General features: G+C 39.0%; 1 protein-coding gene across 5 annotated transcripts; it reads left to right on the plus strand.

The window, feature by feature from the left end:
- Positions 1-11481: 11481 nt before the first annotated feature.
- LOC133637720 (C-myc promoter-binding protein-like) lies at positions 11482-118283 on the plus strand. Of its 5 annotated transcripts, XR_009823357.1 has the most exons (34): positions 11489-11727; positions 40870-41197; positions 44119-44365; positions 46626-46695; positions 50555-50724; positions 53799-54082; positions 59085-59151; positions 59343-59401; positions 59561-59705; positions 59889-60064; positions 66824-66924; positions 68051-68266; positions 70787-70932; positions 73500-73538; positions 74664-74794; positions 77759-77891; positions 78212-78418; positions 78564-78692; positions 80229-80370; positions 80576-80686; positions 81559-81678; positions 81791-81940; positions 91627-92786; positions 93814-94045; positions 94224-94330; positions 94420-94595; positions 98214-98381; positions 98512-98692; positions 98776-99030; positions 99111-99228; positions 105245-105407; positions 106781-106845; positions 109689-109977; positions 111566-118281. XR_009823357.1 is itself a non-coding variant. In XM_062030512.1 (33 exons), exons 2-33 carry the CDS (start codon positions 40890-40892, stop codon positions 109823-109825), a joined length of 5913 nt encoding a protein of 1970 aa, XP_061886496.1. In that variant the 5' UTR covers positions 11482-11607; positions 40870-40889; the 3' UTR covers positions 109826-118283. The 5 variants fall into 5 exon arrangements, 4 of the variants coding, with proteins under 4 accessions (XP_061886496.1, XP_061886495.1, XP_061886497.1 ...); XM_062030512.1 differs by having other exon boundaries at positions 11482-11607; positions 109689-118283; XM_062030511.1 differs by having other exon boundaries at positions 11487-11613; positions 109689-118283.
- Positions 118284-122781: the final 4498 nt, after the last annotated feature.

A 122781-nucleotide genomic window follows, 5' to 3' on the forward strand; every position in this document is an offset into this window, starting at 1 on the left:
GTCTTTGATGAAGCGACTGTAGAATACGGCAAATCCCAGAAAACGTCGTAATTCAGTACGGGTTGTGGGTTGAGGTCATTCCACCACCGCCTTCCCCTTCTTGGGGTCAGCCTTGATTTGTCCTTTTTCTATAACGAATCCGAGAAAATCCACAGATGAGGAGTGTAACTCACATTTCTCTGCTTTGACGAAGAGGCAGTTCTCCTGTAATCGTCGCAGGACGAGACGGACGTGTTGCTGGTGTTCCTGAGGGTTCTTGGAAAAGATGAGCATATTGTCAAGGTAAACGACCACAAATCGATCAATCATATCTCTGAGGATGTCATTTACGAGGGCCTGGAAAACAGCGGGAGCATTGGTCAGACCAAAAGGCATCACTCTATATTCAAAATGTCCTAGGTGAGTATTGAATGCTGTCTTCCACTCGTCTCCCTCCCTGATGCGGACCAGATGGTAAGCATTGCGAAGATCTAACTTAGTAAAGATGGTGGCGGGGGTGAGTGGTTCAAAAGATGAGTTAAGCAGAGGTAGAGGGTATTTATTCTTAATAGTAATGCTGTTCAGTTGGCGGTAGTCGATGCAGGGGCGAAGTGATCCGTCCTTCTTGTTAACAAAAAAATCCCCGTTGCTACAGGGGACTTAGATGGTCTGATGATCCCAGAAGCAAGTGACTCGGAGATGTAATCTTTCATGGCTTGTTTTTTATGGATGGACAAGTTGTACAATCGGCTGCAAGGAAGAACTGCATTAGGGATGAGGTCGATTGCGCAGTCGTAAGGTCTGTGAGGTGGAAGAGACAACGCTTGTTCCTTACTGAACACTGCGGCTAAATTGTGGTACATCTTGGGAACTCGTGAAAGGTCAACCGGGGGTGACACTGGTCTCGGTTTATCAGGGTGGACCACTGCTGACTTGAGGCAGTGAGCATGGCAGTGGTTGCTCCAAGCCAGTATTTTGCCAGTAGCCCAAGAGATATGGGGGTCATTTTGACTAAGCCAAGATCGGCCTAGGACGAGGGGGGCTACTGGGGCGTCCAAAAACCAGAAGCTGATGATCTCTGTATGGTTGCCAGAAAGGGTAAGAGACAAGGGTTTAGTGCGGTATTTGATGGGGCCCAAAGGATGGCCATCTAGAGCCTGGGCTGAGACGAAAGTCTCTAGAGCAGGGGTGTCAAACATACGGCCCGCGGGCCGGAACCGGCCCCCAAGGAGGTTCGATCAGGCCCGCAGGATAATTTGAAAGTGGAAAAAATGCATAAAAGACATGGAATTAATATTTTAAATTCGCTGCAATTCATGGATTATCCGCTAAGGGGCGCACTCTTTCCATCAGAGTAGAAGACAAGCCGCATCACTGAGACAGACTGAAAACAGCAGACGGTATCAATGCGCCATCTGCTGCTTGTTACGACGTTGTTAATACCTTGGTCTCTACCTCTCCGCTACACCCTCATTAGCCAAAATGTCGTTATCCAAACGGAGAAAAGTAGATAAGGAGTGTAGAATTTTCAAAGAAAAATGGACCACGTCCTATTTATTTACAGAGATGCACGGAAAACCTTCGTGCTTGGTGTGTTTGCAACAAGTTTCGGTATTGAAGGAATATAATATTCGACGCCACTACTGACTTTGTGGGAGATGTAACTGGCAAATGGCAACCCTGCTCATTTCCCCTGTCTGAGAGATGTGTGTGTGACCAGACCTGATGCGGACATGAAACGGTACAAAGACAAAATTGCAGGACTACTGCGGGAGTTTGAGAAACGTTTTCAGGTATTTTGTGAACTTGAGACAGAATTTTCAGTTTTTCGCTCACCTTTCACAGTTAAAGCTTCTGATCTGCCGGTCGAAATTCAGCTAGAGATAATTGATTTGCAGTGTGATGCAGATTTGAAGGGCAAATTTGCCTCTGTAGGTCTGGACAGATTTTATCAGTATCTACTACCAGGGTACCCCAAATTAACAGCCCTGGCTGCTAAAATGTTGTGCATGTTTGGGACAACCTACCTTTGTGAACAAATTTTCTCAGTGATGAATATCAATAAAACAAAAATGCGTTCAAGGCTCACAAACAAGCACTTAAATGACATTCTGAAAGTGACAGCTAGTCAGGACATGACACCTGGTGTTGATGCACTTGTACAGGCCAAAAGATGCCAAGTTTCAGGAACAAATACAAGTCCAGACTAGACTAACACCTTTAAAATGCTGCCTTAGATACTGTTTGCATTGAAAGAATACAGCTCTGTGAAGATGAATCCTTACTGTGGTGATTTAAAAAATGTGCACTTTAATGTTAGTCAGCAGCTTCAAAACAAAAGTTGTGTGATGGAATTCTACTGTTCATACAACTCCATACATTTTCAGTATGTATTGTATGTGTATGTATGTTTCATGTATGAAGTTTACAGATTTACAGGACAGGCGAACACTTTCTTCATTACACATTTAAAATCACTCTCCTTAGTTTGTAAGGTGTACGCAGGGATTACATTTAGATTTTATATGCATATGTGTAAGTGGTTTAAAAATTCCTTTCTTTAAAAGTCTCATTTAATCTTAAAGTGCATTACTATATTTTTCAGTACCAATTCAAGTTTTGTGCCTTTGTACAATCAGTGGGATCAGTTGCAATGCATATTTGTGAATGATAAAAGTAAATTGCACATTTGTCTAAGGAAATATGAGGTGTTTCATGAAATGTTTTGTAAAAGGATATTTCATTAAATTTCAATATTTTCCTAATGTTCTTGTGCTTCTTTACACCAAAACAAAGGAAAGACATGATATTTTGGTTATTTATAGCAGAGTATGGTATAATTTTAATGGTCCGGCCCACTTGACATCTCCCTAGGCCGTATGTGGCCCACGATGCGAAATGAGTTTGACACCCCTGCTCTAGAGGTATTAAGGGAATACATTTATTTTGGGCGTACCTTAGGTCGATGAAGCTTTCGTCGGCTCCAGAGTCCAGGTAGGCATCCACAGACAATGTCTTAGCCTCCCAAGTCAAAGTTGCGGGAAACAGAATACTAGGATCCCTCCTAGAAGGAGTAGTGGGGACAGTTGTATGGCTCACCAGGATCCCTTTGACTGGTGAGCCTGATCTTTTGGCCAAAAAGAACAGTTGCGGATTTGATGATCCGCCCGGCCACAGTAGAGACAGAGACAATGTTGGAACCTCCGTTCTCATTCTTCGAAGGTGAGTGGGGACCTGCCAATTTGCATCGGTTCTGGAGGTGTGACTTGAACCGGTCTTACTGTGTCAGACTGTCTCGTGAGGGGTCGGCTGATATAGCGAGAGGGTCTTGCCGATGCCGTGCTGCCATAGTCGCTCTCCCTCTCAGCATCACGTTCCAGGAGTCGTTGGTCGAATAACAGGGCTAACTCAATGAGGTCCTGACAGGAAGAAGATCTGTCCCGCAGCAAACTGTCTTTAATAGTCTCATTAAGTCCCCTTCTGTAAGCGCTCTGAAGTGCCTTGTCGTGCCATCACTCTCTGCTGCCAGGGTTCGGAACTCCAAGGTATAGATGGCCACAGATCGGGAGCCCTGTCGGATGGAATGAAGTTTGGAGGCGGCGTCTCCACCGTCAGCAGGGTGATCGAAGACCGCCAAAAATTATTTGCGGAAAGCAGCACAATTAGAGTTAAGCCCCGAAGCCTTGCTGAGTGCAGACGTGGCCCACTTCAGCGCAGGTCCCAAGAGTAGGGAAAACATAAAGGCAATTTTGGCACCATCGTTAGCATACCGTGAAGGTTGATGTTGAAAGATGAACTCGCATTGGACCAGAAAGCCGCGACAATGTTCGAAATCTCCCTCAAAATTTCTAGGGCTTGCTATCTTGGGTTCCCGAAGTGATGTCGATCCTCCTGTGGCGAGTGAAATAGGTGTGCTCAGGACTGGTGTGAGAGGTGTCACCTGACCGGTGCCGAGGTTGTCTAATCTAGACAACAGGCTGGCGAATGCAACGTCCAATTTGCCCTCCAGGGTGGAAAAACGGACCTGATGTTGTCGAAGGACAGACTGGATGGTGGACAGGTCTGTTGCGGGGGAAGTCCGAGACAGAGGGCCGGCCCGAGACTTAGGGGTGCCGTCTGGTTCCATCTTGGTCGGAACGTACTGTTATGTAAGGAAGGGGGTGAAGGAGACGGCACGACAACAGCAGATCAAGCTCAACAGATTTATTGAGTGCTTGATGAGTACATGGGGTGTGTATGCTACTATGTGTGTGAATGGAAAACTATGTGTGGGAATTAACCTTATGTAAATACCGTAAGGTTTGTTGGAGTGCGTGTTGGAGATGTAGCGTCCAAGTCAAAGGGGAGGAGGTCAAAGAGGCCAAGACGTCCAAGGTCCGAGCGGGGTCGTAGGCGGGAGAGAGGTGTCCGGAAGTCCAAAGCAGGAGTCAAGGGTCGGGGAGAGCAAACAATGTCCAGGGGAGAAGACAGCAGAGGAGGCGCACAGCGGAAGCTGAGACTCGAGTGACTGTGGGGAAAACAAGAGACAAAAACGGGATCAGGGAAAAGCACGAGGGACAAGTGAGATCAGGAGGGAAGTCAGAGACGCGAAGCTTACTGAGCACAAAGCTACGTTCCGACGAAGAGAAGTCAGCGGCGAGGCTCTTTATCCTGTCGTCCTTCATCATAGCCAGGTGCGTTGATTGTAGATTACCTCCGGCTGCGGCGGAGTGTGGGCGTGGTCTGCGCGGCGGTGCTCACAGCGGAGTTTCTGAGTTCTCCCATAGAAGAGGGAAAAACGGAGCGCGCGTGCGCCGTAACAATGTTATTGTAAAAATAAAATACGTCTAAAATTGTTCTGTTCTGTTTTGAGTTGGTGTTCTGTTCTGTTTTGAGTTGGACCCCGGAAGCAGAGCAAAGCAATAAAGTGGTTTAAGCCTTTTAATTGTCCAAAGCACAAGTATGAACATAAAACAATAGCACTGTTGTGTAAAAGCCCGCAAATTCCTGGAGGGACCGACTTTTAATTTTTTTTTTCTTTTGCTACCGAATAAATCATACATCTGCATATTTAATGACATTCTAAGTTGCAAGCTTTACCTAAATGTTGCACTTGTATGAACTTTGTATAATGTCGCTCACATCCAGAAGGCATTGCTGATGTATTTTAACTGCACAGAGCAGGAAAAAGTTCATCTCTGTATCGACAGATGACCAGACCACCTCTGATAGCCTTTGTCTCCCTGTGCACTCGTTTATTAGCCTGTGTGTTTGATGACCTCTAATGTGCGGAGAAGAGACTGGGAAGGGAGGCGGGGCTTGTCTGCTGGATTTATATGTCTCCGGCCTAGCCATGTAAACATTTGCTAAGCCCACTAATAAATCAATAACAGAGAGGAGACGTTCCAGTAATTGTGTGGGGGTGTGCACCCGGTCCTTGTGTAGTCGAGCAACACAACACATAAGCAAACAACCTAACTAGAATATCATTATCTTTTTAACGTGGGATTAATGATTGAGGTTTATATGTAGACATGTAATATTGTATGAGAGATTATCAGATTGATTAATTAATGCTTAACCGATTATTTTAGGACTTTATTATTATTATCTCATATTTATATAACAAGCAGTACTTTGCCGGATAACTACATTGAATACTTTCATTGTTACAGTTACATAATTTAACATGTCTGAAAAGTAGTAGGAAGAAGCAGAGCTTAGTGAATCTTACCCTATCTTTAATTTGTTCACTTAATGTTTTCATGATCGCTCCTAACAGGTTGGACTTGTGTGTGTTGTTTTCCTTTGACTTGGTATTTAGTTCCTGTCAAGTGCTCTTTCATTTTGTTTCCACTTCGCTTTGTGTTCCCAAAAAACACAAATTATACTGTTCAGTACTCGTTATCTCAATTTGTTATGTGGATAAAAGCCACAGAATCAGTATCTTCCATTCAAACCTCTCCAACACCACAGGCAAGAAAAAAGACCTGTCAAGATTTCAGACCGGCACAAGACTGGAATGACCAAGGCTATCAGCAAGAAGTTAGTAAGAAATAGTATCGTATACTCAAGCATTGCTGGGGGTTTTTTTTGGCTTCCCAGCATGCCTTGAAACACTTGTGTAAATAGTTGTTTAAGTGGCGCGTAATTCTTAGTTAGTTATTGTTTATTACCTTTCCCTGTAGTAGTAGTAGTAGTAGTCGTTATGTGTCAGCTACTTCTTGTGTTAAGTTGGCTGCTTGATGGTTATAGCTTTTATTCTATGATCATGTGAGCTAAACTGGTATGTTGAATAATTCCTTTTCCGTTGCATCGCCAGCATTGTTTCCGAATAGATTTTGCCAATTGCTTGCCGAAAACGAGCTTCTTCCTCGAGCAAAGTTAAAGTGCCTGTGACCAGCTTCTTGGATCAAGAGTTCTACAATAATATATACCAGGTGTTTTCAACAGGAGGCTCATTGGCCAAATCCAGCATTTTTAATAGGCCTGCAAAACATCATCCAAATATTGAAAATATACAGTTTTACAGTAAAGTAGAGATATACTTCCTGTATGGCTAGAGAGCTCAATGGTTAATGGTAGGATTGTCAAAAGTATCAATACTAAAACGATGTATCTGGATACGATACTCATTTGCAAAACTATTGATGTCGACCTCACAAAAATTCAAGTCAAAGGATGTTGATAAGCCAGTGTGTAAAAAGTGGTCAAGAAGTCAAGTATTATCTAAAATTTGACAACAGATCTTAATGGTTGACATCAATAACACAATGAATTTTGTTTGAAGCCAGCTTGCGCCATCCTCGTCACTGCTGTTGATTTATTGGGAAATGCAATTCAACCATCTTAGTCCCAGTGCCGCCACACTGGTGTAAGTGTAGCTTGTAGATAATTGGTTTTCTCAATGTAAACCGCTTGAAGCCACTAGAGAAAAAGCGGCATATACTGTAAATATGATTTACGTCACTTCTACGGCTCACCTCAGCCGGTTCTCCTCCTTCTCCAGGTACTCCTGGACCACCTCCTGCTTGGTCATGTTCTGCAGGTTCTCGGCGTAGTAGGTGCCACCAGCTGTGGAAAATAGAGAAATTGAGAGGGAGCACAGCAGAACAGACAGCAAGACATAACAAAAATTACAATTTTCAAGGAGTTGGTGAAAGGTCCACTAGGAGTTACAATGAGTTAGACCAGAGGTCCCCAAACTTTTAAACAGACTTTAAAGACCAAAAGGAATAACATTAGATTTAGTGAACACAATAAAATGGTTTCAAAGACCTTTAACAATGTATTTTAATATATTCCAATGCTGTTAAATGTGTTACAATAACATTCAGACTTTTGAGTTTTTTGAAACATGATCCATAAAATATTGCTATATTCTAACAAAACTAAAACAATATTCTAATGAAGTTAAAATAATTGATTTGCAGTTAAAAGCAGAAAGTCAAAATACTATCCACTCAAGGGACACATTTGACATTAAGACTTAAGTATATAAGAGAAAACCTAAATGAGGCTTAGTATGTGACCCTCTCCGTAAAACGTTTGAACAACTCTGCACTATTTATAAGAAATCAGAAAATTCTGCTTTTACGGTGATAATAATACTCCACATTACTTTAACGATATGCTTGTTATTGGGGGCAGTATATTATGGATGTATTTTATTTTGTGGATGTTGTTATCCCAATACACTTTTTTTTTTCCTAGTTCCTTTTTCTTAGCCATTATCAGCAGAATTTGTGTGTTTGATCACTCTAACCAGAAGAGGGCAGTACAGCAACGTCTTACTTAGATATGTGAGACATATACTGTACAACTCATTGCATAGATGTATTTGATATGTGTCCATGAAGCACACACATTATACTGTCTCTTCATGAAAGTACCCCTAAGCTCAACTCTTAACTCATGTGTGATTGGAAAAACAACACCAATCACAGAAACCGTCTGTTCCTTTCACACCATTACTACACTATGGGCAAGACCAAAGAGTCAGAGGACCTGCAGGTACAAGACTGTAGACTTGCACAAGACTGGAATGGACTAAAAGAGCATCAGAAGATTGGTGAAAAGAGGGCAATATTACAAATACATTAAAATCATGTTGACATTGACTAAACAAAAAATAAATAAACTAATAACAAATAATTTGGGTAACAGGACTGTGCTGAGATTTTAAATATTTCAACTTTTGCAGAGTGGGTAGCCCTATGTGACATGGTGACACAGCAAGTGTGGATTTTAACTAAATTGTTTTGTTTTTAAAAACAATAAAAATTAAAAAAAATCTCTAAATGACTTAAATTATCATATTTCATGGTCTAGGCTAATTATAGGAAGAGGGGACAGTGTTCAAGGGAGTTTCAACTTTTAGGCCTGCCCAGTGGCCTTGCAGTTAGAGTGTCCGTCCTGAGATCGGTAGGCCATGAGTTCTAACCCCGGCCGAGTCATACCAAAGAAAATGGGACCCATTACCTCCCTGCTTGGCACTCAGCATCAACGGTTGGAATTGAGGGTTAAATCACCAAAAATGATTCCTGGTGCGGCTACCGCTGCTGCTCACTGCTCCCCTCACCGTGAGGGGATGGGTCAAGTGCAGAGAATAATCTCACCACACTTAATGTGTGTGTGTGTGACAATCATTGGTACTTTAACTTTAGATTGTAGGTACTAAATAAATATGCGATCAAAACAATGTGTAGGACGCTTTGCTTTTACAAAAATGTATAGTAGCACGTATGTGTATGTATAGTAAAGTATATGTTTGTGTACAGCTCTGGTAATGGGTACATTCGCACCCACTTGCACAAATGTACTTCAAAATGTAACAATCAAAATAAATATGACTTTTTTTTGTTTACTAGGGCATGCATGTATAATATGCATTAGTTTGACCATTTAAAATCAACGATAATAAAAAGGAGATGCTTGGAAATAGCATAAAAATGCCCCAAAAACATGGAAAAACGCGATTCATAGCGTTACTTTTTGGTGTAACCATCATGAGCGTTCTGTTCAGGTATATTTATTTTATATTTTGATAAATCATCATATTTATGTATTACTACATGTAAATAGGTATTGATCAATCTTTAGGCTGTGTGTATTTGATTTCAGTTTGCTTTTGACATCTTATTTAGAATTGTAGTTGAAACTTTTACAACCTTGTGTTGTGCTCATGATGGCGTAACCAAACTAGATTTCGATTAATGATCTTATTTTGAATATTTATTCTCTTTTTTACATTTAGTATATTTAAATATTCATCTATAAACATTGAATACATTTCAAATATCAATAAAATGCAATTGCCTTCATCTTATAGGGTAAGGTTTAGTTACACCAAGTCCTGAGCGTAACACTAAGCTTCATCACTTTGACTTGTAATATCTCTAATTCTGGTGGTGTTTTATGCTTTTTTCTTTTTGTAACATGTACTATACATATAATACAATAAAGTACCATATAAAATTATGTTTATAGCAATACTTTAATTTTGCCTTTGAAAGTAACACTCCAATGTCCATTAGTGGAGCTGTACACCTAAAGTAACACTCCAATGTCCATTAGTGGAGCTGTACACGTATAGTATAGTACACTGTAAAAAAAAATTCTGTAAAAAAACGGTCATCTACTGGCAGCTACGGCTGCCAAACGAAAACCATAAAATTAAAGTAAAACATTGTAAACCAAATAATGATCAAAAACATTATATTTATAAAAAATTTTCATTAAACGTTTTGTGGAAAAATATCGTAATTTTACAGATTTTTACTAAATTATTAAGATCAACCACCTTTAATAAAGTGACGATGCAAACAGTTCTGCAGAAAAATACCTTTATTCTACAGAGTTACAGAGTTTTTCCAAATTATTACGATCAAACCCCTTAAATGAAGTGACAATGCTGGCAGTTCCACAGAAAAATACCATTATTTTACAGATTTTTTCTGAATTGTTAAGATCAACCACCTTTAATAAAGTGACAATGCCAACAGTACTGCAGAAAAATACCTTTATTCTACAGCATGGGTGTCAAACTCTGGCCCGCCGTGTAATTTCACTTGGCCCTTGAGGCAATATCAAATTAACACTAAAGCTGGCCCGCCGATCCTCCTGGGAGTCTTCCAAACGCCAGCCAGCCAGCCAGCCAGCCAGCCAGCCAGCCAGCCAGCCAGCCAGCCAGCCAGCCAGCCAGCCAGCCAGCCAGCCAGCCAGCCAGCCAGCCAGCACTGGCCCAGTCACATAACATGTGCGGCACGCACACACGTCAGAATGCAACGCATACTTCATCAACAGCGATACAGGTTACACTGAGGGTAGCCGAATAAAAAACTTTAACACTGTTAGAAATATACGCCACACTGTGAATCCACACCAAACCAGCACCCTTTGCAGCACTAACTCTTCTGGGACGCTACAAGGTGTGTGTATGTGGGGGGGGGGGGGGGGGGGGGGGTAGCGGGGGTGTATTTTGTAGCGTCCCAGAAGAGTTAGTGCTGCAAAGGATTCTGGGTATTTGTTCTGTTGTGTTTATGTTGTGTTGCGGTGCGGATGTTCTCCCGAAATGTGTTTGTCATTCTTGTTTGGTGTGGATTCACAGTGTGGCGTATATTTCTAACAGTGTTAAAGTTTTTTATACTGGCACCCTCAGTGTAACCTGTATCGCTGTTGATGAAGTATGCGTTGCATTCGCTCGTGTGTGCGTGCTGAAGCCGCACATATCTTGTGACTGGGTCTGAACGATGTTAGAATGGATGAAAAGCAGACGTGACGATAGCTCGTAGAGTACGTTAAAGGTTAATTTGTTCAACCTTGGCCTGTAGCTTTGTTCAGTTTTAAATTTTGGCCCACTCTGTATTTGAGTTTGACACCCCTGTGTTAGATTGTTAGTATGGACATAGACTTTTATATAACAAGCTACATATTTAATGAAAGATAATTACTGTAATTTTACATGAATTTGAAAGTAATTTAAGAAAACAGAAAATGCTATGTATAATTAATTTGGTATTTTTCTGTAAAAAAAATAGAAATATACATAGTTTGTCATTACTGGCATATTACTTAAAATAACAGGTGGATTGTTTATTTACAGATAATGTCTTCAATTCTACAGTTTTATAAACTATTTAAAAAAAATAGAAAAATTACAGTAGAAATTTAGAGTAAATTAACCATAAAAATAGGATTTTTTTTTACAGTGTATATGTATAGTATAGTAGTATATATATAGTTAGACTTAGACTAAGACTTCCTTTTATTGTCATTCAAATTTGAACGAAATTTCGTTGCATTGTAGTGCAGGATAAAAGAGCAATAAGGTGCAGATATAAATAAATAGGTTACTGTACAGGTAAATATATTGCACTTTTGCATATGCATCCACGTTTATGGATGTATGTTATATTGTCTTTATATTCCAGCGAGTTAATCAATTTTTGGGGGGAATTGAGCAATTAAAACGGTGTGATAAAGTCAGGTGTGCGCGCGGGCGCGCGCACGTGTACGCCTGACGTGCACGTAGACGCGCGGGGCAGCGGATTCCCATCACAACCAAAATGGCGACCTAACGCGGACACCCGGCTTGCGACGGTAACTGACAGGAAAGACGCTTTGGGACCGGACCACAAACGGTTACTTGTACGGGTAATTGTGATGAAACACACAAACATGTCTGCCACATAAATATAACAGCACCGGTGTATATGACACCAGATGACGCCGCAACAGAAGGACTAAAAACACCGTTTTCAAGTGGGGGTAAGTAGGGGGACGATGAACCGTTAAGTGAGTAGAACCGCTGTTGGTTGTCTTCATAACATGTCTGGAACGAATGGCCGCGTCCTGTCTGACTCAATCGGCACATTTGCCTCATCGTGTCAGTCGTTGCTCTTTCCATTTTTTTTTAATGTTATTTTGCTAACGTCTGCCATGCTTTGTTGTCATGCGTGCTTTAATCCTCCAGCTGCCCTGCAGTATGTGCCACAGGTTGTTGCAATATGTGTGTATGTATGCAGTATGTATGTATGTATGTATGTATGTATGTATGTATGCAGTATGTATGTATGTATGCAGTATGTGCCACAGGTTGTTGCAATATGTATGTATGTATGTATGTATGCAGTATGTATGTATGTGGGGGCGTGGTTAAGAGGGGAATATATTTAAGCTAGAATTCACCAACTCAAGTATTTCATATATATATATATATATATATATATATATATATATATATATATATATATATATATATATATATATATATATATATATGTATATATATATATATATATATGTATGTATGTATGTATGTATGTATGTATATGTGTATATATATATATATATATATATATATATATATATATATATATATATATATATATATATATATATATATATATATATATATATATGTATATATATATGTATGAAATACTTGACTTTCAGTGAATTCTAGCTATATATATATATATATTTTATTATACATATAAATAAAAGAAATACTTGAATTTCAGTGTTCTGGAGGCTATCCAGTAGATGGCAGTATTGTCCTGTTTAAGAGTGTCACAACATTGCTGTTTACGGAAGACAAACTGCTTTACGGTAGACTAAACGTGACTGCTGTTGTTGTGTGTTGTTACCGCGCTGGTAGGACGTTAATGAAACTGCCTAACAATAAACCCACATAAGAAACCAAGAACTCGCCCTCCATCATTCTACAGTTATGACGTCATTGGGCAGGCAAGCTGTTTATATTGTGGGAAAGCGGACGTGAGAACAGGCTGTCCCCACTCAGGTCCGCATTGAGCTGGAGGGGGCGTGGCCTCCAGCTCCGGCTGACTACCGGGAGTTTGTCGGGAGAAAATTTCTGCCGGGAGGTTATCGGGAGAGGCGCTGAATACCGGGAGTCTCCCGCTAAAAACGGGAGGGTTGGCAAGTATGGTATGCAGTATGTGCCACAGGTTGTTGCTGTATGTATGTATGTATGTATGCAGTATGTGCCACAGGTTGTTGCTATATGTATGTATGTATGTATGTATGTATGTATGCGTGTATGTATGTATGCATGCAGTATGTATGTATGTATGTATGCAGTATGTATGTATGTATGCAGTATGTATTTATGTATGCAGTATGTGCCACAGGTTGTTGCAATATGCATGTATGTATGTATGTATGCAGTATGTGCCACAGGTTGTTGCTATATGTATGTATGCATGTATGTATGTATGCAGTATGTGCCACAGGTTGTTGCAATATGTATGTATGTATGTATGTATGTATGCAGTATGTGCCACAGGTTGTTGCTATATGTATGTATGTATGTATGCAGTATGTGCCACAGGTTGTTGCTATATGTATGTATGTATGTATGCAGTATGTGCCACAGGTTGTTGCTATATGTATGTATGTATGTATGCAGTATGTGCCACAGTTGTTGCAGTATGTATGTATGTATGCAGTATGTGCCACAGGTTGTTGCTGTATGTATGTATGTATGTATGTATGTATGTATGCAGTATGTGCCACAGGTTGTTGCTATATGTATGTTTGTATGCATGCAGTATGTGCCACAGGTTGTTGCAATATGTATGTATGTATGTATGCTGTATGTGCCACAGGTTGTTGCAATCGACGCAGATTGGTGTTTGAATCACCTGTAATGGTGTAACGGAACAGGCACGTTGAATTACAACCCAATCCGGTCATACCTTACATATTTAACCCTCTACTGGGACATCAGGCTATTAATACCTTTAAAACAGCCCTCTCGTGTAAGCCCTGTTGCCTCGGGATATTTTAGGATGTTACATCAGTCTCTTGCTCTCAGGCAATAAGAATAAGTCAGTAACTTTTACATTATGAATTATTGCTTTGAATCGGTTGTAACCAGCTTTTAAAACATGTAAAGTCGCTAACCCAATCGTATCAATCTTGTTTAAAAGTTGGATTAACACATACACACGCTATGTGGAAATGATATGCAAAAATCCCAAATAATTCATCAAAGCAAATTTATCCCACATGTATTATGATGAGATTATGCTTTTATTTACGTCCCCGCCTACACCGCCTTGATGTTTTTATTGTTCTTTAATGGGGTTGCACTTCCATCCATCCATTTTCTAACGCTTGTCCCTTTTGGGTTCGCGGGGGGGTGCTGGAGCCTATCTCAGCTGCATGCGGGCGGTAGGCGGTGTACACCCTGGACAAGTCGCCACCATGCAATTCCCTGCCAAAATGCTAGAGCCATTGATTGTTCTACAACAAGTCAACTTCGTGAGCAACCATGACACTCGTCAACTTGGGCTGGGAATCTCCGGTAACATTAAAGGCCTACTGAAACCCACTACTACCAACCACGCAGTCTGATAGTTTATATATCAATGATGAAATCTTAACATTGCAACACATGCCAATACGGCCGGGTTAACTTATAAAGTGCAATTTTAAAATTCCCGCCACACTTCCGGTTGAAAAACTCCTTTGGATATGATTTATGCGCGTGACGTCACAAAAGCAACGGAAGTGGTTGGACCCCATCGGACCCGATAGAAAAGCCTCTTGTTTTCTTCGACAAAATTCCACAGTATTCTGGACATCTATGTTGGTGAATCTTTTGCAATTTGTTTAATGAACAATGGAGACTGCAAAGAAGAACGTTGTAGGTGGGATCGATCGGTGTCTTAGCGGCTAAGTACAATACTGTAATATCTGTGATATTTGCATTAGTGTACTGTGTCTTTAAGGGTTTGGGGAACGCGCATGCGCGAGTGAGTTGGCGGAGAACTTGAATGTGTGTGAGCGTGACTTTTGGCTAACAGCAGCTCGTGTATGTGTGTGCGTTACTTTTTGAACTACAACCAGTTACCGCTTGTTAATAAAGCGATTGAGCAATTTGTTTAATGGACAATGGAGACTGCAAATAAGAAAGTTGTAGGTGCGATCGGTGGAGCGGCGGACTACAGCAACACCAACACCAGGAGGTTGTGTTGTGTTTTGAGCAGGATAGCAGACGCACTACGGTGAGTCTAGCTTTGGATTCCAAACATTTGATCGCTTGCCCGTACGTGCGTGTCGATATGTGCATGTGACGTACGTAACTTTGGGGAAATATATGTTTCTTGCCGACTCTGATGGCGGCCGGGGTGTCGTCAAAAGCGTACAACGCCCGCCGCCGCATCTAAGTTAGCTACGCAGCTAGGTTAGCTTCTGTTTTTTTTAGCTTCGCCAAGTGGAATATTATTAATCGTGTATTTACATGTTCATGGTTTAATAGTATTATTGATCTTCTGTCTATCCATCCAGTCAGGGTTTTTTTTTATTTAGTTTCTATCTGCATTTGAGACTGCTATGCTATCGCGTTGGCTACGCAGCTAGGTTAGCTTCTGTTTTTTTTAGCTTCGCCAAGCGGAATATTATTAATCGTGTATTTACATGTTCATGGTTTAATAGTATTATTGATCTTCTGTCTATCCATCCAGTCAGGGTTTTTTTTTATTTAGTTTCTATCTGCATTTGAGACTGCTATGCTATCGCGTTGGCTACGCAGCTAGGTTAGCTTCTGTTTTTTTAGCTTCGCCAAGCGGAATATTATTAATCGTGTATTTACATGTTCATGGTTTAATAGTATTATTGATCTTCTGTCTATCCATCCAGTCAGGGTTTTTTTTTATTTAGTTTCTATCTGCATTTGAGACTGACGCTATCACGTTGGCTACGCAGCTAGGTTAGCTTCTGTTTTTTTAGCTTCGCCAAGCGGAATATTATTAATTGTGTATTTACATGTTCATGGTTTAATAGTATTATTGATCTTTTGTCTATCCATCCAGTCAGGTTTTTTTTTAATTTAGTTTCTATCTGCATTTGAGACTGCTATGCTATCGCGTTGGCTACGCAGCTAGGTTAGCTTCTATTTTTTTTAGCTTCGCAAAGCTGAATTATTAATCGTGTATTTACATGTGCAGTCACTGTGAATGTCCATTTCGCGTTCTCGACTCTCATTTTCAAGAGGATATAGTATCTGAGATGGTTTAAAATACAAATCTGTGATACACAATAGAAAAAGGAGAGAGTGTGGAATCCAATGAGCCAGCTTGTACCTAAGTTACGGTCAGAGCGAAAAAAGATACGTCCATCACTGCCTCTCAAGTCCTTCACTGTAACGTTCCTCATCTACGAATCTTTCATCCTCGCTCAAATTAATGGGGTAATCGTCACTTTCTCCGTCCGAATCTCTCTCGCTCCATTGTAAACAACGGGGAATTGTGAGCAGCACTACCGCTTGTGACGTCACGCTACTTCCGATACAGGCAAGGCTTTTTTTTTTATCAGCGAGCAAAAGTTGCGAACTTTATCGTCGATTTTCTCTACTAAATCCTTTCAGCAAAAATATGGCAATATCGCGAAATGATCAAGTATGACACATAGAATGGATCTGCTATTCCCGTTTAAATAAAAAAAAATTCATTTCAGAAGGCCTTTAATACTTTGGCGATATGGCCAAATATCTATATCACAATATCCAGTTCAACCTCCCGGAAAAATAACAATATAAATTATAATTATAAAATCTCTAGAAGCGTCTGACTTGGACTATGGAAAAGAAGCACTGGACAATTGCAGAGTGGTCCAGAGTCCTGTTTTCAGACGAAAGCAAGTTTTGTATTTAATTTGGAAGTCAAGGCGCTAGAGTCTGGAGGAAGGCTGGAGAGGAGAAAAATCCAAGTTGCTTGAAATCCAATGTGAAGTTCCCACAGTCAGCAATGGTTTGGGGAGCCATGTCAGCTGCTGGTGTTGGTCCACTGTGTTTCATCAAGTCCAGAGTCAATGCAGCGGTGTACCAAGAGATTTTAGAGCACTACATGCTTCCATCTGTTGAAAAGCTCTATGGAGATGATGATTTCATTTTCCAGCATGATCTGGCACCTGCCCACAGTGCCAAAACCACCATTAACTGGTGTACTGACCATGGCATTACTGTCTTCGATTGGCCTGCCAACTCCCCTGACCTGAACCCCATAGAGAATTTGTGGGGTTTGTGAAGAAGAAGCTGGAAGACACCAGACCCAATAATGCAAATGAGCTAAAGGCCGCTATTGAAGCATCCTGGGCATCCATAACACCTCAGCAATGCCACAGGCTGATTGCCTCCATGCCACGCCGCATTGATGCAGTAATCCGTGCAAAAGGATTCCCAACCAAGTACTGAGTGCATTAATTGACATTTTCAAATGTTTGATTTTGTTTTGCTGTTATAAATCTTTTTTTTTTTAGTTGGTCTGAGGAAATATTCTAATTTTTTGAGATAGGATTTTTGAGTTTTCTTAAACTGTATGTCATAATCAGCAATATTAAAATAATAAAAGGCTTGCAATATTTCAGTTGATGTGTAATGAATCCAGAATGTATGACATTTCTGAGACAGTCCTGTATTTGACAGATTTTTTAAATTTTATTTTTTTTGGGTGGGGGGAAAACCCACATTTGATTTGTATTATATTGTATTTCTGTTAACTGTTTTGTAAAAAAAAAATCAAACACTTTTTTTTTTTAAGTGCTAAAAACCACTTTATATAAAGTCTGATGTTCTTAAAGCCAATGTTTTTTTCGATTAAATCAATTAATTAGCACAGATCGATTTCCTTCAATCTTAGGAATATAAATTGATTTATCGATTTATCGATCGATCGTTACAACCCTAATCACTGTATATTCATTTGTATGCAAGTGATAAGAGAACCATTTCAAAAGGGGTTACAAAGAGTCCTAATTTGGCCGCTGACGTATGCTGTAGCACGGGGTTTGATTGATTGAGACTTTTATTAGTAGATTGCACAGTACAGTACATATTCCGTACAATTGACCACTAAATGGTAACACCCGAATAAGTTTTTCAACTTGTTTAAGTCGGGGTCCACGTTAATCAATTCATGGTGCCCATTAGGTCGATTGCGAGCTACTGGTCGATCATCGAAGGTGTGTCAGTTGATTGCCAGGCATTAAAAACAGACCTAAAAATGACCTATCATCAGTTTTTACTATGATGTCACTTACGTCACTTGATTGGCTTGAACGGCAAGCAAGGATCTCGTGAGATGACCACTGGCTGCTACGAGCTCAGTATGAAAAATAGTGCTGTAACTAACGATTATTTTGATAGTCTATTAGTCAACTAATTGAATAATAAAGCGTACACACATTTAATGTTATTTCAGGCATGTGCTTACTAATAACAAAGATGACTAATTCATTCATAAATATTTCTTTATACTGTAACTGTGCTGCTCATTCATCCATCCATCCATCCATTTCTACCGCTTATTCCCTTTGGGGTCGCGGGGTGCGCTGGAGCCTATTTCAGCTACAATCGGGCGGAAGGCGGCTTACACTCTGGACAAGTCGCCACCTCATCGCAGGGCCAACACAGATAGACAGACGACATTCACACTCACATCCACACACTAGGGTCAATTTAGTGTTGCCAATCAACCTATCCCCAGGTGCATGTCTTTGGAAGTGGGAGGAAGCCGGAGTACCCGGAGGGAACCCACGCAGTCACGGGAGAACATGCAAACTCCACACAGAAAGATCCCGAGCCCGGGATTGAACCCTAGACTACTCAGGACCTTCGGATTGAGCTGTTACAAAAATTCAAATGACTAATAAAATGTCCATTTAAAAGAAAAGAAAGGCAAAGTGCTAAAAGAAAATTAACCTTGTTCATGTATTAAAAACAGTTAAAATAGCAACAATGAAAACAAGCAACAAAACACAATCTAACTTCCTCAAAAAGAAAAGCGTTTTGTGATGTTTAAAAAGCTGCACACTGGTATATTGACTATTTATTGATTAACTCTTGTCAATTTTAGCTCTCTGATGGACTGAATGTGTAGAATTCTATATTTTATTAATTCTTAAAATGTTGGCTATTTAATAGTGAAGTGAATTAATAGATTGTATGTTTAATCTTATGATACCTCCTCGACATTGGTGCCTGTCTGTCTCTATGTTTGTGTGTGTGTGCGCACGATCGGTTCGCATTTTTGAAATTGCCTTTTTTTTTTACAACATTGCAAATTGACGCTGTTTTAAAACGTACTTGAATTGATGTAGACAAAGTTTAGCTGGCTGACTTTGGATAAAATGATAGTTATTTTTCACACAATTTCGTCTCACTCTTGTTAGATAGTTTGCAAGGTAGAAGCTAATAGTACACTTACAAAGGTTGTGTCCGCATCCTCCCTTCAAATGTCCAAAATCATGTCTACGCATTAAATACTCGCATATCACAGATTTACTGCCATAAAAACAAGGTGCGCTTTGCAAGATGAGCAAAGTATCCCTGTTTTTAACAAGAGTTAGAGGAAATATCCTCACACTTTACATGTTATCACTGGCGATGTTTTAGCGAGTGACTTACTTCCGGCCGGAAAAACATGATGACATGAAAACGAGTGATGATGTCATGACTACTGTCGACAAATATAATTGTCTACCACTAATTTTATTGTCGACATTTGTGGCAATGTCGTCTATTTGTTGCAGCTCTAATCAAGAAAATAACGACTGGCAGGAACGCAAGAAACACATTTTATTTCTCCAAACACCTGCCGTCAAAAGTGGAAAGACAGACCGCACAGTTCCTGTTTTCACAATGAAAGCGCTCCTCCATCCTGCCTGCGCTAACTAAAGAGGGTGTCACAAAACTAGGACATACTGTACAAACTAGTGAGCTACGGAGTTTGCCTCCCATCTTTTTTTACAAGATGAGTCGGGTGTGTCTTGACCTCTGCGGCGGAGGCTCCACCGAACCCCTAGGGTTCGATCGAACCCAGGTTAAGAACCACTGATCTAATATGTATGTTGCTTTCAGTTAGGACAGTTGCTGTCTCTTTAAGAGAACACATCTTTTAGCACACTGCCCACAGATGAGGGCTGAGGGATTGAGCCACACAATGTTCTTACTGTAATATTTGAAGGAAAATATAAGAACTGTGAAAGAAAACTACTTGCATTGTAAAATGGGCCCAGCAACGCATGTTTGACACCCCTGGTTTACAAAGTTGCTGTTTGGTAAAGTGTACCCCGCCTTCCGCCCGAATGCAGCTGAGATAGGCTCCAGCACCCCCCGCCACCCCGAAAGGGATAAGCGGTAGAAAATGGATGAATGGATGTTTGGTAAAGTGCAACAATTCAGACAGATGCAACAGTAAGAGTTTAAACAGTGTGAGTGATTATTTTATTTCTAGTAAATTAACATTCCCTATTGGCTGAAGTACAGCATTAACACTTCCCCCATCTTTACTGAGCAATTGCGGCACAGTGCTTTTGTCTTATCCACTTGTCTGTTTCTCTTTATGTATTTCACCGGGAAACCTAAGTCATCCCAAACAGAAGATTTTACCGGTGAAAGAGGGTCTCCAGGCGCTGAAATCTCCTTGGTACTGTCGTTAGCCATGACTCCTGCTAGCCAAAGGTCGCAACATATTAAACAGATGAATCTTGATTATAGTATTCAAATTTAAATCAGAATAGACTGAAAATAATACATCAGATTTTTGTTAGTCAGTAATAATTAGGCCACAACAATAGTGGTGGTAGATAAGGTTGCACGATATAGAGTATATACGATATAAATTGACGATAATACATTCTAGCGGTGTTCTGCAAATTTAACTGCGACAAGCGAACAACAGCGTCCTCAACACAATGTAGCGTCCTCGCTAGTAAACTAGTGGCTAACATCTCTTCAAAGTGTGAAGCCGCTTCTGAGTCAGTAATCCTCGCCTCCATATATATCGTTATCGCAGAAGGCTGCAATTTAAATCGCACTATAGATTTTAGGCCATATCGCCCATCCCTTGTGTTAAAAAACATAACAAAAAACAAATATGTCCCTTAAACCAAATATTTAATAGTCAATTTGATAACCCAATCCTTCTTCTCACACACACACACACACACACACACACACACACACACACACACACACACACACACACACACACACACACACACACACACATGCATACACACACACACACGGCCAGACATGCACATTTTCAATATTAAGTTCCGGTGCAAAGGCTTTAGTGAGGCTTCCTGCTGATTTGTTTTTATGTTCTTGAGCACATTCCTTTTTACCTCCTCCATGTGTTTGCTCTACTGTGACTATGTGGCTCAGCTCATTGTCTATACAGCTGGAGCCCAGAGCAGCAACTTGGCTATTACAACCTTAACAGAAAGACCATTTTGTGGTTTTCACAGGCCTTTCTCAGTCAAGACGGCTGTGAGTTCTCCAGTCATATTGTGTAAGACAAACCTCTTGAGGAATCAAGTGAGTGACTTGTGTTTGGACCTCAGTCAACTCCTCTCTAAACTCATGAACTTAAGTCAGAAATTCAGGCAGGCAGGAAAGCTTTGTCTTTAGTTTTCCTCATAGTTCGAAAACTTGGACCTTATCAAGCACATTATGTCTTGTGAATACATAGTCAAAAGCTGAATTGTGCTTAATATAAAACAATACAATGCAACTGCAATGGGACCCACTTACTGTAGTTCAGTCCCATTTATGTCGTCAACCCCTCTGTCGACTACTCGAAGATTTGGTGCTGCCAGAAATCGAGGCAAGAGGTTTAATTAATTGTTATTTAAAATTTTGCTATAAATGCCCAGCCCTAAATATTTGGCACTTCACAATTTGGTTTGAGTATTATTCAGGTGTTACGATTTGATTATCAAACGATAGCTCAGGGGTCTGCAACTTGCGGCTCTGGAGCCACATGCAGCTCTTCTGCCTCCTTGTTGTGGCTCCCTTACATTTTTTTTAAACCCCGCAGTGATAAAAGTTTGCATTTTTAAAATGAGTTCTATAATCTGCAACTGTCTGTGAGGCTGTGAAAGCGCACAGGCTAAATTCTGAGGCGCAAGGACGGAAAATGCAACAGTTGATAACCACTATGATAAACAGAGCTGTGATTGTGATGTAGAACAAAACTTGATCGTCTTCATCTACCAACTAGACGTACAGTACAGACACAGTAATTATAATATGCACGTAGGGCTGGGCGATATATCGATATACGCGATATATCACAGGTTTGTCTCTGTGCGATATAGAAAATGACTATATCGTGATATTCGAGTATACGTTCTCACACAGTTGCTTTTAGCTGCTGGCATTACACTACAGGCTCTCCTCGCTCTTTCCTGTGTCTCCTTCTCACAGACAGACAAGCGCACCTTCTTACACACGTCACATACTGTCACGTCATACGTCACATACGTATACGCCCTCGTGCAGCAAAGAGGTAGCAGCATGGGTAACGTTAGCTGTGATGCTAGCGTAGCCGTGCGAGTGGTAATACGAGAGAGAGAAGGTGCGAATCTGGTAACAAATGAAAGAATAATGAATTCCCCCAAAAAACAGCAGGGGGTCCATCGTCTGGTGGTGGTTTGGCTGCAAGTGGGAATATGTCGAACAGACAACCGTAATTTGTCAAGTGTGGGGCAAAAGCGTTGCTATAAAAAGTAGCATTACTGCTAATATGTAGCATCATTTGAAAAGTCACCTGCTAGAGAATGTAGAGTGCTTACTCCGCATGTCAACATCTCCGTTCGGTGCCACACGCCCACACCATCAAAATGCAGAGGCAAACATTTCCAGATCAACACCGTATGAAAAAAATTTTTATTTTTTTTTTAGTTGTGATTTCCTTCTCTGCATGAAAGTTTTAAAGTAGCATATATTAATGCAGTATGAAGAAGAATGTTTTAATGTAGACACACAGAATCATCATACTGCTGTGATTATATGCATCAAGTGTTCATTCAAGGCTAAGGCAAAATATCGAGATATATATTGTGTATCGCGATATGACCTTAAAATATCGCAATATTAAAAAAAGGCCATATCGCCCAGCCCTATATGCACGTCATATTATATTAAATACTACTGCGATGTCAAGCTATTAGAGCACCAGAAGGACAAGTGTTTTATTGTCTCCTGTATACTGCTGCGAAACCCAATGTTATGCTTTTGTATACTGTACTGCTTTGTGCTATTGTAGTTTGTTACTATTGTAACTTGTGTGTATAGATTTTGTAAAAAGTGTGCAACGAGAATGAGACAATGTTGGTGAATTGTGTGTGTGCTGTAAATAACCATTTCCTTACTTTCCTATATTGGACAATATTCACTTTTTAAAATAGTGCAGATACAGTACCAAACAATAAAAGACAAAATCAATTAATCTATATACCCAATTACACACATATGTTCAACGTCCTCCTCTTTATTTTCCCATTCGATTGCACCTCCTTTGGACACTCTCTTCAATCTGTCTTCCCTGAGCTGTCGCGTGTGTATAAACAAAGTAAACAATTTATGATCTATCATCACTCCATGGAAAACACAATGTTAGGTAATAGAACAAAACACCAACAATAAGATTATGCATCGTAATTGAACAAATTGAAAGTTTCACCTTGCGAGCTGGCTTTGATGTAGCATAGCAAGTAGTTCATCCTGTAGCAGTTTGTTCATCCTGTAGCAGTTCGTTCGTCAATATTATAGTATGATTAAACCTACAGGGTAACGGAAGCACTGCATTGGTTGACCACTCCAAGAGGCAAACTTTTGCTGGTGTGAGGACATTTGAGGGAAGCAGTAGAATGATATGTGTTTCAGTGGATGAAGAATCATTGTCATATCGCTGCTACATTAATCGATAGCCAGTGGTGGTGGTTGCCAACTGCGAGCCATCCCAATTTTCCTTAAAGTTTGAAACATGTCTGCAGCCACTTTGAAGCCCACAATCCACAGCAGTCCCGGTCCTTCATTAATTTGTTTGTAATCCCGCATGGATTTTAGTGATGTGACTTGGCAAATGAGGAAAGAGCTTTCAGTGGCTCTACCTGTGTCTGATTACAGGGCCATATTTGGCAAGTCTTTGTATTACATCAGTTTCACCCAGTAATCTTTCAGTTTAAATGTGACTCGTAATTGATATGACATTGTGTTGACTCATTTATCTTTTCAACCTGGCAGCAAAATAAAACATGAACTTTACCGTGTGGACAGGCTAGGGCTGGGCGACGATATTATCGTGATTTATGATCACGATTAATATCAGTTCGATCACGGTGATCAGCTGATAGCATATTTCCTCGATCAAACATGGCGGAAATGTCTGTTGGAAGATAGACACCACAGTATTAAACAGTAGGGAAGCAATGGTGTTGGGTATAATCCTGCACGGAACAATTTGCCTTTATTGACCGTGATCTTGCGTGTGTCTATGAATGTGTTTGTGTACGTGTCGTGCTTGTGTGAAGTGTTTTTATCTAAATAGTTTTTAACCAGACTTTTTGTATGTTTGCTCTGAATCAACTCTTCTGATATAACATGTACTAAAAAAACTGCAGACACTTTTTGTTCAAATATTTTTTGAGTTTTTAGATAAAAAACATGATGTTCCTAAAATAATCATTAAATGTGTTTTATATGCTGGTACACATTGTTTTACAGTAACTTAAATTCAAACTGCACTTTAAAGTATTTTCTTTAATTATAAGATACAGAATTTGAGAAAAAAAAAACGTCAAAATCTGGGTCACCACACTGGTGAGAAGCACTGATGTATACAAGTAATCAAATAATAAAAATAATAATTTTCTATTCAAAAGTGATGTTTGGTAAATATTGACCTGAAATAAGAGTATTGTAGTATTTAATACACCCCTGATACTTTGTTTACTGCAGAATGAAGTTTGTGATGATAAGCAAAATGCTAAAAGTACCTGGAGAGGAAAGAAAGTTGTTCTCCCCCAAAACGTATTGTTAAAGAAGCGAAACCGTGGACCTTAAACCAAGGTACGGATTGTAGCGTGGGTTACCTGTAAGGTTGCACATCTAGTAAACACACTCATATGAACAAAATGACAGTTGCAAGTTGTTAATATACATTACCTTGATCAAACATGGCAGAAATGTATGTTACAAGATACTGCAGTAGTACGGTATGGATTCAACGGTACTATGTATAATCCTGGATGGGACAATCCGACTTTAATAAAAAATACAATCTCGTGATCGAATGATATGAAAAAATTAATCGTAATTGTTTTTATTTTGCCATACCGCCCAGCCCTAGGACAAGCCCTTACTCTTGCCGTTTTTTGGTGTGTATGCGCCGGCATGTGACCGTAAGTTATTGAAAACAATAACTTATATTCTCCACAAACAAGTCACTGTAAAACTAAGTAAGCACCCTAAGGAAAGTACATCAATATACTCATGAAGTGCACATACATGTAGAAATCATATCAACTTAATTACATAGTTTGGAATTAACTGGAAAAAGTAATACAATTATACGGGATAAAGGTTGGCTCTAATGCAGCTAGCTTAACCTCTTAAGGCCCAAGCTGTTTGTTTACATGCCTTTTTTATTTCTCTTTGCTACTTGGGCTTATTGGACCCTAATAAGAATAAAAACTAAAAATCATCTTTTAATACGATGTACTTAGTCCATAAGTACACAAACGTGTACTTCATGTGTAGTGACATGCACATTTTTATTTTTACACTTTTTTTTCCCAAATTCCATTGTATGTTATACTCTTCTGACACCACCAGATAGCAGTATAAGTGTATATGTCGGTAAAAGACCCCAATTCAGTAGTGTAGACAATTTTGGAAATAAGAGCTAAAAGGTGCTGTCCACGCATGTGGCCACTAAGGCCTTTAGAGGTTAATGCTAACGTACAATGGAGCAGCTCATTAAAACATAAATCTTTTTTTATTTGATTTTATTAATTTGACAGGCTAACAAAACAGTCTCCAATGAAGCTAACATGCATAATTTTAAAATGTGCGAGGAAGCCAGAGTACCTGGAGAAAATCCACACATGCTGTAACAAACGCACCCATGTTCTCCGGGTGTCACTGCCACTACACAAATTAAGGAGTCACGGGTGGGACCTGATATTCAGCTGGGAACAAGTTTAACAATAAATAAACACAAGACATATATAACTATTAGCCACAACACAATGGGGCTTATATTTAATATGCCACAAATTAATCCGGCATAACAAATATCTCCCCCCTCCCGTCCATGTAACCCGCCAATACAATACAAACACCTGCACAACACACTCAATCCCACAGCCCAAAGTGCAGTTCACCTCCCCAAAGTTAATACAGCACATATATTTCCCCAAAGTCCCCAAAGTTACATATGCGACATGCACATAGCGGCATGCACGTACAGGCAAGCAATTAAATGTTTGGAAGCCGCAGTTACTCATGGTACCGCGCATCCAACTCAAAGTCCTCCTGGTAAGAGTCTTCGTCCTAGTTCTCCACAGGCCAATGGTAAATCCACAAAAGCGGTCAAAAATGAAGATTTGTTCTATATACTTATGTAACGAAATTTTGTTCTTATCTGTGCTGTAAAGTTCAAATTTGAATGACAATAAAAAGGAAGTCTAGTCTAAGTCTAAATATAGTGGCTCCGTAGCAAAAACGCTTTGGCTGACAGCTGCTCCAGGTGGTGTGTGACGTCAATTTCCGCTTCCGCCTTGTCCGATAGCACCGGATGTCTTTTATATCCTTACATTCTATTAAGTTACATTTTTTTATATTAGCATGATTATTGAATACGCCTGTAACAGTTAATAATATTTCATTAATGGATGACATAATAAGTATATATACATTTTATTTTCCCAGCTAAACACAAGCTAATGGTGACTGGCTATATATACACTACCGTTCAAAAGTTTGGGGTCACCCAAACAATTTTGTGGAATAGCCTTCATTTCTAAGAACAAGAATAGACTGTCGAGTTTCAGATGAAAGTTCTCTTTTTCTGGCCATTTTGAGCGTTTAATTGACCCCACAAATGTGATGCTCCAGAAACTCAATCTGCTCAAAGGAAGGTCAGTTTTGTAGCTTCTGTTACGAGCTAAACTGTTTTCAGATGTGTGAACATGATTGCACAAGGGTTTTCTAATCATCAATTAGCCTTCTGAGCCAATGAGCAAACACATTGTACCATTAGAACACTGGAGTGATAGTTGCTGGAAATGGGCCTCTATACACCTATGTAGATATTGCACCAAAAACCAGACATTTGCAGCTAGAATAGTCATTTACCACATTAGCAATGTATTTCTTTAAAGTTAAGGCTAGTTTAAAGTTATCTTCATTGAAAAGTACAGTGCTATTCCTTCAAAAATAAGGACATTTCAATTTGACCAGTGCTATTCCTTCAAAAATAAGGACATTTCAATGTGACCCCAAACTTTTGAACGGTTGTGTATATATATATATATATATATATATATATATATATATATATATATATATATATATATATATATATATATATATATATATATATATATATATATATATATATATATATATATATATATATATATATATATATATATATATATATATATATATATATATATATATATATATATGGATGGATGGATGGATGGATCCCTGCAGCCATTACATTGCACAGGGAGAAAATGCAAACTCCACACAGAGATGTCAAACGGAGATGTGAAGATGCACAATGCGTAGTTAGATGTTACTGTCCATAGTAATGTTAACATTAGGATAGTTTTTGCAGGCTCGAACAAGAAATACATTAATTATCTTGAAATATCTTTCTCTTGAACTTTTTTTCCTCTCCTTACTGTGCCATCTCCGTTCCAGGATCGATCAGGTGCGCAACCAGCAGTAGCGCTAATGCTTACAGGCGATTCAGATGCAGGTTTTTCAAAAAGCATATAGGAACATTTTTACGATATTTGAGATTTTCCATACTAATTATGGCTATTAGTGCGGACATAATTGACTTTATATATGCATTCATACTATATATTACTAAAACTTGTGTTCACGTTAAAAAAGCCCCCACTTTTAAGGTGTGGAGGCTTTTTTTTTGCCTTGGCGGTGCGCCACGATCAAATACATATTGTGAAACCCTGCAGTGTATATCCCACAGTGACATCGTTATTTCATAATTTTTAGCGTTAGTCTTTTTGCATTAGAATTCGGTCACTTGGGTTGAGGCTAATAACTACACAATGGATATTGTGTAGTTATTATTTATATACCGTATATATATATATATATATATATATATATATATATATATATATATATATATATATATATATATATATATATATATATATATATATATATATATATATATATAATATTTAGGGCTGCAACTAACGATTAATTTGATAATCGATTAATCTGTCGATTATTACTTCGATTAATAATCGGATACAAGAGACAAACTACATTTCTATCCTTTCCAGTATTTTATTGGGAAAAAAACAGCATACTGGCACCATGTTCTGGACATTGGGGGTGCAGCATACAGCAACAATAACACAGAAATGTAACTCATCAGAACTGAATCAGATATTGTACACGTTTCTGTTGTGGATAATAAAGGATTCATTTTAGGCTGCCTCTGAATAATAGCATGAAATATTCCAGCACCTTCATAACGTTTAGTTATACTAAAGCGTCACTCAAATCTAAATATGTTTATATAGCTTTATCGGCCCGGCTACATTGATCCATTATGAAACCAACCTGAGATATTTCTGCCCGTTACGTTTATTTCGAAATTGGTAACCGTGCGTTTTCTCTCTCAAGACGGAGTCAAATGTGCCGGAGACACATTATCAGCCCCGCGTTGCAACAAAGGCATAACTTTAAAGTTACTCACAAAAAAGCTGAACTCATGAATACTTGTTGCCACTATGGACTTAAAAAGTTACGTACTGTGAGTTCCTCCCTTCATCCATGGCTCCAATATTTTTCTTCTTCAGGTGCTCCAGAAGCAATGTTGTACATCCGTGCCATTTTGCAGGAAACGGTCTTCTTTGAAGTCTTTAAAGTGAAGTGTTGACGACTTAGGTCGTACACTTTTCTCCATTGAAGCAATAACCTCAAAATGTTTCTCCGCTAAACTATCGGTAGTGTTTTCCTGCGCCATTTTTCGAATTTTTCCAGCAAAGGAGACGCCGTCGTCACGTGAGCTGCACATGACACATCATTGGCTAGCTTACGCCACCTCATGAGACGTAGCCTCACCGCCGCCCTGGCGCTGTTTTGTACTGTTTTTGTACTTATTTTGATTATTGTTTCTCAGCTGTTTGTAAATGTTGCAGTTTATAAATAAAGGTTTATAAAACAAAAAAAAACAACAACAAAAAAATAACAAAACAAACAAACAAAAAAAAGCCTCCGCGCATGCGCGTAGCATAGTTCCAACGAATCGATGACTAAATTAATCGCCAACTATTTTGGTAATCGATTTTAATCGATTTAATCGATTAGTTGTTGCAGCCCTAATAATATTGACTACTATTACAGCATGTAACAAAATAATAGTGAGGATTTGATGTGATTTACCGTCGTTCTACTTGTTTACTCCTCTTTAATTCACGCATTGAAATTAAGTTTAAAAATGTAGTTCAAACACTACGGCTGAGTAAAAACACTGCAAGTTTGTTCCACAAAACAGCTTTTCTCCAGCACACAGATGCCCCCAAAAAGTTATTGCAACTCCAAAGTTATTTTTTCTTCTTTCTCTCTTTTGTCAACATGTACCGGTAATAAAAATATGCAAACAATTTTGGCAGCTGAAATTATTAATACACAGTTTCAGGAACGCCCCCAACTGTGTTCAACCAATCAGCATTCAGCAGCACAGCCCACCCCTCCAAAGTTCCTGGAGGAACTTTTCAAAGTACCACTTCGCTACTAGAGAAATAAAATAGTTGTTGTTGGTGCAAAAAAGCACAAAACATAAAAGCGCCTTCCTTTCTCCATGCATCAGTGTCTCAAAAATGTTAAGTAATTGTGAAATATTGCTGAAAAGTATGTTTGCATCTCTGGTGATGTTTCTAATTTGCATCATTTGATTGCATTTTATGTCAGATACCCTTCTTAATGCTCTGCACTGGTGTCTGGTATCCAGTGACTGGTGTTGGGAAACCAACAAATGTGTACTAGTACACTAACAGTGCACCAGGTCATTAATTATTAGTATTAATGATTACAGCAGCAAGGACACACTGTCATTTGATGCTTTTGAAGGTGCATCTGATTAAAGATGAAAATGCTAAGGTATTGTTAGTGGATATTGCTGACTGCTGCTGCTGCAGTCAGAATGAATAGTTTTGTGGGAATGCTCTCTTGATTTACAAAACTGAGTAGAAAGATTTTTCATATGTCATGAAAACCCACACACCCTCTTACTCAATATGTTTGGAATTTTAGATGTCCTTTGGAATTAGGATTACAATTGGGTAGACATTTGAATTACAAAGTCTGTTTTTAATGTTTTTGGGTGGGTAAAGCATTCAGAATATGACCACAGTGTTTGGAATGTTTACACAGATTACATCTGATTTCCATTTAGTTTTGTGTAAAAGCCTAATGACCCATTTGGGATTCCCTGCCCACCAAATTAATTGTTTGTAGTGTAAATGTTGCATATTTAATTTCTTAATTATGAGTGAAGTTCTGTTTTGCATGACTTCACAATTAGCAAAGCTCTGGAGCTATTGAGTTCATTTTTAATATGACTGAGAAACACTCAATTTACTATTATAAACGATAGCTCTGGTTGGGAAAGCTGCAAAATGGAAAACACCACCGTGAAAAAGCAGATATATAAATTAGATGTGCGTTGTAAGATTTTGCACTCATACATTAATCTTGTTCTGGGTATGATTTGTCTTGTTATTTATGCTGTGGGCCTGCAAAAATTGTGAATCACATTTTTTTTTGCTTAGAGTTGAGCTCACGATTCTCTGGTAGAATATTTACACACACTCATATGCACACACACACACCCTGTTTAGGGCCATGAGCATTAAAGAAATTTAAAAGGGCCCTATTATGCAAAACCAACTTTTCTAACCTGATGGTACCTGCTTATGTGTATTTGGAATCCCTAAAAGTCCCCAAAATTTTAAATCAAACTGTAGGCATTTCAGAGATATTTATAAAATAATTTTGCCTTCCTATAGACGTTCGCCAAGCGAGCCGTATGGAATCTGCTCTGTCCTATAACGTTTTCTGCCCTTTCTCGTCATCTCCATACAATGGAACCTCAATTTACGAACCTTTCTATTTGCAAACTTTTTTCGATTGACAAACTTTTAGATCAAGCCTTGTATCCCTCTGTGTGCGAACCATGTATCTGTGTACGAATGCTTCATTCAGTCATGCCTGTCAAACAAAAACGCAGGGAACATTATTGTAGCAACCCTCTACTCACTCACAGGAGACCTCCTTGTCATGTCTCAGTGCTTCATTCAGTACAGCATGTGTGCCTTTGGGTGATTTTTTAATTGTTTTCCTTTACATTTTTGACAGGTTTTGTCCATGTTGCTAACTCAATATGGGTCCCAAAAAGCCAACAGACCAGCGTGGGAAAAAAGGAGGGAATACTGTATTTTTCTGACTATAAGGCGCACTTAAAATCCTTTCATTTTCTCAAAAATCGACAGTGCGCCTTAATGAATAAATAATGATAAGTGTGACTGGTAGATGGCAGTCACACATATGAGATATGTGTGAACTGCCAAATGATGCTGGAAAGCAAGCCTAAAACTTTGTTTCATTGAGAATATCGAAAATTACACACGGCGCTCAAAAATCTGTCAAAATGTTTTAGTACGACTTTGGTAAACTATGAAGCTGCACCGCTTGATGGATTGTCGGGCATTACGGCTACCGTAGTCATACGTACTGTGCTTCAACATGCGGGTATTATTATGGTCTGTGTTTAAGGACCCCAAAATGTATAATAATGGCGCTCGCAAGTAGGAGGAAGGTTGACAAGCAGGCTCCGTATTACTAAAAAACGATGACAGAGCAGACTTACTTCACCGGCTGGAAAAGACACGACAGCTACTGTACCTCTCTTGTAGAAGCACAAGAGCACACGTGGAAACGGGTGTGTGTGGGGAGGGGGGTCTTTTACTCTCCTTACTTTCTTTTCAGCTCCTTGTGGGTAGATTTAATTGTTTTAATGTTTATTATTGTGACAATATGGCTGTAATAGTGATTTTGATCTTTTGTGAGGCCACTCTAGTGGCGTCTGTGTGTGTTGCCAGAGCAGTGCTTACAGCACAGTTAAGATTGTTATTAAATAGGAAATTGATGACAAGATGGCGCTGCTCCGTTCGGCTGCCTCTCCACGCTCTCGTCACAAGATTTGCGTATTTTGGTTAATTTGTGTAGTTGTTTTTTTTTGTTTTACTTCGGCCAACGGCACAACAATTGTTTACGACTGACAGACTCTTTTGGACATAAATTCAAAAACAACTCACCAACTTCAACGAAGCTCGGACCTCTTGAAGGAACTGCCGGCAGAATTGAGAGTCCATCCTAATGGCGGTAACAACAACAAAGGAGAATGGCAGACACACCATCGATACCGTGGCAGCCGAGGGGGAATAAGGAACCGCGTGAGAAGATGTGCGAGCCGGACGCCTCACCCTTCTATCCTACTCTCCAACGTCCAGTCAATTGAGAACAAGCTGGACGATATCAGGGTGAGGATTAAGTTCCAGCGGGACATCAGAGACTGTAACGTCCTGTGTTTCACTGAGACCTGGCTCACACCGGAGGTTCCAGACCACGCCATCAGCCTGGAGCCCTTCTCCGTGTACCGGAGTGACAGGAACGAGTCGTCGGGGAAATCAAGAGGCGGAGGCGTGTGTTTTATGGTGAATAAACACTGGTGTGGACCGAGCACTGTGGAGAAGATAGTGGAACACTGCTCACCGGACCTGGAGTTTCTCATCATCAAATGCCGCCCATTCTACCTACCAAGGGAGCTAACATCAGTCATACTCATCGGAGTATGCATTCCACCCCAAGCCAACGTTGAGACCGCACTTTCGGAGCTCTACGACCAGGTAAATAAACTCCAGACAGCTCATGTTGATGCTGCTATTGTGGTTGCTGGGGACTTTAATAAGGCGAAACTTAAAACGGTATTACCAACGTTTTACCAACACGTGACCTGTCCTACCCGAGGCGATAATATACTAGACCACTGCTACTCGCAGTTCAAATGTGGCTTTAAGTCACAGTCTTTATCAGCCTTCGGTAAATCAGATCACTCCGCCATCTTGCTCGTACCCGTGTACAAACAAAGTTTGAAACGCGCCCCTGTGGGTGACGCGAGAAGTCAAGCTGTGGTCTGTGAACTCAGAAAGCGCGCTCCAGGACGCGCTAGATTGTTAAGACTGGAGCGTGTTCCGCGAGGGCACAGACAACATTGACGAATATACAGACACTGTGCTGGACTTTGATGGTAAACTGGTCGAGGAAATAGTCCCCACATACACAGTACGGGTTTTTCCAAATCAGAAGCCCCGGGTTGATAGATCGGTCCGAGAGGCTTTGAAAGCGCGCACCTCAGCCTACAGCAGAGGGCGCGCGACCGGCGACATGCACGCGTACAAGGCAGCGTGCTATGACGTCAGGCGTCTAGTGAAACAGGCAAAGGGAAGATATAGGGACAAAATGGAGTTTCAATTTCAGCAGGCTGACTCCAGAGCTGTATGGCAAGGACTCAGAACCATGACAGACTACAAAGGCAGCCCCCCCATGGTGAATGCTGATGTCTCCCTGGCAAATGAGCTAAATACCTTTTATGCACGGTTTGAGGCTGCAAATTCAAACAGCAGCCTTCATGGCGCCGCAAAAGAGGGTATGGCCACTGGCAATGGAGACTCAGCATTCAGAATAACAGAACATGACAAGAGGAGAAACTTTAAGAGGGTGAATACTAGGAAAGCCACAGGGCCAGACGGCATCCCCGGTTGCGTCCTAAAAGTCTGTGCTGACCAACTGGCACCGGTATTCACGGACATATTCAATCTGTCCCTTGAACAATTCGTCATCCCCACCTGTCTGAAAAAATCTACCATTGTCCCTGTTCCAAAGAAATCTGCCCCTGCCTGCCTCAACGACTACCGCCCCATAGCCCTCACCCCCATAGCCATGAAGTGCTTTGAGAAGCTAATCAAAGAACACATATGCTCCTCCCTCCCCCCACTATAGACCCCTGCAATTTGCATACCGCCCAAACAGGTCAACCGACGATGCAATCGCACACGTATTGCATACCGCCACGACACACCTGGACAAAAGGCAGGGGGACTATGTGAGAATGCTGTTCTTAGACTACAGTTCAGCATTCAACACCATAGTCCCATCCAAACTCATCATCAAGCTCAAGGACCTGGGCTTGAACTCAACCCTCTGTCAGTGGGTCCTGGATTTCCTGACAGGCAGACAACAAGTGGTGAGAGCAGGGAACTGCACCTCATCACCCATCATCCTCAACACCGGTGCCCCCCAGGGCTGTGTTCTGAGCCCCCTCTTCTATTCACTCTACACACATGACTGTGTGGCTAAAAACACCACCAACTCCATTGTGAAATTTGCTGACGACACAGCTGTGGTGGGCCTGATCTTCGGTAACTACCTGAATGAAGTGAAGAAGCTGGCACTGTGGTGTCAGGAGAACCACCTCGCCCTGAACGTCAGCAAGACCAAGGAGATCGTAGTGGATTTTAGGAGACGGGGGGCAAGGAACTACAGTCCACTCAGCATAGACAGGACGCCGGTCAAGAGAGTGACCAACTTCAAATACCTCGGAGTGACAATATCAGAAGACCTGTCCTGGACCACACACATAGACAACGTGGTGAAAAAGGCACGACAGCGTCTCTACTTCCTCAGGAGACTCAGGAAGTTCAAGCTAAACCACAAGATCCTGAGAAACTTCTACTCATGCACAACAGAGAGTGTCATGACTGGAAACATCACCTCCTGGTTTGGGAATAGCACCACACAAGACCGCAACAGACTGCAGAGAGTGGCCAGATCAGCCGAGCGCACCATCGGAGGTGTGCTCCCAACCATCTGCAACATCTACACCAGGCGGTGTAGATCTAAGGCCAAGAGGATAGTGAGGGACTCTCTTACCCATACTTGCCAACCCTCCCGTTTTTAGCGGGAGAATCCCGATATTCAGCGCCTCTCCCGACAACCTCCCGGCAGAGATTTTCTCCCGACAAACTCCCGGTATTCAGCCGGAGCTGGAGGCCACGCCCCCTCCAGCTCAATGCGGACCTGAGACTGAGTGGGGACAGCCTGTTCTCACGTCCGCTTTCCCACAAAATAAACAGCTTGCCTGCCCAAAGACGTCATAACATCTAGGGCTTTTATAGAGTGCACAACTGCGCACACAACAAGGAGACGAAGCAGAAGAGCGAGGAAATTACAGACATGGCGGCCGAAACGATATACTCATCATGAACGGAGAAGTTAAACAGGACAATACTGCCATCTAATGGATAGCCACTATCTATGTAAATAAAATTTTAAAAATATATATATATATATAGCTAGAATTCACTGATAGTCAAGTATTTCATACATATATATATATATATATATATATATATATATATATATATATATATATATATATATATATATATATATATATATATATATATATATATATATATATATATATATATATATATATATATAAAAATATATATATATATATATATATATATATATATATATATATATGAAATATATATGAAATACTCGAGTTGGTGAATTCTAGCTGTAAATAACCACGCCCCCAACCACGCCCCCCGCCCCCATACAACCCACCCCCCCCACCCACCCACCCACCCACCTCCCGATATTGGAGGTCTCAAGGTTGGCAAGTATGCTCTTACCACTAGGGCTGCGAATCTTTGGGTGTCCCACGATTCGATTCAATATCGATTCTTGGGGTCACGATTCGATTATAAATCGATTTTTTTCGATTAAACGCGATTCTCAATTCAAAAACGATATTTTTCCGATTCAAAACAATTCTCTATTCATTTAATACATAGGATTTCAGCAGGATCGACCCCAGTCTGCTGACATGCAAGCAGAGTAGTAGATTTTTGTAAAAAGCATTTATAATTGTAAAGGACAATGTTTTATCAACTGATTGCAATAATGTAAATTTGTTTTAACTATTAAATTAACCAAAAATACGACTTATTTTATCTTTGTGAAAATATTGGACACAGTGTTGATAATGTCAATGAGGGATTTAATCACTGCTATGTTGAAATTGTTACTAATATTGATACTGTTGTTGATAATATCCATTTTTGTTTCACTACTTTTGGATTGTTCTGTGTCGTGTTTGTGTCTCCCCTAGGGATGTCCAATAATGGCTTTTTGCCGATATCCGATATTCCGATATTGTCCAACTCTTTAATTACCGATACCGATATCAACCGATACCAATATCAACCGATATATGCAGTCGTGGAATTAACACATTATTATGCCTAATTTGGACAACCAGGTATGGTGAAGATAAGGTACTTTTTAAAAAAATTAGTAAAATAAGATAAATAAATTAAAAACATTTTCTTGAATAAAAAAGAAAGTACAACAATATAAAAACAGTTACATAGAAACTAGTAATGAATGAAAATTAGTCAAATTAACTGTTGAAGGTTAGTTAGTACTATTAGTGGACCAGCAGCAAGCACAATCATGTGTGCTTACGGACTGTATCCCTTGCAGACTGTATTGATATATATTGATATATAATGTAGGAACCAGAATATTAATAACAGAAAGAAACAACCCTTTTGTGTGAATGAGTGTAAATAGGGGAGGGAGGTTTTTTGTGTTGGTGCACTAATTGTAAGTGTATCTTGTGTTTTTTATGTTGATTTAATAAAAAAAAAAAAAAAAAAAACGAGATACCGATATTAAAAAAAACGATACCGATAATTTCCGATATTACATTTTAACGCATATATCGGCCGATAATATCGGCAGGCCGATATTATCGGACATCTCTAGTCTCCCCTCAATTGCTCTGTTGCTCTCTCAAATTAAATCACTTGGTCATTGACCACTGATTCTATCTTCACCCCCAAAAAGGCAATATTATTGGTGGTAGCGGGGGTGAATTTTGTAGCGTCCCGGAAGAGTTAGTACTACAAAGGGTTCTGGGTATTTGTTCTGTTGTGTTTAAGTTGTGTTACGGTGCGGATGTTCTCCCGAAATGTGTTTGTCATTCTTGTTTGGTGTGGATTCACAGTGTGGCGTATATTTCTAACAGTAAAGTTGTTTATACGGCTACCCTCAGTGTAACCTGTATCGCTGTTGATTAAGTATGCGTTGCATTCATGTCTCTGTGAACTGTATCGCTGTTGATTAAGCCTTAAAGGCACTGCCTTAAAGGCACTGCCAGCACGTGAAGTGTTCCACAAGGGGAAAGAACACCCTGGATCACGTGTATACCAACATGAAGCACGCGTACAGAGCTACACCCCTCCCCCAGCTTGGACAGTCAGACCATCTTTCACTCCTGCTTTCTCCTACCTACACCCCCATCAGACGCCAGGCCAGGCCCATCACAAAGACTGTTATGACCTGGCCTGACGATGCACTCCCCAAACTTCAGGACTGCTTCCAACACACAGACTGGGACCTCTTCCAACAACAGGAGCTGGAGACAGCCACAGGAACGGTGCTGGACTACATACAGTTCTGCATCGGGAATGTGACTGTGGAAAAAAACATCCGGGTTTACCCCAACAAGAAACCCTGGATGACCAGCCAGGTCCGCACACTCCTCAGGGCCCGCGACGCAGCCTTCAGGTCAGGGGACAGGGCACTGTACAGTGCTGCTAGAGCCGACCTGAAGAGAGGGATTAAAAAAGCAAAGGCGGACCACAGGAGGTGCATAGAGTCCCATCTGTCCAGCAATAACTCACGGGAGGTGTGGCGGGGCATTCATGACATCACAAACTACAGAGGCTGCGATGTGACAACTGCGGATCAGAGTGCGACACTGGCAGAGGAGCTTAACTGTTTCTTTGCCCGTTTCGAAACCCCCCAGCGACACTCATCTGCTCCAGCCCTAGCCCCGCCCCCACCGGGCTCCGGCACCACTCCACTCACTGTACAGGAGCACAGTGTCAGACGAGTGCTCCTGGCTGTGAACCCCAGGAAGGCTGCCGGACCAGACGGAGTACCTGGAAAGGTGCTCAGGGTGTGCGCCCACCAGCTCGCTCCCCCCCTCACCAGGATCTTCAACCTCTCCCTGGCTCAGGCAGTCATCCCATCCTGCCTGAAGTCATCCACAATAATCCCGGTGCCGAAGAAGTCTCCCATCACCAGCCGGAATGATTACCGACCAGTGGCCCTCACTCCGGCAATCATGAAGTGCTTCGAGAGACTGGTTCTCCAGCACACCAAGGACCATATCCCTCCAGACTTCGACCCCCACCAGTTTGCACACCGGGCAAACAGATCCACAGAGGACGCCATCGCTGTTGCTCTCCACTCTGCTCGGAACCACCTGGAGCAGCAGCAGAGCTATGTCCGGATGCTCTCTGTGGATTATAGTTCTGCCTTCAATACAATAATCCCGGACAGACTCTGCAATAAACTGGACACTCTTGGCCTCCCCCCTCTCACAAACGCCTGGATAAGGGACTTCCTAACAGACCGATCCCAGAATGTGAGACTTGGCTCCCACCTCTCATCCACCTGCACGCTGAGCATCGGCTCCCCACAGGGCTGTGTGCTGAGCCCCCTCCTCTACTGCCTCTACACCCATGACTGCAGTCCAGCCCACAGTGACAACCTTATCGTCAAGTTTGCTGACGATACCACAGTGGTCGGGCTCATCTCCAGGGGTGACGAGGCTGCCTACAGGGAGGAGGTCCTGAAGCTGACGGCCTGGTCTTCGCATAACAACCTCGCTCTCAACACCAGCAAGACCAGAGAGATCATCGTCGACTTCAGGAGGAGCAGCACCGACCCTGCCCCCCTCTACATCAACGGCGAGCGTGTGGAGGGGGTCCACACCTTCAGGTACCTTGGAGTCCACATCTCTTAACGACTTTTCCTGGACAGCCAACACCACATCAATCGTTAAGAAGGCTCAGCAGCGGCTACACTTCCTGAGAGTCCTCGGGAAGTACAACTTGAAGCCTGACCTGCTGCTGACCTTCTACCGCTCGTCCATCGAGAGCCTGATGACCTACTGTATTACAGTATGGTACGGCAGCTGCACTGCAGCAGACAGGGAGAGGCTGCAAAGAGTGGTCAAGACGGCTCAGAAGATCATCGGCCGCCCTCTCCCCTCTCTGATGGACATCTACACCTCCCGCTGCCTCAACAGCGCCAGTGCCATCATCAAGGACAGCACCCACCCTGGCTCTGACCTGTTCCACCTGCTGCCCTCTGGGAAGCGCTACAGGTGCATTAAAACCAAGACGAACAGGCTAAAGAACAGCTTCTTCCCCAGGGCCATAACCACCCTGAACAGACTTCCCGATTGTCCCTCGTAACTGCCTTCTCTTCTGTGCAATAACCCATTCCACCAACCACCCTGTTTCATCACCCATATTCATATACATATTCATTTCACCCACTGCATAGAGTGTACATTTGTTTTATCGCACTGTATGGAATGGCCTCAATCTCGTTACCCTGCGTAATGACAATAAAGCTTATTCTGATTCTGATTCTGATTAAAGGCACTGCCTTAAAGGCACTGCCTTCCAAAGCCTGAGCCCTGACATTAATGAACTAGCATCCAAGAAAAGATGCCAGGTATCTGGCTTGGGCACATCAGATTAGATCAGTGTGTTGCAAACTGAGCAGTTTAAAGTCCTGAATGGTTGGTTTATTCATTATTTTATTTTCAAATTTATTAGCCTGTGGAAAAAGTTAATGTTGATATTTACCTCAAAAGACTGCAAATAGAAAAGAGGCATTACATTTTTATTTAAATTGTTTTTCATATGCCGTTGATATTTTTTAATTATTATTATAATTATTTGAAACTCGATTTTGCATGTCACTATAAAGTTATGTAAGCCTTGCTTGTTCAATATTCAATGCAAAACTTGTTTGGGTCCCTATTAAAAGGTTAATTTGTTCAACCTTGGCCCGCGGCTTTGTTCAGTTTTAAATTTTGACCCACTCTGTATTTGCGTTTGACACCCCTTGCTTAAAGGGTCTGGAAAAAAATCTATGCAACATTTTCACCAAAGAACCACTATTACATGTTATGTAGAGCTTTTCTTTCCTCCTTTCTAAAAATGGAAATTAATGGAAAGACTGATATTATGTCCATTAAGTCAGACATGGCACATTCACTCCACAATACATTAATGCAGGTAATAAAGACAGCTTTTTCAAAAAGTTGGAATAAAGTCAGCTATTAACAAAATCTGAAACTAGTCCATTTCATTTTAACTACTGTATGTATTTGAGACACGACAAAACCAGAGGGGTAGAAGCGATTCGACGCCCAGACCCAAATCCAAGTCAAATTTGTGGTAATTGGTTAAAATCGCATGGGTGCGAAAAAAATCAGAGGAATTTGCTGAATTTTGAATTGGCGCCACTGCACAATCTGGATTATAAATCATAGAGGGACTAATCCATGCGATTGCTTCTCCCACGTACAGCCAGAGAATAATAGCAGCGCGCCTCGCTAGGCTGTATTGGCTCCACTGCTGGCGAAGGTGAAGAGTAGGAAGGAGGTTCCCACCGTCATGCTTAGCTAATCACAGTGCAGCATTTGTGGCATGGCGTCTGTGATGCAGCTTTTTATCATTTTGAAATTAGATCGCATATTAGTTTTAATCAAAGTTACTGTTTTTTTTATTTTGTGTGCACTGTGCAGATGTATTATGCTTGCAAACTTTTAAACTTTTTTTTGGTCTTAATATGTCTCTCTTCCTGATTTACAGGCACCTAGCGGGAATGGGAAATGGAGGACAAAGGCCCTCGAGTAGCTGACTACTTTGTGGTGGCGGGACTAACGGATCCATCTAAGCCTTTGGACCGGGAAATTCACTTTGACGATGCCTGCCACAAAACTGCCAAGCCAAAGGCACCCATCACTGATGTGGCCGTGGTGATCCGCTCGATGGGTGATGAGGTTCCCCCAGGGTTCACATGCATTGAAACCACACCAAACGGACATTCAGCTGATCTCAATAATGGAGGGCTCATGACACCTCAGATCTTCTTGTGCTATAGGCGAGGTTGTGACAAGCCACCACTCACTGACTTAAGGTAAGAATTCCAACCTTACATTTTTTTTTTGACAAAGGATAGTTGGTGTCTTGTCACCATAATGAAAAAGCACTAATTTGTGTTTAATTTTATCTTGTAGAGATTTAATGATATGAAAAAGTAATATCACGGTTCTTGCGACCAAAATGATCACGGTTGTCAATTGCTTGTAATCCGTGACTTTTTCCCGGAAGTGGAAAAAAAGTGGTGGTCAACCAAGCCAAAATGGCTGTTGTACAGCAAGCAGCGCACAAACTGACTACACAAGGGGTCTAGATCTTTCTGCAAAAAGCAGATTCGACCAAAAAAAAAAAAACTATGCAATGGAATAGATACCTATACTTTAATTAAAAAAAGATTTGTCGAGTAAAATTAAGGATTATCCGTTGGTCGCGTTCCCAGACATATCAATTATTTGACGTTCCAAACATCATTCTACATGACAAAACAGATGAAAACTTGGAAAAGCATGGAGGGCTAAAACTTATTTGTGTGTGACTGGGTCAAGAAAATTGGTATCAAGACTCTTTTGGATAAATATGCATCGTTTTTGCTCGGGTCAGGTTGCATTTCATGATTTAACTTCATGTCTACTGCTATGTTTGTTGTTGCTGTTGCACACGCTGTTTACGAGTGTGCATGTTTTTCCCTGTCTATATCGAAATACAACAATAGATGTCAACATTGTGTATGTGCTTAACGTTTCATTTATGATTGTTGCCTTTGATCAAAGCTTAACTCTTTAGGTTTTGGTCACATTTGCTTTCTTTTATTTAGACTTTCCGAGTTAATGCTTTACGAAACACTCGTAGCAAAAATGTGTTTAAGAAATACAAATTATATTAAGATAACACTTAAATGGGAAACATTAAATGTTAAAAGTATATCAAACAAACCTTTAACGAAGTGATTACTGCAAACTCGTGCGTTCTCCCTTGGACTGGAATGCGTGCTACTTTTCTTGTCCTTAGTATGGTAAAGTCTTGCACTCTTCTGCCTTTTTTGATTTCCTCTCGAGGGACTCTGAAGAAATGTTTATCCGTTTCTTGATTTCCTCTCGAGGGACTCTGAAGAAATGTTATCCGTTTCGTGAGTTGAGTGGTTCTAACAGCCTAAAACAACGCAAGCATAGGAATTTTTTTTTCAAGAAAGGCTAAATGGCGACTAGTACCCATTGAGAACAGACGCTGTCTTGACCGCAAAGCATATTTAATGAGCCGGACTTGACGTCATGTGAATCCAAGCAATATTATTACGGTATTGTTGAATGTGTTTAAAAAGTACTTATAAACACACTGAAATATTTAGATTTTTTTTAACTAACTATTGTTAGAGCGTAATAAATTATTTTTTGTCCTCAAAATTCTGCATACAATACCCCAAAATGACATTGCAAAAGTGTGTTTTTTTAGAGCTTTTTTGAAATGTTTTAAAAATACAAAACAAAAAAAATCACATGTACTGAAGTGTTTACAGCCTTTGTTCAATACTTAGTTGATGCACCTTTGGCAGCAATTATAGCCTCAAGTTTTTTTGAATACGATGCCACAAGCTTGGCACTCCTATCTTTGGGCAGTTTCGTCCATTTCTCTTTGCAGCACCTCTCAAGCTCCAAAACGTTGGATGGGATGCGTCGATGCACAGCCATTTTTAGATGTCTCCAGAGATCTTCAATCGGATTTCAAGTCTGGGCTCTGGCTTGGCCACTCAAGGACAATCACAGAGTAGTTGTCCTGTATCCATTCCTTTGATATATTTGCTGTGTGCTTAGGGTCGCTGTCCTGCTGAAAGAAGTCTTGAGTTTAAGAGCGTTGTGAATCAGGTTTACATCCAGCATGTGGGTGTACATTTCTATATTCATCTTTTCCTCTATTGTGACTAGTCTCCCAGTTCCCTCCACTGAAAAACATCCCCACAGTATAATGCTGCCACCACCATGCTTCACTGTAGGGATGGTGTCGGCCTGATGATGAGCGGTGCTTGATTTCCTCCAAGCATGACGCTTGGCATTCATGCCAAAAAGTTAAATCTTTGTCTGATCAGACCAGAGAATTGTGTTTCTCATTGTCTTGAGAGTCTTTCAGGTGATTTTTGGAAAACTTTTATGAAGAAGTGGCTTGTGTCTGGCCAATCTAGCACACAGGGCTGATTGGTGGATTGCTGCAGAGATGTTTGTCCTTTTGTAATGCTATAGCTCTGACAGAGTGACCATCAAGTTTTTGGTCACCTCCCTGACTAGGGACTTTCACCCCCCCATCTTTCAATTTAGACGGCTGGCCAGCTCAATGAAAAGTCCTGGTGGTTCCAAACTTCTTCCATTAATGGATGATGGAGTTTACTGTACTCCTTGCAACCTTTAAGGCAGCACATATGTTTATGTACCTTTGTCCAGATTTGTGCAACGAAAGGCTGTGCAGGGTGGATGGGAAACTTGTGATGCAGAGAACTCTCTTTCCGCATCTGTTGGTGATGTCTGTGGTGATGGGAATGCTGCTCCCCACAATTTTCTGGGCAGTTTTTACCATCCTATTTAGTCCATTCCTCTTTTCAGCCGTGCAGCTGCTGTTCCACACTGTTATGCTGGTGATGAGGGTGCTCTCCACCACCCATCTGTAGAAGCTCCTAAGGATGGAGCTCCCTAGTCCAGCACGTTGCAGTTTCTTGAGATGTAGAGACGCTGGAGGGCATTTTTGAGTAGACCGGAAGTGTTGTGACTCCATGTGAGGTCTTTGGCTACCCTAAGATACCAGAAGCTGGAGATCACCATCTCTTTGGTGTTCTTTACACTGATTCAATTGTTGTTATTTTTTCACCAATCCACAAGGTGTACTACCTCTTCATAAGAAAAACCATAGTGTGAACTAACCTGTACCTACCTGTATTGGTTTTGTTTGACATTTACTTTCTGTTTGTCCCCACAGTGTCCTTTATGAGTGGAAGGAGCGACTGAAGCAGGGCTGCCAACTTATCCAGACCACACCCTCTGGTCGCCCAGCCAACATCAGTGGAAACTCCTCCCAGCGTATTTATGTCACTTACCAACGGGCACCTGAGAGCCAACCACATTCTGCTCTGGCTGTCACTGACATCTGTATCATTGTCCCAAGCAAAGGAGAAGCCCCTCCCCACACCTTCTGCAAGGTGGACAAGAATCTCAACAGCAGTATGGTGAGACACCCCCCCCCCCCCCCCCCACACACACACACACATACACACACACACATCAAAGACGCATCATAAATTGTTTAGAATTTATAATCGACTTGTATCATAAGCGAACTGTGAGGTGCTCAAAGATTGTCAATCGTATAGCGCTTTTTCTCACTTGATTATTCACTCATCATTTCCAGCAGAAATATGACTTTGACAAGTTGTGATATTGTGTAGCTGGAGCTTGGTGAAGAGATAGTTTCTTAATTTTGTATTAGATTTACAATGTGGTTAATATGTGTGAGGGGAATATTCCAAGGTTTGGACTAGAGTATAAACAATATTTTGTTAATTTTAGGGCTGTCAAACCATTACAATATTTAATCACGATTAATCGCATTTTGTCCATAGTTAACTCAAAATGAATCACGATTATCACATAAAAATAAAACATTTTGTCATTAATAAGTGTACTCTAGACAGAACATTTTTAAAGTTTGTAATACCATAGCTGGACAATTAATTTGTTTTAAATGTTTTTTTTATCATTATGCTTTTAAAAAAAGCTCAACACGAAAAGGATATAAACAAGTTTTTAAAGAGAATTAAAAAAATACTTGCAGTGCGTTGGTGTCTTGCCAGATTTTCTATTTTTGTACGAATACAGAATTTATATTCCTGCTTTAGGAGCACTTGCATTTAGAGGAGAGGAGCTACACTTCCATGTTTAGATAGCAGTTTCATGCATTAATAACACCAAATGTGGATTGTAACGATCATGCTTTGATTGTCAAAGATGTTGGGTGATATTTTTTTCTACATGATTAGGTGTTTCTGAAGTAGTACCGGTAGTTTATTTTGGACATGTTAAAAACAAAGCAAAAGGAAGCAAAATGGAAAAAAAGAAATAGTCTTGATAACATTACAGTAAGGTACAAAAATAGAAACAAATATTTCACAATGAAAACACATTAAAAAAATACAAAGTTTTTTTCATATCCAAAATATTTACTCATATTTACTCCCACCCCTTGTTTTATAAATCAAATAACTAGCTTTGTTATCATCATCACTATTATTATTATATACAAAGAAAAATGTTCCGGTTTTAATTTTTAAAAAATTCAACAATCTTTTACCCACTTTACTCACTTTACACTTTATTTTGCTTTATAGGTCATTTGTACAGTTTGTAGTTACACAGTATCTTTAAATGTCAATAGTTTTGAATGTAAGAAATATGTATTTGTGTGATCCCTTTATCTTGCCTTATGAATGACCCTTATTGATTTCTTCTGCTGGGTGATGAGTAAATATAGTGTGCTTATGTAATTATTGTCCAAAACTTCTGCACAGTAGTGCAAGTTAATGGCATTCATATTTCTGCATGACAGTGTTTTAATGTTATCTATGTATTTATTAATAAAATGTAATACTCAGCCTGTTAAATATTCTGCAATTGCATTCAGAACAGGTTATAAAAGAATATACCATAGCGATGGTAATATTGTGTAGTGAACTGTAATTACCCAATGTAGGCTGCAGAAGGCAGTGGCAGTATTAAACCTAGTCTCAGTGGTAGCACAGACAAGTTTGTTTATATCTTCATATTGCCGCTGCCATTACAATACACTTAATTTCAATCTGCCAGAAAACATTTATTTAGGTAGAAATGTCACAGAATATTACAGCATGATCGTACTGTAAGATGATTTTTAGTTGTTTTGTTGATTAGACCGGATGTGAAGTGTAGAGCTATTATTGTGAAGCCGCCAACCGGACGTGTGTGATTGGCATGAGAAAAGACTAAACACGTTTTGGCGAAAATCTCCGATAAAAGTGACTTCAGACTTCCTCTCTACTGTCTTTGTTTCTGCTGAGCTAGTATTCCATCTTACTATAGCAGTTCGAGTAACAATCTACATTTTATGTTTTCAATGCACCTAACTGTAATCCAAACACAGACATGAAGCTTCTCCTCACTCCAAGCAGCAATGCGCGCTCAGCGTTCGCTCCGATGATGTTGTCTCACGGCGATTGAATGTAAAATTGTATTGTCTTGTCTTGTCATGTCATGTCATGCTGAGGGTCAAAAACCTTAATCGCACGTTAAAAAAAATTATCGCTGTCAAAGTTTATGCGTTATCGCGTTAACTTTGACAGCTCTAGTTAATTTATATCTTACTTATGTTTTTTTGCCTTTTCAGAATCAGAATTAGAATTTTTAGACAAGTATAACAAGTATTCTTACTGTTTCTTCTTGTGCTTCTGTTTTCAGTGGGGATCCTCTGTGTACTTGTGTTATAAAAAGTCTGTGACCAAAACCAACTCCATAGCATATAAAGCAGGTATGTTGTAAATATACAGACTAGTTAGACAAATATTTTGTACTCTTGAATAATTGAACAATCTAAAATAATGCATTTGTTTGGCTTTAAGGATAATCATTTGAGTGAATTTCAATTGTTTTTGTAATTATTTATCCTGTTAAAATTCCCCACCTAATTCCCCACCTTTTGTTGCATCAGCCTTTTTCTGAAATAACGTTAAAAAAGGTCTGACTTAATTGACTACAGTTTTGCTTGCACGTGCAGGCTTGTTGAAGCATGTTGAGCTAACATGTTTATATGGTTACTATATGTTAGGACTTAACATTACTCATAAAAAATGTCAAGTTGCTGGAGTTAGAATAATATTAGTTTTTCACCAAAATTGGGTACCGTATTTTTCGGAGTATAAGTCGCTCCGGAGTATAAGTCGCACCGGCCGAAAATGCACAATAAAGAAGGAAAAATACATATATAAGTCGCACTGGAGTATAAGTCGCATTTTTGGGGGAAATGTATTTGATAAAACCCAACACCAAGAATAGACATTTGAAAGGCAATTTAAATTAAATAAAGAATAGTGAACAACAGGCTGAATAAGTGTACGTTATATGACGCATAAATAACCAACTGAGACTGTGCCTGGTATGTTAACATAACATATTATGGTAAGAGTCATTCAAATAACTATAACATATAGAACATGCTATACGTTTACCAAACAGTCTGTCACTCCTAATCGCTAAATCCGATGAAATCTTATACGTCTAGTTTCTTACGTGAATGAGCTAAATAATATTATTTGATATTTTACGGTAATGTGTTAATAATTTCACACATAAGTCGCTCCTGAGTATAAGTCGCACCCCCGGCCAAACTATGAAAAAAACTGCGACTTATACTCCGAAAAATACGGTATATGTGAAGTTCATTTTTAGTGTCCCAGACTAAGCCAAATCCATAATGGAGCAATTTGAGATTGGAAACAAATATTTTATATGTCTGACCTAATTTGTAGAATAAGAGGATATATTGCAAATCTCATAACTTTTTGTTGTTCTATTAAATGTGTTGAAAAATATTGTTCAATCGAATTGTTTCTAAAGACAGCCCAAATAAATAAAGGGAATTGCACTTGTTTTGGATTTTTGCCCATTATTCACAATCTCTATGTAAGACAAGAAAAACATATGCATTTTTTTTTTTTATGCATTCTAATTTGTAATATACAGTGAGTACAAGGTGGCTAACAACACAGCTAATGGGAGTAATCTATTACGACCATTAAGCTCTCTTGAAAAAACGCCAACAATACTCGATTTACATGTCGTGACCTGGATATTAACCAAGTATTAGCAATATTGTTAGTATAAGCGCTAACTCATCGTCTCTGAGTTGGTGAAAGTTAATTCCATATAGGGCTGGGCGATATGGCCTTTTTTTAATATCTCGATATTTTTAGGCCATATCACGATACACGGTATATATCTCAATATTTTGTCTTAGCCTTGAATGAACACTTGATACATATAATCACAGCAGTATGATGATTCTATGTGTCTACATTAAAACATTCTTGTTCATACTGCATTAATATATGCTCATTTTAAACTTTCATGCAGAGAGGGAAATCACAACTAAGTCAATTGACCAACACTGTATTTATTAAACAGTTATTAAGCAGCGGCACAAACATTCATGTCATTTCCAAAACAGAAAGTGCAAAATTGTCAGTCATTTTAAAACAAGCTATTAGTGCACTTTTGTGCATGATGTCTCTAAGATGACAAATCAAAACAACACTAAATTAAAGTGCACTTTTTGTACAGAACGCCACTACAATAGTTTAAAACAAATAAAGTGCACTTTTGTACAGGATGTCACACAAGATATTTCAATAAGTGTCAAATAAAAATTAGCTGCTTAATAGGAAATCAAATTGTGTACGTCCTTCGCTATGTGGTAGGTTCCTGCGGACGTTATCTCTTTTGTTGTTGACTATTTTTTTAATACGGTGTTGATCTGGAAATGTTTGCTACGGCATTTTGATGGTGTGGGCGTGTGGCACCGAACGGCGATGTTGACATGCGGAGTAAGCACTCTACATTCTCTAGCAGGTGACTTTTCAAATGATGCCACATATTAGCAGTAATGCTACTTTTTGAAGCAATGCTTTTTCCCCAGGTTGTAGGTTGTCGAACAGACAACCTATGGTGCTACCTCTCTGCTACGCGAGGGCGTATACGTATGTGATGTATGACGTGACAGTATGTGATGTATGTAAGAAGGTGCGCTCGCTGTCTGTGAGAAGGAGAGACAAGACAGAGTGGGAAGAGCCTGCAGTGTAATGTCCGCAGCTAAAAGCAACTGCGTGAGAACGTATACTCAAATATCACGATATATTCATTTTCTATATCACACAGAGACAAACCCGCGATATATCGCATATATCAATATATCGCCCAGCCTTAATTCCATATCATTAATCATGCCTTTCACCTGTATAGTTGAAGGAGAATATTTCAGTAGAACTGAGAAGTTGGTCAACTTTGACATTCAACTTAGACCCGGAGATGGCGAGAAACAAAATTTTTTAGCACTTAACAATAGTGCTACTTGCTGGATCTGCTTATCATTCAGCTTCTAAAACTTGTAGCTCATCCTTCGTATACACAGGCTCAAAAATATAAGGTTCTGGATCATAATTTGTCCCAAAGTAGTCATTGTCTCTCATGAAGTCTGCCATGATTAGTAGTTTTTGTTATTGTTATTGGGGACGGCGTGGCGAGGTTGGGAGAGTGGCTGTGCCAGCAATCTGAGGGTTCCTGGTTCAATCCCCACCTTCTACCATCTTAGTCACGTCTGTTGTGTCCTTGAGCAAGACACTTCACCCTTGCCTGGTTAGCGCCGTGCATGGCAGCTCCCGCCATCAGTGTGTGAATGTGTGAATGGAAATAGTGTCAAAGCGCTTTGAATTCTTTAAAAAAAGGTAGAAAAGCGCTATACAAGTACAACCCATTTACCATTTACCATTGTTGAAGGAAATAGCAAATCTTCTGATGCGTCTGTGAAATTACTGCGCAACCTTATGCTTAAAATGTCCAAACTACATAAATATGACATGTTATTATGAATGTGCCTTTACTACTTTACATATATACTTACAGCATGTACAGTATTAAAAATATTGAAGAAGGTATTCGGCTGTTTTTAAGAGCGCTTTATAGACGGATTACAGCAAATCCCATTACCTCCATTGTTAGCTTACTTTAGCTAGTGTTTATACACGAGTTAGAATGCATAAAAAAAGAAAAACATATGTGTGCTTTCCTCACATTAATATTATGAGTGATAGGCAAAATCTCCCAAAATGTGCAGTTCCCCCTTTAACTTCTACAGTCAGAACTTAAAGCTCATGCCTATACACCACCCCTCTGAAAGTTATTTATATTTTTTGTTGTCATGAGACAGCATTTTTTTTTCTTTAAGTTTTGCCTCGACAGAGATGTAATTTTTCTTGACATGTTGCAACTGTATATTATAGTATAATTATACAGACAAGTATTTTAGATTATTCGCAGACCTTTGGTATTCCGTCTTATGTAGTTTTGTGTTTTGTTTAGTGTTTTGTAGGAATACAGTATGTGAATGTACAAATAACAAATTGTTGCTGAAAACATCTCTGCTAAACCACATCTCATTGAATCACACAGACACGAATATAATTGCTACTTTTTATTCGACTATGAGCAAGAATATGTGATGACTGTGTGCACTATAATTTATTTTCACTCAAACTTTATTTTTTTGGTTAAAAGTAATACTTAAGGTCTGGCACATGAAATGACACTCACAGGGTTGTTCTATTTGTCCCACTTAGGACTATTCTGCAGATATCCCATAGAGAACTATGAGTCTTTCCCACTGCCCGAATCTGTTCCTCTCTTCTGCCTTCCCATTGGGGCCACAATTGAGTGTTGGCCAGTCAACACCACATACCCCCTGCCTGTTTTCTCTACTTTTGTCCTAACTGGAGCCTCTGGAGAGAAGGTAGGATAGCACTTCTATCTTCTATGACTCTTTTGTCCTTATTCAAACAAGAAAACGTATCTGCTGCGTCGTCAAAGAGGCTACAACTGAATATGAGAACCCTAATAGACCAGTGATCTGTACAGCTGGTAAAGTCACAGACTTATCCTGAGACACATCAGAATATCCTAAATGTGTGAGTTGCGCATGGTCAGTGCAATAAGTGCGTAACAACATTGTCAGGTGGGCCGACCCTTTTTAGAAAAGGCATTTTGATATGTATAAAGAGGAACTGCCCTTTTTTGGGAATTTTGCCTATCGTTCACAATCATTATGAAAGACATGACAAGGATGGATTTTTTTTAATGCATTCTAACTTGTAATTAAACATAAAAAAGTCCCCTTAGAGCAGAGCCAATGGGAGGTCCTCTATTTCGCCCATAAAATCCAATATATAACCATTCAAAAACTGCCAACAATACTCCATTCACATTTCGTAATTTGAATAATAACCAGGTATTAATGATATTGTTATTGTAAGCGCTAACGCAGACAAACTATTTATAGCGGCGCTGTGATCACAAGTCTGAACAATTTCGACATGATTGACTAGCGAGGTGTTTCCTCGCTTCCTTGCTCCCTGTAATTTTATTGTAGATCTTAAATCATGCATCTCACCTGGACAGAAGATGTCTGAGGACATATTCCGACAAGTTGGTACACCTTGACAGCCATTTAGGACCCTGGAAATGGCAAGAACAACATGAAAAGACGCTTGGGTCCACCCCTCCGCCCTGTTTCTTCTTGAGGATTATAGTCATTCTTCATCTAAATTGGAATATATGAACATCTTAGAAGTCGACATCCTAATGACATTGCACAGTAAGTGATGTTATTATGTTTGTTGGGTCTTATAAAGTCTGCAGTGAGTAGTAATCTGTGATAAAGAAAAAAAAAGCAAACGTGATGCATTTTTTGAATTACTGCGCCGGCCGGGTATGCTTAAAATTTTAAAAATATGTAAATATTAGGATGTTATTATATATGTGCCCGTTACTACATTACATATACAGTATACTTACATCATGTAGATAAAACCTCAATGGAGGTGTTTGAATGTTTTTTAAGGGCTTTATAGGCAGAATAGTGTGGCTCCATTGAGTTCAATTGTAAACAGACTTTTGAATGCCTTTATTTAACATTTAAAGTGCAAAAAAAACAAAACATCCATCGTCATGTCTCTCAGTATGATTGTGAACGGTTGACAAAATTCCACAAAAATTGTAGTTCCCCTTTAAAGGGGACTCGGATGATTCTTATTTTCTAACCTATACATGTTGATAAAATGTTGGAAACGTGTGTTACAATGCCAAAGCCTCATAAGGTTCTTGCATTTGGGTGTGAACTTGTACACAGTTGTGGATCCTTATGAACAATGTCTTTTTAAACAGTGAATCAGTTGTTTCTTCTTGTCTCACGCCCTCCCGGCCGCTCTGATGTTTTCCAAGTAATTTTATTAATTTGTCTACAACTTTTTGTAGGGGACTGTTTAGTCATCGCAAAGTTGAATTAGCCTCTAAAAATTGCTGCTAAAAGATAGTGCCATTACAACTTGGTTTGAGAAAACAAAGAGAAAGCAGGATGAAGTATTATTTTCATCTAATCGTGGCAAATGCACAATAAGCTTTTTTATGCATGCTCTTGTAATGATTCGAGAGTGTCCAGGTGTACCTAATGTTGTGACTAGAGATTCACGATAAATCAAATGATGAAATGAGACAATAACAAAAAAGGCTTATCTGCTGTGTGGCTCCTCAACCTGGCCTGTATGGTCGCATGTTTGTGATGTCATGAAATTGCGTGCGCAGCCTGTTGTGTGCAGAGAAAAGAATCATGGTACAGAAGTCACCAGTGTGGTCTTTGCATCTTTTGGGTTCATCTATAGCAGGGGTCCCCAAACTTTTTGACTCGAGGGCCGCATTGGGTTAAAACAGTTTGGCCGGGGGCCGGGCTGTATATATATTCCGCGCGCGCGATGTTATCACGTTATCGATGAGAAAATGCATTTTTAGACAATATGATTTGCCTGAGCGGACAGAATTTATTTATTTATTCATTTTTTTTATACTTGGGACTTCCAGCGGGCCTGATTTTGGATGCTGGCGGGCCTGATTTTGGATGCTGGCGGGCCGGATTCGGCCCGCGGGCCATAGTTTGGGGACCCCTGATCTATAAGGAACTCCTCTACAAATGAAACGCTTGCAGACAAACTCAGAAAGCGCATTAAAAATATGACAGTGGAGCAAAATTTACACCAAAACATATTCAAAACATTATCTAGACCACAAGAAAGTGTGTTAAATGTAGATTGCAATCATTATTGTTCCCTTTTAATGTAATATGTATGTATTTAAATACGGTATGTTTCATCTTTTAGATCCTGCTTATGAGACTCCGAAGCCTTCATTCTGTGATTTACTAAAACTATATATTTGCAAATCTGCCTCTTGCTCTTTTGATAGATGGTCCTGGTAGTCACCTGCTATGGAAAAAAATTGCATTTAGTTGTTGAAAAGAAGCCAGTCTTCTTCTTAATTACTGTCGAGGTACCAACCCACCTCAGCTGGTTGGCGCTGTCACTCTTTGCGCACCCCCTCACTTTGACGTCCCTTCTTGCATGCCTGCATGTGTGTGGTCTTCTTCTGTTTGGTGTGCAACACAATATAATTTTATACACAGCAGTATTTAAATTAAATTCCTCCTTAAAGGGGGTGGAGATTGTGCGTGCGCTAAGATCTGGCGATCCAGTGAAAATAAAATAAAATTGACCTAACTTTCAAGGGTCTGGTATACTGACTGAAATACTGACGTGATTACATTGTGCATATATTTTCGATTGAATGAGAATACTGCACAGTATATACATGTCTTTGGTTGTGTGATACTGTCAAAAGCTATGTATAATTGTAGAGAAAATGCTTTAACATGTCTTAAAGAAGGAAATACTGTAGCTATATTGATGCACTGGTAGTATGTACTGTGACAGTAACACATGGTGATCTGTTAACCCAACATTCGTTATCTCGTGGTTTCAGGTGTACGGTGCTGCCATACAGTTTTATGAGCTCTACCCACAAGAGTGTCTGACTGATCAACAGTGCTCCCAGCTGGGCCTTCTTAACTCAGATCCCCATAAATCCTACCCCTGCAACAGCCCAGCTGATGTCACAAACAACACAACTTCCACCACCTGCTCCGTTTACACCAACAAATGCATCTGCCTGCTTTCTCACTGGCCCTTCTTCGATGCTTTTCGCAAGTTCCTCACCTTCCTGTATCGCTATTCCATTTCTGGCCCGCATGCCCTACCCATTGAAAAGTGAGATCTACTAAATATTTATCCACTATATCCATATGTGTTTAAGAAACATTGCTTTCTATTTTTAAAGCAGACCCTCCAGGATTTTGCGATGTTGCAATCGCAGTAATCAAATTTGTCTCCCCGAGCAGCGCTTAAATATGCATGTCTTAACTAGTCAAATGTGCCCCTGCAATGGCCTGCAATGTCCACCCACATTCCCATGTAAATTGACTGATTTCAATGATTAGAATCTCTTTCCGTCTCTCATTTACCAAATCACAACTAGAGATCATGCTCAACACTTCCTCAATGTTCTCAACAAAATCAGGGGTAATGACCGTGCAATGTGTTTGTACGTAAACAAAGGTTTTCCATCAACAAGTACTTTATACTTGGGCAAAATCAGTGTAACACAAGCTCTAGCTTTCAAAATAAAAGTATACCAATAAAATAACATGATTACGCCCAGTCACGTGTATAAAATGCCTGCAGTTGAAACATGCGACAGGCCCCTGACGTCAGACTCGTAGATAGATTGTGGTTCTGTAAAGGACACAGAAATGTTAAGACAGACAGCAGTTAGTTCGTCTGACTGAAGACAAGAAAGGTTACCTGCTTTACCAACTGACTCACTGACATGGGAACAGTGTTGGGTTAGTTACTGAAAACCAGTAACTAGTTACAAGTTACTAGTTACTTTATTTCAAAAATAACTTTGTTACTAACTCAGTTACTTACACCAAAAAGTAATGCGTTACTGTGACAAGTAACTATTTAGTTACTTCTTTTTTTAAATGTATTTAAGGCTCCCATTAATGCCCTCTTAGCCTTCATTTCAGTACTGTTATTGCACTGGAGAATAATACAATCTGTTGATCAACATGGCATGCATTTGCATCACTGAACTCTGCTAAGCAATGTGGTCTACAACACACAAAGACAAAGATATGTTTCAAAGGGCCAATTTATTTCAGGCCAGAACAAATTGACAAAACTATTTTAAATAGCTACAAAATAACATACATAAGTAACAAACAGCATAATAACAGCATAGCTGTAAACAAGCTTCACCCAAGGAAGACACACACTACATTTCCCCACTTTTAGTTTAGACATAAGGAAAGATTGGATCTCTCTTTATGTTTGTGAACTTTATAGTTTATACATTTAGAGTGATGTGATAATCAAACACACTAGAAGTCTAGAATGAAAGAGTATACAAGAGAATTGACAGAGTGTGTACCTTCAGTGCTGAATGATGAGCAGAGGCAGAGTTTAGATTGTCTTCTTTAGCTCGCTTTTATGTGGTCACTGTCCACTGTGTCCAGGAACTTGGAAAATGTTTTCGTGCCATTTACCGTTTGATGCCGGTATCATGCTAATTAGCTGCCTGAAAGCGGGCGACTCCACTGTAGTCAAAGCATGTTGCTTTTGTAGCTGTTTCAGCAGATTTGAATTGCTGTTTTGGGCAGTAGATAGGATCTTTGATCCAAGACACAATTTACATTGAACTAAAATGTTCTTTTCTTTGTGCTCGACAAAAGAAAAGTAGTGAGAATATCTCCATGTTAAGAAACTAGACTGTGGCTCCGTCACGATGTCTTGTTAGTAAACACAGACTAGGGGTGCAACGGATCAAAAAACTCACGGTTCGGATCGTTTCTCGGATCAGAGTCACAGATCGGATCATTTTTCATATCATCCATCCATCCATCCATCCATTTTCTACCGCTTATTCCCTTCGGAGTCGCGGGGGGCGCTGGAGCCTATCTCAGCTACAATCGGGCGGAAGGCGGGGTACACCCTGGACGAGTCGCCACCTCATCGCAGGGCCAACACAGATAGACAGACAACATTCACACTCACATTCACACACTAGGGCCAATTTAGTGTTGCCAATCAACCTATCCCCAGGTGCATGTCTTCAGTGCCCTGACTGCTCACAATCTCAGTGGTGAGGTGACTGTATGTCCTCTGTCGTAGGGCGTAACAAACGCACCCAAGTTCCCCGGGTGTCTTTGCCACTACGCAATTAAGGAGTCACGGGTGGGACCTGATATTCAGCTGGGAATGATTAATATATTAAATAAACACAAGACATGTATAACTATTAGCCACAAAACGATCAGGCTTATATTTAATATGCCACAAATTAATCCCGCATAGCAAACAACTCCCCCCTCCCGTCCATATAACCCGCCAATATAAATCAAATCCACAGCCCAAAGTTCATACAAGACATATATTTCCCCAAAGTCCCAAAAGTTACGTACGTGACATGCACGTACGGGCAAGCGATGAAATGTTTGAAAGCCGCAGCAGTGTACTCACGGTACCGAGACTGCGCATCCAACTCAAAGTCCTCCTGGAAAGAGTCCCTGTTCTCCCGGTTCTCCACAGGCCAATGGAAAGCACACCAAAAAAGTCAAAAAGGCAGATTATTCCAAGAAGTGGCTCCGTGGCAAAAAACACTGCGTCTGACAGGTGCTCCAGGTGGTTAGTGACGTCACTTTCCGCTTCCGCCTGGGCTGATAGAACCGGATGCCTTTTATATCCCCACATATTATTTACGTACATATTTAATATTAACATGATTATTAAATACGCCTGTAACAGTTTATAATAAGTAAATGGATGACATAATAAGTATATATATATATATTTATTTTCCCAGCTGAGCACAAGTTAACTGTGACTGGCAATTTATTATATATATATATATCGATGGACCCCTATGGCCATTACATGGTCCATGTGAGACAGGCACTTGAACCTGGGATCCAGGGAAGTAGATCTGTGAAGGTAGTCCTGTAGAGTAGGGGGTGAAGTGTATCTGGGATTCAGGTCCTCTCTAATGGCAGTCTTGACATCTCGAGTGATGGTGCTGTCTTCCACACTTCATTGACACAGATGGTGAAGTTTCAGTGCTCAGGAGAGATGTAACACTTTTGAGGGGTTCAAGCACCTGGAGGACCTCCTTTATCACTCACATAATCATCAGACAGGTTGATGATGTCTTTGACATTTGTTTTCAGGGTCTTGTGGGTCAATGCAGAGTATATAGCTGCCTGCTGCTCCAACATATCATAAGTGGAGTTCCACCTTGTTGGGAAATCATGTATGAGCTTATGAGTAGGCAGCTTTGGCATTTCTTGCTTTGTCTTAAGCACATGAGCAGCTGTTGTGCTTGGGTGGGATTAGGAAACCACCTTCCTGATCCTCCCAAGGAGGCGCTCCATCCTATTGACTGAGATGTGATGCCAAATTCACTACATGTGCAAAGCACCCTACCTGTGGTCCCAGTCCTGCCTTATTCACTGCATTTATTTGATTTTTGGCATTATCACTTGTGACTGGGATATCTTTATCTTCCCTTCCTCCACTGCTTGTGTCAGTACCTGCGCAAGGTGACTCTCGTAGAGGGGGTGTGTCTTCTCATCTGCCGGTCTGCTGTGATGAAGTGAGCGCTTATCGTCACATAGTTCCCCTGGACGTCCACCAGTCTGTCGTGAGCGCAACAGATGATGCTCGGGATAGTTCATCCACAACTTTTTTCTTCTCCTGCTCATAAATATCTGGCACAATCTTACCGCTGAAGTGGGTGCGCGACGGGATGTCGTAACGTGGCTCAAGCACGTTCAGCATGTGTTTAAAACCTTCGTTTTGCACAAGCAAATATGGCCTCATGTCTGTACCTATAAACACGCCGATAGCCTTTGTGATGGCTTTAGCCCGGTCTGATTGTGCAACAAGGGGCTGCTTAAATGGCGCAGCCTTCAATTTCACTCCTGTCAGTAAAACACCGGGATGATGTCGCTTCAAGTGCGTGGTCATACACACAGTCACGGTTGTATCCACTAACCTCTTTCCTTCATCATTGTATTTGACAGGGAAGCCAAAATGCTCCCATACAGGGGATTTAAATGGCGCGGGGCGTTCAAGCTCCTCCGTTACTCCGCTCGCCATGAACTCGCTGTGTATGGACTGAACATGCACAAACTTTTTTTTTTTTTCTTCATAAAGCAAACCGCAGATCACGTGTGTGTCGATTCGAAGATTTTGATACGAACGGAGATCAATGTTGATCCGTTGCACCACTAACACAGACACGCTCCCCTCCTCTCCCCCCACACCCACACCCACACCCACAACCAGACACATACAGAGCGCGCCTCTTTTCTTCTCCTGCTTGTGACAGAGGAAGAATCAGAAGGACGACACTGCAACTTTCCAATAAAACACACTAAGATCTTCTGTTTCTAGCCGATACTACATAAAAAATTACGTAAAATAACGCAGTAACGCATCATGTAGTAACGGTAACTGAGTTACTGAATATAAAAAATAAAGCGTTAGATTACTAGTTACCGCCGAAACTAACGGCGTTACAGTAACGCGTTACAAAGTTACTGCATGGGAATGAGTCCGAGTGGTCAAATAGAGATGCAGTACCACACACCACATGAATGTTTGTTAAAAAAAGTATCTTAAATACAACAAATTACTGAATGTGACCAGGTGACCAAACACTGATAACAAATTCATATAATCATAGGCTGATGCAATGTTTTTTTTTAAAGGCCTAAACATGGCAACGTTTGCGCAACTTTTTAATAGCTTTTGCGAAATCAGGCAAAATCCTTGAGGGACTGTTTAAGGTAACATATCAATTACATTAAATTACAGTATGACAGTACAATACCTTACTTTGATGTCACATAACTAAAATTATCATTAAAAAAAAAAATATTCACCTTTTTTTGCCCATGTGGAGAAAAAACTGAATCTGTTTGCTATGAGCTTGAGTACAGTTGGCCACCAAAAATGTGTTGAAAAACTATGGTACTAAAATATAAGTCGAGGTTAGGACACCCCTTTAGTTTGTGTCATTCTTAGCTGTGATATGATATTTATAATTTATATACTGTACCTATGTACATCTGTTGTCTATGGTGATTGTATTAACAGAAACTACCTCCTGCTGTTTTTAGACTCATATGTTGTTGATTATTTTTCCCAGGCACATTTCTCATTTCATGCACAAAGTTCCTTTCCCTTCCTCTCAGAGGCCTCGCATCCTGGTGCAGGTAAGCTTTGCCTGCGAAAGTTGCCAGGCTGTAAAAACAGGGTGCATGTTACAACTTGGAAGAAAAAAAAAACGATAAAAGGGATCCTTACAGTCATTTATCATTTTTAGCATTATTATTATATTATTATTATTATTATTATTATTATTAATGTTCTAATCTTGTTTTTCAACGTTTTGCCTTTTACACAGCTTTCCCCTCATGACAGCCTTATGTTGAGCCAGCCAGTGTCGTCTCCTTTACCACTCAGGTATAATTGTCCACACAACAATTGTGGTGATATTTTTTGTGCTAACAGTAATTTTGCTACACATCCTCTAAGTGACTCGAAGAACAGCGATTTTTCAGATATTTAGAATCTTATGATTTGTATTCATAATTGTGTGCATTTGTTTTTTGTTTTTCTTAGTGGTGGACGATTTTCCACGTTGCTGCAGAATCTTGGACCAGTGAATGCTGTCACCCTTCTGGTGTTTGCTGTCACTGAACAGAAGATTCTAGTTCATTCATTACGACCTGCCGTACTTACCAGCGTTACCGAAGCTTTGGTATCTGTAAGTAGTAGTTGCTCCATTCTGATGGACTAAGTGGTATTGTGACATGTCTATTTTTCCCATCTTTGCAATGCATCTAATGTGACTACTGTAGTGTGTGCTTCTTTTATATTTAATTTCATGCAAACAAAATGCATTTTGTCACTGCTTTGAAATAAATGCCTTTATTTTCTGTACCTTCAGATGATCTTCCCCTTCCACTGGCCCTGTCCATATATTCCTCTGTGCCCACTGGCGCTGGCTGATGTGTTGAGTGCCCCATGCCCATTCATTGTAGGAGTGGACTCTCGCTACTTTGAACTTTATGACCCTCCACCAGACGTGAGCTGCGTAGACCTGGACACAAACACCATATTCCAGTGAGTACACCCTAATACTTCCCTAAGTGCTTCCCTATTCATATACCTACTCTTGGCAAAGAGAATTATGTTATCAGTTCATTTTCCGATCTAGCATCATTGGGAGCAAAAGCCAACCCATTTTTGTTGATTTTTCCTTTAAAAAAATGTTGTCCAATGGCTGCCGAAGTTAAGACGTTGAAACCAAGCACACTAAACGGAAAGGGACCGCTAAATAACACATATTTTGAGTTTGTGTCAATATAGAAACAAAATTTGATTAGCCACAAGTTGTAAAACTTTTAATAATTAATAGGGATTTAACGGTATCAAAATCTCATGGTACGATTTCACAGTACTGAGGCCACAGTATGATAGTATTTTGGTATATATCCAAAAAAGACTTAAAAATGCTATAGTGTGTAAATTATGTAATTGAACCCAAACATAATGCTAAAATGTTGTAATCACATTTGTTACGACAAACATGTATTTTTAAGTGCAAAGAATTGTGCAAGGAGATCCGCTGTTTCATGCAAATAATAATGAAAACTTTCAGTTGAGTGTCTTTGAAATGACAATGTAAACATCCAGTCTAAAACAACACTGCAATTTTGTGTCTTTCAACTTTTAGTTTCTGAGAAGCAGTGTCCTACATAGTGAACATGTTTATATCACTAAGGAAAATGCTGTTTCTCAGAAAAGTTAACTAAAAATGTAACTTTTAATAATCAGGCTTGTGAAATGTCCGCAAAAACGCAGAAATCTGTGTTATTTTACATTAAAATTTTCGCGTCAAATATCACAATTCCGACCAACGCTACAGCGCCCGGAAAAAACTACACACCAAGCTTTTGTTTGATACCATCAAGTGTCACGGCATTATTGTGAAGATTTTGAAACTGAAATACCGCGGTATCTACAATCCCGCTACACCCGTTAATAACTATCTTTCACAAGGTCAGAACCAGACCTAAAGTCTGAAGATATTCAGGCGCCCGTACTGGCACATGTGTGCATGTGGTGAATGAGTATGTCCTAAAAAGTGAAATCTTTGAAGAAAATAAGAGTTCAGTTCTGAGTGGATATGCTTTCACTGCCAAAGAGGCGTGTGCTTATATGTGGTAAGTAAAGAGCAAAAAAGGGCAAAAAATGTACTGTGAAAGACATTGTCTATACAATTACTCATCATTTGTTTCAAACGTAGGCCTACGCATGCACATTGCACTTCTGTTTGTTGTATTTGGTTGTTGGAACAGTTTAAATGAAGAAAATAATAAAACTTCAAAAAAATTTCAGCCGTCTTATGTTTTGCAGTTCCAGACTATTTGGCTCTTTTGATAGTAAAGGTTAGCGATCCCTGGTATAAATGTTAAAATGCTGCTCCTTATACTGCTTCCTTCATACTCTCCATACCAGTGGTTTTCAAAGTGTGAGACATCTGGGGGCTGTAGAGCAGGTGTGAGACGGGGAGTCTTTGGAAACCTTGCGTCATTGAAAACAGTAGTTACACATTAAGCTCACAAGACGGCAACCAGGTAACCAAGCTTCACAGCTGGGTTGTAGTTCTAAGGACTGTCATCCCTTTTTATCATCAGAGAAGTATGTGCATTCTAAAGAAACACTATTTGTTGACAAGAATATCCTTAAAGATTTATGAAATATATCAGGACATCTTTCTTGGAAGGAGACCTGCAATGTTATATTTTTTGAACTCCCTTGCTACTGTGCATTATAACTATTTCACATAATTACTCCCAATGAATAATATTCATTAATGGTTGAATTTTTACGGAGCCCCTAAAGCAGGGGTCACCAACGCGGTGCCCGCGGGCACCAGGTCGCCCGCAAGGACCAGATGAGTCGCCCGCGGGCCTGTTCTAAAAAAAAAAAAAAAAAATTTTTTTTATTTTATTTTTTTATAAATTAAATCTACATAGAAAAAACACAAGATACACTTTCAATCAGTGCATCAACCCAAACAACCTCCCCCATGCACACTCATCCACACCCACTCACACAAAAGGGGTTATTTCTTTCTGCTACCAACATTCTGGTTCCCACAACATAGACAACACATCTGCAAGGCACACAGTCCCTGAAGCACACCTGATTGTATAGGCTGCTGGTCCACTAACATTTTCATTAATTACTATTTTTTATGTAATTATTTTTTATATTGTATTACTTTCTTTTTTATCCAAGAACATGTTTTTTATTTATTTATCTTATTTTATTTTATTTTTTAAAAAAGGGCCTTATCTTCAACAGACCAGGTTGTCAATGAAATTAGATTTGTTTAAAGGGTTTTTTAAACTAGGCCCAGTCCAGATAAGGTCCAAGTCGGACTCAGCAACACACACCTTCATTCATGTACACAGAAAAAAATTAGGGAACACAACAGATTGCATATAATTTATAAACAAAATTACATTTTCAAAATAAGCATTTATGTATAGTCCAGATTATGTCCAGGTCACTCAAATTAGGGAACACAACAACAGATATCATATAATCTATAAACATAATTATACTTTCAAAATAAGCCTTTGAGGACTTCTCATCTTTTTTTAAATGTTTTTTGGCATCATTATCGTTTTCAACCATGTAACTTTCTAAAGTTAGAAAATACTGAATAAATGTTTTAAAGAAAGTAATACTAAGTGAATATCTGTTTTTGGCCTTAAAAATTAATTTTTTACCGAGTACTATATTATAAATTGACTAAATCATGATTGTCAATGAACTCTCCTAAAATAACAGAAACCACATTTGTGTACCACTCAATGTTTAAATACATCTTTGGAACAATTGATGCTTTTAAAGACAGACACATAGCTTCAAGGTTGAGAAGTTTCAGGCCCCCATATTCATACTCTTTGTACAAAACCTTTCTTTTAATCTTTTCTGGTTTGCCGTTCCAGACAAAATCGAAGACCCTCCGCTCATAAATCTTAAAAAAGTTTTGTGATGGAGCTGGTAATGACAAAAACAAATAAATAAATTGAGGAATATTTAACGAGTTGGCAATAGACATTCTACCATACAAGGTTAGGGATTTCCCTTTCCATAATTGCATAATTTTGTCCAGCTTTCTTAGTCGATTATCATAATTTACTGAGCCTAGATCTTCCAGATTTTCTGGGACAACAACACCAAGTATGTTAACTGGTCCATCTGTCCACAAAACAGGCACTTTGCATTCCATTCGAAAGGACGTTCCCTTTAGATTTCCGATCCTTAACATTTTACATTTATCATAATTAAGCTTAAGGCCAGATTGCTGTGAAAATATGTCCAAAAGATTAAGAAGATTCCGCAAACAATGAGGAAAAATCTTATCATTGTGAATCAGCCTTTTCTGACATGAACTTCATCAAGAACAAACACAGAACACGCCTCACTGATACACATCTGCAAGACTCACTCAGAGTTGCAGTGTCAAGTTACACACCAGAGTACAACACACTAGTTAACAGCATGCAATGCCAGGCTTCCCACTAACTGACAAAGAAACAGATAACAGATTTGGTGTCCAGTTCAAAGTGTGACATGATTTAAAAATTTGAGAGTTTACTTTTGTATTTTACATGAGTTATTATTTGTACAAACATGGTGCAAAGTAATTCATGATTTGTTAAAAAATGTTAGTGGCTAGCTAGTTAAAATGGGATATTGTGATTTCACAAGACTGTCTTAGAAGTGATCATTTGAAAATGTTCAATTTGAAAAATGTGCACTTAGAGAAAATATAAAAATAAAGTGTTGCATATTGATATTTATCTGTTTCTATATATATTTATTGTGAGAAATCATTAAGATGATCAGTGTTTCCACAAAGATAAATATCATTAATTATTAATAATAACAGAGTTAAAGGTAAATTGAGCAAATTGGCTACTTCTGGCAATTTATTTAAGTGTGTATCTAACTGGTAGCCCTTCGCATTAATCAGTACCCAAGAAGTAGCCCTTGGTTTCAAAAAGGTTGGTGACCCCTGCCCTAAAGGGACATGGGAATTTTTTTTTTTTTAGACATGTATCTCGTGGCCACGAGAAAGTATCTCGTGGCCACGAGAAAGTATCTCGTGGCCACGAGAAAGTTTATATATATATATATATATATATATATATATATATATATATATATATATATATATATATATATATATATATATATATATATATATATATATATATATATATATAGGTATACACATATAAATTATGTGGGTAGATATTTGTTCTAAAAAGGGTATTTCAACAAGTAAACAGTACAGTAGGTAGTTGATGTTGATATATGTAATGCACATAAGGGTATTCTAGTCAGATGCGCGTGTGTAAATATCAAAATATTACGTACGTCGTATCACTTTTTGTCAGGCAATATTACATTTAATGACAATTTTACATAAATGAATACATCCAAACACGTTGTACATATTTATTATTTGCAGGAAGAAATAACAGTTACAATTGTGTGTGTATCTTCCAAGCAAGAAAGAAGTTTGATCACATCAACATCATACTAACTGACACACTCCGCTTCACTGCAGGTCCGCAAGCCACGCCCACCCCCCCACAGCCACAGAAGAGGAAAACTGTCCTTTCCCGGGCATGATAAAGTCTTAAATAATGCCAAACACGTAGCGTTACAATAACCAGGAAGATGAAGTGTTTGTCTCACACCTACTAATCAAGCATTCACATTTTGCCACAACACACATGGGGGAAAGTCCTAATTGGAAATACAGCCATATTAACTCCTAAACTGCCATTTTAACACACACCAAACCATCAGCACGCATCCAATGCTTTCTCGTGGCCACGAGAAAGTTTCTCGTGCGCACGAGATACTTTCTCGTGGCCACGAGATACATGTCTAAAAAAAAAATAATTCCCATGTCCCTTTAGGGGCTCTGTAAATTTTTGCATCTAATCACTAAAGCACTAAAAGTTAAGTAAAACATAAAATATGTTGGAATTTTAATTGTTCCCATTGTTTTTTAAAGAGTAAAATAGATTTTTTATTTTTTTTATGTTTTTGTTATAATCTCAATATTATTACGTATAATGGCCCTATACAGTATGTCTTTACATCAATAAGTCAGTGTCAGTAGTATGTTGTTCCATTTCCATTTTTTCCCTGTAGCCAACTGACTAAATCATTTACTTATTTTAAAGGGGACCTATTATGCAAAACAAATGTTTCTTACCTATTGGTACCTTTTTTGTGTATTTGGGATCTGCTTAGTTCCCGAAAATTTGGTTCGATCCTCAGCTTCTGCTATGCTCGTAATGTCCGTTGTGTCCTTGGGCAAGACACTTCACCCTTGCTCCTGATGGGTTGTGGTTAGGCCCTTGCATGGCAGCTCCCACCATCAGTGTGTGAATGTGCGTGTGAATAGGTGAATGTGGAAAAGCGCCTTGAGTACCTTGACGGTAGAAAAGCGTTATACAAGTGTAACCTGTTTACTATTAGTGACTTCAGCTGATATTTCTATATATGGTATAAGTTTACCCAAAGTTTTTAGCGCGAGGCCACCATTGTAGTCCGCCCTGTAGTCAATAAGCTCTTTCTTTTTTGCTATCTTCTTGTTGTGGGGCAGACTGGCTCAGACTTGCAGCATCTTTCACTGTCGCCATTTCTAATACAAATTAGCGTATAGTTCAAACTTATATCTGTCAGTAGACTAACCATGGAAGCGCTAAAAACTACAACATGGATGACAGGAAGAAGACGCTGTGTAAGTGAAGCCACGTAAATAAGACCGCTCACAAAACGGCACATCCTGAAGAGACGGTTGGAAAACAGCTTGAAAGTGGTCTGTAAAACATAATCTTTGCAACATTTTGACCAAAGAACCACCATTACATGTTCTGTAGACCACAAGGAAGTGTTTAAAAAATCATAATATGACCCCTTTAAGATGAAAAGCAGTGTTACAGTTATTATTAGAGATGTCCGATAATATCGGTCTGCCGATATTATCGGCCGATAAATGCGTTAAAATGTAATATCGGAAATGATCGGTATCGTTTTTTTTATTATCAGTATCGTTTTTTTTTTTTTTTTTTTTTTTTTTTTATTAAATCCACATAAAAAACACAAGATACACTTACAATTAGTGCACCAACCCAAAAAACCTCCCTCCCCCATTTACACTCATTCACACTCATTCACACAAAAGGGTTGTTTCTTTCTGTTATTAATATTCTGGTTCCTACATTATATATCAATATATATCAATACAGTCTGCAAGGGATACAGTCCGTAAGCACACATGATTGTGCGTGCTGCTGGTCCACTAATAATACTAACCTTTAACAGTTAATTTGACAAATTTTCATTAATTACTAGTTTCTATGTAACTGTTTTTATATTGTTTTACTTTATTTTTTATTCAAGAAAATGTTTTTAATTTATTTATCTTATTTTATTTGATTCATTTTTTTAAAAAGTACCTTATCTTCACCATACCTGGTTGTCCAAATTAGGCATAATAATGTGTTAATTCCACGACTGTATATATCGGTTGATATCGGTATCGGTTGATATCGGTATCGGTAATTAAAGAGTTGGACAATATCGGCATATCGGCAAAAAGCCATTATCGGACATCCCTAGTTATTATGGTAAGCTAGACTAGGTTCACATAATGCTTGGCGGTTTTCACAGTTCTGACCCTATGGTGGTAAGAAATCACCAGGCCCAACTGCAGTGCATGTTTTTTCTGGCCCATCAACCCTTCCAGAACTAAGTTTGTGTCTACTTTTCCAGTAATGAAGATAAGCGAGCCCTCACATGGAAGATCTTACCAAAGAAAGCTTGTAAAATCTTAATGAATGTGCTGAACACGCTATACCAGCAACTTGTTGATGGTGAGTACTGACTGAGCATATTCAATTAATAACTGAATAATTTCATTGTTGATATAGGAAATGTTTTGCTTAAACTCTTAAACATATTTTTTCGTATTGCATTTATATGGGGATGTTTTCTAGTGAACTACTGTAACTAAATGACTTGTATGATGCAACTCCCTGTGGAACATGTGACTTTTGGAACATTACGAATTTTCACAAATATGTAAATAAATAATAATAATTTTGAAGGCTTTAAATTATTGTATGTCAATGTAACGTCCTTTAAAATGTTAAGGACGAGGGGACAGGCAGCAAATGCTATTTTTTCAGTATTGAAGGTAGTTTAAAATAATCTTTTAAATTCATAAATATGGAATCAGATTCATGTGCAGGACACTTAGCTTTCAAATTTGTTTTATTTTACAGTAAATGTTTGTGCATTTATACATTTGATTTCCTGGTGTTTGGTGAATTGGCTTTCACACAAATATTTGTTGCAACTATTAAACTGTAGAATTTAAATAACTTAAACTTAAATGAGTTTTTTAAATCTTAACTGAAAAGTAATGTATGTCAGACATTTCTTTTTCAAGAGAAAAATTGGAACTTATGGGGTTAATCATATGTCTCAGATAGCTTCTATACGAAGTACAAAGAAGAAGAATTCTGATAAACATATAGAACTTTTTTTTTTTTTTAGAAATTAGTTAATCTCATTCATCTCCTAGGTGAACCATAAATTACTTAACTATTTATTTATGAGAACTTTAAATTATTGTGTATAAGTTCACATGTCTAATATTTATGTATTAAATATTTTTTACTTATTGTATATTAATTCATTTACTCATTTATTTATTCACTGTTGTGGTAAAAATAGAGAACAAACAAATAGGATAAAACTGCTATGATACGAAAAGGAGTGGAATTAAATAAGGTCTGTTTCTTCCTACTCCTTTTCGGACATGCTGTAATGAAACAACTGGAAATATGTGATGTATTGCATTTTATTGTATGCACGTTCGAAATAAACTGAAACTGACTGACTGACTATTTGAAATAAAACGCTACCTACTGTAAAACAAAAATTACAAGTGTTTTATTATCCATGCTTCAGAAGGTACTGTTTGTTTGTCTGCAGGTCAGCACCAGTCTGACACTTTGCCTGAGTTGACCATCAGTGATGTATCAGAGTTGAGCTGTGGGAAGAGTCTCAATACTGTGAATCTGGAGATCCAGGAAGCCTTTTTGCGCTTCATGGCAGCCATTTTAAAAGGCTACCGTTCCTTTCTGAGACCTATTACCCAGGCACCATCTGAGAAAGCAACAGATGCCAGCTCACTTTTTGACTTGCAAGGTATGGAAAATAATTAAATGCACTTTGAGACACTTGTGATTTAGGGCTACATAAATAAACATTGATTGATTGATTGATGTGTGCAACAGAGCCCAGTCATAGAACGACTGACTGTAATGCAATCGTTCATGCAGGTTCTTCGTTATAGGAATAAAATACAGAGACTCATAACACTCAAAAATTCAAACTACATACCAAATACTAGAGTTTTAAACATTTATCAGAAGAAAGGTTTATGGGAGCATTACAAACAATTACATACATTAGACGCAATAAGTGTTCATCTTAAAATTTGGGGGTGAAGTTTTATTTTACACAATGACAAAATATCAACAAAGAAATCCAGAAAAAATATCTATCAAATTAAGCTTACAAATAATTTAGTAAAATAAGTGTTTGGAAACATGATTCAGCACTTAGAAGCGAAACAATTGTTGGCAAACACAAACCGGTAAGACGGTACGTGTGGTTGGTCACCAGAGTTGCGCACGTCTTTAAGAGTAATTTTGGTCGACTCTATTTGACAGTCTCCAAAATCCTGAAGGATTTGAGGCTGTCACTTGGCAACTTAAACTTTCAACTCCCTCCACCTAGTTTCAATTGGATTAAGATCTAGACCAGGGGTCCCCAAACTACCGCCCGCAGACCAAAATCCGGAAGTCCCAATTTTTTTTTTTTAAATAACTAATAAATAAATATATATATATATATATTTTTAAATCATTATTGTTTTTTTAATCTTTCCTTTCCAGCCCATCCATCAATGCATTTTCTCTCACTGTAGCCGTAGTAAACATACCTGTTAGTACAGTTAGTTTGACAAAATACTTGACTATTGTCAACTCATCTTTATTATGGGCCTGCTGAAATGCAAGCACCCATTCACATGCTGCTAAGCAGCAGTGAATGGGCACTTGCAATGCAAGCAGCCCATATTATTATTGCTAATACTTCAAACTTTATTATAGTTCCGCACATTTCTCTTTAGCTTATTAATACACACCTTTTTAATCAGGCTGTTTTACTGATCATGTTAAATTCCTATGTTTTTTTATTATTGATTATGTTTTCTATCTTAATTATTATTACACTACTATTATTCACTCATTTTTATTAACTTATTAATGTATTATTATATTTATATTTTATTTGTACATATATTTTTTCAAATATGTGTGTGCGCGTGTGTTTGTATGTGTGCGCGTGTGTTTGTATGTGTGCGCGTACGTGCTCATTTATTTGTTTTACAGCACTTTGTGTTTGCCACTTGCCTTTTTAGCATGGCAGAATCTCAACCTATGATGGCAAAGTGTATTACCAATGTGCCACCAAGAAAATTCTTAGCAATCGCCTTCCATGTAATTATGGACTAAACCCTCACCTTTCTTACCCCACAAGATGAATAATTGCATGGAGCTCCATAATAAGGCAGATTCCCTGTTAGCTAAATAATCCAACTATTGTATATATTCAAGATAACAGTAGTCTCTTTCTCACCAAGCTTCACCTTGCCAAGAAGAGTTGTCAAATCAAAAATCAGCCAAAGTTAGATCAGAAAGGGTGTTAATCGCTACAAAAATCACACAGTGGGTACGGAAAGTATTCAGACCCCTTTACATTTTTTCACTCTTTGTTTCATTGCAGCCATTTGCAAAAATCAAAAAAGTTCATTTTATTTCTCTTTAATGTACACTCAGCACCCCATCTTGACAGAAAAAAACAGAAATGTAGATATTTTTGCAAATGTAAACAAATCTAAATAAATCACATGTACATAAGATTTCAAACCCGTTGGTCAATACTGTGTTGATGCACCTTTGGCAGCAATTATAGCCTCAAGTATTTTAGAAAAAGATACTACAAGCTTGGCACACCTATCTTTGGGCAGTTTCGCCCATTCCTCTTAGCTCATTTCTCTTTGCAGCACCTCTCAAGCTCCATCAGATAGGGTGGGAAGCGTTGCTTTTTTTATCCAGGATGTCTGCGTTCATCTTCGTCTAGTCAGGGAGGACGTCAAAAAGCAGATGGTCATTGTGTCAGAGTTTTACATTTTTAAAACATTTGCAAAAAATTCAAATTTTGTTTTTTTCTGTCAAGATAGTGTGCTGAGTGTACATTAATGAGAAATAAAATAAACTAAAATATATAAAATAAATAAATAAAAATAAATAATATAAAATAAATTTTGATTTTAGAAAATGGCTGCAATGAAACAAAGTGAAACATTTAAAGGGGTCTGAATACGTTCTGTGAGAGAAAAGTGACATTTTACCAAATACAGTATAAGTGCAAAGTACTATACAGTATGTATGATTTTGACAATATGTAAATCAGAAAAAATCCAAAATGAAGTTCAACTTTTACGTTTCTTCTTCTTAAAAGTCGTTGAAGATGTATGTTGTAATTCCCATCTGAAAAAAGTGGTTCAAAGCATGCCCATGCTGAGTGGGCATGCAACAATAAGGGTAAACGGCTTAAGACACCTGTAAGGAAGAGTAATATTATTATTCATTTTTCCAGGGTTCTTGAAGAGTCGTGACCGCTCCCACCAAAAATTCTACTCAATGATGACCAAAACCCAGATGTTTATCCATTTTATTGAGGAGTGCTCTTTTGTTAGCGACAAAGACGCTAGTCTGGCCTTCTTCGACGATTGTGTGGAAAAAGTGAGTTTCTTAATAGTTAAAGAAGAACGCATGTTTTATTGATATATTTAAACATATTATTGGTTTTCGGAGATATCAAGGATGCTTAACTACAATAGTTTATGAAACTATATTTGGCACTATTTACTGTGATTTACTTGTGTACCTGCATTTCAACAAAAGTCAGCTGGAATGGGCTCCAGCTAATCAGTGACCCCGAGGACAAGCGGTATTGAAAATAGATGGATACTAAGGTATAGAATAATGAAATATAATTTAACAATAAGAGGATCGGGAGTGTGTGCTGGCAAGTTCCAAGGGATTGGGAGAGGCTTGTTGATAGAAGAGGTTAGAAGAATATGGGAAGCCAGGTTGTTGAGGGCTCTTAAGATTATAACTTTTTGAAGGGCGTGCAAAAGTTGTATATATACTTTATTGCTGGGTTACAACCACCTGACCTAGAGGCATTTTCGGTTTTGACAAGGGTCAAACATTCAATATACTCTTTATTTAGCACTAGCTGCTTAGACATCTGAGCATTATAAAAGTTTGGGGCTGACTGTACCACACCAGATATAATTAAAAAATTGCTGAATGTGATGGAATAGAGCCACATACTCTTCAAGGAGAACTGCACTGTTTTTGGAATGTTGTTTATCATTTACAAACATTATGTAAGACAATAACACATATGTCTTTCTTTTTTTATGTATTCAAAATTTTATTATACGGCACGTTTGAGGTGGGTAACAATGGAGGTAATGGGATTTGCTCTATTCCACTTATAAATCACTCTTAAAAACATCCAACAACATTTTATATATACTCTGTAAGTATTTATGTAATGGTGTTACAGGCACAATAATAATAACATGTAATATTTACATATTTTGGGCATTGTAAAGCCTGCAGCGGAGCAATAATGCACAGATGCATCACAACATTCGCAATTTACTTCAACAACAAATACTACTGCTAACCAGCCAACAACGACTACTTTGGGACAAGTGATGATTCAGAACTTTATATTTATGAGCCTGAATATACAGAGGATGAGCTACAGGTTTTAGAAGCGGAGTGATGAGCAGATCTATCAAGTAGCACTACGCTAAGTACTAAACAATAAATACAAACTACGAACACATTTAAACAATCACTTCCTGTACAATGTCAGCTCTCAGTGGGGTGCTGACTGATGGGATGTTTGTATCTTCCCGTTAAGATGAAGAATTAATTATAATCCTCACACAAATGGAAAAAAAATTGTGGGCGCAAACAAGCGTCTTTTCGTGACTTTCCAGGTTTAAGTTGAATATCAAATTTGACCAACTTTTTAGTTTATGGCCACAACCTTGTACTATACAAATAAGAGGCATTATTTATCCTCTAGAATGAACTTTTACCAACTCAAAGGCGATGCAGCAGCTCACCGGCTCACAGTTGCATAAGCTAGTTACCTCTGTGATTACGGGGTCACTAAAAGTAGTTTCTCTGCGTTAGCACTTAAAACAATATCGCTAATACTTGGTTAATATGCAGATGACAACATGTAAATGTAATATTTTTGGTGTTTTTAAAAAAATTTTTAGAGGGCTTTGTGGGCGCCTTAGATGACTCCCACTAGTTGCATTGTTAGCCACCTTGTAATTGCCATCCATCCATCCTTCCATTTTCTACCGCTTGTCTATCTCGGGGTTGCGGGGGGGCAGGAACCTATCCCAGCTGTACTCGGGCGGCAGGCATTTTTTGTAGTTTGGTTGGCATTAGGCGGTTAAGACCATAGAGGTAAGCTGTCTGTTCATGCTGAAAAGTATCAAATCAAGAGAAAAGTAGACAAAGAAACAATAATACACTTATATTTTGTTGAGAGACATTTTCCATTAGAATAGTACAGTATAAAATGTGTCTCCTGTAGTCTGTATGTATTATTTGTTTACCAGGATTACCGTAATTTCCGGACTATAAGCCGCTACTTTTTCCCCTCGTTCTGGTCCCTGCGGCTTATACAACAGTGCGGCTTATTTACGGCCTGTTCTTCTCCGACACCGAACGAAGAGGATTTCGGTGGTTTTAGTACGCAGGAGGAAGACGATGACACAATGATTAAAGACTGACTTTTCATATACCGGTAGGCTGGTTATTTTGATAACGTACAGGCGAGCACTTTGTATTACTTCGCACCGTTGTATTATTTGTACTCTGCACGAATGCTGTTCGCCATGTCAAAGATGTGAAAGTTTGATTGAATGATTGAAAGATTTATTGTTAATAAATGGGACGCTTTGCGTTCCCAAACAGTCATCTCTGTCCCGACAATCCCCTCCGTGGTAGCAGGAACCCCTATATACTACGGTAATTACACATCAAAACCCTGCGGCTTATAGTCGGGTGCGGCTTATATATGGAGCAATCTGTATTTTCCCCTAAATTTAGCTGGTGCGGCTTATAGTCAGGTGCGGCTTATAGTCTGGAAATTACGGTATTTCATGTTCTACCAATTATACTAAAATGTGTGACCTAAACAATCTTAATTCTGAATGTCCTTTCACTATTCTTTTCTTGTCTTTTCTCTCTTTATTTGTGAGCAGTTGTACTGCTCAGAGCGGAGTGCTGAAAAAGGGAGCAAGGTACAGTATGTCTCTTATTGTTTACCAGCTATTATGGTTTACAATTAGTTTTTTGGTATTTCCTGATTGAATACAGAGCAAAAGCAAAAGGGGAAGCAATACTAAAATGAGCTTCACCTCTTATTGTGCAATCCCTAACAACCTAGGTTTCCATTTCTCATCATGTTGCCGACATGTTTGCAGAAATATGTATTCTAATTCTACAGCTTGTATAATGTCTTTAATTAATGTGTGACACCATTATTTTTGCTAATTAAACAATACAGGTGAAAATCAAACATTTTAATATTGTGCGAAAGTTCATTTATGTCAGAAATTCAACTTCAAATGTGAAACTGATATGTGATATACACTCATTACATGCAAAGTGAGATATGTCAAGCCTTAATTTGTTATAATGTTGATGATCACAACTTAGTTTTTCAAAACCCCAATTATTCAATTCAAGTTTTTCAGAAGCTGTAAGCCAGAGTCATCAAAATTATATCAAAAGAAGGCTTGAAATATCTTGACTGGCATGTTATGAGCCTATGTCATATTTTAGTTTCACCTTGTTAATCTCATTGCTGGAATAAATGAAACTTTGCACGATATATAAAAAAAATCACCTGTAAACTGCAAAGAAAGATTACATGATAAAGCAGAAAGTTACATTCGTGGTCAAAAGTTTACATACACTTGTAAAGAACATAATGTCATGGCTGTCTTGAGTTTCCAATCATTTCTACAACTCTTATTTTTTTGTCATAGAGTGATTGGAGCACATACTTGTTTGTCGCAAAAAACATTCATGAAGTTTGGTTCTTTTATGAATGTGTTATGGGTCTACTGAAAATGTATGTAAACTTTTGACAATGACTGTATCTGCCACACCTGTATGTGTAAATCTGATTACTGCCCACTACTGTTTAACAATTCTGCAATTTCAAGCACTCTCCTCAAGCAAAAAAACTAAAATTTCAGAACGATATCAATTGGCTCAAAATGTCAAAAAGCATCGGTCGAATAGGTGTCTGTCCATGTGATCATAACTCAAGTGATCATCTGCTGCATGTATTGTTTATAGCTGTTGTAATAGATCAGATTGTGCCATTGTCTAAACATTGTTTTTACACTTTTCTGCAGGTAGATGGTGATAGGCCAGATGAAGCAAGGTTTATAGAGACTGATGTCCATCGTAGTGAGCACACAGTCTTCATCACACCTCCAGAGTTGCCCCTTCTGCCTGATGGGGAAGCGTATCCCTTATGCTACAGGTAAAAAAAAAATATCAAAGGAAATAAAAAAAGAGGAGACCAGCAAACTGTGGTATGTGCCAAGCTTTAGAATAGTGTGTAAAAATTGTTTTATTTTTATTAAAAAAACTTGCTAGCATCATATTTTTGATCACTTTTGAAACCAATTTGAATATAAGAACCATTTTCTGCTAAATGTAATTAACAAATTGGATTGGCAATTACTTAAAGAAAAACTGCACATTTTGAGAAATGTTATCCATCACTCACAATCTTTATCTCAGACAGGAACAAAATAGTTCAAAATATTAAACAACTGCTAGTGCGAGGAGGCCAACAAGGCAGGTAACTGGGAGTAATCTAATCTGTCTATAAATTCCTCTTAAAAGCATCCAACAACATTTGATATACATGCTGTAAGTATGTATGTAATGTTGTAGCAAGCACTTATAGAGTATTTTGGTCCTTTTAAGCATTACAGTAATTTATTTTCCTTGGCGCATTGATTTCAGCTACATCTGTCAACAGCATAGAGAGCACATTCTGTGTTTGCTACCACTATTTATGGTAGACTTTGCGAGAGCCTTGGAGCATTATAATGTAGGACTATTGCTTAACATTTAGAGTAAGAGAAATAGTAAAACAGTCACTGACAATGTCTGCTTTCACTGTAATGCTGACTGGTGGGATGGTTGTTTCTTTCAGCACAAGAACTTTCTTTGAGCTTGTAAATTCAACATAATCCTCACTTCTCAGATAGAAAATGCTGGGAGCAAATGTGCATTTTCTTAGTTTTCCTAGCGAGGTTTCTGGTCTTATGCTGTTTTCCATTTGAGAGCCAAGTTGAGAGCAAGTATCCAATGCTTCAGTCGTTCCAAATTTTTACATATCTTGCCAAATTTCAAAGTTGGCCAACATCTCTGCTGTACTATACAGGTGAAAGGCATCATTTGTAACCTAGCAATAATTTTTACAAACTCTTAAGCTAACCTAACCTAACCAAACATATAACCTTCGGTCTTCCTAGTACGATCACACACGCACGCAACGTAATTTTTTTTAAACTACATGTCATAAAAGTAGTGTTTGGAAAAGCATATGATTTTACTGATTGGTTATACATGGTTATAGGAACCATCACATCCGTTTTTAAATATTTGTGTTTTGTGGCAGCCATGCACATTATCAGGTTTAACTTTTATGTGAAAAATATAAACATTTATTTGTCAAATCACTTCTCTTAAACCACTATTGAGAAAATATGCTAGCAGTTAATGGTTCTCTTCGATTTTGTAGGATTTTAAGATGCAGGCAAAACCAAAATTGGGGAAACTAAGGCCGAAAACTGAAAAAAACGAAGGCCAATTCTTATTACCATTGTATTTATGACTATGACTGTGTATATTTATTTACCACTTGTACTTCAACACTATTAAATTAAAAATAATATATCTTGTAATATTTTATAATAATAAAATAGTAAGTAGGCACCAGTAATCGCATGCGACAAAGAAGACGTCAACATGGAAGCATAGAGTTGGTTGTTCCACTGCAGTCAAACTACACAGTCATTGGAGAAATGCTCAGTTTTGTTCCGCCCATCAGACGCTTGGCGTCTCTGAGAGTCTATAGACAGTCGGCTGGCCTGGGTGGTGGGCTTCCTCATGATAGTTGGATATTAATAATGATAATAAGACGAATGGATTAGATTTATATAGCGCTTTTCTAGACACTCAAAGCGCTTTACAGACAAAAATGAGAACCCATCATTTATTAACTCCACTTTCACAGATGGATGGTGGTAAGCTATATTTTTAACCACGGCTGCCCTGGGGTAGACAATTTGTCCCTACGGCCTCTCCGACCACCACCAAACATTAATACACATTTATACAACAGTGAGGGTGGCACTAGGAGCAAGGAGGGTGAAGTGTCTTGCCCAAAGACAACGGCCATGACTAGGATGGCGGAAGGTGGTTCCGAACCAGGAACCCTGAAGTTGCTGGACAGCCGTTCTACCATCTGAGCCACACCGCCCCATGATGATCTGTTTAAGGCTGAATCCCTTTTTGATTGCCAACAAAATTAGTGAATCAGAAATTTTGAAATATAAACACCACACAGCCTGAGCATTTTTAAAGTTTCATTCAGTTTTTTCCAAGTTGATCTGGAGACTTTTACAATCCATTTAGTGACTTTTCTTCATTTGAAAACGACTAGCGACAAATCTAGCATCTTTTTCTGCTGCTATTGGAGACTGTACTTGTGTATGGAGACTCTTGACTTCTGTCGTTCTGCAATGTCCCTGAAAAACAGCGAGTGAGTGCTGCTGCGAGCCTCCACCGCATGCAATGCACTCACAGATGAGCACACGAGCCTTTTGTTGCAGCTCCAACTGCGCTTCCCCTATTTAAAAAAACAGCAGCCACCACTGCATTCTTGATATTTCCACATTGCATGTTTTGCAGATTGCTGTCCGCGAGTCTTTCTCAGACATTGCAGACATATTGCCTCCACTCCCGACAAAATTTGCAGAAATTTCAGTGCATCTCTAATTTCTTTGTTAAAAAAAAAAAAAGTAATTTAAAGTCATAACACGCAGCAGCCATACAGCATGTTTTCGACTTTATATCTTTTCTACATTTCTACTTATTTCTATTTTTAGAAAGTGGATTCCTTTTTTTGCAGAATTGTGCAGCCCAAATTTGATTTACATGTAGCAAAATTAACTGCACTCTGAACTACTAAATACTTGTTCGTAGGGTTTAACATATAATGCATCTGATTTAAGGCACAATGAATTGGAATAAAATAGACTTAACTTGAGTGTGAATGTCTAAGATGTGTTTAGACTGTAGCTCCCCTGAGACTTTGAACAAAATAAGTTGCAGTAGTAGCTGATTGGATCAATTATTGAGGAATATTATAAGTGAAACAATATTTTGTCTTTCACTCCATATTTTCATATATGTTGTTGTTCATCAGGTATGATGTCTTCCCAGTGTTGAGTTTGGACTTGTTTGACCCAGTGGAGGGCCTTCAAACACCTTCCTCTCGCCTCAACGCCAGGCATAGCTGCCCTACCAGCCCCGCCCCAATGTTTAGGCGTAGCAAACAGGTGAACAGCACAGGAGCATGCTGCTGTCTTAATTTTTGTTTTATCTCAAATAATCTTTAATAGAGCACAATAGTTAACTGCCCTTTTAACCTAATACAACAAACGTTAATTGTGTTCTTATAAGTAAATTAAACCCATTTTGAATTATATTCTGGTACTCTCACTTGTGAAAATTATTGCCTTATTTCCAAATGAATGATACCATCTTGTATAAGTGAAAAATCAGTCTCACCTTACTAACCATTGTTAAATGTCCAATATTCAGCTACAACAGTATTTTATTCTAAATAACTTCTCCCCACCCTTCTTTATTTCCACAGGAGATTAAATCAGCCCAGAAAATAGCCAAAAAATACTCATCCATCCCCCAGCTATGGTCCATGTGCTTGCTGCGCCATTGTTATGGCCTCTGGTTTATCTGTCTACCAGCATATGTGAAGGTTTGCCATTCTAAAGTGCGAGCACTTCGTACTGCCTATGATGTCCTTCGTAAGATGCAGGTCAAGAAGCTGCAACCACCTGATGAGGTTTTTTGCCCTGATTATTTATATATATGTATGTATGTATATATACTTAAATATATAGTATAGTATAAGCTTTTTTAATACTGTTTAAGCGGCCCCATTATTTTTTTTCAAACTTTGCCATCATATTTTAACTTTCTTCTCATAGGTGTGTTACAGAGTGCTAATGCAGCTTTGTGGACAGTATGGTCAGCCGGTCCTTGCAGTCAGGGTCCTATTTGAAATGAAGAAAGCTGGAGTCCACCCAAATGCAATTACATATGGCTACTACAATAAGGTACACAACTATGAATGAAACCAAATGTGCATTGATGGTTAATGCACATTTGGGTTAACATTATTGTAAATATTTAGATATTTCAGTTTCAAAGTCTTAACAATAATACTGTGGTATGTGACGGGATCAAATGAGAACTTTGTAACACCCGTCAATATCGGTTTTTTTATGGTGCTTTAGCTATTTAATGGAATGGTCCGAGAAGTAAATTACACCTCCCATGATCCCTTGTGGTAGCTTTTTTTCGACGGGGCAGCTCATTTGGACAGAACAGAACAGAGTGGGAAACCTCTTGCAAAGTTTTAATCAGAAGTATGGACATATTTTGTTGGTCTGATGAATGAGCAGACAAGCAGTTATTTCCTTTTGGAATAAATCCTCATGTGGTAGCTCGGATTTGCAAAAGAAACACTGCACGCATCAATGTCTATGACAAGGAATACGAGTATTAGGCAATTTGATGAACCATCACCTGGAAAATATCCTTGATGTGAAACAAAGAAGCCAGTGAGGCCAAACATCAATTTGTGAGGTACTTACATTATTAAAAGTTAAATTGTCAGTTAACCTCATGAGAATGAACCCTATCCTAACTACAGTAATACAAAAATGTCCATTGCAGAGGACAATGCTTCTCAGGAAGTAGAAAGACACAGTTTTACACTTGTCACTTTAGACATTCAGCTAAAGTTACTTGAAACACTATGTTCCTGTATTATACTTTGCACTTAAAAATACTTGTTTGTGGTAATAAATATGATTAGAACATTTGAACAATATGTTTGTGTTCAATTACAGCAGTCCTTCTCAAATAGCGGGGCAGGCCACCGTGTGGGGGCACGTGTGGAAAGCAGGGGACTGATTGTTGTGACACGCTCACAAGGTATGATGTTACTGTTGTATTGTTGCTGCACGATGGAGCCGCAACAGAACGGCGGTAGGGATGCCGCACTGTAGATGGCGGTGCTGTTTTGTGGTGGTTTCGTTCAGCAGCTATTTGACAGCCACTGGAAATCCGGGGTAAGATGTACATTATGTTGGATGTTACTGCTGGAGTAAGTTGGAGTTCTTAGTTGCTAAAACACACGTTGATTTTCAAATAGTGCCGCGTGCTGGGAGATTGACTTCTGTGATCTACACCAACTTTTATTACATTGTTTTAAGTAAAGCTTTTTGTGAATTTTCATGTAGTTGTCCGCCATCACTGTGTGAATGTTTGTGTGAATGTGATGTATAATGTAAAGCGCTCTAGGTATCATTCCAGGTAAGTAAAGCATTCCATAAATACAGACCATTTATCATTTAGGTTCCAACAAAACAATACAATTACTTTTGGTACCATTTACAGAAACATTACTTTTGTGTCGTTTCCTTAAAAGTTCTGTTGGAATTTCAAGTTGAACAATTCCAGATCTCAGTGTCAACTGCTTATCGATTTGTCAATGTTTGGGACTCTACAAATAAACGCAAGCTCTTTAAATTGTTTTGCTGAAACAATTTTTTTCTCTTGTCTGTCTCTTCCTCTTAATTTTAAAGGCAGTGCTGGAAAGCACTTGGCCGACCAGCACCAGAGGGGGATACTTTCTTTGGATGAAGCTGAGAAATGTGGTTTTGGGTGTGGCTCAGTTTAAACGGTCACTGCGAAAACATGCCCCTCTCACTCAGAGCCTGCTGTCAGGTAATCAACATGAGGAAATTATTTTTAATGATTATTTTAAAATCTGTGGTTTCCTCATCATTTTTGCGACAACTACACAATCTCTATGCGAGTCACTTTACCGTCAAATTCTGCTAATGGTATAATAAATTAAACTGAAAGCAAATATTTTCTTTTTACAGAAGAACTGTTGTCTTCGATAATGATTTATGTTTTGGGGGGGTAGACTGCAACGACCTGGACGTTGATAGTCATGGCAGCCTGGACAGCACAGCTGACGTCACCCTAACAGAGCAGGGTAGAGCAGCAGATATCACTGATGATGGATCTAGCACAGGTAGATCTACATTACAAACACTTTATTTTACATTTTTTTACAATTATATCCTGTTTGGTTTGTCACCATGAGCACAATCACAGTGGAAACTCAGCTTACAAGTTTAATGGATTATGTGACAGAGGCAAAATACTTGTATTTCAAATCAATCTTACCCATTAAAATTAATTGAAAGTTTATTGTTCAGTTCTGAGCCACAGAAATACACCATTTTAACAGTTAACATCAATCACAATTTATCTATGTAACCCTTAAACACAAGGGCATCAAAGGGCTTCACAAACCACAACGACATCCCCTGATCTGAACCCATATTCAGACAAGGAAATACTTCAAAAGCCCGGCTGCAATAGATGCAGAGTGGGCACATGTATTGAATTGTTACATTAATAAGTATTGTGAGAGTTCAGTCCATCTGGAAGCCAGCAGAGGGTAGTAGGGAGATTTTCTTGCATGTAGACAAGTCGACAATGCAGAGACGTCACCAAATGATGCATAGAAGAGTGGTCCACCTCGGGTCACGACTTGGAACAGCTAGTGCCTCTCCAGACTGGTACCTCTCCAGTGATTATCTGTGACCACCTGGTATCTTCTCCATGCAGGAGAGGCGGGACAGAGCAGAAAAGAATAGCGGCAACTTGTCTAAACAGGATATTGTAACTCGAAGTCCGCCTGTACATAGCTTTTGTTTCTCCACCAAGTAGTTGTGGTTTCTCCACTGAAGCACAATAATTTTTTTATAACCTTTTATTTCATGTTTTTTTGTGTATATCTTTGTCTGTTACATATTTGATAACAGTGCTTATTGTGTCGCTCGCTAATATTTCTGTAAATTGTATCAGATATTTTTGCTATTTGTGTCTGTTCTTCAGGACATCAGTCAGATTTGGGTTATAATTCACTGTCCAAAGAGGAGGTTCGCAGGGGAGACGTCTGTGCACAGAACTCTATCCAAGACAAGATTGATAAGGAAGAGAGTGACTGCAGCTCCTGTCAGTTGACGTTGTATTAATTTAAATTGATCAGTTTATCTTTTTGTATCGTTAATATGGACAATTTTATGTTTTGTGGTATTATTTTAAATTGTGTTTTCTATCTTTGTAGTATCAGAAACGGAGAGCATCAAGGGAAGTAAAGACTTTCTACCTCAGTTGGACATGGAGGTCAATTCTTCCTTCCATCCTCATGGCATTGTGTGCAGCAGCTCCCGCTATGACAATTCAAAATGCCGAGCTAAGACATCTGCAAGTGCAGGTAAAACTAAACTTGATGAAATAGGATTTTCAAGTGTGCTTTAATAGGCGCATATGTGAGTGTGAATGGTTGTTTGCCTATATGTTCTCTGTGATCCATTGGTGATCTATCCACGGTGTACCCTATCTAAGCTGGGATAGGCTCTAGCGAACTTCTGTCCCTAAACAGAATAAGCGGTAGAAAATGTATAATTAGATCAAGTAAAACTACAAAACTTCAAAAGACCCTTGTCGAGTGATGGAGTGAAAATTAGTCATGGCAATTTTGACTCTTTTACGGGAGCAGGTGTTCTGATGAGATGTGCATCCTCTTGCTACTGTGCATGTGTATAACATGGAAAGCTGTTTAAATAGTGTACATTTTAACTGTTTTTGAAGCTATCTACGTAATCTGTAATGCAATGTAAGTAGTTTTTAAAATTAATATGCAAATACGCAGTGCTTTGATTTTTACCGGATGTCACAACAAAGCCATAGCAATTTCTCACAGATGGGGCAAAAGAGAGACAGGAAATACGACACATAAAAACAATTATTATGGTTGATTTTCTGAGTAAGAAGCTCGGTGTTTAACTGCACGGATGATAAACGCTTGAAAGATGCGGCTAAAGAAAGTCACCGGTGTTGCCTTCAAAGCACTCTAAAACAACTTCGTAACCCTCCACAATGTTTTATATAAACACTACAAGTCTATATATAATGTAGTAACAGACATGTTCATAACAATATGTAATATGTTCACTATTTACCGTATTTTAATAATTTACGTGACTGATTTATTCCGTGTATTGATTTCTGTTTCCATAGCAGGGCCCCACCGACTTCTGGCAAAAATGTGTGTTCCTTCTTCCGGAATCAAACACAAGTATATTTTCTAATCACGCAGACTTGGTAACAGACAACAAAGACGACTATTTTTGGACAAATGAGGATTCACTAGGGAAGATGTTTGATAAGAAATTATCGAATCCTCCTATCGAACCGATTCCTTATCGATTCTCTTATCGATTCCAGATAGGTTGTTGTATATGAAAAAAAACACAATATTTGGTTTAACAAAAGCTCACTTTTATTTTATAAGGAAAAAAAATAAAAAATTAATAAATAAATATTGACTGTTACCCCCCTAAAAAAAATATATATATATATATATATATATATATATATATATATATATATATATATATATATATATATATATATATATATATATATATATATATATATATATATATATATATTGACTGTTGTTACCCAAAGTATATTAAGTGGGATTTTAAAAAAAACCAAATATATACAGTAACACAAAAACAACCTGTCTCTGTGATCACTATAGGTGTATAAATAATAATATAGTGTTAAATAATTTCAGTCCCTTGGGCACAAAACTGAAAATAATACAGCTCTCCAAAAAGTGCACTTCTGCTGCTATGGAACATACTAACTACACACACTATGCCACTAAGAACACCACAGTCATCAATCAACAATTCTTCTTCCCTTACATGAGAGCAAAGCCTGGCAATAATTGTATATTGCCTGTTCTGCCCTCACTATACATGTTGAGGTTATACAGCTTGGCAGATAGCTAACAAACAATCCAAGACGTCTAATAAAGTTCCAATGCAGATAAATCCATTTAGGCTCTTTATTGTTGTTGATCTTGCTTTGTCTTTTCCTATCTTTACTTTTGTCTTGCACTGGACTGTTATTTTAATTTTTTTTAAACTGAAATACACACAATGACAAATGTATAAGCTATGTGATTCAATTAACATACTGAAATGTAATACACAATATGTAAATATTAGCTTCACACAAAAATACAGTACTATCATCAAACAAATAGTGTTGAAACTATTTCGAAGGTATGAATACACGACTGTCAGCCATTTTAAGTCCCCAAAACATCCATTGAAACAGTGCACAAAAATCGTTTTTCAATAGACATCTCACTATCAAATTGAAACACTTTCCACCTTAATATTGAGTTATATAAACAAGTTAAACAGTTTACTTACAGACTTATCTTTTCCAAGGCTTGTAGGAGCTAACACAACTAGTCTACTTCTCAATTGTCTCATGAACTGAACTGACTCGCCAACCTGGAAGTGCCCAAACTAGTGACGCGTAGTATTTTCATATCGCCACAAGGTGTCAGTAAGAGTCTACAATCAAATGGGCATAACATTGCGTCTCACAGGGCATTTCCTGTGGGAAGGGATTCGTTCTCAGGGATTAGAATAAAGAACCAACTCTTTTTCTTTACTATAGTGGTCTCGATAACGGGTACCGGTTCTCAAAAAGGGATTCGAGTCCGAGGACTCAGTTCTTTTCTTATCAAACAACCGGGAAAACCGGTTTCGAGCATCATCCCTAGGATTCAATAATAATAATAATAATAATGAATTGCATTTGTTACGCACTTTACATTTGTTAAAATCTCAATGTGCTACAAAGTATTAAAAATAGAAATAGAAAGTAAGAATATATAATAAAAAATTAAAATAGAAATGAATCATGACACACACTAGATAAAACAGAAACATAGATAAAGTAGAAATAAGAGCCTTATACTTTTGAAGCTAAATATACCGCTGCTTATAGAAGTCAGCATGAAGGAAGAGTGAGACGCTGGAGCAGACGTAAGCCAGGAGAGGGAGATGAAAGTGATTTTGATGCTATAAATATGGAACGTGGAGCAAAGCTATTTTGAGATAAATGGATTGCATACCCAAAATCAACAGGAAACGTCCCCGGCTAGCTGGACCAAATGAACAACTGTCTCATTGAGTGAGTCACTTTAATATTTGATCATGATACACGCAGCACGCCATGCTGCGTGTAACATGACATCAGTACAACAACAGTAGATACGCTGTCTGGCTAGCTGTGTACAAACAAAACATGAAATGTGGGCTATTACTTTACAGATACTCTAATATGATTGTTCATGTTTTTAAGTCAGTACAAATTGGTGTCATATCGCAGTATTTTGCATTACATACTCAACGTGTTTCTTGCTGATGTAGAAGCTAGCTTACTTCTTGTCGTAGCTAGCTTTTACGGCTAATACTGTAGCATGGCGATGTGTTACTACGCTAGAAAAAGAGTTCCTCAGTGTTTGCTCTTACAATAACAATGTTGCTACAGCTAGGTTATTATACAGTTTATGGAATGTAAATGGATTTTTTGTAAATGGAATGTAAATGGATTTCAAATGCATTTTAAAGTGATTTAGATGTAGAATTAATTGCTCTCATTAGCTGCATTGCTAGCAACCTAGAACAAACCGATTTTTACATGTTAGACTCCAAAAAAAAAACGTGTTTTCTTGTCTCTCATAATGATTGTAAACAATAGGCAACATTCCCAAAAAAAGTGCAGTTCCCCTTTAAAGGGACTGTTTGCTATATTTACACAAATAAAAAGAGGGCGCCAACTTTCCAATAAATATTATACAGTATCCCGCCCTACTACCCTCTTACAGCTTCTTATACGTACGTAACACATGCTCAAGCATTAGCTTAAAGGTGCCATATGTAGTAATGTGGCCAGAAATGGTACTGCAATCACGGTCAAAATTCTGTAGTCCCCTCCCACTAACCCTGACTGAGGATGCCAGATACGCAGCCGAATCCAAATCCTACTCCAAGAAACTTCAAATGGCAATCGACGAGTCCTACGCTGTAGGTTTTCTTGTTTAGGCTTCTTGCAAGATGGTTTACTAAGTAATTATGCCACATTTGACTGATGTTGATTAGCCAAATGTACAAACCCCGTTTCCATATGAGTTGGGAAATTGTGTTAGATGTAAATAAAACGGAATACAATGATTTGCAAATCCTTTTCAACCCATATTCAATTGAATGCACTACAAAGACAAGATATTTGATGTTCAAACTCATAAACTTATATTATTTTTTTGCAAATAATAATTAACTTAGAATTTCATGGCTGCAACACATGCCAAAGTAGTTGGGAAAGGGCATGTTCACCACTGTGTTACATGGCTTTTCCTTTTAACAACACTCAGTAAATGTTTGGGAACTGAGGAGACACATTTTTTAAGCTTCTCAGGTGGAATTTGTTCACATTCTTGCTTGATGTACAGCTTAAGTTGTTCAACAGTCCGGGGGTCTCCGTTGTGGTATTTTAGGCTTCATAATCCACCACACATTTTCAATGGGAGACAGGTCTGGACTACAGGCAGGCCAGTCTAGTACCCGCACTCTTTTACTATGAAGCCACGTTGATGTAACACGTGGCTTGGCATTGTCTTGCTGAAATAAGCAGGGGCGTCCATGGTAACGTTGCTTGGATGGCAACATATGTTGCTCCAAAACCTGTATGTACCTTTCAGCATTAATGGCGCCTTCACAGATGTGTAAGTTGCCCATGTCTTGGGCACTAATACACCCCCATACATCACAGATGCTGGCTTTTCAACTTTGCGCCTATAACAATCCGGATGGTTCTTTTCCTCTTTGGTCCGGAGGACACGACGTCCACAGTTTCCAAAAACAATTTGAAATGTGGACTCGTCAGACCACAGAACACTTTTCCACTTTGTATCAGTCCATCTTAGATGAGCTCACGCCCAGCGAAGCCGACGGCGTTTCTGGGTGTTGTTGATAAACGGTTTTCGCCTTGCATAGGAGAGTTTTAACTTGCACTTACAGATGTAGCGACCAACTGTAGTTACTGACAGTGGGTTTCTGAAGTGTTCCTGAGCCCATGTGGTGATATCCTTTACACACTGATGTCGCTTGCTGATGCAGTACAGCCTGAGGGATCGAAGGTCACAGGCTTAGCTGCTTACATGCAGTGATTTCTCCAGATTCTCTGAACCCTTTGATGATATTACGGACCGTAGATGGTGAAATCCCTAAATTCCTTGCAATAGCTGGTTGAGAAAGGTTTTTCTTAAACTGTTCAACAATTTGCTCACGTATTTGTTGACAAAGTGGTGACCCTTGCCCCATCCTTGTTTGTGAATGACTGAGCATTTCATGGAATCTACTTTTATACCCAATCATGGCACCCACCTGTTCCCAATTTGCCTGTTCACCTGTGGGATGTTCTAAATAAGTGTTTGATGAGCATTCCTCAACTTTATCAGTATTTATTGCCACCTTTCCCAACTTCTTTGTCACGTGTTGCTGGCATCAAATTCTAAAGTTAATGATTATTTGCACAAAAAAAAATGTTTATCAGTTTGAACATCAAATAAGTTGTATTTGTAGCATATTCAACTGAATATGGGTTTAAAAGGATTTGCAAATCATTGTATTCCGTTTATATTTACATCTAGCACAATTTCCCAACTCATATGGAAACGGGGTTTGTATTTGTACAGTTACGGAGCAATATTTTAGTCGGTAGTCGGGACAGATTGTTGGCATTACCCTGCTAACATGTCTAGTTTGACCGCACGGACCACCATCGAAATAATTGTTTATAATGATATATCATATATTACATATGGCATAGGCATACTTTGATGGCAAGCCAAGGCCAACAGTAAAATTACAGCCACATTTCGTTTAGCATAACTCCATGTTGCATCCAACCTGACGCACTGCATTCTCTTCCATTTACGCACATCAAAAGAGCATCATACACAAATACAAATAGAAGGAGTAGACATTGAAAGGGTAAAAGAAACTATATTTTTGGGTGTAATAATAGATGATAAAATTTACTGAAAATCTCATTTAAAAAATATGCAACATAAGGTGGCAAGAAATATTTCAATAATGAACAAAGCAAAATATGTTTTGGACCAAGTATCACTCCATATTCTGTACTGCTCGCTAGTGTTACCATATCCGAGTTATTGTGCAGAAATATGGGGAAATAACTACAAATGTGCAATTCATTCACTAACCATGTTACAAAAAAGATCAGTTAGACTGATACATAATGTTGGATATAGAGAACATAAAAACACTTTATTTATTGAGTCAAAAATATTGAAATTCAACGATTTGGTAAAATTGCAAACAGCTTAAATTATGTACAAAGCAAACTATAACCTGCTACCCAAGAATGTACAACAATTATTCTCAACTAAAGATGAGAAATATAACCTTAGAGGAAAAACTAACTTAAAACATTTGTATGCACGTACAACATTTAAGACATTTAGCATATCAGTATGTGGAATTAAACAATGGAATGGATTAAGCAAAGAAGTTAAACAATATACTGATATGATGCAGTTTAAGAGGTTGTTCAAACTAATAGTGTTTACAAAGTAGAGTAAGAAGAATTATAAGAAATCCCTTTAACCTTATTGAAAACGGGATATTCTTCATCTCAGTATGTTTTTCATGACTGACTTAATTATATATTGCAAAAACTGCTGTATTAATCATTCACTGACAAGACCGTAAATGAACATGTATATTTGTAAACGCTCTGAAGTGGGAAAGGGGTAGGATTAAATAAGCTTTGCTTATTTCTACTCTTTTTCAGACATGATGTAAAGAGAAATTATGTGAAATTATGTGTGATGTATTATACTGTAAGTGTGTTCATGTTCGAAATAAACTAAACTCAATCAATTAATCAATCACCATATTTCAGTGCAAACTGCGATTCTATGAGCCAACCCATGTTACGCAAAAACTACGTTATGCATAAATCATATAGCCTACTACAATGTCAATACACAAAGTTGAAAATCATTACATGTAATGCATTATACTGTGCCAAGCAATTACCATCCCATATGTGTCTGATGCACATACAGTACCAGAAACCGGAATTAGCCACGCTAATGTTGGAACCCCCTTTCCTCAGCATATCAGCATATTGAGAACTAAATAAGCACTGACACTACCCATATACACATAGGGTTTTTTTGTCGAAAATATACTGTTCCCTGTCAGTTGGATGACACATCGACATACAGGCTAACGGGCATACAGTATATTCCCCCCGTTAGCCTGTATGTCGATGTGTCATTGACCGGGCTAGCATGCTAAGCACTCGTTGCACGAACATACTAGCTATTTTAGACAAGATCCCAGACTGTATTGAACAATATAGTTTACATACAAAATGCCCATTTCCATTTATTACAAGTAATAAGGAAACGTAAATGCCTGACTTACCTATCAAGGAGGAAATTAGAAAGTTTGGCGTCAGATGAAAAAATCTTCTCCACCTTCAATCGTCTTCATCTTTCAAAGGCACCCCCGATACAAATCCTTGTTTTGTTCCTGGCTTTGTCATGAATAAGTTGAGAATCGAAACGAGGCCTTTTAGATTTACTAAGGTCTGACATGTTTAGTAACTTTACCAGTGGCAGTAGTCAGACGAAGGTGGCGGTGCGTAACTGGCAACCTGGATGTGACACACTCACAGACTTTCTGATTGGTCAAACGGTGGAGGGCGGTGCATCGAAATGAAAACAATAAGATTTCGGGGCTGTAAATCTAATTTTGAAATCAGCATATCCCGGCTGAACTACTGTTATCAATTATAAACGTATTCGAAAATAACATTATTTTTTCATGCATTTTGACATATCAGGGCCATTTAATGATGACTTGACATGAAATTATTACATATGGCACCTTTAAGATATTGTTAGCTAATAATAGCAATTTGGATAGCTAGCATTCGCTGGCATTGACTCTATATCATGGACGGGCAAACTACAGCCCAGGGGCCACACACAGCCCATTGGTCTTTTTAATCCAGCCCGCTAAATATTAGAACAAAATCCGGCAGAGCTCTGTTTTGAGAATTGCCACAACAAAACTGATACTAGACTTCGACACATTGGCAAAAAAGGGTGATCAACACCACTGCTCCCACTGAAAGAAAATGTAAGTGTTAACCCTGTAATACCATTTTTATGTTTCTTTGCTGTTCTTAAAATAGATGTATAGCCTATTTTTGGGAAGTCTACTCTTAGTTCCAACAGAACTAAGAGTGGACTTAGTTCTACTATTAGAACTAAGTCTAAGAGTAGAACTTAGACTACTCTTACACTAAGAGTAGTCTAAGGGTAGACTACTCTTAGTCTACTCTAATGACTAAGAGTAGACTAAGTCTGGCAACTTAGTATTTATATTATATTTATATTCATAAATGTCTCTGCCAAAATGTAAAAAAAAAACCAACAACAACAACAAAAAAAGTGTGTTGTTGTACAGTGCAGGTTTGAAATAAATAATTCAATTCAATATGATATGCTTTGAAATGCATCATGTGTTCGCCCGGCCCGTCTATAAAATTTCAAAAGCCAATGTGGCCCCTGAGCCTAAAAGTAGGGGCCAAAAAGTTTGCCCACCCTTGCTCTATATTCTATCATAACAACAGCATGACTGCAAATTGTTGCTTCTCTTAGACTGCTTTTGTAAGTGTGCACGAGACTGGGTGAGTGACTGTCGTAAACACATCATTTCATTTGGGCTGGTAAAAAAAATTATTATATAGACCTTGTATTTGTGAAAAATATAGACAACTCTCACACAACTGTATTCTGTTAAACCACTAATGGTAACATAAGCTAGCCAGTTGTGTTCATATATTTTTTTACTTGAATAAATGTTACTTTTTAGGAACTTGTAAACAGATTATTTGATAATAAGTTACTAACACGTGTTAACCTTTAGAGTATATTGGGGAATTTTTAGTCCTTTGAGGTAAATTTTTGCACGACATGCAGAGAAACATGTTGCTACAATTTGCAAATGTCGATGCAGCCTGCAGGTTCCAGCGAGCTGTAAGAAGGTGTTTATTCTGACGAAGCAAACAAGTGTTTTCGTCAGATGCAACACATTTTCATGCACAGAGCATCAAATGGTCTGCAAAGGTTGTTGGAAGGACTGATGCACCTACTCCTTTACACACGAAGACGTTATTTGCTAGTCTCTCTACAGGTGCAGCGACCATGCACACACGGCTTTGCCTTCTAAAAAAGACACAGCAAAATAAACTTTGTTTGCGGCCCTAAAAAATTGTTTTGCTTTTCATTGCATTTCTAAAGCGTCATGGCCTTTATCAACTGTTACTTCAAGTTTTTAACATTTATTATATGGATGGACTCATTTTATGCAAATATTTAAAAATGAAATAACTGTCATAATTAGATCAACTTGGCATTCACAGGGTTAAAATAAAAACATGACATGTTTGCTATATTTTTATTTAGGACTGAAGTTGTTTGAGAGATTTGATCCAAAAAAAAGTTGAAAAAATATGAGTCCAAACATGTTTTATACACTTAAACTCTCTGAGGACCTGTTTGTCCTTTAACTACTAAATTTAGTATTCCCCAGGTGGTCAATAGTAGCTATTAAATTAGGTATTCCCCAAAAGGTTAAAAAGCACAAAAATTGGGGCGTGGACAAATCCAAGTAAATCCACCCTTCTATTCCTTCTTCATTTGGATCTTTATGCCTGTTTGTTGTTGAATTTATCTCCACACCGATTGTCTAGCGTAAATTTACAAGTGTTTGCAGAGCACGCAGCAAACTCACAGCAGAGTACTATCGCAAATGCACTTGTTGGTATCCCGCTGTAAGAGCCCTTTAGTTCATGACACCCCATCACCGGTGGGAATAAGAAGGTGATTGCAGAGTAACAGTATTACCATTAGGGAACAGTATCTCCAGTGGTTCTCTACTTGTATTGCTGTTAATAAGTATGTCTGGTTGTTTTTTTCAGACCACGTTGCAGGTCTTCTCTTCACCTCTTCTCTGGAAGAGATTGGTGAGATCCAAACCAATATCTTGCTCAGGAAACACAAAAGTACCCTGGAAGAAGTGGTTGGCAGTGCCAACAGTGACTCGACTTTGGGTTGGCGGCTACGTGGTGACAAAGTCTGTGGGAGTGGCACTACTGTTCTTGGTCTGGGTATGAGCCAGGGAGAAACTGACCCTGATAAAATTGCAGGACATCTTGGCGCTGATGCGAAAATTCTCTGTAATTCCAACTTTGGTAAGAGCAAGAGGCCTCGCTCACTGGCTCTGTGTGGGTTAGAGGAGGCTTCTGTTAGCAGATGTGGTAAAGATGGAGATGAGCCGGAGATGCAGATTTCCAGTGATGAAGACACAAACAATCTAGAGGCTATTTTTGATTTGGAGGATTTGGATTTGGACAAGACTACCGCAAGTGAAGGAATTACTTCTCACAAAACCTGCAAATCTCGCAAAAATCCTATTGAACGCAGCACAAGCTATTGTGGTGTGAGCCCTTTGACATCAAGACGAAGAGTGAAGCGCACAGGCATTGAGACTGGCTATGATCCTCTCTCCTTGCTTTCAGCAGAGTCTCATTCAGTGCAGCAAAAGGAGGATCCATGTCCAGAGGAGATGGACGCCAGCACACCCATTGCCAACAGGAATTTGGCAAGGGAGATTGAGCTGTACATGAAGCACATTGGAAGCCCACTGAGTAGCCGAACACCAAGTAGGGACCTCCAGGACCCATCCAGCCCGCTCATCTTTCACCGCTCCTCGCCTCGTAGCGCTAGCTTACCCAAGAGCTCTGTCCTCAGGACTACGGGAGTGCCACAGTCTTGCACCTACCACCCTCCCTCGCCCTCTAAATCCATCACACATCAGCGTATGTGGTCGTCGCCAACTTGTCACAGCGCAAGCACCACCCCTAGCCCTTGTCCCAGCCCGCACCCCAGCCCGCACCGGGATAAGACAAGCCAGATGCACATTGCAGCCCCTTCACCATCCTCATCTTTTGTTCTTGACACACTACTAACACCAACACTGGATGTTTTCAAGACCAGCATGTTCTCTGCAAGCAAAGGCGTGGCAGAGAAGGCTAGTCGTTGGTACTCACGTCTATCCACGTACGCTACACCAACCAAGGTACTTCCCAAATATTGAAACTTTTTTATTACAATAGTGAGAAACATGTTCGCACATCTTGATAGCAAGCACTTTTTAGCTGTATTAACTTTACTTCAAACAGAGTATTTTCTTGGATGGTTGCTACCATCTTGTGATTTACCGTATTTTTCGGACTATAAGTCGCAGTTTTTTTCATAGTTTGGCCGGGGGTGCGACTTATACTCAGGAGCGACTTATGTGTGAAATTATTAACACATTACCGTAAAATACCAAATAATATTATTTAGCTCATTCACGTAAGAGACTAGACGTATAGGATTTCATCAGATTTAGCGATTAGCATTGACAGATTGTTTGGTAAACGTATAGCATGTTCTATATGTTATAGTTATTTGAATGACTCTTACCATAATATGTTACGGTAACATACCAGGCACGTTCTCAGTTGGTTATTTATGCCTCATATAACGTACACTTATTCAGCCTGTTGTTCACTATTCTTTATTTATTTTAAATTGCCTTTGAAATGTCTATTCTTGGTGTTGGATTATATCAAATACATTTCCCCAAAAAATGCGACTTATACTCCAGTGCGACTTATATATGTTTTTTTCCGTCTTTATTATGCATTTTCGGCCGGTGCGACTTATACTCCGGTGCGACTTGTACTCTGAAAAATACGGTATTTGACCCTGTTACAGCATGTTAGTTGAATTAAATATTTATATACTGGCAAAGAAAGGGCACATAGGCACATTAGGCACATAGCTGGGCAAGTATATTGGATTTTCAAACAACGAGCGAAATCTATCTACACGCTAAACTATTCAACTCATAATGTAACTTACATTAATTTTAAAAAATGTACACACTTCAAGTAGATGGTCTATTGTTCAGCATTTTATTGCAGACAACTGCAAGTTTGTAAACTTTGCAACTGGATATCATTCACTATGAGGATGGAATACTTTGTTTCTGGTTGTACCGTGTTATGTGGCTGTCAATTCTGTTCTCAAGCGTGCTTGATGTCATTGGTTTTTTTCAGGACACTCAGAGTGACCAACCAAATGTCTCCATGCTTGATGTTGAGGATCCAGATAGCTTCTCTGTGAAAGATGAGGAACAATCAAACTATTCTACAGTCTCCCCAAAAAAGAATGGCCCTGTTGGTCCAACGGGATCTCGAAAGAGCCCAAGACGTAGCCCCTTCCACAGCAGACTTTTGAACAGTCCCACTGCAGACTCCAGCCTCAGAAGACCCACATCGCTGCTCTCTGGTTTGTACATTAAACAAATATTTTCATGGTTACCCAGAAATTGGTGACAATAAGACACCTAGAGATACACTGGCATTACCTTTGTCAGTCTTGTATCATTGTTAGATTGTTGGATCCTCAATAATATTCCTAGCCATGTGTAGGCCACATTCTCTGATCATCTTTCGTACCCTCACAGGTTGTGGCCACCTCTCACCTCCTGGCTTCCTTCTGTCCGACAAGTCAGACTTAGGGTCCTCACGCTACACTAGCAACACCAGCATCTTCAATAACTGTGCAATGGAGGTGACTCAACTCAACAATTTCATTACTAGATCCAAAATAAAGGAATAGGACAGATTATATACCTCATATTGCTATATTTACTTTTTCAGCTGTTAATCTCAAGCTGTTCACGCTGTAAGACATGTGACTGTCTGGTCTACGATGAAGAAATCATGGCCGGCTGGACGGCGGATGACTCTAATCTAAACACTACGTGCCCCTTCTGTGGAAACCCCTTCCTGCCTTTTCTTAATGTGGAGATCAGGGACATGAGAGGAACCGGCAGGTTAGATTAGACACTTCTACACATTTGTATCTTGATGCTGTTAAAAAGAACTGTGAAATATAATTTTAATATAATAATGTGATACAGTAGCACCTCGATTTTTGTATGCCTCATTTTTTATATGAGGAAATTTCGCCAAAATGTTGCCCTGGTTTTTTTACCGTCTCGGTATTGTACGACCAAACATTACATCTAACAAAGCAGTCTGTTTTCCTGCGTATCATTCCGCGGAATAGAGTGCCCGGACAAAGTCCTATGCAATAGTGAATCAGTCTGTGCTTTTTCAAGTACAGCTGCAAAAAAACACACCATGGGGCCAAAGATTGTCTGTTCAAGCTGGATCCCTACGATGCAGAGATAAAATGTAATTGTCACAGAGCGATCCACACGCAAGACACAAAGTATGAAAAAAATAAAGATCAGCAAATTGGAAAAAGGCAACAGTAGATGCAGTGGAATACATTTGAAAAATATATTACACTCGGAATAGTAATGTGTTTAAGAACCCCCAACTTATTTGTGATTTACAAACAACTGGTTCCTGAAGCTTCCTCAGGCAGGAGTAAAAAGAATACATTGAACAAAGAAAATAGAAACTAACACACAGCACAGAACTGAAACTAATGAAAAATTATACAAACAGCAAGCAATAGAAAGTTGTGAGTACCAACACTTTAATAAATAAGGTGAACAACCCCACTAAATTAAATAAAGAACTCAGTCTTTGCCAACAAGAATTGTCAGTCAATAAAGGTAAAAATAATGTTAAATCTTCATTTATACATTTGATTTATTATTTCTATGTATTTCACATTGTTTTCTGTGTGTAAAACAACTATTCCATATTAAATGTGTTGTGTTCATATTTTTGAGAGTCTTGAATAGGGATGGGAATTAAGATTTTAAGATTGTGGCATTCCATTTTTGATTCTGCCTAGCAATTTGGTTCCTTATCAATATTTATTTGAAAAAAGGGAATATGTACAGGTTGATTAGCTTCAACTTTTTTTAGTTAGGAAAAAAAAAAGTGTTTAAAACCAACTGTGAGGTCTTAAGACGTCTACAGTCTCGATGGGGAGCCAGGGCACAGGGGGTTCCCAGAAAATCTGTTTTGAAGATATATATAATATAATAATGAAAATAATTTTACTGTAGAAATAAAAATAAAATATACAAAATACAACAAAGTATTCCATGACAATTACCCAAGCAGGTTCAGTAACATGTTGAACACTTTTCTAAAAGAAATTTAAATCTTTCTTTTACAAAAAAATATATGATCCGACTTCTCAAAAGTACATGCAACTGCATCAGCCAGTGACAAATACAAGTAAGTCATATCCATTTTGCAATTTTGCAAACATCTATGAACATAAAGTTAAAGTCATCTTTATTGTTCATTTTCAACATGTGCTAGACATACAGGAAAATCTAAAAAACGTTTCTCTCTGAACCACGGTGTGAACTAACTGTAAAGTGGATTTTTTTATAAACTATATACAAAATATAAAGTAAAAAACAATACAGATGTACAAAAATTACAGGATAATGCCCAAAATGTGCATTTGGATAAATATGCAATTGCGTATGTGCAAGATGTGCATCTAAAACAAACACCAGCAGCAGCAACAACAACAAATCTGCATGGACTTGGATTTTGCACAAAATCTATAAGGCATTTGTATAAACAAAATACATTTAAGACATTCAGTGGCGGCAGAGAGAAAGTGAGATAGGTAGCACTGCTCTAGGATAGGAGGTAAGGTTCAGCATCTACAGCTGAGGAGAAGGCCGGGTGGCGGGGGGCTGAATAGAGGGGAGCGAGTTCATCTTTCTGACAGCGGAGTGGATAAAACTGTTTGTTAGTCAGGTGGAGCTGGTTTGGTGTCTCCGGTACCATTATCTTAGACGGCGGAAGACTGAAGAGTCTGTGATGTGGGGGTTGGGATCACTCACAATGCTGCATGCTTTTCGGGTCAGGCGGGTGTTGTTGATGTCCTGGAGAGAGGGAAGTGGGATGCCAATGATTTACCTACTATATTCACTATGCGTTGCAGGGTCTTGCGGTTGTGGGTGGTGCTGTTCCCTACCACATAGTGATGCACCTGGTCAAAATAATAATAATAATAATTATACCTGGGATTTATATAGCGCTTTTCTAAGTACCCAAAGTCGCTTTACATGTTAAAAACCCATCATTCATTCACACCTGGTGGTGGTAAGCTACTTTCATAGCCACAGCTGCCCTGGGGTAGACTGACGGAAGCGTGGCTGCCAATTTGCGCCTACGGCCCCTCCGACCACCACCTATCATTCATTCAACATTCATTCACCGGTGTGAGCGGCACCGGGGGCAAGGGTGAAGTGTCCTGCCCAAGGACACAACGGCATGGTAAGAGGCGGGGAGCGAACCGGCAACCCTCAGGTTTTTGACACGGGCGCTCTACCCACTACGCCATGCCGTAATACTCTCGATGGTGCCCGTGTAGAAGGAGCACATGATGGGTGGTGGTGCTCCCGCCTTCTTCAGCTTGCGTAGGAAGTGTAGTCGCTGCTGTTTTTTCTTCGCTAGTGATTCAGCATTGTTTGACCAGGAGAGTTCCTCACTGATGTGTACACTCAGAAATTTAGTGCTGCTCACTTTCACCGCAGCAAAGCCACTGATAGTGAGCGGTGGGTGTTTTCGAAAGTCCACAACAATGTCCTTCATCTTGCCACATTTACAAAAAGATTGTTGTCTCTTCAGAATGTAGTCAGATGGCTGACATCTTTAACTTAACAATTTAATTGTTGCTGAAGATTGTTGTGCAGTCTGGGGTCAGCAGGGTAAAGAGCAGGGGACTGAGCACACATCCACCAGGGGCCCCTGTGTTTAGTGTAATGTGTCTCGAGATGTTGTTACCGACCTGTACTGCTTGTGATCGCTCCCTGAGGAATTGAGAGCTGCGGAGAGGGCGTTGATGTGCAGCCTCTGAGCCAGTCAGACAGTGTCTCATCATGTAATGTATGAGAAGCATTTATTTCACGTTTACAGTTACTGATAGTTTTCCAATGACGCGCTAATATGATAGGCAATGTTAGTCAGTCAGTCGGTTAGTTAGTTAGTTAGTTACTTGCAGTATTAACAGCAGACAACGTGCTGACGTAGCCACCACTGCTGCTGGTGGATATTCCCTTTTGCCTTGAAGGGGATCAAAAACATAATTAATTCAAAGTTATCACATTATGTGTGTGCTAATGTTTCTGGTCGTATTTCCTCCCTATGATGAAATATTTACTTTGCAAGTTTCCCTGTTGCCATCCTTTCTCGTGATTAATCCAGCGTTATGCGCTCCCACAAGAATTTATAAGGGAATCGTTAACAAAACTGGCAAATGATTTTCAGGAATCAACAAGAACAGGTTTTGGATTCCGATCCCTAGTTGGAACGGATTAATTGGATTTACATTATTTCTTATGTGTAAAATTGCTTCAGTTTTCGTACATTTTGCTTTTTGTCTCACCTTTTGAAGCGGATTACTAACAAAACCTAGGTACCACTGTGTATGAGATACATAGATCACCTATGCAATGATGTGAATGTCAATTAATTCGATTCTTGTGTTCTCTTTGTCTTAGGCTGTTCCTAAAGGAAAGTCTGTCCGTGGATGAGGCGCTGAGCTCATCATATTCTACCTCAACAGGCTTTGACACAGGGACATCCACCTTATCCACCCCCTGTCCCACCACAGCCATCTCCCCTCCTTCTCCTGTGATAGCCGTCCATGATTGTTCAATGAGACCGAGGTGTCTGTCAAGCTGCCACTCAATATTACACCTTAATGTTCTTCTTGCTATACTTGCTCATATTAACTTTTGTCAATATGAAGAACGGTGCAAATTTCAACTTTAATTGAAAGCTGTTTTTTCTCCACAGAACTCGATCCACAACATCGCACGGTTTCAACATCCCTACAGAGCGGCGACAAGGGGCTCTATCTTTGGCAGCTCCCATAGCACGAAGTGTTAGTGCCTTTGGCCCCCTGGAGGAAACTTCTCAGTGCAACCGCTTGTTGCCAATCTCTGGCAGCCTACCCAGCCGGCTTAATGAACCCACTGTATGTCCTTCACTAGACATACCTGTGTTTTATCAGAATAATATATATATTTATTTTTTGTCTGGTGGATTCACTCTGCCCAGGATCCGCTGAGTATGGAATGGCGTCTCCACAACCCTGAGCCAGTGACAGTTCCCTACTTGAGCCCACTGGTGTTGTGGAAGGAGCTGGAAAGCCTGCTGGAGAATGAGGGAGACACAGTAATTACAGAGTCTGACATGGTGGACCACCATCCTATTATCTACTGGAACTTGGTCTGGTACTTCAGGCGGCTGGGCCTACCAAGCAACCTGCCTGGACTCATCCTAACCTCTGAGCACTGTAACACAGACTCCCAGGTGATGAGCAACTACTGAACACACACGCAAACACACACACACACGAATGACAAGAAGTTAAGTTGTTGTTGTTCCTCAAGGTTCCCCGTCAGTGGATGTCAGAGGACAGTAAACACGTGTTGATCCAGATCCTGTGGGACAACCTAAAGCTGCAACAGGATCCTGTTCAACCTTTTTACATTCTGTGGAACACATACAGTGAGTCACACTTCTACACTGTCTACCTACCTACTGGAAGAAACAAGCGTGTAAAAGTACAAACGTATACTAGGAGAAAATAGAATCACACGCTGGAAAACTTGTCTACTCGACTCTAACACTGAATGTCAGTGAGATGCTTACTGTATGTCATTTTGGCCCTCAAAAGTCCTGTTTTTCTGTCTTTGTTTGAAACACAGAACAAACTATTCACATTTACATGCCTGTTTTATTACCAATAAATGTATAACTATGGCTATACAGTATTACCTCAACTTACAAACGTAATTGGTTCTGTGATGAACTCTTGTATCTAAAATCAGTGTCTCCCACTTAAATCAATTTAAATCAATTTAAACAGTGTTTAGCCCACTCAAAACAGCACCGTTTTAACATGTAACATGCTCTCTTAAAAAAGAAAAACTAACTTTTAGATTACAAATATTGTATGCAAACAGTACAATAGAATGTAGTACTACCAACTACAGTAGTTTCATAAAGTATTATAATAACAATGTACAGCATTTACCTTGGAGAGTGGACTTCTATGGTATTTCCTTCAAGTGTTTTTTCAGGCAAACACAACAGTTAGCAGCGTCTCTATTTTCATGGATAAATATCCGCCATTTACAGTAGATAATGTATTAACACCCTTGGCTGGCATTAGACTCATTCTGCTTCAGTACGGTGTAGACTAGCAGTTATCCGCTCAAATAGTTTTGCCAAGTTTGCGACACCCTCAGTCATGTTTTTGATTATTTATTTCCTTAACTGAACAAATATCGTCTGCTTCTTCTTCTCAGCACTGTCCTTCACACTCACTTCCTTCCGTCCGAGGCTTTGAAAACAAAGTTATGTCAATCTCGAACCAGATGTTTTGGGAGGATCATACTGTGACATTTGCTACGCCAACTAATAACGTGAATGCTTGTAACTAAAATGTTTGTTTGCAACTTAATGCACAACAATTAGTTTAGAGAGAGCTCTTCATCTCAAAACACTCTTAAGTTGAAGTACAACTGTACAAAAGTTCCTCCAAACTCAACCTCACAGTTATCAACGACATATTGATTATGTACCCTTAGTGATTGATTTAAACCTTGTTTTCTATGGTGGAACGATTACTTTATCGCCAGCAAGGTTAAGTGGGTCTTAAAACCCACTGTCATCTTGTGAAAAAGGCCTTCACGCACAAGCCGGCTCTGGCCCAATGCACTTGGGACACCAAACAAATCTGACAATTCTTAAAGGTGGATCGCTCGACTTGCGAGTCGATGAAGGACTAATGTAAATTGCAGAACACAGTGGTCAATACTTCAAACATGACTTGCGGCTGGACCCGCTATACCATCGCTGTGTAATCAAATCAGGAGCCAGAGGGCCTGTAGAAGGTCATCCGGTCTGATGCAATTGTTGGTCTGTCCAGCATGCCGCTCATACTAGTCTTAATCCAAAACCAGTTTCGATTTGTGTTTGACATCAACAAGTCTAAGTCTAAGTTTCAGCTGTTATTGTTATTGATTTAAGCGGGATTTAAAGAATTTGGAAATAGTCCTGTTTTTTATGACTTCATCCAGTTTGGGCAGTACAACAGTGTACGACACTGTATGTCATATTAATAATATTGAGTCCTGAGTGATTTGGTTAAAGGCCTACTGAAACCCACTACTACCGACCACGCAGTCTGATAGTTTATATATCAATGATGAAATCTTAACATTGCAACACATGCCAATACGGACGGGTTAACTTATAAAGTGCAATTTTAAATTTCCCGCGACACTTCCGGTTGAAAACGTCTAGATATGATGACGTATGCGCGTGACGTCACAGAGAGAACGGAAGTATTCGGACCACATTGGATCCAATACAAAGAAGCTCTGTTTTCATCCCAAAATTCCACAGTATTCTGGACATCTGTGTTGGTGAATCTTTTGCAATTTGTTTAATGAACAATGGAGACTGCAAAGAAGAAAGCTGTAGGTGTGATCGATGTATTAGCGGAGGACTACAGCAACACAACCAGGAGGACTTTGAGATGGATAGCAGACGCGCTAGCCGCCGACCTCACCTTGACTTCCTCCGTCTCCAGGCCGCCGACCGCATCGGTGATCGGGTGAAGTCCTTTGTCGCTCCGTCGATCGCTGGAACGCAAGTGAGCACGGGTGTTGATGAGGGCTGGCTGGCGTAGGTGGAGAGCTAATGTTTTTAGCATAGCTCTGTGAGGTCCCGTTGCTAAGTTAGCTTCAATGGCGTCGTTAGCAACAGCATTGTTAAGCTTTGACAGGCTGGAAAGCATTAACCGTGTATTTACATGTCCATGGTTTAATAGTATTGTTGATCTTCTGTCTACCCTTCCAGTCAGGGGTTTATTTATTTTGTTTCTATCTGCATTTGAGCCCGATGCTATCACGTTAGCTCCGTAGCTAAAGTGTTTCGCCGATGTATTGTCGTGGAGATAAAAGTCACTGTGAATGTCCATTTCGCGTTCTCGACTCTCATTTTCAAGAGGATATAGTATCCGAGGTGGTTTAAAATACAAATCCGTGATCCACAATAGAAAAAGGAGAAAGTGTGGAATCCAATGAGCCCTTGTACCTAAGTTACGGTCAGAGCGAAAAAAGATACGTCCTGCACTGCACGCTAGTCCTTCACTCTCACGTTCCTCATCCACGAATCTTTCATCCTCGCTCAAATTAATGGGGTAATTGTCGCTTTCTCGGTCCGAATCTCTCTCGCTGCATTGTAAACAATAGGAAAATGTGAGCAGCCCTTCCTCCTGTGACGTCACGCTACTTCCGGTACAGGCAAGGCATTTTTTTATCAGCGACCAAAAGTTGCGAACTTTATCGTCGTTGTTCACTACTAAATCCTTTCAGCAAAAATATGGCAATATCGCGAAATTATCAAGTATGACACATAGAATGGATCTGATATCCCCGTTTTAAAAAAAATAAAATCATTTCAGTAGGCCTTTAAATTGTTTATTTTCCAAAGTGCAATGATCTTTTGGACTGTATAAGGCAAAATATTTATTTTATTAAAGATTAGGATGTTAACAATGAACCTATCTATAGTTGTGAAGAATAAACAAAGAAAATAGGGTTGTGGAATGTTCACACATTCAAACTGTTGTTTAATAGTAGTCATATGCATCTGCACACAGTTTGAGACTCAGTTGCCTAGTGGTTAGAGTGTCCGCCCTGAGATCGGTAGGTTGTGAGTTGAAACCCCGGCCGAGTCATACCAAAAACTATAAAAATGGGACCCATTACCTCCCTGCTTGGCACTCAGCATCAAGGGTTGGAATTGGGGGTTAAATCACCAAAAATGATTCCCGGGCGTGGCACCGCTGCTCCCCTCACCTCCCAGGGGGTGATAAAGGGGATGGGTCAAATGCAGAGGACACATTTCACCGCACCTAGTGTGTGTGTGACAACCATTGGTACTTTAAAAAAAAAAAAAAGAAGAAGAAGGGCTGTTGTTCAAGCATAAATAACATAGCCAAAAGTATTTGGCCACATGAAGTCAAATGAGTAAAAAATATGCGGTTCGCCCTGTTTCCACGCTTTATCTGTTTAGACATTTAATGTCGTCGTATTCACTGTTAAAAAGGCAGCGTGCTGTCATTAACGCTTTCTTTTATTTATTTCATGTCAATCGAGGCAGCCAACTCCTTCTGCTAACAAGCTTTGTCTGCTCTCTGTCTTCCAGGGCTTAATTGTACTCTGTTGTTAGAAAGTGAGTGATGTCGTCTGGATGTAGACTGCTGCATAGCATATGACTTGTGTTGTCTCAGGCATTTACTCTTCATTGTGTGTTCTGTGTGCTGTGAAAAGTCAGGTTTTTTTAGTGTGTGAAAATGTCTGTTGTGTGTGTAAAATTTAAAAAACAAACGACAGACTCTTTGACAATCCAACGTCCAAAGTCTGTCACAAATACATCCCAGTATTTGAACGAGGTTGTTTGTACTGTGAATGTTTACGTTCATGCATGTTTAAAGATAGCTGTCATACAGCTATGAAAAAATGAGCAGAAGCGTCAGGTTGAGGTATTAGGCAGCAGTTAAAAATTAGACTCTCCAGGATTTTGCGGTGTTGCAATCGCACCGATTCACCCAAATTCAACCAATCCCTGCAATTTATGCCCAGCCTTGCAACTTTGTCCATTGTTAACAAACTTTGTCCAACTCTTTAATTACCCCGCACATTTTGGCCTGTCAAACCAAATTTGTCTCTGAACAGCACTCCCACATCAACTGTCTAAGCAATCAAATATGCCGCTGCGATGGTCTGCATTGCCCACCTACATCATCACTTCCTTGTGTACATTGTCTGAGATGTTGAAATGTGTTAATGAATTAATTAATTTCTTTACCATAATTGCTTCAGGAAGACAATGGAACACAGTCTAGCAGCACTGGAAATAGCCGCATCATCATTAAAATAAACAATGTACAAAAAGTAGACAGAACAATATAAAAAGCAGGTAAGAAAAATATACACTGTAAAATATCAGGAGGTATCAAACAGTCCTACTTTGACTTGTCGGTTGGATGATAGTGGTAATGGTTGTTACAGTCCATGAATAGAAGCTGTTTTTTAATCTTTGTTTTGCTTTTAAAAAGACCTGATATGATACCCATCCTTACTCAGGACACATCCCTGCTGTGTGCCTGTGCGAAGTATTAAGGATGAGGTGTGTTTCCCCATACGGACTGTTTTCAAGTTGTGTTTTTGAGGAAATCCAGTCAGTGAACTGCCTCTAGTCCTTGATCATTAATGTAACTTATCTAGAATTCAAAAGAATGATCTTCTGCATCCGCTGCTTGTTTGACATTAGTCCTCTTTTTTTCTCAACAATTTAGCTTATAATGTATGAGGCTCTTACAGAAACAGCACAACTGTTTCACGTTCCCTCGGCCCGTTGCATTCTCAGGTCTTGGCGGCAGCTGTGGCACGTTAACAGTGGGCTCTTTCTATATTTGATCTTAGACCAGCAATTTGCCTCCATCACGTTGTCATTTTAATTTGTGGCATTTTCAGCTTTTTTATGTAGTCTATGATTTTTTTTAATTTGCTGTCTTTTGCAGTGACATTAGCTCTGTGTAATGACACATGTTTTGCCTGTAGCTGCATAGTGTTCCCTCAATATTTGCAGCGCTTTCTTTCCATTTGTGGCTTCTCTTATCACTAATACTTGTTCAATTCCGGGTTATGCTTTTTCATTGTTCCTCACAATCCTGTTCTTCCCTTTTCCTCTGTGCTTGGCTCTCTTAGTGTGGGGCTCTTTAGCCCAAGTAGCCGCAAGTGTCTGAAGAAATCATAGTTTCTTGAAACACAGACACCAGCTTCATTCATCCCTGTTGGGCCCTTGACCTGTTTTTCCACTCATCTTTAGGGCAGGAATGCCAGGGCAAGTCACACATCTCATGAAGAAAAAACACATGCCGGCAGTAGCCTTGGCCAGGGAAACTGTCACTTCCGCCATTTATTGAATAAACTTCCTTTATATACCCTTTTGGTTTAGGTAAGAGCACAGACAATCGCCAAAATAAGTGCTGTGGGAAAACAGCTGGCCTTCAAAATAAAACCACATTTTTACACAGTCACATGTGTAAAAATGCTAGCAGATGGAACATGTAACAGATGTGGGGCTCGTAGATGTGTGTCCTGACTTTTTTCTTCTCTTGCTTTTTTCTGACTGAAGCCTACAACAGAATACATGCCCCACCAACTGACTCACTGAGATGGGGATGCCCCCTTGTGGGAGATACAATCATGGAAAAAAATCCTACAAAATCCTGAAGGGACTGATTAATATATATATATATATATATATATATATATATATATATATATATATATATATATATATATATAATTATTTTTTTATTTTTTTTTATTTCACAAGTTAAATCATTGTTAAAGTCAGTCAATAGTACATGCATTTAAAATGGCAGTCAAGACAACGCTGAATTAAAAATGCCCTCAGCTAATTTGTGTGCATGTGCTAGATGTGGGCTACCCTGTGTCTCGAACCGTCCCAAAAGAAGAGAAGCCCTTCTCTGAGGATCTGCTGCAGAGTGTCGTGAGGAGCATCCAGAGGAATGATGTTAGCCGACCAATGGCTCATCTGCTGGAGATACAGGCTCAGACATTTGGACACAAAAGGCAAAGGTCAGCTACTTTTGCTTTAGTTTTGATTGTCTGGTGTGCAATAAGTACTGTGTGATATAGCCATATCGCTCTTTGTTCTTTAATTAGCCTTTTCACTGCAAACCGTGAATAAGTTTATGTAAAGACAGATAAATATAGAGTGTCCAAAGCCCCACCCCGGGGCTATTTGTGGCCCAGTGATCGTTATTTGTTTACAGATGGCCTTTTTTTTTAAATTACATTAAAACCAACTTGCAAAGGATGATTAGGGCCACACTAAAAATAAAACACTATTTTAAAAATAGCAAAAATTATTTGCCTATATTTGGATATTTAAGAATAACTTCAATAAAATTGAAAATGTAACAACTTTTTTTTTTAATTCTGCAATTATATTTGCCTTTGATTGTGAAAAAATGACATTATCCTGAATTACAATTTAAATAAGATTTGACTTTATCTAAAATAAAAAATAAATACTGTACCTAAAAAATCTATTTACCTATATCAAATTCCTTTAGTATTTGGATAATCAGGAAACATATTTTATTATTATTTATACAATTTTAGATGGAAAAGAATAATTGAGAAACATGTAGTATATTAGTCGCTGTACTTTATGTAGTGAACGGTATTTAACTACTTGGCATATGTTGACTACCTCTGATTGGTTTTAGTGTGTAGCTAAACACTGGATCACACTTGAAATGTGTAGGATACAGTTTTCTGCTTGACTTGAACTCATTACGTTTCCAACTGGTGTATAGGAAACATTTAGGAGTGGTTGTGATGTGACACTCATGTATCTATTCTACTTTAGAATGTGTCGTAGCAGTTAATTTCCAATGAAAGAGGGGTTGTTGTGACAGTCATGCTGTAGAGTGTAAAAAACTAGTTTTTTTGCCATTAAATGTCATTTTAAAGTAATTTAATAATTGTAATGCTTTAATAGGGTGTCTAGTCTTATAATTTAACTGTATTTACTATATTTCTTGAATTAATTTGTGCAGATTAAGTAAAAAAATTATTATTATCATGAATAAACATTACTCTGGAAAGCCTGACTTATTTGTCATAGCTAAAATGCTTAAATGACACAACTTTTAAATTATTTTGAAATACAAAGTTTTTTGCTTTAATTCAAAGTACATTTGTGGTACAAACCATAAAACAGTGCCAGGTTATTTTTTGAATAGGGAACACCTTTACCATAAACAATGTAACATAAAGTATGCAACTTGAATGAAATTAAAGTAAACATGATATTTTTTGCTTGCAATTGTGAAGCCTTGATCACAAAAATACATAAATCATTTATTTTAATAATTTTTGTGTGTACGATCAAATTGTGCTTTAATGGCTGCTGCTTGCTGAATGTAAGTTGTTCTATTCAGGAGTTTGTACAGAGACCTGCTCTTTCTCTCACTGGTGGCTCTGGGAAAAGACAACATTGATATCGGTGAGTAGTAAGAAAATATTCAATTATTGCTGCCTTTTATCAAAAGTCAGCTACATTAACCTGACATCACATTGAAACAGTAGAACCTGTTTATGTCGCTTATGTCGACAACCAGATTCTTTTTTGTAACTAAAAAGGTGCCTGTTTAAAGGCCTACTGAAACCCACTACTACCGACCACGCAGTCTGATAGTTTATACATCAATGATGAAATCTTAACATTGCAACACATGCCAATACGGACGGGTTAACTTATAAAGTGCAATTTTAAATTTCCCGCGACACTTCCGGTTGAAAACGTCTAGATATGATGACGTATGCGCGTGACGTCACGGAGAGAACGGAAGTATTCGGACCCCATTGGATCCAATACAAAAAAGCTCTGTTTTCATCCCAAAATTCCACAGTATTCTGGACATCTGTGTTGGTGAATCTTTTGCAATTTGTTTAATGAACAATGGAGACTGCAAAGAAGAAAGCTGTAGGTGGGATCGGTGTATTAGCGGCGGACTACAGCAACACAACCAGGAGGACTTTGAGATGGATAGCAGACGCGCTAGCCGCCGACCTCACCTTGACTTCCTCCGTCTCCAGGCCGCCGACCGCATCGGTGATCGGGTGAAGTCCTTTGTCGCTCCGTCGATCGCTGGAACGCAGGTGAGCACGGGTGTTGATGAGCAGATGAGGGCTGGCTGGCGTAGGTGGAGAGCTAATGTTTTTAGCATAGCTCTGTGACGTCCCGTTGCTAAGTTAGCTTCAATGGCGTCGTTAGCAACAGCATTGTTAATCTTTGCCAAGCTGGAAAGCATTAACCGTGTATTTACATGTCCATGGTTTAATAGTATTGTTGATCTTCTGTCTATCCTTCCAGTCAGGGGTTTATTTATTTTGTTTCTATCTGCATTTGAGCCCGATGCTATCACGTTAGCTCCATAGCTAAAGTGTTTCGTCAATGTATTGTCGTGGAGATAAAAGTCACTGTGAATGTCCATTTTGCGTTCTCGACTCTCATTTTCAAGAGGATATAGTATCCGAGGTGGTTTAAAATACAAATCCGTGATCCACAATAGAAAAAGGAGAAAGTGTGGAATCCAATGAGCCAGCTTGTAACTAAGTTACGGTCAGAGCGAAAAAAGATACGTCCTGCACTGCACGTTAGTCCTTCACTCTCACGTTCCTCATCCACGAATCTTTCATCCTCGCTCAAATTAATGGGGTAATCGTCGCTTTCTCGGTCCGAATCTCTCTCGCTGCATTGTAAACAATGGGGAAATGTGAGCAGCCCTTCCTCCTGTGACGTCACGCTACTTCCGGTACAGGCAAGGCTTTTTTTATCAGCGACCAAAAGTTGCGAACTTTATCGTCGTTGTTCTCTACTAAATCCTTTCAGCAAAAATATGGCAATATCGCGAAATGATCAAGTATGACACATAGAATGGATCTGTTATCCCCGTTTAAATTAAAAAAAATCATTTCAGTAGGCCTTTAAGCCGATGTCGACTTAAAATTGAGAGCTATATGGTAATTTCTATGAAAAATGTGTCCATTTATGTTGACATGTAGTATTCACTATATTGTTATCACCAAGCGGCGTGAAACAACAGCAACATAAATATAGTTGTACCTCAACATAAGAGTGTTTTGATGTAAGAGCTGTCTCTTGGCTGATTATGCTTTAAATTGCAAGCCAAAATTTGAGTTACACGCATCCCCACCATCAGTAGGTGTAGCAAATGTCACATTGAACCCTATTAAATCTTCCCAAAACATCTGGTCTTCATCACTAGCATTAGCTTATAGCTAGAGCTCGACATAACTTTGTTTTCCAATCATTGGAAAGAATTAAGTGAGTGTGATGCACAGTGCGTGGAAGAGGATGTAGATTATATTAATTTGAAATAAAGAAATTATCAAAAGCGTGACCGACTGTGTCGCCAACTTCGCAGAAATTGGAACGTATCGCTGTTAGTCTGCGTCATACTGAAGCAGAATGAGTCTTAATGTCAGCAAAACATTTTAAAATAATATCTAAACGGAGGACGTTTATCCATGAAAATATGGAAAAACCGCTGATGGTGTGTTTGACGGAGAAGCAGCTGGAAGAGATACCGTAAAAGTACTGCTGATGGTGTGTTTGACGGAGAAGCAGCTGGAAAGAGATACAATAAAAACTGTACATTATTATTATTATTACATTACTTAATAAAACTAGTGTAGTTGTTCTTATCTAAAACTTAATTTTTGTTTTTAAAAAGCATGTTACATTTTTTTTGTTTCGGATGGTACAAGCACCAAATAAATCGAATTGTATTAATTTCAATGATTGAAATATGACATGCAACTGTTTTGAGGTGAGAGCTCTCTCACTGAGCCTATTAAGGTTTTAAGATTCGGTGCTATTCTATTGTCTAATTAGACAGCACTAAAACCTGCACACAGTGACTTTCTGTGACTGAGGTATTAAAGTATTAACCTGGATTCTACCACACCAAATAAACATTTTTAGATTTCTAGCAACTGGAAGAAATATTTGAGCATGTACTAAAGCTTAAGAACAATATTACTGCTGCAGATTTGTTAAAGAAAAGTATGGTATGCTAAATAAAAACAAAATCATTAGAATTTGTTTTTAAAAAGATGTACAAAATCATGTCAACGTAATATTAAAAAAAATGTAATTAGCAGTGGCCAACATCACAAGTAAATGTGTAAACAATGGCTAGTTAGGGTTATGTCAACAACTGCTTATGTTGACGTGAGTCGACCAGTCTAAGGGGTGCCTACATAAATGTCTTCTTTTCTGTGTGTGATTCTGACTGACATGTGATGAAATTGTGTTCTTAGATGCCTTTGACCGGGAGTACAAGCTAGCATACAACCGCCTGTCACCCAGACTGGTAAAGCTGACCCGTAACTGTGACCGCCCTCCCAGCACGGGCGTCATGGAGTGTCGCAGGACATTTGGGGAGCCTTACCTGTAAAACTGCAGGTTATGTTCACCCTCTGGCAGGCGCATTGAGAGCTCAGGAAAGCGGGCAGCGCTGACTCAGCATCGTTACAACCATCATGTAGCCCAACGTCTTCATTTGAATGTCTCCGACTCCTCAAAAAGGCTGTAACTTACGAGAGAAAGGTATTTTTAAGACAACATTTTAAAAGAAAAGACGGCATGTTAGGGTTATTTTTATCCATGCAAAGTAAGCTTTATTAATAATAATGTCACTTTTAATCAGGGTTCGTTTCCACTATTGAATGTCAGCAGAGGTCAACATTTGATCTTGTTTTGTATTTTTAAAGTGTTTTTACTCATATCAGTATTAACCATTTAAAAGCACCCGACCCCTTTACTTTTGTGTTACTATGGTAACTGCTGGTAAGAATGTCAGCTAAAAGTGCAACCAAACACATTTTCATGAAACAAAACATTAATATGCTAAGCAATTATCATTCCTCTCTTGTTAAAACTCACTGAACAATCTTTGTATTTTTATTTTATTCAGTAGCAAAGCTTTTGATACCAACATCATTCAAGTAGACCAGGGGTCTCAAACTTTATTTACCTCAAGGCGGCCAAAGGTAACTCTAGGTCATGCTTTAATTTTTTATATAAGAGTCCAGTTTGAACCAAATGACTAAATTAGTCAACACCTATGGTGACACTGCCCATGTTGACAAAGCACCCGTGTAAAACGTAATGAACAAACACAGAAACATTTTTCTTTGGCAGACATCAGAGCTGCAGTTGTTCTCAGCTCAGAGAGCTTATGAGAGAGAGGGGGCCATGAAGGCAAACCATGAACTAGGATGCCCACATAAGTATGTCCAGTTAAAAGGCATACAAAACCGCATCCCAAGCTCAAGCCAAAATGCATGGACCTTATTATTTGACGCGTAGGCATCTCATACTCTTAACATGTATTCTCAGGGCATGCAATCAATTGAAACTGGACTTTTTGGTGTGTTTTAGAAGACGTTTCACCTCTCATCCGAGTAAGTGTCATCAGTTTATGCTCATCGACATAGATTGATCAGATCTAGTCTGTAATTTAGTTCTGACTAAATCTGAGACAAACCAAACAGTCTAGCTGCGATGGATTGAAGGCCCTGAGAATAATGATCTGGATGAATGAAAACATCCATAGACATTTTAACATGTACTTTGAGCAACTACATGTGAAACTCAAAACACTTAATTATTGTGTAAAGGTTTGCTTATTCCAGCAATTAGATCTACAAAGTGAAACTAAAATTTGACATTGTCTCATAACATGCAACTCAAGATTGTCACGCCTTCTTTTGATGTAATTTTGATGATTATGGTTTACATCTTATGAAAATCTCAGAAAATTTGAATATTACATAAAATTAATAGAAAGTGGATTTTAAATCAGAGAAATATTGGCCCTTTCAAAAGTTTAATCTTAGTACTTTGTTTGGGTCTTTTGCATAATTTACTGCCTTAATGCGGCCTGGCATGGATGCTTGCAATAGCGGCCTTCAGCTGAGCTGCATTGTTCGTTCTCATGTCTTTCATCTTTCTCTCGGCAATGCCCCATAAATTCTCTATGGGGTTCAGTTCCGGCTCCCTTTCCCTCTCCCTTATCTCTCCTGCTTGCTTCTTTGTTTAGTCTTGTTTTACCTTTCTTATTGCCTCTTTTTGCACTGCTCTCCAAATCTTAACAATGGAACTAATTAACTGACCTCTCAACAAAATTGACAAGATCTTGGGTTTGGGGGAACCGGCCTGTCTTGACGGAGCGGTTGTTGCTGGACACACGACGGACTCTTGGGAGAAGAAGGAGTGCCGCGTGCCTGGCGACCCTTTCAGTGGAGGACGTTGAAGATATCCACCTATTTGGATTTGATTGGAGTAAGCGTTGCTCTGGTTTGTCGACAAATTGGAAGATGCCAGCAGCATTCAAAGTACCCCAAAGCTGACATAAATGATTGGAGGATGCGGGCAGAACTGTGGACACTCTTGTGATTTGGATAACATCGGATTGTCTGACCTGCAGGATGAATTTGGAGACCAGTAATTGACAATTTAGAGTGAAAAGCACATTTTATCTTCGCTCGCAAACAAAACATTCTAACTTGGATTGTTTCCCTAGCTTTGAGACTCTCCCAAAAGACAGTGCGGTGAAGACACAACAAACTCCTTTCTTGTCTCTCATGGACACACACCTGTTGTTGTTGACTGTGGACTGACTGGTGGTTGCGAGAGCACCAGGGTCGTGGAACAGAGACACGCTGCAAGCTTACACACACACCATCCACAAAAAATACACGCAACACACATACCCCACCGCCCATCCCATGTGGTATGATGAACGAAGCAGGGCCCGTAGTGGCTAGCAGCTTCTGGCCGGATGCCCGCCCCCTCACCCCTCTGTTGCAAGTCTTGAGTTGTATGTTGTAATATGTACATGTGCTTTGCTATGGTGTTTTTTTCCCACTCCAAACTGGGCCACCTTAGAATTAATTTTTTTTGCTCGTCCTCCCCCAGCGTCCACCTTTTTCCTACCTTTTACGGGGCGCCTTTTGGCAACCCATCAGCGTTTCTGTTCTGTAACTCTGTACAACTTTTGTTAGTCTAATCTTGAACGGGTTTGTGCTGAAAACACAATTTCGTTCTACTTGTGCAATGACAATAAAGATCCATCCGTCCAGTTTGCTGGCCAATCAAGCACAGTTATGCGATAGTCAATAACCAGGTTTTGATATGTTTGGCAGTGTCCTTTTTCTCTCTTGGCTCTAGGCAAGAGCGGTCACACTCCCTACCCTCTCTGTATCTGGCCTGCTTGCCTCTGTCTTAACTTTCATGTAGTCTCTTTTTGCACTGCTCTCGAAGAGTTGAATAATGGAATTGATCAACTCTCCTCTCAACGAAATTACAATATTTTGGGTTCGGGGGAACTTGCCTGTCCTGTCAGAATGATTGTTGCTGGACACATGACGAACTCTTGCGTGCCTGGCTACCCGTTTAGTTGAGGACTTTGAAGATATCTAGCTATTCGGAATCATGTTAACAGGACGTAGGTTTATTGTAGTTAGCGTTGCCCTGGTGTATCGACAATTTGGAAGATGCTGGCGGTCGTTCACCGTACCCCAAAGCTGCCACAAATGATTGGATGGAAAATGCGAGCAGAGCGTGGACCCTGATCCTGCCACAGATTCTCAAACAAGTTTAGGTCTAACTTTGACTGGGCCATTCTAACACATTAATAGGTTTTGTTTTAAACCATTCCATTGTAGTCCTGGCGTTATGATTAGGGTCGTTGTCCTGTTGGAAGGTGAACCTCCACCCAAGTCTCAATCGCTGCAGTTCGTCCAGAGCCACCATGGCCTCTTGGCTGCATTTCTGATCAGTGCTCTCCTTGTTCAACTTGTAAGTTTAGGTTTACAGTTGTTTCATACTTTTTACGTTTCCAGATGATCCATTTAATAGTGCTCTGTGAAAAGTTCAACGCTTGGGAAATGTATACCGTATTTTTCGGACTATAAGTCGCTCCGGAGTATAAGTCGCACCGGCCGAAAATGCATAATAAAGAAGGAAAAAAACATATATAAGTCGCATTTTTGGGGGAAATGTATTTGATAAAACCCAACACCAAGAATAGACGTTTGAAAGGCAATTTTAAATAAAGAATAGTGAACAACAGGCTGAATAAGTGTACGTTATATGAGGCATAAATAACCAACTGGGAACGTGCCTGGTATGTTAACGTAACATATTATGGTAAGAGTCATTCAAATAACTATAACATAGAACATGCTGTACGTTTACCAAACAATCTGTCACTCCTAATCGCTAAATCCCATGAAATCTTATACGTCTAGTCTCTTACGTGATTGAGCTAAATAATATTATTTGATATTTTACGGTAATGTGTTAATAATTTCACACATAAGTCGCTCCTGAGTATAAGTCGCACCCCCGGCCAAACTATGAAAAAAACTGCGACTTATAGTCCGAAAAATACGGTAGTTTAAGCCTGCTTTAAACTTCTCCACAACTTTATCCCTGACTTGTCTGGTGTGTTCCTTGGACTTCATAATGCTTTCAACCAACGTCTCAGGCTGTATTTGTACTGAGATTAAATTACACTATTACATTATTCTTCCAACTTCACAATTGTATACCACTTTTTGTTGGTCTTTTACATACAATTCCAATAAAATATTTTTATGTTTGTGGTTGTAATGTGCCAAAATATGGAAAAGTTCAAAGGGTATGAATACTTCTGGAAGCCACTGTAAAGACTCAGGAACCCTTCCAGGGGTTTTGGAATAATAAGCCTGATGAGCGGGTGACATTTGGAGCCTACAGTATTGAACCTTTTCACAATATTCACATTTTTTGAGAGTTAGAAGTTTGGGATTTTCAAAAATTATAAGCCATGAGCGTTAAGATTTTAAATTAATAAAGAAAGGCTTGAAATATCTCACTTTGCATATAATAAGTTTATACCACATTATCGGTTTCACATTTGAAGTTGAATTGCTGACATCAATGAACCTTTGCACGATATTGAAATATTTTGAATATTTATTTACAAAAAGTTGCTACAAAGCATGCTGGGATGCGGAATCACTCCCGTCTTTAAGAGTGCCAGTCAGGTGTTTAGTTAACTTAGTTTATTATTCTTCATAGTCGTCGTCCTATGTACGTTTGTCGTGCTGTTTACTCTGCGATTGAAGTTAGTGTTGTGGGGACAACATATTTAAGATTGGCCATAATTACACTAAACTATGAATTTAATATGGAGCCACAATTTAGGTCCTGTGGGGGCCACAAGTTTGAGACCCCTGATGTAGCCCATGTACATGCAGATATCAGTATTTTAAAACTAAAGCAGCAATATAAGGTCAACAAATAAAACTTGACTAATTTATGTGGGAAATGTATATGAAATGAGATATTTCCTTTGTCTTTCCTGTACAGTACATGTTATGTTTACACTTCAATGTAAGGGAACGAGTTACATAGCATCACCATCTGGTTACATTGTGTTTATCTCTATCATCCTTTTTGAATTGTTGTTTGTTGTGCGTTAGATCACAGATTGTGTTTTTGAAGTGCACATGACAGATACAAGCTGGTACTGAACATCAACACGCATTCCTCTCATTGTCTTGGGTGAGATGTGTGTTCAATCATGGGGTCTCATTCATTAACCTGTGCATAGAAAAGGTTTGAAACTCTTTATAGGACTGAAACTGGGGGGGGGAATTTATTTTTCAAATACGTGGGCTCATGTTAAGGCTCGTATACGTTCAAGTCAAGAAGGCCTCCATTTGACCATGTATGGCAGCAACAATCCCTTACAAAAGCAGTGTTGCAAAATTAACGAAACACAACCTACGAACTTAACCCACGAATACGATGCGAACAAGCAGATGTACCTCAAATCTGTATGATCCTCTCTCATTGGAATGGCAGCAGGGGTTCCTGCAGAGGTTGTGTAGCAACCATGGTTGTGATTGACTTTTCAGTTTTATGTTGAAGTACTGGACAGACGCAGCCATCGCTACTTGTAGTTTCACTCTCCTACCAGGTTTTGTGCATACACATGATTAGGGTTGTATACTGAGTACTGGTATTTTTTGGTACCATTTCCTAATTAGTTCGGTTTAAGAGAACCAACTAATGACAGCTATCGTTTTTTTTATGGCGCGAGCAATGCATAAAAAAAAGACACGGGCTGGATCTGATAGAACTATATCATCGGGATCGTGATGAGTTTCAGATCGATCACGGTGCCAACAGAAGGCGGCCTTTTACCGCCCTACTTCTGGGTATGAAGTACACAGAAGTGAAGAGAATAATTGCTACGAACAGATTGACCAAACTTGGAGCCATAACTTGCAGTTTTCTAGGGCGCTATGATTTACGCATTTTTGGAATTGCGGATGGAATCAATGTTTGCTAATAACAGAATCTAAATGCAAAAAGTTGCAGAAATTGGCTTAATGTGACCAAGATGCTGTCACTGAGAGGAAAAGGGGTCATGTTTATGGGCCGTGTACTTGACAAACACTCACCTCCATAGAACCTGGCCAGCCAGGGGCCAGCACTCCAGCCTGCAGCGCTGCACCCTTCTCAGGCCATCTCTGTGCCTGCCTCTGGTCACACATCATCACCTCAAACTACAAAACAAACTCCAAAATACAGAGCCCAACAGTTCTCAAATGACTTCTATGTGGTGGTATGTTACTTTTGCAAATTTGATGAATACTTGCCGTCCTAAAGCTGTGTGGAAAACACCCTGCTACTACTGCCAATACTTAGAAGTTGTGGACGCCACAACCGATCTTCATTGGTAAGTTCATGATAACTTGACTGCATCTAATACTACAGTTGGACCACCAGTGTTGAAATAAGAACTGATGCATCTTTGTGTGTGCTTTCTTTTATTTGAAAGCATGTAAACTCAAATGTATTGATACATTGTTATTGTGTTTTTTAATGTATTTATGTTTATTGACTCAGAATGTTAACATGTTGAACAAATTCCTAATTTATTTGTTTTTAGTACAGATGCTTTAAAACTGGCAAGTACAAATACATCGTAACATTTTTATTTTTTTTATCGAGATAGAATTAAAAATAACCGTGATTCTTTCTTATTTTTTCCATATCTCTGAGCCCTAGGATGTGATAATCAGCTTGGAATAATCACAATAAGGAAGCAACACCACACAAGTTTGTAACACAACAAGATTTCCTCCTCAAGATACCCTCAGCTTCATCAACCGTCCTTGTAGCGATCCATTAACCCACAGGCCAATATTAATCCACTCAAAAAAGTGAAAATAAAGTAATATAATAATCCATTAAATTGCCTTGCAGCAAAATAGCATCCGCTGACAGATCTCAAGTCGCCGTCTGACATCACTCTATATCGCGCCGCGTTTGCGTGGCATCAAAACACCTTGTTTAAATGCACACCTGCCTATCACGCTAATTGATTGTATTGATTTATATGATATATTTTATATAATATATCATGTAAAAGGTCTGTGCTCTGCACGTGAATGCTATACATAAATAGTATTTCCAGCTAAATGTATTTGTAATAGAAACACATTGATGGATCATTAAACATAGTTGACTTAAGACCTAAAAAGCATGTATTGATAAGACTTTCCTGCTGTGAGATGTTACATGATGTTGGTGGTGTACAACCTCATGTGCTAGTAGAAATGGTAATCAAACCATTTTTTTCATATCTTTATTTTCAGCAATTACATACAGCACCGAAAAGCGTACCGATGAATACCGATATTGATGAATTCGTAATGATACACATCCCTATGCATGATAAGAGGAATGTTTGAATGTACACGCACATACACGTTGATAAATGCCATCCATAGCATGAGATTGTTCTTCTTGGGTTCACAGTGTTGATAAATGAGACCTCTGATCTCTCTGGAAATATCCATCCAGAAGTACCTCCATTGTCATGGAGCTGTAAAAGTGACCTTTGGGTCAAATATAAGCGTGACAACCCATGTATTTTTGTTTCTGGGTGATGATTGTTAAGGAAAAAACAAGTACTTTGTGGTATGTGTTGTTAAAGTTCAGGATGCTGCTGCACTTTGTCCCATAACAAATTTGAACTGATTTGACTTGAAATGACTTCTTGTGTGGAACAGCTTTGGAAAGCTGACTTGTAAAGAAAAAAATTATAAATGAATGACTGCACATTCTGTATATTTACATTTAATTAATTGGTTTCCTTGTAAAAAAAAAAAAAAAATACATATATTAGTTCCTACTAAAGCTGTTTAAATGCATGATTCTGTAAAGACTGGGTTGTTTGTATTTACATTAAAAAAAAATCCTAAATATATCATTGGTTTGTCTTCACTTGACCTACCTGAAAAGACAAAAAGTGCAGAAGTTTCTTTTCTACTAATACAAAAGCTGAACATTGACAGTTCCTCTCAGAGCCAATAAAAAAATATTTATTGCAGAATGGAATGGTTATAAATAGTACACTTGCATCCACATACGTTCATATAACACAACACCAAAGAAAATCATTTCTCTCCACCATTGTCACATTAAATCAACGACACAGAATTATCCACATAAACATAGTTATATAGTACTTGCTAGTGATGAGTAAATGATGCTGTAAATGATGTTTGGTGGTGGTTGGAGAGGCCATAGGTGCAATTTGGCAGCCATGTTTTCATTAGTCTACCCCAGGATAGCTGTGGCTAAAATGTAGCTTACCACCACCATAGTGTGAATGAATGGTGGCTTTAAGTCACGAGAAGAAAGCACTATATCAATCTAATCCATTAATAGGCTTAGTGGCCACATGCGTGGACAGCACCTTTTAGCTCTTATTTCCAAAATTGTGTACACTACTGAATTGGGGTCTTATGTTCGCTTATGTGGACACTTATACTGCCATCTGGTGGTGTCAGAAGAGTATAACATACAATGGAATTTGGAAAAAAAAAAGTGTAAAAATAAGAATTAGCATGTCACTAAACATGAGGTACACGTTTGTGTACTTATGGACTAAGTACATCATTTCAAAAGATGATTCTTAGTTTTTATTCTAATTAGGGTCCAACAAGCCCAAATAGCACAGAGAAAATAAAAAAAACAGCTTGGGCCTTAAGAGGTTAATATTATTATTACTACATTTGAATTGACAATGAAATTAATATTTTGCAAATGTTATTGTGTTTTTAATGAATAGCTGTGCAGAAAGAAATATGAAACGTGCAACTAAGGGGCGGCGTGGCGAAGTTGGTAGAGTGGCCGTGCCAGCAATCGGAGGGTTGCTGGTTACTGGGGTTCAATCCCCACCTTCTACCATCCAAGTCACGTCCGTTGTGTCCTTGGACAAGACACTTCACCCTTGCTCCTGATGGGTGCTGGTTAGCGCCTTGCATGGCAGCTCCCGTCATCAGTGTGTGAATGTGTGTGTGAATGGGTGAATGTGGAAATACTGTCAAAGCGCTTTGAGTACCTTGAAGGTAGAAAAGCGCTATACAAGTATAACCCATTTATCATTTATTTATAACTTTGGGCAATGATACCAAATACTAAACCGGAAAAAAATACAAATACAAAAATATAAATAATCCCACACTTCGGTACTTTTACCTTTTCTCAGATCCATGCATAAAAACTGAGGTTAAACACAGCAGGCCACTCCCACTTCTGTTAGAAGCAAAAGAAGCGCTTCCTAATCAACACATTTTGCTAACTTTGTGATTTTTTGTAAATAATCACTAACTTTTTGCAACACATTGCAAAAAAGTTGGCACAGGGGCATTTTTACCACTGTGTTACATGACCTTTCCTTTTAACAACACTCAGTAAACGTTTGGGAACTGAGGAGACACATTTTTTAAGCTTCTCAGGTGGAATTCTTTCCCATTCTTGCTTGATGTACAGCTTAAGTTGCTGCTTTAAACGACACAGCTGTTAAAAGTTTTTTGCAGGACACACACACACACACAGGTATTTAAAGGCCTACTGAAATGAAATTTTTTTATTTAAACGGGAATAGCAGATCCATTCTATGTGTCATACTTGATCATTTTGCGATATCGCCATATTTTTGCTGAAAGGATTTAGTATAGAACAACGTCGATAAAGTTCGCAACTTTTGGTCTCTGATAAAAAAAAACCTTGCCCCTACCGGAAGTAGCGTGACGTCAGTTGTTCACTCCCTCATATTTTCCTATTGTTTTCAACGCAGCTAGAGCTATTCGGACCATTACCCCATTAATTTGAGCGAGGATGAAAGATTCGTGGACGAGGAACGTTAGAGGGACGGACTAGAATGCAGTGAAATACATTATTTTTTTTCGCTCTGACCGTAACTTAGGTACAAGCTGGCTCATTGGATTCCACACACTCTCCTTTTTCTATTGTGGATCACGAATTTGTATTTTAAACCACCTCGGATACTATATCCTCTTGAAAATGAGAGTCGAGAACGCGAAATGGACATTCAGTGCCTTTTATCTCCACGACAATACATCGGCGAAACGCTTTAGCTACGAGCTAACGTGATAGCATCGTGCTTTAACTGCATATAGAAACAAAAAAAATAAACCGCTGACTGGAAGGATAGATAGAAAATCAACAATACTATTAAACCGTGGACATGTAAATACACGGTTAATGCTTTCCAGGCTGGCGAAGTTTAACAATGCTGTGCTAACGACGCCATTGAAGCCTACTTAGCAACCGGACCGCACAGAGCTATGCTAAAAACATTAGCTCTCCACCTACGCCAGCCAGCCTTCATCTGCTCATCAACACCCGTGCTCACCTGCGTTCCAGCGATCGGCGGAAGGACGAAGGACTTCACCCGATGCGTTTGGCGGCCCGGAGACGTAGGAAGTCAAGGTGAGGTCGCCGGCTAGCGCGTCTGCTCTCCAACAAAGTCCTCCTGGTTGTGTTGCTGTAGTCCGCTGCTAATACACCGATCCCACCTACAACTGTCTTCTTTGCAGCCTTCATTGTTCATTAAACAAATTGCAAAAGATGTCCAGAATACTGTGGAATTATGAAATGAAAACAGAGCTTTTTGTATAGGATTCTACGGGGTACCATAACTTCCGTTTAACTGACTACGTCACGCGCATACGTCATCATACCGCGACGTTTCAGCCGGATATTTCCCGGGAAATTTTAAATGTCACTTTATAAGTTAACCCGGCCGTATTGGCATGTGTTGCAATGTTAAGATTTCATCATTGATATATAAATTATCAGACTGCGTGGTCGGTAGTAGTGGCTTTCAGTAGGCCTTTAAGGTTAAAGTATCGGTCCTTTCATAATGCATTGATGCTTTAGTATTGTTTGGCCCATCACAATATCATTAATACTGTCAGTGATCAGCTGTCTTAAGAGATGTTTGCTACATATTGTTCCAAAATAAGTAGATTTATGTTTTAAATAACAATGGAATTACAACATCTGAACAAATGCACAAAACAGTAGTTGTGTTGTACATTGTACTTTTATTGTCATGTTGTATTATTTTTTTGTGCTGTCAAATGATTTTTTCAAATCATATTACTCACTTTTAAATTTGAATTACTCACATGTTATCTGCATAATTTAAAATAACTTAAAAAAAGGGTCCAATATTTGGACACAAATACAATTGTATTGTCAGAATAACTTTCAGAAACATTTTTAAATGGTTTACTTGAATGCACTACATTTATTTACTCCAAACTTGTTAACAGTTAAGAGTGTTTTGCTTTGACCGGATCACTGACCCAACCCATGCCATCTTTCAGGCAACCAACCCTGGTTAAAGTCATTGCATGAATAATGTCATCATTTTTTTCTGATTATTTACACGACTTAAGTCGTTATATTTGACTGCCCTAACTCTTATGGGTGGAACGATTCGTTTGAACGCCGATTCCATTCGATATTAGTGGTTGCCGACACGATTCAGGGACGATCTCCTTTCTTAAGAACAATACACTCCTGAACGATTCACTGAGTTGAAATCGATTAGAAGATTTTCAGGAAAACAAACTAAGCAGTGTGACTGTGAAATAAATATGAAGTTTCCTACATTGTATTCCTCTCATTTCTTGTAAGGGAATTATGTAAAAATAGATTATTGATACAAACAACAATTAATGGCCAATGCATTCATATCTTATTTGAATAAAGTTAAACCAACACTTTAGGTTGAATTAACAAAAGAAAACATGTTTTTCTCTCATTTTCAACATTCCAGAAAGGTTTAATAAAAGTACCTTAACCAACATTTAAACAGTAGATTTAAAGTACCCTGACAGTATCTGTTCTCCACCCTGGTGTCGCTAAGGACAGGGTCTCAGGTGTGTGGAAGCATGTACTCAATGTCCCCTCATCCCTGTTGATGGTGTTGGTCCCTCGCTTCCTAATTTCCATAACCTCCTTCATCCATCTCTTCTATTTCTTTATTTCTCATGAAATGACTTCTCGTGTCCCAGAAGTCGGTGCATCGCTGTAACTTCTTCCACTGTCACTTGCGTTGTGTCGGTCGTGTATTTTGGGGCTTAAAAGTTGTGTTGCGGCTTTATATTATTGTGTTGTGTCGTTTGTATTTGTTGTGGCTTTTGCAATCGTGCTGTAGCTGAAATGTTTGTGTTGTGATTTATGATATTGTCTTGTGGCGTTTTGCATTTGTTATGACCTTTCTCAACTTCCGTTGATATCGGCCATTTTTTGTTTTGATGACACCACAGACGGGTAATAGACTTAACATTTATATAAGTGCTACATTTCTAATTTCATAAAAAGTCTGACGTTCTTAAAATGTTAAGTTTTCCTTTTTTTTTAGCATCGATAAAATCGATTGATTTCCTTTTAAAATGATCCTGGATCGATCGATACTTATCTTTTGGAAGACAAACTTGCCGAGCACACATCAATATCTAAGTTTGGAATTAGGTTCATCAATATATCGATCTGTTGTCACACCCCTGCTAATAATTATACATTGTAAAGTGAACCCCCGTTTGTCAACTAATTCGAAATGTTATTAAAGAGTTGTCATTTAAAACGACCGCTTTGGTCAAAAAAAAATGTAGAGCCAAAAGGGGTCATTTCTATGACCAATGGGCCAGTTTATGTTGACGTGTGTTGCATTAGATCTGTCAAATGTAACATGTGTAATTAAAGATGAACAATGATGGCACTAATGAGGGATGAAAACAAATGGAGGTCAATGCACGTCAGTACAAAGGTGAGGGAGGAGACCGACTGTTCAACTTAATGAAAAATTTCACTTCAAAATACACCCTGACTGGATTATAAATACAACTGTGAGCAAGTTTTGAGCAAATAAATGTGCCTTCAGGTAAAACGTTTGAAAAAATGTTCCTGTTCGACGTTGTGACAATAAAATGTTGTGTCCAAATATTGGGGTCTTTTTTTAAT

This window comes from Entelurus aequoreus, linkage group LG02 (assembly GCF_033978785.1).
Source record: "Entelurus aequoreus isolate RoL-2023_Sb linkage group LG02, RoL_Eaeq_v1.1, whole genome shotgun sequence".
Lineage (NCBI taxonomy): Eukaryota > Metazoa > Chordata > Actinopteri > Syngnathiformes > Syngnathidae > Entelurus > Entelurus aequoreus.

Excerpts from the sequence above, each read along its gene's own strand:
- LOC133637720 (XM_062030512.1), top strand. The coding sequence starts at position 40,890 with ATGGAGGACAAAGGCCCTCGAGTAGCTGACTACTTTGTGGTGGCGGGA. Across the intron at positions 81,941-91,626 it reads TAAGACATCTGCAAGTGCAG|ACCACGTTGCAGGTCTTCTC; the intron begins GTAAAACTAAAC and ends TGTTTTTTTCAG. Across the intron at positions 99,229-105,244 it reads CATTCTGTGGAACACATACA|ATGTGGGCTACCCTGTGTCT; the intron begins GTGAGTCACACT and ends TGCATGTGCTAG.